Source organism: Pholcus phalangioides, unplaced genomic scaffold (assembly GCF_987345545.1).
Source record: "Pholcus phalangioides strain wild (caught in Gottingen) unplaced genomic scaffold, Ppha-v1.0 ptg000018l_1, whole genome shotgun sequence".
Lineage (NCBI taxonomy): Eukaryota > Metazoa > Arthropoda > Arachnida > Araneae > Pholcidae > Pholcus > Pholcus phalangioides.
In genome coordinates, this window is record NW_028301611.1 from 9,299,352 (window position 1) to 9,426,018 (window position 126,667).

The 126,667-nt window shown below is 37.8% G+C and overlaps 6 protein-coding genes across 9 annotated transcripts; 3 read left to right on the plus strand and 3 right to left on the minus strand.

Annotated features, from left to right (window-relative positions):
* The first annotated feature begins 8,098 nt into the window (after positions 1-8,098).
* abo (de-etiolated protein 1 abo) lies at positions 8,099-17,210 on the plus strand. 3 transcript variants are annotated; one of them, XM_089247971.1, is made up of 3 exons: positions 8,099-8,306; positions 11,485-13,069; positions 16,880-17,210. In XM_089247971.1, exons 1-3 carry the CDS (start codon positions 8,171-8,173, stop codon positions 17,073-17,075), a joined length of 1,917 nt encoding a protein of 638 aa, XP_089104097.1. In that variant the 5' UTR covers positions 8,099-8,170; the 3' UTR covers positions 17,076-17,210. The 3 variants fall into 3 exon arrangements, with proteins under 3 accessions (XP_089104097.1, XP_089104098.1, XP_089104099.1); XM_089247972.1 differs by having other exon boundaries at positions 8,103-8,286; XM_089247973.1 differs by having other exon boundaries at positions 8,105-8,455.
* A 6,232-nt stretch (positions 17,211-23,442) lies between these two features.
* LOC149071671 (alpha-galactosidase MYORG-like) lies at positions 23,443-29,836 on the minus strand. Its single transcript, XM_089247975.1, has 2 exons — positions 29,491-29,836; positions 23,443-26,201 (listed from the first exon to the last, which is right to left on the minus strand). The coding sequence occupies exon 2, from the start codon at positions 26,199-26,201 to the stop codon at positions 24,192-24,194; it is 2,010 nt and encodes a 669-aa protein (XP_089104101.1). The 5' UTR covers positions 29,491-29,836; the 3' UTR covers positions 23,443-24,191.
* A 3,581-nt stretch (positions 29,837-33,417) lies between these two features.
* LOC149071672 (guanine nucleotide-binding protein G(q) subunit alpha-like) lies at positions 33,418-60,505 on the minus strand. The gene is made up of 9 exons (XM_089248022.1): positions 60,368-60,505; positions 56,540-56,680; positions 54,452-54,636; positions 45,185-45,339; positions 42,124-42,252; positions 40,016-40,145; positions 37,437-37,590; positions 36,679-36,786; positions 33,418-34,814 (listed from the first exon to the last, which is right to left on the minus strand). The coding sequence occupies exons 2-9, from the start codon at positions 56,673-56,675 to the stop codon at positions 34,732-34,734; spliced, it is 1,080 nt and encodes a 359-aa protein (XP_089104148.1). The 5' UTR covers positions 56,676-56,680; positions 60,368-60,505; the 3' UTR covers positions 33,418-34,731.
* A 4,253-nt stretch (positions 60,506-64,758) lies between these two features.
* On the minus strand, positions 64,759-73,270 carry RpL18 (ribosomal protein L18). Its single transcript, XM_089248023.1, has 7 exons — positions 73,151-73,270; positions 72,956-73,042; positions 71,783-71,890; positions 70,551-70,649; positions 68,612-68,735; positions 68,430-68,499; positions 64,759-64,884 (listed from the first exon to the last, which is right to left on the minus strand). The coding sequence occupies exons 1-7, from the start codon at positions 73,262-73,264 to the stop codon at positions 64,809-64,811; spliced, it is 678 nt and encodes a 225-aa protein (XP_089104149.1). The 5' UTR covers positions 73,265-73,270; the 3' UTR covers positions 64,759-64,808.
* Positions 73,271-73,412: 142 nt separating this feature from the next.
* On the plus strand, positions 73,413-80,378 carry LOC149071674 (uncharacterized). Of its 2 annotated transcripts, none has more exons than XM_089247718.1 (3): positions 73,413-73,532; positions 77,325-77,747; positions 80,136-80,378. In XM_089247718.1, the coding sequence occupies exon 2, from the start codon at positions 77,356-77,358 to the stop codon at positions 77,731-77,733; it is 378 nt and encodes a 125-aa protein (XP_089103844.1). In that variant the 5' UTR covers positions 73,413-73,532; positions 77,325-77,355; the 3' UTR covers positions 77,734-77,747; positions 80,136-80,378. The 2 variants fall into 2 exon arrangements, with proteins under 2 accessions (XP_089103844.1, XP_089103841.1); XM_089247715.1 differs by having other exon boundaries at positions 73,419-73,532; positions 77,325-77,751.
* Positions 80,379-95,608: 15,230 nt separating this feature from the next.
* LOC149071675 (sphingosine kinase 1-like) lies at positions 95,609-120,082 on the plus strand. Its single transcript, XM_089247625.1, has 6 exons — positions 95,609-96,252; positions 105,630-105,782; positions 115,282-115,376; positions 115,923-116,038; positions 117,068-117,288; positions 118,364-120,082. Exons 1-6 carry the CDS (start codon positions 95,823-95,825, stop codon positions 119,164-119,166), a joined length of 1,818 nt encoding a protein of 605 aa, XP_089103751.1. The 5' UTR covers positions 95,609-95,822; the 3' UTR covers positions 119,167-120,082.
* The last annotated feature ends 6,585 nt before the right edge of the window (positions 120,083-126,667 follow it).

The window sequence follows — 126,667 nt, forward strand, 5'->3', positions numbered from 1 at the left end:
TTCAATAAGAACACTCTATATTATACCATTCTAATTACAAAATTTCCTGATTCTTTTTTTAATATCTATAGTTGATTGCGTTCGAAATCATTTATAAATAATTATAAATAAAATAAGGCATTGCATTTTTAGTCTCCACGTATAATTAACTTATCTTCGTTTGAATATTATATTTATTGGTTAATATCTATCAAAAATGCATGAATCTATATGAGTATTTCCATATCAATTATAATATAACACTGTAGTTATTATAAAATTTCCTGATATTTTTTCCTTGTATACTTATTGGTTGAGGTGCGCTCAAATCATCAATAATTGTTTATAGATTTTATATTGCAGTTTAGAGTTTCCAATTACAAAACGATGTAAAAATTAATTTTTTTTCTGTATCTAAAATACGTGAATCCGTATAAATATTCAATTATAATATAACACTAAAATTATAAAATTTCCCGAGTCTTTCTTTTTAATATTCATTGATTAATGTGGGTTCGAAATCATTAACAAATAATTATAGATAAAATAAGACATTGCAATATTTCTTCTCCAATTGTTGAATGATATTATGTTTTCTCTTCTTTCGAATATAATATACATTGGTTACCAAGTATCGAAAATACGTGAATCTATATGAATATTCCATTATAACACGGCACTGTAATTATAAAATTCCCTGTTTCTTTTCTTTTAATCCATTGTTTAAGTTTGTTCAAAATCATTTATAAATAATTATAGATAAAATAAGACAATGCAATACAGTCTCTAATTACAGAATAGTATCGCAATTAATTTTTCTTCTTTCGAATATTACATTAATTGGTTATTAAGTATCGGAAATACGTGAAATCCATATGGATATTTAATTATAATATCACATTTTAATGATCAAATTTTCTGATTTTTCTCCCTCGAATATTTATTTGCGCAATAAAAATCCTCAATAAATTGTTTTATTACGGTTCCGTAGTCCCCAATTATAAAATAATATTATAATTAATTTTTTTTTCTGTTCGTTTGAAAATTCTTTTGTTATCGTGTTCATGTAGAACGTAAATGGATATTAGCCGCGTAGGAAAAAATAAATAAAAGAAAATTGGGCGATGTGATACAGCTAGATAGAGAGCGAGAGAGAGAGAGAGAAGAACCCTCCCGCCATTGTTGAAAATTGGGGAGAAGGGTGGAATTAGCTAGTCAGCAATGCCACAAAGATATACGGGAAAAGCAACACAAGGTTACAGATAGGGGTGGAGATTTTCCTGCCGAAGCCATAGCAACGTAAGGAAGCATCCATTTCCAATTTTAACGCGGGGGGTGTTAAGGAGCCAGACACAGGTTACTACTTGCTCACCCTCTTACAACATCTAAAAAATAATTTACAACAAAAAAAAAAATAGCTCCGAACATCCAAAATTCTAGCGAATATTTCGGAATTATTCCACGAAAAAATCGATTTTACCATAATATCTAATAATAATATAAAACTTCCGACTCACCTGTTCCGGATGTTTTCTTTCCAACAGGGGTTCTGCAGGATAGGGTGGAATGTAGGCTATATCATACGAGGATTTTTCAATAGATGAAATACGAAAATGATAATAATATTTGATCACCCCATATGTAATAGAATCAAGTATCAAGAGCACTGATTAAAAGGTACCGCAATCTTCTCGGTTGTTCTTCCGCTGATTATTTTCGAGGCTAACATTTTCCATGGGATATCATATTAACATGATTTTGTTTTTTTTTCCTTTCGCGTTCTTTTTTTTTCTTTCATGAGCGGTGATTACATTTGCGGGCTTTTGATACAAGGATTTATGCTTTGTGACTTTGGAACACGGGCCTGCAGATGTTGCCACTTGCGTTTTTGTCTCTTGCGCCCTCTAGTGGATTGGTCCGTACTGGGAAGATGCTATGGTGGGATGGAATTTGTGTCGCCATCTCTCGAGGTTTGATGCTGTTGGGGGAAACCAATTTTTTTTTTCTTCAATTTATGAACATTTTTTTTAGTGATTTATTGATTCGATTGCGATGCCGGGTGTCAGTTCTAATCTGAATCTACGGAAATTCAAAAAAACACCAAAACCGAAATATATGCGCAATCAACAAAAATTAAAAAATTGCAGAAATTTCATTATTGATCACAGAAATAATTTCAAAATTAATGAAGTTAATACTTAAAAAAAATAACTGTTTCAGAAATTGATGAAAGAAAAAAAATTTTTGGAATTAATGGTAGTGAAAATTTCAGAATTATTATTTGTTATGAAAGTTCAGAAATATATTGATAATTCACATTTATTTTAAAACATTATTTCAGAAAATTCAGATTTATTGAATGCCAGAAAACTATGCAAATTCGTATATATTGAAAGAAAGAATTTTTCAGAAAATTAACGACGAATTTGGATTTATGGGAAGAAAAGGTTCCAGAATTAATGAAAATTCAGATTTATTGAAAGGAAAAATGTCAGAATTGATGAAAATTAAATGAATTCAGATTGATTGAAAGGAAGAATATAAAAATTATCCTCTATACCAGTGGTGAGCAAACCATGGGTCGCGACCCCACGTTGGGGCGGGGGGGTTCGGGGTTGCGTCAATGAACTAGGGGGAAATTCTCCCCCCTAGTTCATTGAGTCGCAAGAGATTCTCCAAAATAAAAACTTCCAAATAAGAAATTCATTTTATTCAAAAAAATATCTCAAAACTAAAGAATGCCTTTATTCAGCTGAGCTAATTGTCATGTATCATACAATGTAATTTTATCAAATTCGACTTGTACAATAATCAATGGCATATCGGCTCCGTCATTCCAGAATCACGAATGTGCAATGTCCTTGCAAAAAAAAAAGAACGTGGGAAATGACGTTTGAATGTTTACTCTACCTATGTTACTCTAAGGAAGTTATTATTTTCCTAAAATGTGTTTTGTAACGTGCGTTTCAATAGGGATAAGCATTCGCGTTTGAGGCACAAATTAGAAAGCCAAAAAAGTCATGTAAACAGTTGATAAGAAAAAAGAAAATTTGTACATTCGTGCTTCTTGTTTTCGTGCTTCAATTTTATGGTTTCTAAACTACAGAAGGGAAACAGAAAAAAAAAATTAATAAAATTAGTTCCTAATTTGGCAAGTAAAAGGTTAATGCGCATTTGTAGGAAATTTCGAGTTCATCAAAAAAAAAAAAAATTTCTTTAAAAACAAAATTATAAAAATACAGTGTAATAGTTTTTTTAGTGTTAAATAGTTGACCACATTTTTCACCGGCAGATGACAGCACATATTTCGTAATATGTGGGAAAAATTTACTCGAAAAGAAAAATTTTGCTCGGAAAAGGCTACCATCACTGGTCAACATTCATTGTGGGTCGATTTACTTTTTGGAATTTTTTTTTTTTTAATTTCAAGGAAACAAAAATTTCCCCAAAAAAATTGCAATTTTAATTTTTAATTTTTTTTTTGGTGAAGAAATTATTCACTTCATTGAAACTTTTTCAGCTTATAGGATGCAGGGTATATTTATTCATCTTCACATGCAATTTTTTCCCAAATTTTATCGCTAAATTTTATGTAATAAATCGTACTTTTCCCGAATATCATACTTTCTCTTATGTAAGCCATCTTAAAAACCCCTGGATGTTCAACTTCGAGAGCTGTCATATGATGAAAAGCCTCCATTCACCATATTCTAACTCCAAACTTACACAATCCTTCAAGTGAAGTCTTAACTCCGAGATGAAAAGAAAAAATTATACAGTGAGAAAAAGCAAGCTGCTATGGCTACTATTTCACCAAACACAACTCTGGACATATCGCTATATTCCAATTTACTGCCATCAATGAGATGGGTTGGTTATGGAGGCGCTGTCTATCGGTGGTCGCAGCAAGCTCATTAGGGAAAATATATTATCTATAGTCCTCTTCGGTTTTGTGAACCTTTACGGCGGTCGACGAACACCTTACCACCACGCCACTCGGGAGCTGGTCATCCTACTGGACTCTTATCCTGGGGATCCAGACCCGAACCCCATTTTTTTGCAGCGCAGTGTTGGACGGCTGAAGTTGGTTTCCTGTGATTTTCCGACTTCGAGGCACGAATGCGAGCTGGTATCTCATTTTGAAAAAGTTTCTCCACGGAGAGCAGGCAGACCTACAACATGATATTTACATGAAATGAAAATTCAAGCATCTGCGAAATCTTCATTTCAAAATAAGAAAGACCATGGCTAAGCAAATCTCAAAAAAATCTAGGTGCCAGAAAATATTTGTGTTAGGTGCCAAAAAAATTTTACCCGGAGAAAAAGGTCGAAAATTATGCTTCTTTTGACGTTTTAAGGGCATATTCGTGTTGGCAGATGTGCTGCTATAAACTCCAAACATTTTCTGTTGCTCTCATCCTGCAACTTAGTAATTACATAAAGAAAGGGGTTTATATAAAGAAAGGTTTAGGTGCCAACACTAATTTTTTAGTCGCCATGGCAACCTGGCGCCTCGAATTTGTCCAGCTCCCTCGAAGACAGATGGCTACACCAGCAAGAACACGAAACAAGCGCTACTCTCGAAACATAAATACGTTACACATAACTCAGAACACACATTTCGACATGTACAAATTCGTTATGGCGCGGGTATGGCATTTTACTGGCGAATCGTTGATTCTAGAGAAATACTTCCAGTTAATTACATAAAATTTCTAAATAACGTGTAGTACTTAGATATGCCATTCATGTTTCAAGAGGTTGTATAGTTATTAAAATAAGAAAATTAACTTTTTATGTACTCCCCGTGTTTCCCAAAACTCAGTTAGAAAGTTGTTGCCCCTGTTTCTCGTGATGCCACAAAAAAGATTCCACGTGTCTAAGTACAATATTCACTGAGACATTCGGATTCGAAAAACGGAAGAAATTTGGGAAAAAAAAGCAGCTCTAAATGAGGAAAAACCGTTTTACTCGCATTTGAAGCTGTGCTTTCCCAACTTTCCACCGTTTTTCGAATATCTCAGTGAATATTGCACTTGGAAACATGGTTTTTTTGGCATCAGGAGAGACTGTGCAACAACTTTCTAACTGGGTTTTGGGGCTTTTTTATTTAATTATTTTATTTTAATAACTATGCAACCCCTTGAAACATGAATGACATGTCTAAGTACTACTTTGGAAACTTTTCTAATTGGAAGTATACCTCTAGGACAGTTTCCCAAACTTCTCCTTCCGTCGCCCCTTCATCACCAATTTTTTTTTTCCTCTCATCGCCCCCCAACTCAAGGGAATCCATAGGATCCTATGTTAAGCCAGTAGCTTCTATCGCCCCCAGCACCATTCCATAGGGCCAGTGGGCAATATCGCCCCCTGGGGTATGGCATTCCCCTGGAAGCTAATGGGCGCATGGTGCAGTAGACAAGACAGTTTCCAACTTCGAGGAGCAAATGCGAGCCGATCTCCCCATTAAAAAGTCTCGCCACAGAGAGAGCAACACGCATACAACGATAAATTATTCAATCATTACACTTCACTCACAGTTAGAAAAACTGGTGGGAGATGGCAGCACGACACATAACAAGCATTACACAGAAACAAACTTCACGTCAGGTTTCACTACACGTACACACACATTCCCGCATGTACCAATTCGTTAGAGGTTCCGCAGAGGAATATGGACGAGGTGCATGTGTGGTTTAGTAGTAGTAGTAGTAGACAAGACACACTAGACCACCTCTTCAAAATGTATTTGTTTTATGCATTTTGATCTTCAGCTTTTTAGTTATGATAGTGTCATTTACGTACGATAATGTCAAGTTTGAAAAGCATGTAATTAAATCCTGATTTTTTCGTGGAAAAATTCGTTCCCCAGTGGGGCGGGGGGGGGGGGGGTCAGCTTATACTCGGGTCAGTTTTTGATGAGGAAATATCGACCCCCGCATCATTGGTATGGGATATGTTCAAACCCCACGTAACTAATAATGTCAAAGCCGAGGCAAAGAAATCGAAAAGACTTTGATACCAGGTGGGCTAACGTTGATTGTATACCCTTTAGATGTGAGCATCAACAACCCTCTCAAAGACTATTTGAGGAATTTGTGGATGGAATGGATGAGTTCCGATGATAAAGAAACTATAAAAAAAGGTGCCTTGAAGAAACCTGACATTGGCTTAGTGTGCCAATTGGTACATGAGGCGTGGAATTCTGTTTCCGCCAATCTTTCAAAAAGTGTTGTATCGGCAATGCGATGGACGGAACTGAAGATGATATCCTCTTTGAAAGTGACAATGGCGATGACAGCCCAGATGAAGATAAAAACGAAGATGCCGCACCTCCTATGATGATCTTATGGATTACCATGCGCTTGCAGACTTAGAAGAAACGGATTAAAAAGTTTGGATCATTTTCTATTGTAAATTTCCGTAAGCATTTTGCTTGTGTGTGATCCGTGTTCATTTTGCATGAAAATATAAGAATTTTTTTTCTCTGAAATGCACGATTTTTTTGGGATCGGCTTATACACGGGTTTTCAATTTATTGCGGTTTTGGTGGAAGTCGGCTTATACACGAAGTATATACGGTAATTTTTTTTTTTTTTTTTGCAAGCAATTTTTTTTTAAAGTTGATGGTTGATGATCGAAAACTAGACATATAATGAAAACACAAGTTTGAATTTCTAAGATAGAAAGGGAAAATAGAACTTATATATGTTATTTAGCATTCATTGAATTTCTTGAAGCCCCCCCCCCCCCCCCACCCCAACTTCGAACTCGTTGAATTGAGACTCTCCACTTGGAGGACACTTTAAAAACCATCGAACTGAAAAGAGTAGAAGAGGAGAAAATGACATGCGTTGCCAAATTAGAGATAGTCGCCAACTACTGCAACTCCGCCAACGACAGTCACATGGTATCATATTCGCAGGCGCTGCGTGAAAGAAATGAATAGACTTTTCTTCTCTACAGGGTGATTCAAAACTCAACGTACAAATTTTTAGGGAGAGGTAGAAAACACAAAAACGCAAAACAGAATCGCGTAGGAATATATGACCGGAAACCCCAACCTGATCAGCTGAAGGATTAAACAATTTAAACAATGAAGATGAGGAAGTGACGAGCCAATAATGGGTGGAAAAATTCTTTATTTAGCGATACGTTGCATGAGGGTAGTACGTGTACACAGGGCCGTCTTAATGCATGGGCCCACCCGAGCACGGCCCGGGATTCTCAAGAAAAGAGGGGCCTCAGAAAAAAAAACGAGAAGTAGTTGAATTTTTCGAGAATTTTCTAGGTAGGACCTCAGAAAAATCACTTGGCCCGGGGGGGGGGGGGGGGAGGGGGCATGATGTTCTTAAGATATGGTCCTGCGTGTACGCGTTAAGTTTCACAAGTGCTCAAAGTTCATATCATCCACATCGCAAGAATCTCCATCGCAGCTGCGAACGTCCGCGAAATGCCGGGTATTTTTGAAAAGATTCAACAATCAGTGTGTCGCCATTGTGACGCGTGCGTAACTGTGGACAGTGCTGTCTTAACGCATGGGCCCTCAAGAGAAAAGGGACCTCACAAACATGAGAACTAACTGAAATTTTCCAGGTAGGGCCTCAGAAGAACCAATTGGCCCGGGAGCCCATGATGCTCTTAAGACGGCCCTGACTGTGGATGATAAGAACTTTGAGCTCCCTCCCTTTAAAATTAATAAAAAGCACTTGTTGTGAAACTTAACATGTACACGTACTGTCCTCGTGTAAAGTACCGCTAAATAAAGAGTTTTCCCACTCATTATTGGCTTGTCATTCCTGCATCTTCGTTGTTTATCCTCCAGCTGATCATGGGGTTCTCGAGGTTGGGGTTCGCGGTCATACATCATTGATATGTGATTCTGTTTTGTTTTTTGTGTTTTCTACCTCCCCTAAAAGTTTGCACGTTGAATTTTGAATCACCCTGTATAATATCATATCTCCTCTAAGATGCGTATTGTTGAACACTGGTCGTCATCTTCAGCAAGCTTACAATTTTACTCGCTAGAAGCTAAAATTTCTGGGTTGTTTTTTTTTTTTCGTTCCCACTGTTCTCGGTGGAATGACCACGTCAATTGTACTGCCCAAAATCACTTATCGACTTTGTTTACACACGTCCGTGGTAATGCTGGTATGAAAACGCTCTCGGTCTCATGTGAAACACGGTGATAATGACAACAAGTAGTAGGCGGATGCCGATTCCCTCTTGTGTCGATCAGCTCTCAGACAGAACTCTTCAATGTCGTTCAGCTCCCCATCACAAACGAAATGGAATCTCAAGCTTCGGGTGCATGAAAAATTTAATTGGTTCATATCAATGAAACGTTTTTATTTAACAATTGCAAGTCATTTTGAATAGCTATAGTATAATCCGTCTTCGGCAATTTGTTGGCGATTTTTTCTTCTCTTTGGCGGGAAAACAAGAAGTCGCCAAGAATGAAGAAAGCGAGGGAGCTGTAAGTACAGGGAGTGAAGAATATATTTAGGCGCCAGCGCAATTTCTGAACAGGAAAAACTTGGCGATTTTTGGTGCCAAACATGTCCGACAACCCGACCAAAAGTCGCCAAGGCCGTTAGACACATCTGTGGTTCCCAACTTCAAGGCGTGAATGCGAGCCGATCTCCCCACAAAGAAGTCTCGCCACAGAGAGCAACAGACCTACAAAACGCACAAATTCAATCATAACACTTCACTTCTGAAATATAGATGACGGCACTGAAAAATCAAACACAACACTACATACGCATTCAGACTATTAGGTATACACACAGTTACACTTCCGGCACAATTCATTAGGTAGTAAATCGCCCATAGGTGATGATAGACTTGAGTTGTGCTCGGTTTGAAAGAAAGACACTATGGGCGCTGAAAAGAAAAAAAATCGCCAGCATAGAAAACAATAACAAAAACCCATTCAAATAATGAAAAATATCACGAAACACAAGAGAAATGTAATAGTATAAACATGATCTGGATATAAATATGATTTCTGGGTTAATATGAGGCTGTGGGATGCTATTGATGCCCAAGCAAACATAATACTAAAACCAACCATAATAAAAATATCACAGGCTTAACATCAAAACAACATAAGATATCCACTCTTAAATAAACAACGGTCCTACATGTTGTATAAATAAATATATTTTATGTGTAAAACCGGGACTCTCTTTCTGGGTATCCAGATTCTTTTAAATAAAATAAATAAAAATGATACAATCTTATTGGCCAATGAAAATGTAATCCTTATGCTCGAAACGAAAAAGACAAACAGCAACTAGCACCACCATGGCATCAGAGGAACATTCTAGAATAACGACAACCCAGCAGAACAACTACAAACCAGAGTGGGGACTTTGGCGACTTGTTGTTGGAAAAAAACCGCCAACTTGGTGTGTCCCTTATACCGAAGCTGTTCCCCAAATTTTTTAGGAGCCAAGCATGGTATTTTGCTAAACAAAAACAGTTCTTAATAATGTTCGTTTTAACTTTTCCCATGTTGGAAACAATGAAATTGGAAATTTTTTTGGTGACCCTTAAAGACTCCAATTTCGTAACCATATTTAAAAAAATTTGGGCGCCAGTGCCGATTTCTCATTTGCCTGGGGTTTGTCCAGCCCTGCTAAAGCATAATCTCTTCCTGGCAATGTATTGGCAATAGGTTTTTTTTTTTGGCGAGAAAAAGTGCCAAGAGTGAAACAGAGTTATGCTTTTGGACGTCTTTCTTGCCAGAGAAAAAAATTTGCCTAAAAGGGATAACGTGGTGGCTATTGAAAATAACGAAATGACAAGATTTTTAAAAAATGAATGTCGAAAACAATAGCAAAATAGTATTCTTGAACTAAATAAGGGATCAAGGTTAAAAATATATGTAACATCCTTATACCAGATACGGAATTGAAAGTAATGACCAGGACTCTCTTTTAATAATATTGGTCAGGGAAAAAAAATGTTCTGGATTCAATAAGTGCATGATTGCGGGATTAAAACTATAATGGCTAGTATGTATAAAATTAAGAAAAATGGAAATATATTAAATGTATAACGTGAGAGAAATTGTGATATTCCAACAGGAAAAGCAATGCAACATGCTGGGGGAAAAGGTAAAGACAATACATTGCATAAGCAAAAAAAATGCTCTAAAATGCTAATCGACTCGATTCAAATGCAGTGCTACATGCAAAAGCCGAAAAATTACTAGCGACCTCTAAAGGTGACGTCACTTTCAGAAAATAACCAATGGGAAAAGAAATGATAACCTAGAAGCGGAAAGAATAATAATAACAACCAGAGGAGAGGAGAAAAAAAGGAACTCTAATGGGAGAAAATGGCCAACCATCATCAATTCACAAGTAAAAGCACCAACAGGATAGGAAAGAAATCGGAAAAAATAGTCGCCAAAGAGAAAAAAAAAGTATTATGTATTATAGCTGTTCCCACCCTCAGAATATACAGGGTGAATGTGACCTAATAAGATAAATGAAAGGGGGTCATAGACTAGCCGAAGTGGAACGTAAAATACTGCAGCAAAACCCTGTCCTATATCTAACCAATTTTGGGTTAGGGTGGATTATGGAAGGGAAATGCATCAAATCTGAAAAAAAAACCGAATTTGTACAGTTTCTGAAAGACCTACATTCAAACTATGCACATTTTTGGAAAGACCGGAAAAAAAATCCCATAAGATGTCAGTTTTCATCGAAATATCTTGATTTAATGACGAGTTACGAGCGCTGAAAAATTGAAGTTCAGAATCGAATTTACACCAAAATTTGTAATTGTCAATGCTGCATCCTAGCTGCAACCAGTCAAATTCACCAAAAACTTGTCTATTCCACCAGCTTTCGAAAGAACCTACAATAAACTATATCAGTGTTCTGGTCCAAGAGAAATTTAGCTTCTTGTTCGCAATACATCACTAAAATCGGCATTCGTCAAAGTAGATATTTGATGAAAATTTGAAATTGGTTATTACAGATTTTGGCGACAATTTGATTTTGCAGAAAAAATCCTGTAAGATGACATATCCCCGATCCCCCTATCAGGATATTCGAATCTTGTTATAACAAACTCCAAGAGACCGGTGAAATCACTTCGTTATAAAGGAATTCCAACTTTTTACATTGTTTCTATGTAAACTTATCTTGAGGATTAGAAAAGTGTCCGTTATATATATATATATATATAAAATGAGATTTTCGCTATAACAGTATTCATTAAAACAAGAGATTAGACTGTGTTAAAAAAAATAGTGAATATATTTTGTTTTTTTAATTTTGGGGCCTGCGGGAATTGTGGGGCTCTGGACACTTGTCCGTGCAGAAATCGAGCAATGGAACTTAGATTAAGTAGTCTTTTCCTGTCTCCATCTATATGCAATGTAATGGGATATTACTGTATTTATTTTCCGTCCTACTTTTTCAATGAAATGTTTCGGAAATATTTTTCAACTTAAAATATAACTGTATTTTCTCTGCATTGTAGGAATTCCTGAGAGGTTACTGCTGATCGGCAAAAAGATGAATGAAGAAAGAAAGCGAAGTTGGCATCAGTTATCCTATACCATGGCTCAGAATAACTGTTTCAGCGGTCGATCGGACGTCACCATCAAGCCTCGTAAAATTCCGCCCCAGAACATTGTGGTGCGTCTCGTGAAGAGGGAGACCTATCCGTGTAGGCAGTCTGTGACCCCGTATTACGTCGCCCGATCATTCCATCAGAACGTCTTCCCAAACTTCACCGTTGTCAACGTGGAGAAACCTCCTTGTTTCTTGCGAAAGTTCAGTCCGGATGGGCAGCATTTTGTGGCCTTCTCTTCCGACCAGACTTCCATAGAGATCTATGAGTACAAGGGTCCTGCTGCGGCGGAAACGCTCCTCAGGAATGTCGTGGGTGAACAGATGCCCCTGCCGATAAGCGATCAAGAGACCCTTCACATACGGAGCAGGATATTCGAACAGTTCTTCCGCTTGAAGCATGTCGTGAATGTCGCAACCAATGAAGAGCAACTCAATCGGGAATGCAGTCTCTTCACTGATGATTCTCGCCATGTCATTGTTGGTTCAGCAGCTTATGTTGCAGAGGACAGCCAACCTCCGTTCTTCAATATGTTCAGTAATAACGAATCTGTCTCTCCCAACCCCCGATCGTTTCTCGAAAACTATTCTCTTCATTTGATAGACATTAGGGCTGGTGTATTGCGGGACAAAAAGACTTTCAAAACCGACAAAATCTATTTATCGCATAACCAAGGTTTATATCTGTATAGAGACACTCTCGCCGTTCTGTCGGTTCAGCACCAGACGATTCACATATTCCAAGTGACTCATACAGGCTGGCTGGTGAGCGTCCGCACCATCGGTAGATTTTGCTACGAGGACGACGAGTTCCTCATATCCAGCATAAAACCTAGCAGTTCCTCTAGCTCGGCAAGAGATTCTTCGCAGCCTTACCGAGAGAAAACCATCAACTCCCTCAAGCACAGACTCCTAGTCTTCCTGTATCGTCAGGCAGTGGCCAAATGCAAAGAGGAAGGATCACGTGCTCCACTGTGCCGTTTCTATCAGCATTTTGAGCACTTCAACCAGCTTCGGATGTGGAAAATGCAGTTACTGGACGAGTCTCATCTACTCATAAAATATGCGAGCGAGGACGTCATTACCCTGCGTTCTTCCGACCCAAATTCCCATCCATCGTTCTTCGTGGTTTACAACATGGTGAGCACGCAGGTCGTAGCAGTCTACGAAAACACTTCAGAGAAACTTCTCGAGCTTTTCGAGAACTTCTGCGACCTGTTCCGCAACGCTGCGTTACACGCGCAGTCTCAGCTATCGTGCTCGCCGTCCAACAATATCCATGCCCGAATCCTTCAGCAACGGTTCAAGCAGACTATCATCAACGCTCGGTACGGCGGCCACACGGAGGCAGTGAAGAGGCTTCTCGCTCAGCTACCGATCAGTTCGCAGTCTTACAGTATCAGCCCCTATTTGGATTTGGCTCTGTTCAGCTACGACGATAAGTGGGTGTCTGTGATGGAACGACCTAAAGCTTGCGGTGATCACCCCATAAGGTAAATGCCGGGGATATAATATGTATATGCATGTGCGCCAAAACCTGGCAGGGATGTAGCTATTTGATCACACACACCCAAAATAATTGATGAATATTCAAAAATTTCCAAAACTTATTTTAATGCAGAAGAATGAATATAGATAGAAACTGTTTATTTCTTTTCCTTCGAAGTAACTACCCCATGCAATTATGCATTTTTGCCATTGTTCATACAAAGATGTAAATTCATATTGCAAGCCGCCTTTTTGTCGCATTCTCCAGTGCCTTCATCGCTGCACTTCTTCTGAACCTGATGTAATGTCCCTTTAAGGGGTTACATGCCCGGTTTGAATTATCCTGAGTTAAGGCAGACAACAAGCAGGAAATTAAAAACAAGTTTGTTTTGTATTTTTGTATCACTTCACAAGGCTGTAGTGGGGGGGGGGGGAATTTTGGGGCTCTGTCCCCCCCCCCCCCCGAAATATGAGAAAATGACAGAAAAAAGGAAGAAAGATGGCCAAATCTATTATTTTATCTCTTGGTCCCCCTCCCTCCACCAAACGAAGTTTCTGGCCACGGGCCTGTCACTTCAATTGCTTTATTAGATTTAGATAATGAGTATTTTACATTAAATTCAATTCATTCGTTATGAACAAGTTTTTACGTTAAAGTCATTTATTCCAAGGTTTGTTTCAATAGAAGTGGATGGGTATCACCATTGGAAGTCCATATCTATTAAAACAAATATTACTTTTCTGCTCGCCAGCGAAGTTGGTGTTTTAGTCATGATCACTATGCAGGTCCATTCACCCTGCTAGAACCAACCGAAGAGTAGAATTCTATGTTTCAAGACAAGTCACCAGCAGCCAATTTCAGGTAGAAGATCTCTCCACACGATCGTAGATGAAAGTACATCAGAGTTTGACCAAGTCAACGTCGGACGAGGGAGGAAATACTGGACGTCTCCATTAGCACGTCTTCCACTATGAAGGTTACCATCAAGGTCCATGGGTTCGAATCTGGGTATAGAACATTAGAAGCAAGTTCTTTACCTACCGAGCCTAGGGCAACCACCGATGGATGGAGGTGGTATGCGGTGTAGTAGTGTACAGCCGGTATTTAAAGGGGAAACTCCTGGCCGCACGTGTCTGAACAAGCCAATCAAGGCTTCAAGGTAATTTCATTTACATATTGTGATCATAAGCCGACAACATCACAATCAGCCTTGATCGCCGCCAGACGACCACCGCTGCCAATGAAAAACAACAGAAGTTAACATTTATGTTTTTAAGTGATGACAACTTCAGACTTTTATGCCAGGGGACCATGGATACGTTACACTGAGAATCGTTGCCCCTTAAACAAACTCTTTATCCCAGGAAAAGGTCACATGGGGTGAGATTGGGGGGGGGGGGACAGGCAATAAGCTTGTTGTACAAGTATTGTTATGTTTTAACAGGTAATCTGACAACAGGAGGGGCTTGTGAGTCCTTAAACATAGAAGTCCAAGTCGTGGGTGCTGCATCACAAGAATGCACCAGCTCACAGATCCCATCTGTTGTCAGATTACCTGTCAAAACATCACACTCCGATACTCCCACAACAAACCTATTATCCTGATCTTGCCCAATGAACGAAAAAGTACTTATAACAGGCCTCCTCCATTTCTAAATTATTGGGATTAAAAGACAGCACTAAAAACACACATACATAGTAAGCGCCATTCCAACTCAAAGAATAAATCCTTCGCTAAAATGAAAAATATAATAATTAGAATAACGATTCTCAGGTTCCGAAGAAGTGTAGCGACGAAGGCACCGGAGGAGGGTGTGACAAAAGAAAAAAAAGACTTGCAATATCCGCATTTACATCTATGTATGAACAATGACAAATTGATAGCATATATATAACAGTAAATCCATTGGAGAAATATAACACAGTGAAACGCCTCTTTTGAGGACACCAGTGGGACAAAAAGTTGTCCTTTATAGATTGAGGTGATGTTATAGAGGGGTCCATTAATCAGGGGGTATGAAAAGCATACTTTTATTATAATAAATAATGTGATCATCATGTATTCCCAAGGGATCAGCATGATCTGTCCACGGAATTTGTTAGTGTTAGTAAACATCCATGCCCGAACCAGGATTGGAACCCAGACCTGCACAGTGAGAGGCTAGCTCCCTAACCACTCGACTGAATATTCACAGGAAAGTTACTATTTGGCTGTAAAAGAAAGGGTGACTATACTGTATTTGATTCTAGTGAAATGTTGTGCATTCTCTAAAAGCACCAGGGCCGTAGTGTGCCTTCTTGGTATTCGTGGCAGACTTTTACTGGAGGTCCCTCTTGGGAGGATTACTATAATGCAAAACAAATGTAAACATTTGTGCCCCCCACCACATCTCAGGCTCCAGTTGCTCTAGCCTAATTACGGCAATGAAAAGAACCCTCTATTGCCCTTTATTATTATGATTCAACCACACAGTCTATCATTGGGGGTGGGTCTAGGAGGGACTCCAAATCCAAGTTGAAAGGACAAAAAAAAAATGGCCAACCAAAAAAAAAGATGCGGCCAGGGGCACCAAAAATTGAGTCCTGTATGGGAAGAGATTTTTCTTGGCCCACTGCATTCTATGACCAAAAATGTCTGTTTAGTTGTCTTATGAAGTTGTCTCCTCGTGTAGTTTGTCTATGAATTTGGAATCACTTTGTATGTATATATGTGTGTGTGTTACTGCCAAAGACTGAAATTGGCCTGTTCATTTAATATTGACCTGGCCAATGTCTGAATTTCGGGCTTTGGCCACAGCCAGTTTGTGAAGTGGTTCAAGATCCTTGGCCAAAGTCTGATAACAAAAGACATTATTCAAAGTCATTGCCAAGGTGGCATATTTTTTTTAGATAATTATGTCCACGTTAGCTATGGTAACCTATTAAACTGCAGTCAGAGTGCTGTAATCTTTTTTTCCAAAATTTGGCCAAAAAAAATCAAGTTTCTGTATTGTAATACTAATAGTTTCTCCTCTCGAATTTCTCTCATTATGAGGAACTAATCCAATAAGCTATTATATTATAGCCATGTATCACACATTGACAATAAAAAAAATGGATTTGACACCTACCAGATTACATCAGCGCATCAAACTTTTTCCCAGAGATCTCCAGCCACTTTGCAGATCGACCAGCCAAAGTAGCTAGAGATCCCTGGGCAAAAAGTTTGATGCTGAATCGACCGGCCAAAGCCTAAATCATTTCTGAAAGTCTGACTTTGGTCAAACCTCTCTGTAGATTCGCGATTTGGCTGCACTTTGGGCTTTGGCAAAAACATATGAACGCCCAAGTGACGTGGTGGTAAGATGCTCGTCTACCACCGTGAAAGTTGCTGTTGCTGTCTCAGATTCAAACCTGAGTGAGAATATAGATAAGATATTTTCCCTAACAAACTTGAGGCAACCACCTATAGATAGTGCCTTCATTTCCAACCCATCTCATTAATGGTAGTAAATTGCAATATAGCAATATGGCCAGAGTTGGTGTTTGGTGAAGTAGTAGCATATGCACTCTATAACTCTTATTTAACGGTTTTCTTTGATTTGGCAAATTTTTCTGAAGAGTGTATGTTTCGATAGAAATTCCACAGAGGAATGTGGACGAGGTGCATGTGTGGTTTAGTAGTAGCGTCTGTGTTTATTTGTACATATTTTGCATCATTTTCCAAAATGTTTTTTTAAATTATTGAAACTACTAACGGAAATTATTGCTTTCATCGAAATTTGTATGTTGATGTTTTTTAATGATGACAAAATTATTTTTGTTTGCTTCCTAGATTTTATGCGAGAGATTCCGGCCTCCTGAAATATAAAATATATGCTGGTGTCCATGGCAGAAGTCCCCCCGCCAGTGCCAGGCGTCTGGTAGCCTTCACATTCCATCCTTTCGATCCATTCGCCATCAGTGTTCAAAGGACAAACGCAGAATACGTTGTTAATTTCCATGTGAGACACTCGCCAAATTCTGATTAAGGGGTGATGTTTCTATTTTTTTTCCCCCCATGGTTATCAGGTAATTTGTACTGCCGCATGTTTTCTTTTTAATCTGATATTTATTATGTTGGATGTTGCTGTTGTTTTAAATCTCTGATAAATCATGTTGTTTAATTGTGTTGCCAGATTTTGTTTTCTATCAACATGTTGTAATAGTTGTTATTCTGCAAAAAAATGTATACAAGTCATTCATTTAGACGCTGCATCTGAACTTGATGCTGATATTTTTCATGTGTAGTAGACCATCGATTATCCATTTTAATGATTTCTTAGAAACCACAGGTAATTGAAAATTCCTGTTAAGCCACACCCTGCAGAGCCGTCGAAATGCGTGGCTTTATCCAGACATGGCCCAGAGGTGTGTGATGATCTCGCTTAGCAGTTGAAATTGATTGTGTCCAGACTTATAGAGGGTTCCCTCATGTGCATTGCTCTGTCCAAGAGCACATGGTCATCTTAAGGCAGCGCTGCACATCTTTGTGTTTAGCTATGTGCTTGCGGTATTCTTGTCAAAAAAAAAATCGGAATTTAGATTGAGGGTTACATGTTATGAACCTATAGAACTCGTGGCTATCTTAACCCGCACCATGAAACCCTCTCCTTCCCATCAAAGCAGTATTCTGGTGCTTTTCCGGGGCTGTTTTAACAGTGTCATGAGTTCCAGGCAAAAAGATGTTCTGCAGCTCCTAACCCGCACCATGAAGCCCTCCCCTTCCCATCAAAGCAATATTCTGGGGCTTTTCCGGGGCTGTTTTAATAGTGTCATGAGTTTCAGGCAAAAAGATGTTCTGCGGCTCTAACACAATGTCATTTTAACAGTACTATAGGTTTTTTTCCTCCTGGCAAGGAGATATTCTAGAGCATAGTTTTTCAAACTTTTTGTCTCATCACCCCCTTCTTCATAAAATTTTTCTCATCGCCCCCCCAACCCAAGCCAACGCATAGGATCCTATACTAAACTTAAAGCTACCACTCCCCTGGAACTTTCCATCGCCCTCATGGGAACAATATTGCCCACTTTTGGAAATACTGTTCTGGGGCTGCCTTAACAGTAGGCTACTATGAGTCCACAGGCAAATTGATATTCTAGAGCATAGTTCCCCAACCTTTTTGTCCCATCGCCCCCTTCTTCAGAAATTTTTTTCTCCCAACGCAATCTAACCCATAGGATCCTATGATATACCCATAGCTTCTACCGTCCCCCGCTGGAACTTTCCATCACCCCGCCCCCCAAAGGGGGCATTAATGCCCACGTTGGGAATCACTGTTCTCGAGCCTATCTAGCTGGAAGTACCTGCTGCCCTAGACCAGGGGTGTCAACTTTTTCCCTAGGCCATGCCACAATCAAGATTATTTTTGATGCACATGCCACTACAACGGAACCAAGGACCATGGAAGAAAATGGAGAAAGGGGCCATGACAGGTGGTTTGGAGAGCTGAGAAGAAAATTTAAGGAGTGAGAAATAAAGTTTTTATATTAGTGACTAACACTTACAGTGAGAGAGAGAATCCAACAAAACCACCCATAAAACCAGGGCCTTCTTTAGGGCATGGACCCACCCACGCCTCACCGCCTACATTTTGCAATAAGTTTGCTAGGATGGGGTTTTTCTCAAGTCCCTGGCTAAATTTTACAGATCTCCTTCCCTATATGAAATTTATTGTATGAAAAAAAAAATGATGAACCCATATTAGACCCCGGTCTGTAGCTCTGTCAGTCCCACTCTTGTGAGGGGCCTCATGCCCATAAGTGACCCCATCTTATGATATTTTGTATAGTAAAATTAATTTTGAAAATAAATAGGAAATATGTAGGCTATTTATTTCCAACTAAAGTATGGGACTACCATAGCATCACTTTGCCTGGGGGGGGGGGGGGGGGCATGATATTGAGACGGTCCTGATAGAACTTGGACTAGTGGGGAGATCAATAAATTCTAGGCTACTGGTCTGGAGGCCAATTTTCTTTGCAAAATTTTCGTTCAGTATAAATTCACTGAAAAAAATTATTTCAATACGTATAAAGTGTCTTGCTTCTAGGTGAGAGTGAAAACTCTGAGTAAGACAGGGGAGCCACGAGAAAAAAATATGGTTCAAAGGGGGCCACGGGCAAAAAAAGGTTAAGAAACACTGTCCTATACCATAACTGGTCGACACGCATCAATTCCTCAACTGATACAACGGGAGGGGGTTTGTTATTGAAACACCCTCTTCCCTGAACACCCAAAGCAGAATGCACCAAAAAGTTTTTTGCGATTTACTAAAATTTTTTCTTTTGACACTTGCAGCGCTTACCACTTTTATCTTTCAATTCATGAGCATACAAAGCAATGCGCATGCCCCCCACGTACTTATTGAGTCCCTTTGCCAGATATCTGAATGAATGCCAGGACTCTGCGGTCAGACTTATTCTGTTGTGATGATCTCTTCTGGCCTATGCCAGATATCTGGGAAGCCTTTCATTGTTTAACCTTATCAGAACCCCTGAGTAGGGATGGGGGTTTTCATTCGGTTGTCGTGTAGCAACTTGCATACAGAAATATTGAAATCAATGAATAATATGCAATATAAATTAGAAAAAATATCTATAAGACCTTTTCCTAGGATGGGGATGCCTGTGTCCCATTTAACCCCCATGGGAAAATATTTCAAGACAGGAAACCCTAGTTCTTATGGCATTTCTTTAAAATTCAAAATTACTTTATATTTACAGCTGTATCATGTTTTTTGCAACACCAGCCAAAAGGACTACTGACCACTCCAGTAGTCCTAGTGTTAAGCAAACCATGTCTATGTCATATCACTCTGGTGTGCTTCCTAAAGCCAGTTTTCCACATCCACAGCAATATGTCATGCTCAGCTATACAAAAACCAGTTTTTAACAGCAAAATCACCTCAGTCACATGTAGCGCTACAGGGATAAATCCAGCTTATAAGAAATGTACCTAAAAGCCGTTAGTTTGATTTGTGATTAACCCCTTCCCCCCTCCCTCCCTCCTAATTGATCTACCCCTGGATATAATCAAAGTTTTATGTTGTAACATCGGACATGAAATGGAAAAAGAGTTTTTTCAACTTTTTTTCAAACTTTATTTGCACATCCATTATCTTTTCAACAATCTCAACAGTGCACCTGATATTGATAATAATATCTAATGTAAGCAATGGAAAAGAAATTTAAAATTTTAACACTCAGTATAAACAGCGATTCCAAAACAACAAATAATGCAGATTGTTTCATTGGGAATGAAACTTCTGACTTCTGTAACACATTAATACATTATTGAATTGACATAAATATTGAAAAGAATTTTTTTGTCTTTCGAATTTTGCGAATATTCAAACAATTGTTATCGAACAACATTTTCGAATAGCTCGAGAATTCTTCTACATTATTGTCCGTTCATTACAATACGCAACAACAAATAATTAAACTTATTTTTTTGGTGAATTTCACATTGATTTCCAAAGCGATAATATAATTAAAGCACACAAAAATGTGAATATGGGAAGCGGCTGCAAAGTATCGAGCTCAAAAGAAGTGACTGGTGCTTATCATAAGTATAATAAGCTCTCTCTGAATATTATAGAGTTTCATGGCTCTAGTGAATAACTATTTTTTTCATTATTTCAGTAGAGCATCATTTTAACATGGGTTTCATGAACATCATTTGATGGGGCCCAAAGTCACCATGAGTATCAAGAATCAATGGTCTGGTAGCTCAATGGATTGAACCAAGGGCATGGTCTGACCGGTGAGATGGGCATCTAACTCATTGTTCGTGGGTCATGAGTTAACTTTTGTTTTTATACTCGTACATAGCCCTTGTGATGAGTAATTAATTAAATAACCTGTCTATAACGTGTTAAGTAAAACAGTCTTTTCTGGCAAAATTTGGTTTCATAATATACTGTTTTTTTCACAAAACCAAACTTGAAAATACCGGGATTCGTCTGTACCTATTGCTAGTGAGTGTTTGCTAGTTTAACCCTTTATTCGACCGTGTTGCTCACAGGCAAAATGAGTTTCTCATATTTTTCAAGTACAGGCGTATATTTTCAGCATTGATGATGCCATGAAACTCCTAATGTTCATGAAGTTTCTACAATTACCAGCAGAATAGCTCAAAAGTAAGTTTGTCTTCTATCACTTTACAAGCCAAGCATGAATGATTTTTTACCCTAGTATTTTGAAGGGAAATACCATGTGTGGAGGAGACATATTGCTGTGCATTGTTCAACAATGATAGCAAAGTAAGTTGTCAAACAATAAATGACATTTTTATGCCATTCTCATCTGTGTAAATCATATAAATACTGTACTCTGAAGTGTGACATACGTTAAAGAAAGATTAATTGTGTCATAAAAACCAGTGCTGACAAATCCCAAATCGCCATGGCAACTGCAAAATTTATATTGGTGCCTGATATTTTGTTATGTGTAAACTTAGATTTGAGGGCAACACAAAATTTTTGGAATTTATATCAGTATTTGTAGGAATGTAAAAATTGTGCTCAATAAGTCCCGAAAAAGTGGAAACAAAATTTTTGGATTGTTGTTTTTGTTAGAAAAAATTTCAGCCCAAAAACTTCACTCTGTTGCAGGGAAAAAAATTGCTGGCGGGTAATTTTTTTTTCAGTTTGGGAAGCTGTGCATTGTTATGTTAAATCATGCTGCTGCAAATATAGTGTAAATTTACTATAAGGTCATTCATGACGAAAAGACAAATCAAATTCATTTGTGAGAAGTAGAGATCAAAATATGGGAACATTATGGCCCTTAAAAATATGTGTTAAACTTTGAAGAAACATGAAAGCATTTCAAAATTGGCATTTAAAAAAAAATATGATGGCGCTCAAAACAAAACCTGCTACTTGATGGAAAATCTATACTACAGCTATGTGTGCCTTACACTCAAATAACATCTACCTTTATCATTTCTTCCATGTTCAACATATGTATTTGTTAATTTTTTTCTTTAATTATTACTCAATAATCACTCCCTTTGTTCGACTTGCAGCTACAGTTCGTGAATAAATACATGAATACAAACATGGACAGTGATGTATTCAACAATCAAAAAAAGAAGCAATAGCTCGTTAAAAAAGAAACATTCATGAAACATGGACCGGCATCCTAAATTATTACATTTATCGATACTTGATGTGCATTCATACATAGAAAACGGTGACAATATAACTTCAATAATACAACTAGTATATAAATATTTGTATATTATGGTAATTAACAGCATTTCAACAATGTTTTTGGCACCATAGCATCGCAGAATCTGGGATGATCATAATTTTTTTTATAATTATAATACTTTGACAACGTTTATCAAATATTTCTCCCATAGGAAAACATCAAAAGGTTTTGTAAAGCATGTGAAATGTAATGAAAAAGTTCAGAAAAGGGAAAAAAGCAGGTAACGAGAAATTTTTGGTTTCTATAAGCATCGGTTGATAAGTGCTGAGTATTCTCATCGGAAAAGGTTTTCCTGAATTGAATTTGAACATTTCGATATCGATTCAAGGTTTTTAACTTGATTGCGTTGCATCCTAATTTCTGGAAAGATTTTCTCTTTCAATAATGACTATATATAGAGTCGAACCCTGTTATGGTGACTCTCGATATCGCGCCAGAAATTTTCAATGAACAAACCTTCTATTTCTAGGAATTACCTGTGTTAAACCGTGATTCGATATAACACCAAACTCGTTATAATGCCAGAATCCTGTAAAATATATGGTGGCGTGCAATCAGGTTTGACTGTGTCTCCACTCTTAAAGAGGAGATACTTGATGGGTACTTGATTACTTTATTTTTGTTTATCAATGGAGATGTTTCCCTTGGTTGTGGTATTGTGGATGTTCCTCATTAGGTATAGCATCAAGATTCATCAAAATTTTGTTTCTTGAAGCATGTGTTGATGGGTATTGAACGTCACGATCAAAGACAATAGGCCATCACTGTTACTGTATATACAATAACATCATAGCCATAAGCATGTTTGTTCATGGTTACTTCAGAGTGATACATGAACGAGCATGCTCTTTTTCTAGGATGAGCACTGGCTATATTCTTGTTAGAGGGAATCAGCTCTTGATTAGTTATCCAGTAAATCTCAATACTATAGTTTTTATTGTCTTTTTCTTCGACACATAACTCTTTAAATAATCTTTCCAAAATGTTAACAGATGAGACTGAAATAGTTATTGCATCAATAAATAAACTTTCAGCAAGCAGGCAGGATTGGCAGTAAGGACGGAAGCGAGCATTTCTCGTTTTGGATCATTAACACTTGAATATTTTGTGCCAAGTTGGCAGTTTTTTTCTCTTTCTCTACTTTGGCTATTATACACATACATAAACACATAACAATCTCAAACATGAAATCCAAAAAGAGAATTATGTAAAGTCATGGATGAATATGGTCTTTTTTTTTTTTTGCAACAACAAGCATGGAGGGCCGATTGAATACTTCATAAGCATATCATTATCTCAGAACAGCACGATACATTCTACATATAAATCATACGTCTTACATAAAGCATGATCAACAAGTATGCATGAATCATATGACAATCAAAGAAATGTCTTTCAAAAACACCTTCGCCTATCAATGTTATGGCTATAAGCATCTTGCGTGTGGAATGATTTAAACATTGGATTTTTGGCTGACTACATATACGTAAGCACGATTGTTCAAGATTACAACTGACCGTCTCGATGATTTCAGAGATTTTATACTCACCAAGTATTATAACAAGATTCTCTGTAGCGCCCTATTTGATAGGAATGATAACTTGTGAAGCTTCTGTAAATCATTTCTAATTTGACAAAGACAATGCAGCAGATTTCATAAAGTGAACTATGGAAACATCACAAACATGCTACACGTTAAAATATCTATGAAAAAGCAACAATTTTGAGCAAATTTCATGAAACTACAATTAATTGCACGTGTCATTTGCATTTTTTTGATTTGTCAAACTGTGACGTGGATTCTGTACCCCAGCCACATCCCCCCCCCTTTTTTTTCTCTTTTGCAATCCTCGATTAGTGATGATAGTCTGCAAGATAAGCGGGAATTAGCCCTGTTTTATGAAAAATGGCAGTTCGCTGAGTGCTACCTGGTAGTCGTAGATGGTCTGTGGTCCCTCAAAGACAGCTCCCCTGAGCATGTCTTTCCAACGCCCCTCTGGAATGTATATGTCCCTCTCCCTCTTGCCTTGTTCCAAGACAGGAGCCACGAGGATAGTGTTTCCCACCAAGAACTCGCTGTCGATGTTTTGGGCCACGGGGTCGTCCGGGGAGAGCCACCAAAGGGGCCTAATGATAGGGGTGCCCTCCTTCACGCTCTGCTTGGCAGCACTGAGTATAACCGAAGAATAACTGGCGTGTAAGTTGACCATTTTCAGGGAGATCCTCTTGACTTCGTCGTCGTAATCCCAGGGCGTTATGGAGAATTGTATGGATGGCAAGAACACGTTGACCTGCAGCCATCGTATGTACAGCTCCTTGTCCGGGAAGAACTCCTCGCCGACCCCGTAGTTGTTGCCGCCGACCATGTCCGGGAGAATGTAGTAATAGCCCATGAGCGAGAAGTGCAGCGCCGTCGGTATCACGGTCTTCAGGCCGTTGTTGTAACCCCAGGTCGAGTCCTTGTCGTACATTCTGACGAATAGGGGCAGCCGCTGGGAGTTCCACGCGGATCTGACCTCGACCATGCCGCCTAAACGGGAGGCCATTTCGTTGTACCTCTGGGTGTACACGTTCGGTTGCGACCTGGCTTTGTCATCGTGAAGGACGAAAGCCCTCTGGAGCCACAGGACCTCACCGGCGTCGAACTTGAAAGAATCCATCCCGTACCTTTCCTTAAGACTTTGCAGTCTCGAGACGTACCAGTCGACGGCCTCCTGGTTGGTGACGTCCAGCATCCCCGCTTGACCGTCCCACCACGTGACTATCACCGGCTTACCCTGAGGGTCCTTAACCCAATAGCCCTTCTCTTCTCCTATCTGGAAGTTTGTGCATTCTACGTTGCAGAAAGGGTGTACCCAGAACGTTGTCCTGAACCCCTGGGTTTTCAACCCGTCTATCATCTCCTTCGGGTCGGGGAACTTTTTGGCGTCGAACTCGAGGTCCCCGTAGCAGCTCTGCCACTTGTCATCGATCTCTATGTGGCTGAATGGAAAGTTGTTCTCCAGGACTTCCGTCGCGAACTGCACGACTTTCTTCTGGTCGATGTCGGTCTTGTACCGGGCCCACGTGGACCAGATAGGCTCCTCCATCATCAGCTGATCGGGGACGTTGGCCGGCTTGTCCATCCACCTCTGGGTGGCGTACTGATAGGCTTCCCTGACGTTCCGCGCTGAACACACCGTGTACGCCAGCTTCTGCTTCCCCGGGTCGTCGTCGTCGTCGGTTCGGTACGGGTGCTTGAGCGAGGTCGAAAAGCAGATCTTGCCATCGTTGCTGTCGTTGAAGCTGAGGTACAGGGGCACGTCCCGATCGACGAATATCAGGAAGCCGCCGGACGACAGCCACAGGTTTTCCAAGACGCCTCCGGTGGGGTGATGAGCCGGATCTCCGGTGACATACGAGTGCCACGGCCGCGAGTCGTTCTGCAAGGGCCATCTCTGATCGAGTCTCTCCCCACCGCCGTACCAGCCGTCGTCTCCGAGCAGGAAGCAGTCCTTCGCGTCTTCCAGATGGTAGTCCCATTGCACCGTGTGACAGGAAACCGATGTACATGTTTCGGTGGAGCAGGTTCTGCCATCTCCGTCCGGAGTTATGGTTAGCTTGGTCCTCTCGCCGTACTCGAAGCACAGGGAGTCGGACGGGGACTCGATACCCGCGCAGCTGTTGTAGGTCAGGTTGCTGCCGTTGGGTAAGTCCCCGAGGTATCCGCGAAGCGTTTTGCTAATGGAGGACCTGAGGTCTACCAGGAGGCGAGTCGACAGCGTTATCTGCAAGTCGTTCAGCAGCAGGGTCGGTGCTCCTTCGTAAGGTTGGTATTCGTCGAACTTCTGTCCGCTCACGTACTGGGCAAGTAGTGCGAAACAGAGGTGAAAAAACATCATCGTGGCTTTATACATCTGCAACGAAAAGCACCATCTATGAATAATCAAGAAACCATTGACGAAAAACGACAACGAATATGCAAATACTAATTCACCGGTAAAAATTAAATTGTTTTTTCTTATGTGTATCTTAAACCCTGAATATCGTGTTAGTGGTTTGGACAAAACTATATGTGTGTGTGGTCATCTGAGACGTACATGCATTTTCACGCCTGATTAATATTAAGCGATTGGTCAAAAGAGGGAAAATTGTCAAATTCGGCACCCTCCCTCGGTCCTGCAAGGTCAGCCTAGACAAGCATGCATTTTTGCACCTCATTGATGTTGAACGAATGGTTAAAGGATGTCAATTTGTCAAATTCAGTGCTTCCACCGGTCCTACGAGGCCAGCTGAGCAAAGCCTGCATTTTTGCGTTGCGCCTGATGTTAACGAGTGGTCGGAAGAGGGAAAATTGTCATTCGAAACCCCCATCGACCTGAAGGTCAGCTTAGATAAGCCTATATTTTCGCGCCTCAGTTATGATGAATCAGAAATCAAAGGAGTGCAATAGTCAAATTTGGTGCCCCCTACTGATCCTGTGAGATCAGCTTAGGGATGCATTTTTGCTCCTTATTGATGTTGAACGAGTTGTTGAAAGAGGACAAATTGTCAAATTCGGTTCCTTTATTGGTCGTGCGAGATAAGCCTGCATTTTAGCGCCTCATCGGTGTTGAAGGAGTGGTGTGGTCAAAGGATGACAATTTGTCAAATTCGGTGCGTACACCGATCCTGCGAGGTCAGATGAGGCAAGCCTGCATTTTTGCGCCTCGCTGATGTTAAAGGAGTGGGTCAAAGGAGGAAAAATTTTCAAATTCGGTGCTTCCACCGATCTTGCGAGATCAGTTAAGGCAAACGTGCATTTTCATTGAAGCAAAACCAGTGGTCAAAGAGGGAAAATTGTCAAATTCGACACCCCCATCGGTCCTGCAAGGTCAGCCTAGACAAGCCTGTATTTTTACGCCCCATTGATGTTAAACTGAGTTCAAAGGAGGAAAAATTGTCAAATTCGGTGCTGCGAGATCAACTAAGGCAAGAATGCATTTTTGCGTCTTGTTGATGCTGAACGAGTGGTAAAGGAAGGCAACTTGTCAAATTCGGCGGCGCTCCTGCGAGGTCAACTGAGGAAAGCATGCACTTTTGCGCCTCATTGATGTTCAGTGGTCAAAGGATGACAAATTGTCAAATTCGGTGCCTCCACTGGTCCTGCAAGGTTAACTGAGGCAAGCGTGCATTTTTCGCCTTAACGTTGAACGAGTGGTCAAAAGAGGACAATTTGTCAAATTTGGCACCTCTACTGAACGAGCCGTCAAAAGAGGACAAATTGTCAAATTTGGCACCTCCACTGAACGAGCCGTCAAAAGAGGACAAATTGTCAAATTTGGCACCTCCACTGAACGAGCCGTCAAAAGAGGACAGTATGTCAAATTTGGCACCTCCACTGAACGAGCCGTCAAAGGAGAAGAAATTGTCGAATTCGGTGGCCACACCTGTTTTGCAATGTCAGCCCAGACATGCATGCATTTTCGCTTGTCCGTGATGTTGAGAGGGTCGTCAAAGGGGATCAAATTGTCAAATTCGACATCCCCTCACGGTCCTAAGTCTGCGGCACGAGAATAGTATACTCCCTCACATCCCCAGTTGCGGTCCCCGTTGTAGTAGTAGTAATTTCGGAACCGTTATCAGAATTATTCAAGTATCAGAGAACTATGGGGAAACCATTCTCTCTCCATGCCGGATTATAGCTCTCTGACTAGTCTAGTGTTATTGAAGAGTTTTTCAACTTTTCTTGACTCGCGCCTAATCCTTGAATATACCTTGATTGAAGTGCTTTATATTGAAGGTGTCGATCGCAATAACTAGATCAGGCACCTTTGGATGCCTCAGGCTGAAGATCCGTCTGAAAATTTAGTGACCCCCCCCCCCCCCCAAATCAACTAGTCTATCAAGAACTACTTTTTTATACGGATCATTATGGTACCCTTGATACATACTAAGTCGACTGAACGGTGTATGCCGGATCTCCCTAAAATATTTTACGTGGGCCACTGCTGAGAGAAAATCCTACACGGGGGGGGAGGCAAAGAGAGCTGTCAAAAACAATTCAACTATTTTTAGAACTTAGTAGAACCCCCTACAAGATGAAAGTTGACAGGGCTTCACTCCTGGACGCTCCCCCCCCCCCCCCACAAGAAGGTCGTTGATGAATCTTATTTGTGAAGGATACTCTTGGATTTAGGGCCCTTCATGAAGACCACAAGATAAAAATGTGGTCGAAAGAGGGGCCCCGCGGATGAAAAAGGACGAAGAATAACTGCCTTCCCCCTCCCCAGGAAGGGGTGATTACTTTCTACTTATATTGATTTTTTTTATAGTAAAAATTTATAGTAAACTAAAATTTTACAAACAAACAGTTACCCGCCCCATAGGCTAAAGTCCAGTGAATATTCCTCTTGTGAAGGTTCTATGCAGGTTCATCTAAACACTATGCTCCCCACCGCAAACATTCCGCACTTCCGTAAAGCTCTGTCGAAAACATTTATCAAAATTCCTCTCCCCTCCGAACTTACCGCCATGGGCGATAGCTCTTCCTCCCACCCGTAAATAATCCTCTGCCCTGAACCACGAGGGGGGGGGGGCCATATCGCCCCAGGTTGTGAGAACTACTGCTCCAGACCAGGGGGTGTACGCCAGAATCGATCTTTGGAGGGGAGGGTGCAAAAATTTTCTTCTCGAGAAATTTGGAGTTACTACCCTTCAGAAATCATTGAAGTTAACAGAAATCGGTTAATATGGAATATAAATGGCATTTCCTTTCGATATTTTCATTTTTTTCAAATAGTAAACTTTTTTTGTAATTTTTGGTCGGTTTGGGGGCACGGGCACCCCGAAAACTCCCCCCCCCCCCTCGCGTACACATCTATCCACAACATCTATTAACGTGGCCCAATAAGCAATTTCGAATTTTATTTATTTTCCCTCCAATATTTCACATTTTTTGGCTTTAGGTTTTTTTTTTTTTGGCATTGTATATTTTTTTAGACAAAATGCCAAATTTTTTACTATGTGTGGCCCAAAATAGCTTTCTATCTACTCCAATGCGGCCCAGAAAATTCCATAAAATGGGTCCTTATCACTTAATCAAATAAGCAGCTTTGGGCCCCCGAACGCGGTTCGTCTTTTAAATCAATTTCAATGAATTATCTCTCATTAAAAGACTTGCACGAAAAATAATTAATGAGTGGATTATATTAAACTCGTACTCACCCGAATTGATGCAGGTAAACAAAATCTTCTGTTTTGGACGATCCTGTATTAGTCAGTGGCTCGATAATTATTATCTAATCTCTCTTCATTGATAATTATTATCTAAGCTCGTCGAAATCAGAGACGCCCCAAGGATAGCCCCATGAAGACAAAACGCTTTTTTTTTCGGCAATTTTTCTTGTTTTTTTTAGGGCGCCGAAATGTTGGTTGGCCCTGCAGCTGTATCCGATGATGATGTCTGTTTGCCCGTTTTGGCACGGTGCCCGGGAGAAGTTCCGGATTCTCCGTCGTGCATCTCTCAAGAGCCAAGCGCCACCACCTTCCTCTTGCTCTATGTATGATCTATCTAGCAACGACATCGTGACCCAGCTGCTCTTTGCTATCCGGGCATCTTGGCTGGATTTTCTTTGATTTGCTTAAGATTACGTGAAGGTTTTTTTGTGTTTTTTTTTTCAAGTCAAATCGCTTATTTTATTGTTTTTTCAAGATCGTGTCGCTGTCGATGCGATTCCTTGCAGCGAAATCGATCTCGTGGCGAGTTGAGATCGATCGCTTTTTTTGTTTTTTCCACAAGGTGAATCCGGGGATTTTTTATATTAACGTTACCGTGTTCTCCGGTTATCCTCGCACGTTACCGGTATCTTCCAAATTGTTAGAGATTTTCGTTATTCAGATTTCATTATTTTTGGCTTTTTTTTTCATTACCTATGAAATCATTTACTTCATTATTTTTGGTTTTTTTTTTCATTACCTATGAAATCATTTACTTCATTACTTCTGCTTTTTTTTCATTACCTATGAAATCATTTGCTTCATTTTTTTTTCATTACCTATGAAATCATTTACTTCATTACTTGTGATTTTTTTTCATAACCTATGAAATCATTTACTTCATTACTTCTGTTTTTTCATTACCTATGAATTCATTTGCTTCATTTTTTTTCATTACCTATGGAATCATTACCTTCATTACTTCTGATTTTTTTTCATAAGCTATGAAATGATTTACTTCATTATTTTTGGCTTTTTTCATTACCTATGAAATCATTTACTTCATTATTTTTGGCTTTTTTTCATTACCTATGAAATCATTTACTTCATTACTTCTGTTTTTTTCATAACCTATGAAATCATTTACTTCATTACTTCTGTTTTTTCATTACCTATGAATTCATTTGCTTCATTTTTTTTCATTACCTATGGAATCATTACCTTCATTACTTCTGATTTTTTTTCATAAGCTATGAAATGATTTACTTCATTATTTTTGGCTTTTTTCATTACCTATGAAATCATTTACTTCATTATTTTTGGCTTTTTTTCATTACCTATGAAATCATTTACTTCATTACTTCTGTTTTTTTCATTACCTATGAAATCATTTACTTCATTACTTCTGTTTTTTTCATTACCTATGAATTCATTTGCTTCATTTTTTTCATTACCTATGGAATCATTACCTTCATTACTTCTGATTTTTTTTCATTACCTATAAAATCATTTACTTCATTATTTTTGGCTTTTTTCATTACCTATGAAATCATTACCTTCATTACTTCTGATTTTTTTTCATTACCTATGAAATCATTTACTTCATTACTTCTGTTTTTTTTCATTACCTATGAAATCATTTGCTTCATTTTTTTTCATTACCTATGGAATCATTAAATTATTCTTTTCATTAATTTTTTTCTGAAATTCCTTTAATTAACCCGACTCTGGAATCGTTCCTTTCATCAAGTCGATAAAAAAATCATAATTTCATCTATTAATCTTAGAATTTTGAAAAAAATCATTTCTTTCATAATTTATTCTGAAATTTTTTATTTCATTTATTCAAAAATTTTTTACTTCATTTATTCTTAAAAAATTTATTTCATTATCTTTGATAATATTTCATTAATTCAGATTTTTCGTTGATTTTAATATTTCTTTCATTAATTTATTCTGAAATCATTTCTTTCGTTCATTTTCGTCGCACCACGGTAATTTTTCTGCACGCACGAGGGCTAATTAGACCGAGACCTACAATTCATTGCCGATTACAACGGCAATTTTTTTTTATTCTCACCGAGAGGTTGGTGCGCTAACCCCTCGGTGTGGGACTCCCTGCGGTAGTAATCCACCCCGGGTATTGAACTCGCAACACCTCTAAATATCCTTTGGTACTTTAGGCGGGTATCTTATCGACCTGGGCTACCGCGCCCTCTCCTTTTTTTCATTATTAATTGGGAAATTATTTCCTTCATTCTAAAATTATTTCTTTCATTGATTCTGAAATTATTTATTTTATTAATTTTTTCCGAAATTATTTTTTGAAATTATTTCTTCATTAATCCTGAAATTGTTTCTTTCATATTTATTCTAAAAAAAATGTCATTTATTCTCAAATCTTTTTTTTAAATATCTCTGAATATACCTCATTTCATTACTTCTGATTTTTCATTGATTCTGAAATCATTTCTTTCATTAATTTATTCTGAAATCATTTCTTCATTAACTTATTCTGAAATCATTTCTTTCATTAATTTATTTTCTGAAATTATTTTTTTCATTAATTTATTTTCTGAAATTATTTTTTTCATTAATTTATTCTGAAATCATTTCTCTCATTAATTTATTTTCTGAAATCATTTCTTTCATTAATTTATTTTCTGAAATCATTTCTTTCATTAACTTATTCTGAAATCATTTCTTTCATTAATTTATTCTGAAATCATTTCTCTCATTAATTTATTTTCTGAAATTATTTTTTTCATTAATTTATTCTGAAATCATTTCTCTCATTAATTTATTTTCTGAAATCATTTCTTTCATTAATTTATTCTGAAATCATTTCTCTCATTAATTTATTCTGAAATCATTTATTTCATTAATTTATTCTGAAATCATTTCTTTCATTAACTTATTCTGAAATCATTTCTTTCATTAATTTATTCTGAAATCATTTCTTTCATTAACTTATTCTGAAATCATTTCTTTCATTAATTTATTTTCTGAAATTATTTTTTTCATTAATTTATTCTGAAATCATTTCTCTCATTAATTTATTTTCTGAAATCACATTTCTTTCATTAATTTATTCTGAAATCATTTCTTTCATTAATTTATTCTGAAATCATTTCTTTCATTAATTTATTCTGAAAAATCTTTTTTTACATCAATTCCGAAATTATTTCTTTCATTGGTTCTTTCATTCATTTTGAAATTATTTTTTTTATTAATTTATTCTGAAATCATTTCTCTCATTAATTTATTTTCTGAAATCATTTCTCTCTTTAATTTATTTTCTGAAATCATTTCTCTCATTAATTTATTTTCTGAAATCACATTTCTTTCATTAATTTATTCTGAAATCATTTCTTTCATTAATTTATTCTGAAAAATCTTTTTTTTACATCAATTCCGAAATTATTTCTTTCATTGGTTCTTTCATTCATTTTGAAATTATTTTTTTTATTAATCTCTGAAATCATTTCCAAGTCGCAAATATTATCGTGCATTGATTTCAACTAATTTTTCAACTACGAGATTCAACTAATTATGTTTAAAATGTTATGTTAATTAAATGCCCATGTGTCCGCGTAGGCGTTTTGTAACAATAAACATCACAAAGAGATTCAAACAATATAAAAAATATATTCAAGATATACGGAAGACTGGATGTTGTGAAGATATTTATTATTTGAGATGTTAATTTTTTAAGGAAGGAAAAAACTCATCTCTGCCTCTACCGGGAGTCGAACCCGGGTCCCTCGATAGAGGCAGAGATGAGTTTTTTCCTTCCTTAAAAAATTAACATCTCAAATAATAAATATCTTCACAACATCCAGTCTTCCGTATATCTTGTATTAACAAGTGGAGAGCGACATTCATGTCATACAAAAAATATATTATTAAAGCATTTAAAAAATACCCCTTCATTTAGAAGTAAACGCAATTTTAATAGCATAAGTTGTACGTGAAATTGGCACATACTTGCAAAAAGACACAATTTCATTTGCAGTAAAAACATTATGCAGTAAGACTCTGTTATAACGGTATCGAAGATTTCGTCGTTATAGCCGAGGTGTCGTTACAACCGAAGTCTGCGTTTTCCATGCCTTTAAGACAGTGAAAAATATAAACAGATGGAATCAAATGCTCGACTATCCGGCCCAGGTGGCGCCATGACGTCGCCAAATCGGAACTACCGCCAAACTTTGCTAAGTTTGTCGCCAATTTGGCCATATTTAGAGAAATCGTTAATTTTCATTTTTACATAAGATAATTATTATTCACAGGCGAAAAATTGCGTAATAAATGATGAATATGAACTATTTGCATCATTTTCGTAACAATATTTATATTCTTGGACTTCCTTTTTCCTGCAATAAATTTTTAAATGCAACAAATGATTATCAATGATATGAATATTTTTAGTAAATGATCAATTGATTGCGCATTCGCAAGAAATATAAGTTTTATTTTCCATAACTTGACTGCAAAATATGTTGCGTAACTTATGTGAAAATTCCAGATGGATGTCATGAAAATTCAGAACGGTATACGTGATACTGTGAGCTGTGATTTCGAAACTTGCTGAAAGTAACTGATCAATAAGGGATTTTCAATAAATTAGCGTACGATTTTTTTGCTGCTATTTCATTTTTGACATCAGCAACATACATGAGTGTTACGCTAAAACACTTCTCTTACATAGCATCAGACACTCGTCTTCGCTCATTCACATAATGCTGCGGGCTTATCTTCCAAATAATTAAATAACATAAAATAATCGTATACCAATTTGTGGAGAAAATCCCTTATTTATAAGAATTTCTTGAGAAAACGTCATAAAAAATGGAAACAAAATCTACGAGAAAGAAATGTGGCGTTATATCTGAGGTCGTTGCGTTTTCTTTGACGTTATAAGCAAGGCTCATCAACATTGTTCTGTACGGAAATCACCTGCAACCACTAATTATTTGTCAGTTTTTCTACGAGTTTGACTGTATTACGAATATCGGCTATTACGAATGTTTTTCCACATTCCCGTATTGACTTCGTTATATCCGGGCTTGACTGTACATACGAGTCTCCAATAGTTTTAACCCACCAAGATGATGGCCAAAGCTTCCGCGTGAACAAGACGCATTCCATGTACCACATCAACATCCATTGTGGTACAATGGATGGAAAACCAGGAGAAATTTATAACAGACTTCCTCAGAATTTCTCTGCGTGTAGTCTCTGGACTAGTCACACGAGGCTGTATTCCTTTAGATAATGCTGGAGTATCGCGTCTTTAACTGCAGAAAATACAAACTCGATGTTTTTAGTATCTGAAAAATATAGTGAAAAAATAAACACTCAAAAATATATGCAAAAAATTTCAATTAACCATCAGCTATTTTCTTAAATAATTTATAAAAAAATGACCTGAATTTATTGAATTATCACAATTACTGGTCCTATCGATCACTACACAGGCAATTTACTACCATATATCTGACTCCGAAGAAGTGCTAGAAATAATCATAGCCGCTCTGCCAAGAATGCTCAACCTTTTAGAGAGTGTGGGCCACTTCATTAGTTTGAAAACCTTTCGCGGGTCATTTATGTGGTCTGAGAGTGTGCCTCGGGTCAGTTTTGTGATCTGTAAATGTACCATGGGGGTTAGTTAATGTGCCGCGAGCCCTTTTAAGTGATCTAGAGCAGCATCCCAGGCTACTTCGTTGATTTGTAAATGCGCCGCGGGTCACTTTAGTGGTCCGGGAATGAGTTGTAGATCATTGAAATGTGTTCTGGAAATGTGCCGTGGGTCAATTAAATGAGGTAAGAATATGCTACGAACCACTTAAGTGTTCTGGAAATGTATTGTGGGTCATTTAAGTGGTTTTGGAATGTACCGCGGGTCAATTAGTGAATTGGAAATGTGCCATCGGTCACTTAATTGAGGTGAGAATGTGTCGTGAGACACTTCACAATCTAGTTGCTTAGTTCATTTTTGCAAAATTGAGATGCGCGCATTGGATTTTTTTTACAAAATCAAATTGTCGCTAAAATCTCTAAACGCCAATTCCCAATTTTCGTCGAAAACAGTGATCTCCCACTTGCGCGCCAGTGCATGGAAACAAGAAAAAAAGACGCATAAGTGAGAGTGATTCGTGTAAGTGACTACTACTTCACCAAACACCAACTCTGGCCATATCGCTGTATTGCAATTTACTGCCATTAGTGAGATGAGTTGGAAGTGAAGGGGTGCCGTCTATCGGTGGTCGCCTCGAGTTCGTTTGGGAAAATATCTTATCTATATCCTCCCTTGGGTTCGAACCCGGGACCCTGACAACAACCTTCACGATGGTAGACGAGCATCTTACCACCATGCCACTCGGGCAAGTGACTGGCATTAATTATGCTATATCTCTGACTGGGAGTGCAGAAAATCGTCTTATAAGCGAGAGAAACGAAAAATGAGAGGGTTAAATTCGACGCTCGGTATAACGACTCCCCCCCCCCCCTCCCCTTCGTTCCGTCGAAAAATGTTATATTGGAAGGGTCATGTTATATCGAAAGTAGAACACGTGATAGTCGTTCTATGAAAACATTTGAGACTTATCCTACCGGTCGTTGTAACGTGGAGTCTTTATAACGAGCGTCGACTGTACGTACCTACTCCGACAAACCCTGATTTCAGTGATGTGTGTTGCGAAGAAAAGGTTAAATTTCTCCTGAACAAAAGCTCCAATATGGTTTATTGTAGGCTCTTCCGAAAGCTGTAGCAATGGACAAGTTTTTTTGGCAAATTCGACCATTTGCAGCTAGAAGGGTGTTTGCGGAATTAATTAAAACAATTTTGACGACAATTCGATTTTGAATTCTTCGATGAGAGAGTCTAGCACGATGGCCACGCGACCGCTCAGCAGCAAAATGTGCGTACTTACTTTCTTTCAAACTGACCGCAACTTCGGTCTATCGCCATACACAATTTACTATCCATTAAGTTGTGCCGGAAGTGTGAGTATGTGTACCTAACAGTCTGAATGCGTATATAGTGTTGTCTGTGAATTTTTAGTGGTGTCATCTATATTACAAATTCTGAGTGAAGTTTGATGTTTGATTATTTGCAATGTTGTAGGCCTGTTGCTCTCTGTGGCTAGACTTTTCAGCGGGGAGATCGGCTCGAAAGTAGAAACCACTGCTTACCTGTTGCAGAAGTGAAATGTGCATATATCGTTCTTCCAGTGTCGGGATTTTGAGCAAGGTACATCTTTAATATGAACTCTCGGGCTGCAATGCAGTCCTGCTTTGGTCCTAAAGGTAATGGGGGAAAAAAACATGCACTTTTCAATTGTTATGATGTCAGGGATATTTCAACCAGAGAACAAGGAAAAAAAAAAACATTTTGCAACAAAGACCATATATTTCTACTAAAAATACTGTACTCGAAACTGGGTTCTCCCCAAATAATGGGACATCGCTAATTACAGTAGAACCTCTCGATAACGGACACCCATAGGACCAAAACTTATCCGTTAACAGGGAGTGTCCGCTATTGGGGAGGGTACGATATGCCATACAACCTCGTTTATACGACTTTCACATTTATACGCGTTTGGATTAGGGCGCAATTAGTTCTCATATATATAAAAGTGATACACCGGTGGTTGTGCATAATCATCAATCGTCTCGATAAAGAAAGTTTGATTAATTTTCGCTACATTTATTACTTTAACCGGCAATTATGCATAATTCCCAAATGAAGTTGGAAAGTCTGATAAATATAGAAAAATTTACTGTATAATACAATCGAAACATTGAGCCCCCTCTGATACGGACAATTTTTTTTTTTTGTCCCGCAAAACAGGGGTTTTACTGTACTTGAACGCCCCCACCTCTTGCCGAGATCTCTTCCAGCCCAGGAATGAACGGATAAGAAAAATGCCACACCTAAAAAAACTCACCATCGTATTCTGGGAAATAATCGACTAGATGAGAAACCATGATTTTCTCTTCTAGTAAATCTTTCTTGTTCAAGAATAGAATGACTGAGGAACGTTGAAACCATGAGTATGTGACAATCGTTCTGAACAATGCTTTACTTTCATCCATACGATTCTATATTTAAAAAAAAAAAATGAAAACAATTATCATTAACGATTGATTGCAATATTTTCCCAAACTATTTCATATTCATTTTTTCCCCCAAGAATTATGCACAGAAGAATAAATGAACAGTAAAAGAGACAAACACAGGGGTGGGAACTCTGTGCCGCACTGCGCCAAAACTAATATCTTGCACCATCCTGCTCCAATAGCGTATTTTCGTATTTTTCTGCGCCAAATAGCGAATTTTGCTTCAGTATGCCCGGAATTTCGGAAAGGACGAAAAAAATTTTTTGCTCCAGCTAGCTACGAAACGATTCTTTCCGAGAAGAGCGTGTTTTATTCCACTATATCTAAACTACCGCCTTAAATTATCGGCCCCTCATCGGGCTTTCCATTGTGAAACCCCGATATTATCCGCGATCGTCGAACTGAAGATGGTTTGCAATGTCTTTCAGCGTCAAAGTGCAAATGCGAGTGTTTCCGTTTAAAAAAAAAAGTCGCCACTGGAAGCAATAGAAATTACTGTAGTCGATCGTCATTGTGTTAAATCCCGATGTTTCGTGAAAAAAAAATTTCATTCCGGCAGTAAAAAGCGCATGTCCGCCGAATTACGAATGTTAGTTTAGAAACTTTGGCGAATAACGAGCGTTAAATCGTCAATATCGCCAAATAACTGGTGTCAGATCGCCAATTCCGCCAAATAACGAGTGTCAGATCGCCAATCTCGCCAGATAATGAGTGAGAATCGCCTAACATCGTGTTGATTCTTCCGAAATTCTCTCCCATTTTGCAACAAAATCTTTTCAAGTATAAAAAAATTGAAAACTTATAAAAATGTTTTAGCTCATTTGAAGTGCTGCTGTTCAAGGCAGCAAATAGTGCCCTCAGTAAGCAAAAATCATCTTAAATAGACGGGTGCAAAAAATTTTATGACAGCTGCTCTTTCAAACAAGGTGTCAAAAGCTTAAAACACCAAAAACAAAAATCAAGGTGACGAAAAGATGTTTGATATCAAAAGATAGTGCAGCTTTATTTTGAAAAGGGTTGAGGGTTAATGAAAATATTCTTGTTAATTTCACTGTTCCAATTTATAAATATCTGCTCCGAATCCCATATTTGCTGCTCCAAAACTGCTCCGAATCCTGAATTTTGCTGCTCCAAAGTGGACTTGGCACTTCCCACCCCTGCAAACAGATCTCATATTTCATGAAATCCTACCAAAAAAATTTCATGAAAAAATAATTTCTCCATCCTCATAAAAATTGTTTTAGTTTCAAATATTGATTCAAATATATATACAGTCCACGCCGCTTAATGTGATCACATAGCAATTACAGAATGACAACTATATTCGAAAAAAAAAAAAAATCCCGTTTGCCAGTACGGCGATCATCTCGCCACAGAGAGAGCAACAGGCCTACAACAGTAAAATCTTCAATCATTGCACTTCACTCATAGTTCGAAAAATAAGTGGCAGATGGCAGCACTATAACAAGCATTAGGGGGGGGTCATTCAAGTATTACGTCAGCATCGAGGGGGGTTTCGGATTTGATGACAAGGGTGGGAGGGGTTGCGTTTGAAGGTTGCTTACGTCATGAACCACCCCTTTTTGAAGATATGAAATATTCTAAGCTGCTGACGAAATTTTGCTGGTGGGGGTGTGTCAATGTTTTGCTGACTTTTGCTGGGAGGGCCACCTCGTTGGGCATTTTGCCTGTTGTGGCGTTGTATTTGTATTAGGGTCAGTGTTTTGCTAACAAGGGTGGGGGGGGGTCAAAAATGGCTGAAAATCTGCTTACATAATACTTGAATAGCCCCTTATACAGAAACAAGCTTCACATTCCTTCACGTACCGATTTGTTAGAAGTTCCGAAGAGGAATATGGGCGTGGGGGTTTAGTAGTAAGGTGACCACACATCCATTTTGGTGGAAGGGTTCGCGTGGTGAACAGAGGCGCATTTATGATCTTGCCTCTCTTCTCCCAATCGAGTCTAATTTTCTTGACTGCTATTTCCTTGAATTCGTCACCATGTGCTATATATATATATATAACCCACTTGGCTTTCCCCCCCCCCCCGCACACCACTCTTGCAAGTACAACTGTCTCTCTTTTGGTCACTCTCACGTTCACACAGTCTCTAAGACACTCTTTTAGTCATTAGTATGCACTGATAACATTACGTTAATGATAACAGTGATAAGTCGTGATAACAATAAACAGATTTTCCCCAGTGTTAGTGTTGGGCCATTCCGTTGTTTGCAAAAGTGATAATACCCCGAATGATAACATTATTCGTGATTCTAATAAGCGGCGTTGACTGTAATAATCAAACATAGTTAATTTTTTTTTAAATGGTCAACCCACATCTATCAATTAAAAATAGATTTTCGTTAATTTTTCCCAATACGAGATGAAAAATGGATCCATTTTACCTCACTGTCAGATTCGAAGAGAATTTGGTCGTATTCGCTCAGAGCTACTAAGAATATTATGGATGTTACATTTTCGAAGCAATGAATCCATTTCCTTCTTTCAGAACGCTGTCCGCCGACGTCGACTATTCTGCAAATATATCAAAAATATTACACATTCTTACTGAAGCAATTCCGGCTGAAAAATGATACGGTATTCCCCGCTGTTACATAATAGGTCTAACGATGTCTGCGCGTAAGTCGGGGTACGATCAGTGGCGTATTTACGGGGGGGGGGGTGGCGCTTAGCAGTCGGTAAATTCGGAGGGGCGGCAAATTTTAGGAAGGAGTGGGGTAAGAAGGCTGCAAAGTTTTATAACCACGAATCCGCTGTTGCCCAGAGAGTGAGAGACTAGGTGAGTGAGTGACCTAGAGAGTTTGCAAGCATGCGAGTAAACGAAAGAATGGGCAAGCAGTGAGTGAGCAAAAGAGTGACCCTCACATGCAAAAAGTGACGTAAAGCGTGTACAAGCATGCGAACGACAGAGTGACCTTGAGCGTGTACAAGCATGCGTACGACAGTGACCTAGAGCGTGTACAAGCATGCGAATGACAGAGTGACCTAAAGCGTGTACAAGCATATGAATGATTAAAAGGGGGGTGTGCAAGCATATGGGTGACTGGAAACAGTGTGGAAGAACGTCAGTGTCCAAAATAGTGTGCAAGCATGTGAATGTCTAAAAGAGAGACCTAGAGCAGTGTTTCTCAACCGCCGGGCCCTGATATCATTCACACCGGGCGCGAGTGACTAGCCGTTTCATTTTTCCTCATTCATTTTCCGTTGGTAGTGTGTTTGACCGGGCCTTCGACTCACAAAAATGAATGATACCGGGCCGTGGGCTTGAAAAGGTTGAGAACCACTGACCTAGAGCAGTGGTTCTCAACCTTTACGAGTCCACGGCCCGGTTTCATTCATTTTTGTGAGTCGAAGGCCCGGTTAAATACATGACCAACGGAAAATGAATCGCTCATCACTCGCGGCCCGGTATGAATGAGGTCAGGGACCGGCACCGGGCCCGGCGATTGAGAAACACTGACCTAGAATGTGCGAGCTTGAGAGTGTGAGCTTGGAAGTGACCAAAAGAGTACACAAGCATGTGAGTTACCAGAAGGAGGAATTAGAGACACCGGCATATTTACAGGTAGGGGGCGCTAAGAGGATACAGCACAGAGTGGCGAATTCGAAGAATGAGTGGGTCAAGAAAAGTAGAGTGAGAGTAGGGTTGCAAAATTTGGGTAGCCCATAAGCGGTAAAATCGTGAATACGCCTCTGGTTACAATACTGCATACAAATGATACATACATGTAAATAATATTTATATGTAAATCTGTATACAGGGTGTCCTGTAAGTTCTAATTCGGCGTTTATATCATAAACCGTTCGTCGAAGAGGTTCCAATTTAGAAAATGCTCAAAATATGTTCAAGAATCGCTCTGTAGCCACTCTTGACAGTGACAATACCATGCACCACCACAAGAGTGGGGCTGACAGGGTCCGGGACGATTCTCGTCATTTTTTGTTTTTCCACGCCATAAGTTCATCATAAACGGGCCAGCAAAAGATCTCAGCATAGAGCCTTGCTGCAGGGTGTGGAGGCCATGGGCCGCTGTATATGTGTAATTTATTAACTCCCAAATTAATGAAAAAAATTTGTTTTTGATTGAATTTAAAATTTATGAAAAAAAATGCGTAATTCATTGAATCCGAAATTAGTGAAAAAAATAATTTTAAAATGCATGGAAATTCAAAATTTATGAAAGAACTAGGGCTTTCCTGAATCCTAAAATTCTCGGGAAAGCCTTCAAAAATTTAGGGGATCCCGTCTCAAGACACAACTGTCTACGGAAGGGCCCGTAATTATTATGCATGGCAGGCCTAGCATCTGGCGTAAGGGTAGTCTCGAACGTTTATTCACTCTCGGATGGAAATATTAATAATTACCGTGAAGAGCTGCTGCTGTTATCGGTCTGAAGACGACATATTACACATCAACTGAGTATTGAACGCATTATTATTATTATTATTTTATTCATTACTTCGATTACATAATAATGAGAAAAAAAAATACCTGAAAATAATTTTGTCCAGATCGAATGGATATTCGATGATTCCTGTGGTGGGCACTCTGACTCGAAGTATATCTTGCTGAGTCGGTAAATAATCGTAAGAAGAAATTCTGTCTATGTCACCGAGGTAACTGTAAAATATTATTATGATGATAATAATCGATATAATTTGTGTGACCAATATTTCTTACATCTTCAAAACAAACTGTACAGATATTTTAAAATTATGTTTAGAGCAGACTGGATTCACGGAAAACTCGCCGCCAGTAATTGGCCTTATAGAAAAATTCACCGATAAGAAAATTCACTGCCACGCAATTCGCAACCAGCAATTCACCGATAGGAAAATTCGTCGACAAAAAATTTACTGCCACGCAATTCACCAATAGGAAAATTCACCCCCATAGTTCACCGCCAACAATTCACCGTCAAGCAATTCACCACCACGCAATTTCACCGATAAGAAAATTCACTGCCACGCAATTCGCTATCACGCAATTCACCGATAAGAAAATTCGTCGACAAAAACTTACTGCCACGCAATTCACCAATAGGAAAATTCATTACTACAGTTCACCACCAACAATTCGTCGCCACGCAATTGAGTGAGAGGAAAATTCACCGCCAACAATTCACCGTCAAGCAATTTACCACCACGCAATTCACTGATAGGAAAATTCACCACAACAATTCACCGATAAGAAAGTTCGTCGACAAAAAATTTACTGCCACGCAATTCACCGAAAACAATTCACCGCCACGCAAGTGACTGATAAGAAAATTCACCACCACAGAGTTCACCGCCAACAAGTCACCGTCCAGCAATTCACCACCACTCAATTCAACTGATAGGAAAATTCCCCACCACAGTTCATCGCTAACACAATTCACCATCACGCAATTTCACCGATAAGAAAATTCACCACCACATTCACTGTCACGCAATTCACCGATTAGAAAATTCACCACCACATTCACTGTCACGCAATTCAATTAGAAAATTCGTCGACAAAAAATTTACTGCCACACTATTCGCCGATAGGAAAATTCACCGACAACAGTTCGCCACCAGTGAGTGAGTGGTTGAGTTGAATATCCCCTAGGTTGAGAACAATTGGTTTAAATAAAAGTTACTCAACCTTCAGAGGAGTGCGGACCACTCCATTTGTTGGTTTCTAAGCGTGTCGCGGGCCTCTTGAGTAATCTAAAAACAGCGCCGCAGGTCACTTGAGGGGTAAGTGTGTCGCGGATCATTTAAGTAATCTGGAAATGTGTTGCGAGTCACTAAAGTGATCTTTAAACATGATGTGGATTGCTTGGGTGATCTAGAACTGCGTCGCGGGTCACTCGACTCATCTGTAAATGTGCCGCGGGCCGCTTGAGTGATCTGGAACTGTATCGTGGGTTATACTCAAGTGATGATCTACAAATATGTCGCGGATCACTTAAGTGATGTCAAACTGCACGGTGAGTCACTCAAATGATCTGTGAATGTACTGCGATCCTTCAAATGATCTCGAAATGTGCGTGATTCACTTTCACAAAAAGCAGGTTCGGTATCGCGGTCCACATCAGATGAGGGCCACATTCGGTCCACGGGTTGAGCATGTGTGGTACAAATGGCAGAGGTTGGACAAAATAATATGAATACCTTATTAAATGAGACAAACTCTTTATTAATAGGCTTTCGGCCCTCCTTTTGCATCAATTACAGCTTGTATCCGTCGTGGGATGGACAAATACAAGTCATGGACCACAGTCACGGGGATACGTAGCCACTCCTCCTGCAGAAAGGTCACTATTTCAGAACGTGTCTTTGTAGGTGGAAACCTACTGCGCAGTTTGGCCTCCAAAATACCCCACAAAAGGTCAATTATATTAAGCTCAGGGAACTGAGCCGGCCACACGAGGTGTTGCAGTTCATCAAGTCAGTCTCCGACAATTCCAGCAGTGTAAACGTGGCGAATTACATCTTGGAACACAGGTCGAGAATCAGGGAACTAATATTGCACCATTGGATGAAGATGGTCGGCCAGAGCACTGACATGAACCGATGCTTTAACCCGCACATCCAGGACAACAAGTGGGCCGATACCACGGTGAGACATCGCACCCCACAGCATCACTGATCCCCCCCTCCATACTTAACAGTAGGAAGGAGACAAATACAAGTCATCATAGGCTTGTGCTGGCGTTCTCCAAACGTAAACACGTCCGTTAATCTGGAATAATGTGAACGACGATTCTTCTGACGAGATGACATTCTACCATTATTGTTGTGTCCAATTCTTATGTTCGTGACACCGTGTTTGTCGTTTCAAGGCATTGTATGGTGTCACCAATGATTTTGGAATAGTAGCTCTACCTTGTATGTTTGCTGCGTGCAGTTCACGGCGGATAGTTTTTTCCGATATACCTTCCTGTAGATCCTCAGATGTTATCTGGGATTCTGTTATCTTGTGCTTTCTGGCCACAATCTGCTTCGAAACCCTTCTGGGTCTATCAGCCATCTTCGACTTTCGGCCACTGTTACGCTTGGTAGATGATGTCTTCCCCTGTTTGATATAGGCTGTCATTACCATCGACACAGTACTTCTCCCGACACCAACAAGGGTGGCAGTTTTCGTTACTGTGGCCCCGGCAAGACGGGCTCCAACAATCATGCCTCTTTTGAAATCTATGAGCTCAGCCATGACGAAGTTTTAACGATCCAACATACATCGCATCCGAACGCTATCACTGCTACGACTAGACTGATGTGTGCACATTATCGCCCACTAAGTGGAACTCTTCCACACTAGAGGGCGGGCGTATACGACAGGTTCCCTCGAGTGTGTTTTTTGCACAGGTGTTCACATTATTTTGTCCAACCCCTGTATATTTCTTGAAAACGCACAATTCCGGGAAGGGAGACCAAGAAGAGTCTGGTTGAATGATTTTTTTCCGCCGAATGTCGCTAATCTCGATTTGGGATTGGTCGGGAGAACCAAATATTTCGGTTCGTAACTCGAAAAGTGCGTCAAGTCGGCGGTTTCGTTTTTTTCTGTATTAAAATATACTCACTATTTAGCAGAATCAGTCAATTGATATTCTCGCCTGCGGTCAAAGCATTCCTGGATCCCTGGGTCCCTCCATAATGTCCTTATCGCATCCACGTACCTATCCTCAAACGAAACGACTGTCTCGAAATCCACACTGCGGACAAGATCAGCATTTTCCTGCAATTCAAAAAATGAATACCGTGCGTAAATTCAATTTAATTAGAAGCTTCTGGATTGGTTACACCATGGGTTCTTAACCTATGGGTTGCGACCCAATCGTGGATCGCAGAGGCTCCTGAAATGGGTCGTATGAATCCGTTTACGATCCGGTTATATGAATTTATTTGTTGCGCCACTGGCTTCAGGGGCGTCTTAACGATTTCGTGCGGCTTTTAGGCTAAGAACCTCTTGAGCAGCCCTTTTTATGTACCTCCTATTTACGTATTTTTCGCCGGTTCGCAAATTATTCCTCCTATTTACACAGGGCCGTAGCGTACCTTCTCATTTTTCTTGAGGCCCCTTAAAAAAGGAAAAAATATACAAAATAAACGTACATTTCCTGTGAGGCCCCCATTTGGTTCGAAGACCCGGGGCAGTGCCCCGGTTGTCCCTGCTAGTTACGGCCCTGTATTTACGTATTTCTGGCGTTTCATCAACTTATCTCTCCTACTTGTGTGTACTTTTTAACGGACTCCGAATTATTTCTCCTACTTTTTTCGGTCGGTAAATTATTTCTCATTTGTTCCGGTTTGCAAAATATTTCTCCTATTTTTTGAGGTCCGGAAATGATTTATTCTATTTTCTACTGGTCCGCAAATTACTTCTCCTATTTTTTAGTCCGCAAATTATTTCCCACATTTTTTTTAGTTCTTCAAATTATTTCTCTTTTATTTGGGTCTGAAAGTTATTTCTATTTTTTACCGGTCCGCAAATTGTCTACCCTATTTTTTTAGGTCTAGAAATGATTTATCCTATTTTCAAATTACTTTTGCTATTTTTAGTCCGCAAATTACTTCTCCTACTTTTAGTCCGAAATTACTTCTCCTACTTTTAGTCCGAAATTACTTCTCCTACTTTTAGTCCGCAATTACTTCTATTTTTTTGTCTTCAAATTACTTCTCCCATTTATAGTCAGCAAATTACTTCTATTTTTGCGGTCCGAAAAATTATATATATATATTTTCCACTTTTTCTCCTTTATTATTTCTCCTTAAAATTATTTCTCCTTTATTTGGGTCTGAAAATGATTTCTATTTTTTTACCGGTCCGCAAATTGTTTACCCAATCTTCTTAGGTCTAGAAATGATTTGTCCTATTTTCTAATGGTTAGCAAATTACTTTTACTATTTTTAATCCGCGAAGTACTTCTCCAATTTTCGGTCTGCAAATTACTTCTCCTATTTTTAATCCGCAAATTACTTCCCCTATTCTTAGTCCGCAAATTACTTCTATTTTTACGCGAAAAAAAAGGTTAAGAAACCCCCCCCCCCCCAGAATACATTATAATTTTATTGGGAAAAAAAGGTAACAAACATGTAACGAACGAAAATTATTTCGAAATAATAATTAATAATAATAATAATTTTGAATAAAATATCAAATTAGCCGAGTGAGAGAGAGATGAGCTCGATTAAAATAATTATGGTCAGCGGAAAAAATTAATTAACAGAAAAACACTAACCATCGGAGAAGGCAATTTTTGCACGACTCCCTAAGTAGTAGAAAAAATATGTATATAACGATAAAACAAAATATGTAATAGGAATAACAATTTTGTGTAAAACAGAACGAAATTCCAATTTCATTGCCAACAATTAGCAAACCGATCGATCGGGGGGTGCCGAAAATATATTCTAATCTCCCGGAAAAAGTCTCATTTCCCCTCAACGATTTCGGGGCACAAAAAATGTTCAGGACCCAACTCTGCCCCGATTTTATATATTTTATGGGGCGGAGGAATCGCAGCATCCACTATTTCAGAATATACACGAATACTGAGAAATATCCATAGAAAAAAAAATTTAAAACGCACAAGTAAACGTAAAATAACACAAAAATTTATGAAAAATCAGCGCTAAAGATAATTTTAAACTAATAAGGAAAGCAAGTCCCAAAACTAATGAAAATTTTAGAATTGATGAATTAAAAGTAATTAATTAATTGACAGAAATGATTCCAGCACTAATGAAAAATCAGAATGATATAATTCCAGAGTGGATGAAAATTCAGAACCAATGAAAGAAAAGAATTCCAGAATTAATGAAAGAAATAATCTCAGAATCTATGAAGATCCAGAATTAATGAAAGAAATAATCTCAGAATCTATGAAGATCCAGAATTAATGAAAGAAATTATCTCAGAATCGATGAAGATCCAGAATTAATGAAAGAAATAATTCCGGAATCGATGAAGATCCAGAATTAATGAAATAAATAATTCCGGAATCGATGAAGATCCAGAATTAATGAAAGAAATAATCTCAGAATCGATGAAGATCCAGAATTAATGAAAGAAATAATTCCGGAATCGATGAAGATCCAGAATTAATGAAATAAATAATTCCTTAATCGATGAAGATCCAGAATTAATGAAAGAAATAATTCCGGAATCGATGAAGATCCAGAATTAATGAAATAAATAATTCCTTAATCGATGAAGATCCAGAATTAATGAAAGAAATGATTCCGGAATCGATGAAGATCCAGAATTAATGAAAGAAATAATCTCAGACTCGATGAAGATCCAGAATTAATGAAAGAAATAATTCCGGAATCGATGAAGATCCAGAATTAATGAAAGAAATAATTCCGGAATCGATGAAGATCCAGAATTAATGAAAGAAATAATCTCAGACTCGATGAAGATCCAGAATTAATGAAAGAAATAATTCCGGAATCGATGAAGATCCAGAATTAATGAAAGAAATAATTCCGGAATCGATGAAGATCCAGAATTAATGAAAGAAATAATCTCAGACTCGATGAAGATCCAGAATTAATGAAAGAAATAATTCCGGAATCGATGAAGATCCAGAATTAATGAAAGAAATAATTCCGGAATCGATGAAGATCCAGAATTAATGAAAGAAATAATCTCAGAATCGATGAAGATCCAGAATTAATAAAAGAAATAATTCCGGAATCGATGAAGATCCAGAATTAATGAAAGAAATAATCTCAGAATCGATGAAGATCCAGAATTAATGAAATAAATAATTCCGGAATCGATGAAGATCCAGAATTAATGAAAGAAATGATTCCGGAATCGATGAAGATCCAGAATTAATGAAAGAAATAATTCCGGAATCGATGAAGATCCAGAATTAATGAAAGAAATAATTCCGGAATCGATGAAGATCCAGAATTAATGAAATTAAATAATTCCGGAATCGATGAAGATCCAGAATTAATGAAAGAAATAATCTCAGAATCGATGAAGATCCAGAATTAATGAAAGAAATAATCTCAGACTCGATGAAGATCCAGAATTAATGAAAGAAATAATTCCGGAATCGATGAAGATCCAGAATTAATGAAATTAAATAATTCCGGAATCGATGAAGATCCAGAATTAATGAAAGAAATAATCTCAGAATCGATGAAGATCCAGAATTAATGAAAGAAATAATTCCGGAATCGATGAAGATCCAGAATTAATGAAAGAAATGATTCCGGAATCGATGAAGATCCAGAATTAATGAAAGAAATAATCTCAGAATCGATGAAGATCCAGAATTAATGAAAGAAATAATTCCGGAATCGATGAAGATCCAGAATTAATGAAAGAAATGATTCCGGAATCGATGAAGATCCAGAATTAATGAAAGAAATAATCTCAGAATCGATGAAGATCCAGAATTAATGAAATAAATAATTCCGGAATTGATGAAGATCCAGAATTAATGAAATTAAATAATTCCGGAATCGATGAAGATCCAGAATTAATGAAAGAAATGATTCCGGAATCGATGAAGATCCAGAATTAATGAAAGAAATGATTCCGGAATCGATGAAGATCCAGAATTAATGAAAGAAATAATCTCAGAATCGATGAAGATCCAGAATTAATGAAAGAAATAATTCCGGAATCGATGAAGATCCAGAATTAATGAAATAAATAATTCCTTAATCGATGAAGATCCAGAATTAATGAAAGAAATGATTCCGGAATCGATGAAGATCCAGAATTAATGAAAGAAATAATCTCAGACTCGATGAAGATCCAGAATTAATGAAAGAAATAATTCCGGAATCGATGAAGATCCAGAATTAATGAAAGAAATAATCTCAGACTCGATGAAGATCCAGAATTAATGAAAGAAATAATTCCGGAATCGATGAAGATCCAGAATTAATGAAAGAAATAATTCCGGAATCGATGAAGATCCAGAATTAATGAAAGAAATAATCTCAGAATCGATGAAGATCCAGAATTAATAAAAGAAATAATTCCGGAATCGATGAAGATCCAGAATTAATGAAAGAAATAATCTCAGAATCGATGAAGATCCAGAATTAATGAAATAAATAATTCTGGAATTGATGAAGATCCAGAATTAATGAAATTAAATAATTCCGGAATCGATGAAGATCCAGAATTAATGAAAGAAATGATTCCGGAATCGATGAAGATCCAGAATTAATGAAAGAAATAATTCCGGAATCGATGAAGATCCAGAATTAATGAAAGAAATAATTCCGGAATCGATGAAGATCCAGAATTAATGAAATTAAATAATTCCGGAATCGATGAAGATCCAGAATTAATGAAAGAAATAATCTCAGAATCGATGAAGATCCAGAATTAATGAAAGAAATAATCTCAGACTCGATGAAGATCCAGAATTAATGAAAGAAATAATTCCGGAATCGATGAAGATCCAGAATTAATGAAATTAAATAATTCCGGAATCGATGAAGATCCAGAATTAATGAAAGAAATAATCTCAGAATCGATGAAGATCCAGAATTAATGAAAGAAATAATTCCGGAATCGATGAAGATCCAGAATTAATGAAAGAAATGATTCCGGAATCGATGAAGATCCAGAATTAATGAAAGAAATAATCTCAGAATCGATGAAGATCCAGAATTAATGAAAGAAATAATTCCGGAATCGATGAAGATCCAGAATTAATGAAAGAAATGATTCCGGAATCGATGAAGATCCAGAATTAATGAAAGAAATAATCTCAGAATCGATGAAGATCCAGAATTAATGAAATAAATAATTCCGGAATTGATGAAGATCCAGAATTAATGAAATTAAATAATTCCGGAATCGATGAAGATCCAGAATTAATGAAAGAAATGATTCCAGAATCGATGAAGATCCAGAATTAATGAAAGAAATGATTCCGGAATCGATGAAGATCCAGAATTAATGAAAGAAATAATCTCAGAATCGATGAAGATCCAGAATTAATGAAAGAAATAATTCCGGAATCGATGAAGATCCAGAATTAATGAAATAAATAATTCCTTAATCGATGAAGATCCAGAATTAATGAAAGAAATGATTCCGGAATCGATGAAGATCCAGAATTAATGAAAGAAATAATCTCAGACTCGATGAAGATCCAGAATTAATGAAAGAAATAATTCCGGAATCGATGAAGATCCAGAATTAATGAAAGAAATAATTCCGGAATCGATGAAGATCCAGAATTAATGAAAGAAATAATCTCAGACTCGATGAAGATCCAGAATTAATGAAAGAAATAATTCCGGAATCGATGAAGATCCAGAATTAATGAAAGAAATAATTCCGGAATCGATGAAGATCCAGAATTAATGAAAGAAATAATCTCAGAATCGATGAAGATCCAGAATTAATAAAAGAAATAATTCCGGAATCGATGAAGATCCAGAATTAATGAAAGAAATAATCTCAGAATCGATGAAGATCCAGAATTAATGAAATAAATAATTCCGGAATTGATGAAGATCCAGAATTAATGAAATTAAATAATTCCGGAATCGATGAAGATCCAGAATTAATGAAAGAAATGATTCCGGAATCGATGAAGATCCAGAATTAATGAAAGAAATAATTCCGGAATCGATGAAGATCCAGAATTAATGAAAGAAATAATTCCGGAATCGATGAAGATCCAGAATTAATGAAATTAAATAATTCCGGAATCGATGAAGATCCAGAATTAATGAAAGAAATAATCTCAGAATCGATGAAGATCCAGAATTAATGAAAGAAATAATCTCAGACTCGATGAAGATCCAGAATTAATGAAAGAAATAATTCCGGAATCGATGAAGATCCAGAATTAATGAAATTAAATAATTCCGGAATCGATGAAGATCCAGAATTAATGAAAGAAATAATCTCAGAATCGATGAAGATCCAGAATTAATGAAAGAAATAATTCCGGAATCGATGAAGATCCAGAATTAATGAAAGAAATGATTCCGGAATCGATGAAGATCCAGAATTAATGAAAGAAATAATCTCAGAATCGATGAAGATCCAGAATTAATGAAAGAAATAATTCCGGAATCGATGAAGATCCAGAATTAATGAAAGAAATGATTCCGGAATCGATGAAGATCCAGAATTAATGAAAGAAATAATCTCAGAATCGATGAAGATCCAGAATTAATGAAATAAATAATTCCGGAATTGATGAAGATCCAGAATTAATGAAATTAAATAATTCCGGAATCGATGAAGATCCAGAATTAATGAAAGAAATGATTCCGGAATCGATGAAGATCCAGAATTAATGAAAGAAATAATCTCAGAATCGATGAAGATCCAGAATTAATGAAAGAAATAATTCCGGAATCGATGAAGATCCAGAATTAATGAAATAAATAATTCCTTAATCGATGAAGATCCAGAATTAATGAAAGAAATGATTCCGGAATCGATGAAGATCCAGAATTAATGAAAGAAATAATCTCAGACTCGATGAAGATCCAGAATTAATGAAAGAAATAATTCCGGAATCGATGAAGATCCAGAATTAATGAAAGAAATAATTCCGGAATCGATGAAGATCCAGAATTAATGAAAGAAATAATCTCAGACTCGATGAAGATCCAGAATTAATGAAAGAAATAATTCCGGAATCGATGAAGATCCAGAATTAATGAAAGAAATAATTCCGGAATCGATGAAGATCCAGAATTAATGAAAGAAATAATCTCAGAATCGATGAAGATCCAGAATTAATAAAAGAAATAATTCCGGAATCGATGAAGATCCAGAATTAATGAAAGAAATAATCTCAGAATCGATGAAGATCCAGAATTAATGAAATAAATAATTCCGGAATTGATGAAGATCCAGAATTAATGAAATTAAATAATTCCGGAATCGATGAAGATCCAGAATTAATGAAAGAAATGATTCCGGAATCGATGAAGATCCAGAATTAATGAAAGAAATAATTCCGGAATCGATGAAGATCCAGAATTAATGAAAGAAATAATTCCGGAATCGATGAAGATCCAGAATTAATGAAATTAAATAATTCCGGAATCGATGAAGATCCAGAATTAATGAAAGAAATAATCTCAGAATCGATGAAGATCCAGAATTAATGAAAGAAATAATCTCAGACTCGATGAAGATCCAGAATTAATGAAAGAAATAATTCCGGAATCGATGAAGATCCAGAATTAATGAAATTAAATAATTCCGGAATCGATGAAGATCCAGAATTAATGAAAGAAATAATCTCAGAATCGATGAAGATCCAGAATTAATGAAAGAAATAATTCCGGAATCGATGAAGATCCAGAATTAATGAAAGAAATGATTCCGGAATCGATGAAGATCCAGAATTAATGAAAGAAATAATCTCAGAATCGATGAAGATCCAGAATTAATGAAAGAAATAATTCCGGAATCGATGAAGATCCAGAATTAATGAAAGAAATGATTCCGGAATCGATGAAGATCCAGAATTAATGAAAGAAATAATCTCAGAATCGATGAAGATCCAGAATTAATGAAATAAATAATTCCGGAATTGATGAAGATCCAGAATTAATGAAATTAAATAATTCCGGAATCGATGAAGATCCAGAATTAATGAAAGAAATGATTCCGGAATCGATGAAGATCCAGAATTAATGAAAGAAATGATTCCGGAATCGATGAAGATCCAGAATTAATGAAAGAAATAATCTCAGAATCGATGAAGATCCAGAATTAATGAAATAAATAATTCCTAATCGATGAAGATCCAGAATTAATGAAAGAAATAATCTCAGAATCGATGAAGATTCAGAATTAATGAAATAAATAATTCCAGATGTTAAAAATTCAGAATTAACAGGGTGGGGAACTCCAGAATTGATGAAACCTCGGAATTAATGCTAATAAAAATTAAAGAATTGTAAAATTTAAGAATTGGTGAAAGCTTCCAACAGTTTACCGCAAGTTCAGCCTCCTAGAGATAGAAGTGCGGAAAAGAAATAATCAGGCTCAGATTGGCGATTTCTATGCCCCACATCCAATCACCATGCGGTATTTGTGACCGAACCAGGAAGAGTCTACGCCAAAATAAGAAGAAAAAACGAAATAGGATGCTGTCGTTCAAAATGTGACAAACTTGATAGGTAGTCTTATCGGACTACTCCCGTGACGTCACAGATGAACTTGACAACCCGTGCGGAGGCCTTCCATCTCTAAGAGGTGTTGGTCGGGGAGGGGGTCCATAACACAAGAGCCCCCCCCCCCCCCCGCTGTTAGGGGGATTTGGTTTGAACGTACTAGCTAGGTAGTATTAATGACGTTACAGATGAACGTGGCAACCCGTGTTCAGGCCTGCTGTCTCTAGGAGATGCTGGTTCAGATCTTCACAAACTTCACAAAGTGCGAGAAACGGTGCGAACGCACCGTGTCGCGCACACCCATCGGCGGCTCTGTCCATGCTGTTACGCTACTTCAGCGCACAGCACCGTCTGTCGGCAATATTTGTTACTAATTTTGAAACTTCTGAATCAGATTTTTATGGCTCTCAAATTAAACAAACCACTTGTTTTATTCCTATATCGATCACCATATCCGAGTTATTTCATTTTACAAGTCAGGGTGGCCTTTTTGGGGCACCCTGTACATGCAGGCGTTTCTTATACCGCTGCGACAGATATCCTCTATACGAGAAAGCGTGTTCCAGAAGACAATAATAACTCCTCGGAGGAAGGCGTTTTGCATTGGAGAAAAACTTATTAATGCTTATAATACTCTAATATTCTTGACAAAAATCTTCGGGCATAAACTCTTATTATTTACAGAAAGCTTATATAAAAATTGCCATTACGTAATTGGATGGATCTTTGTAGGGTATTTTCAGCAACTCCATCGCTTTGATCATACTCTGCATGGCCATAAATATATTCTGATATACAAGTTTTGTAAATCCTCTCCTGTCTTCCTTAGAGTATCCAGATCCGTGAATGATTCGCATTTGTTTGATGAAAGTGCTCTTTCCCGATTCTCCGGTTCCTGAAATTTGGAATGAGCCAAAATACGTGAGCAGAAAAAAATTTAAAAAATTCAAAATCTGGATGAAATAAAAAAAATTTATAAATCTCATATCTAATACAGTACATTCCGATGAACAAGAGGGAAAATAAGATATTTAGCTCGGCCGGCCCAATAAAGGAAAAAGGCCCATAAGCCCACCGGTTTCCACTCGAGGATTTATTAGGATGAGGACCCCTACAAGTGGAGAAGTTGGATACCCGTGTAGTCAGGCCAATGGGGCCCTGCACGTGAAGGAGAAAGAGTCCCGAGTGGACTGGCCACAGGGGCCCTGTACGTGAAGAAGACGGATAACCGTGTAGCCACGCCATAAGGGCCCTACACGCAATGCAATGAATTTCTGAGGAGCTGTTGAGAACTGACGTTATAACGAAACGGATGCGCCGTAAAGGCCAGTGTTGTGAAGCATCCAGATGTCTGCAAATATGTTTTGTGTGTAACTATTTATTGTTTTGACTTACAATGAAGCTCCGGAAGGGGCGGGAGAATTCGGTCGTGGGGAGTGATGTGGGTTTTTGGGTGGTCTGTTGGGGCTGAGGATGTTTAGTTGGGGTTGGGGGCGGAGATGCATGGCTGTTGTTGGGTTGGGAATGTGAGGGAGGCAGGGTGACGAGAGAGTTGGTGAGGGACGCCCTGGGGGGGGGGGGGGGGGTTGGATTTTCTTGGGGTGGCTTCGCTTATCTGAAACACCAGTATGTTTTCCCGGTGCGTCCGCGGTCTTATGACCACTGTGCTTAAATTGCGATAGCGATAGAGCCTTGACGTGCTCGGTTCATTCTGTATTCTGTATAGTTATTTGAAGGAAAATGTTAACTTTTTATATGGGCACCATGTGCGTGCTCACAATTTGAAAGTTGTGGCCCTGATATCTCTCTCCTGATGCCAACAAAAAAAATTCCACGTTTCTAACTGCAATGTTCACTGAGATATTCGAATTCGAAGAACGGTGGAAATTTGTGATATTTATGATATAGATTCTCTGTTCGTATAGCACTTCTTTGTGTAATTGCTCTGTCTGGTTACCAGTCAGGATTTTTATGCATGAACAGCAGGAGTTTGTATAAATAAAGTTTACGTATACTAAAATGAATTAGTGATACATTGCCTTGTGAGAAAATATTGTTAATATGTAGAATAATGTCGTTGAAAAAAATCATATAAGGAGCCGTTCAAGTATTACGTAAGCAAATTTTGAGCCATTTTTGACCCCCTTCCTTGTCAGCAAAAGTCTGACCCCCCCCCCCCCCCACTCTGTCAGCAAAATTTCGTCATCAGCTCTGCCCCTCTGAATCCTAACTCATATTTTCATAAAGGGTGGTTGATGACGTAAGCATTATCAAAACAACCCCCCCCCCTCCTTGTCATCAAAAGTCAGTAAATCGGAAACCCCCCCCCCCCCCCCATCGATGATGACGTAATACTTGAACGTATACCGCCTAACCCTAAACCGCCAGCACATCGCCAAAAAGGGGATTCCAAATAATTTGCATTTGTTAAATTAAAACATTATTACGTTTCAATGAAATCAGAATTAATTCAGTGGTTTCCAACCGGTGCTTCGTGGAGCGCTTGAGGGTTCCGCGTGCACTTCCTCCGGACAATAAAATAAATCAGTAAGTTTGATAAATAAACAGAAAAAAGATGCCTCCGGGACTCTGCCATACAAATTATAACTTAAAAGCGAGACGGTTAAGAACCGCTGAATTAATTAAATGCAATTAAATTTCTTTCTAACCGAAACCCGTTTACCACTGTACTTGCAAACGGTATTTTTGGATATAGTTATCATTCGGTTATCACTATCAGAGACCCCGATGTGATCGCATCAAGTGGCTTGGACTGTATTACAAAAATGTACACGAACCTAGAAGAAGTAGTTTCAATTCTCTCCGACGATCTCGTTTGTTTTTGCGGAGCTGCTTCTCGATTTCCCGGTTTATACGCTTCTGTTCCTTTTCCTCATCGTTCATGCAGCAGGCCATCAATTCTGTGATTTCCATGACTTCTGGGGAAAAAAAATCACTTTTTTATACAGGGTGTTTCAGAAATTACACTCAAACATCGAGATGATATAACTTCGAAAGTGATAGACATTCATTTATTCAAATCGCGCGAGCAAAATTCCAGTGTATCACCATTAACAATTCACTACCGACTGAATTATGCCGGAAATGTGAGTGTTTGTGTGTGTCCCCCGATTCCCCTGGGTCCGCCAGATCTCCTGGAAGATCTTGGGCGGGGCCGTGAAAACTATTATATACAAATAAACACGTGGTACACACAGCTGCCTCGCGGCATTTGGTCAGTCGTGGCCCAGTCTTCAAAGTTCAGACTCCTTGCGAGCAGTTGCCCGATTGCCGCGCGGTTTTCCAGGGCGCTACCTCGCGACAGTTGCCTATACGGCGCGGCATTGCCGTCCAACGAGCAAGGTTCTTAATGTAATCAATGGGTGTTTTGGTGGTGAGCTCGCAAGTGAGCCCCAATTCTCGGTTGAGCCCTTGCTGCCTTCTCTGCTCTTGCCGCCGGCGCTTGTTAGGCACCGACCACAGGATCTTTGGTTCCGTCCTTTAGGGACCTCCAAGAGGGCGGCTCTGCTTGGCTTTTTCCATCTTTATTTTTGTGTTTGCAGGCCAAAGCTCGCTCATTCGGCGCCGGCGAATGGGGTCTTTCGTTCCGTCCTTGAGGGCCCACAGATGGGTCCTCTGTGGACTCTGTTTGGCTCGTTCCGTGTCATTTTTTCCTTCCTCTGCAATTGCCAGTTGGCGCTTGTTAGGCACCGACCAGAGTCTTTGTTTCCGTCCTCGATTGGGGGGGGGGGGGGGTTTAAAATTTGACAATAGCCTGCGAATGGAGGAATTTTTTTTTCCCATCAATCCTCAAGGTTGGCATGTTTTGGTGACTGTGGTGGGTCATCTACAACCACCCCCATGGATTCCATTGCAAGAATTGTTTGTCTTAGCATGTACACCTCGCCATCAGTTCTGATGAGACACCCTATTTATATAAATGGTTGCCCATGTGTAGGCTTGTCACAATAAAGAGAGAATAGAATGATTTTTTTTAACTCCTTAGGAAAAATAATTCTAATTTTAGAATCGTTATTTCTCCACCATAGGCAGCTTTTCGGCTATTTTAGCACCAAAACAGTAAGAACTCTGCCAACTATTTTCGTGACAATCACCGCTGTCCCGTATTAAGAATCTCAATTCCTACGGTGACCATATCAACCCGAATTCTGTGAGACCTTTTTTTTTCTAAATTTTTGTCGTTTCGACGATTTTACAAAAATGACCTGTTGTTTACTTTCATTGTTATCTTAACTAAAAGAAAATATTTTTTCACAGGTTATAAATTACAATACGATAATTATTACAATTCAAAGTAATTTTCATATTTCACATATTTAACAACTATATTCATTTCCCGCTCATTGGCAAATTCTTAAGAAAATAGATCCATAATCGGCAGATTTTTCGACGTTTGGCAGCTTTTTGGCGAGAATCGGTGATGTGCCGTGTATTAACTGCTTCGCTTACAATCGATCGGCAAGAAATTCGGATGATCTCTGTTTGATGAATGGGCGATAAATATGGTAGCCTTGTCCTAACATAATCGCATGTTAGAAAAAGGAAGAAAAGAGAAACAAATGAAAGGAAAACAGTATACGTACTTTCTCTCACATCTGTAATACGTACTTACAGATAAGAGAGAGTAAGTATGAAGTATACTTCCCTTTCCCCTCTTATGTACATGCACATAGTAGAACCCATTTAACCTTAGAATAGAAACAATAGCAGAAGCTTTTTACCTCCTCATCACGAAGGTAAAAAGAACTACTTTTTTCATAGGGTTTCAGCAAAGTTTCGTAATGAGGAGAGAGGCAAGAAAACAAAGAGACGTGTTTGAATTTATTCCACTGGTGTTTGGCCGCAACATTACGTCCTTGATCATAAAGTGGTCAAGAATCTCTATTACCCGTATCTTTCTGGATGCAATATGATCAACCCATTGAAGAAGAAAAAATGCCGATATTCGCCATATTATACAAAACTATGGTAGGATTACAAGGACGTCTCCTGAGAGCCGTCTTAAGAGCATTCCGGGCAGCGTTATTCCACCCTATACATGGAATTTTACCATGGGGTTGCGCTCATTGGCCAAGATCATTATTACGTCACTAAAAGACGAGACAGGGCTAAAGAGGCAACGGGTTTAAAATCCTTTTTAGTATACAGTAATGTTACAGTAAATGTAATAAATCGGTTATTATGCAAAATCGCCGTTTGTCTCCGTAAGTTTGATAAATTTATCGTTTTTACCGGCGATTATGCATAATACCCAAGCATCGGTAGTAAATTTGATAAATACTCTAAAATAACTATCATTTTTCACGGATGATTGCTCATAATATCCCAGCATACCTATTTAATTGTAAATAGTTTAATTTTATCGCTTTTACCTGTGATTATGCACAACAATGTAATTGTCCTAGTGTAATTGTTGAATTTGATAAATATGAAAAAAAATTCCAAATGAGTCTAGTATGTTTGCCTCCCACATTTGTGGAGCCCCAATCATAGGGAGCTAGGGCTGTGGGCGCCGGGCGGCTTGGCTCTCTCCGGCGTGGTCCAACCCCTCGGGGTAAAAGGCTTATATCCCTCATGGGACAGAGCCTAGGCCACGACTGGCCTTACACTGGCCTACCCCGATTTAAAGGGGTGTCACGACCCCTGAAGTCGATTATGCATAATGAACAGCAAAAGCGATGAATTTCAAATAGTGATTAAATTAACCATGCAAGCTTAGATATCGTGTATATCACCAATAAAAATTAAAACAAAAAATTGCCATTTGATCCCATTTACCAACGATTCTTGGATGTTATGCATAATCGCCGGTAAATTTATCAAGTTTACGGAGACGATTGGCGACTATGCATAATAACCAATCTATCACATTTACCGTAACATACACTAACTCTTATAGCGGCAATCCTGAGATATCTCGTCAAACTTGATCTGCTTTATTTCGGTCGCCCCGAAATATCTCGGGGATCTTAACAGGCTTTTCTTTCCAATGTGGCAGTTATAATGAGGAAAATTTTAAAAAACCGCTTAAAGGGTTAAAGAGTTTTGAAGCCCTTGTCTCTTTAGCCCCGCCTCGACTTTGAGTGACGTAATAGTGATTTTGGCCAATGAGGCAACCCCCATGTTAAAATCCTATGTATATATAGGGTGTAATAACGCTTCCGGGCCCCAGGGCATTACAGCAGGTAATGGCCTAGCGGGACATGTTTAATTTCGAAAATTTTAACTCGATTTCATTTTTATGAGCTCCCACCCGAGCCATGCCAACATTACACTAGAGATAATGTGGTATTTATTGGCCACGCCTGGGTGGCACCGAGTCTGGTAACCTTACCCACTATTTATTTGCTTTAAAAGCAACAAAATCCATGGAATAATCATACTCAGTACAACATTTACATCTCATACATATTATTGCCATTTTAAACATACATTGTTTTTAATGGGAAATTCTCTCAGATCACAGAAAGCCGGAAATGGAAGTTTTTTTCAAGCGACATATAGAACGGTGAAAAAACGTTAACTATCTGCCAACCCTGTTATCATCGCATCTTCGTTAGAAGTATGTAAATAGTCATACACATTATTAAAGGAACTCCACATACTTGGCAATGGCAATCATCCATCAACTTTCCAAATTCCCGTTTTTAGCTTTGGTGACGTCTTTAAATATGAGATTTAAATATCAAAATATAATCATTCCAACAGGTTTGGCTCAAAATTGCGAAATGCAGTTTCACTTTGAATCGTAAAAACCGGATATTGTGAATGTTGTTTTTTTCTTTGCTTTCGCAAACGACTTCCACACGCACGCGCTGCCTTCCTTTCTCTGCATTTCCTCACACAGGCATCCTAACGCGTTCATTATTACATTACCTTTGTTTCTGGGGTTATTAATTATGCTACTTGCGTTTAGCCAGACCTGAATAACGTCGTCATTTCTTTCCCGAGAAGAGATTTCATCGCGCTGTAGAGAGAGAGAGAGCATGGGGTCTTCAATCTTTCTCGTCTCGGGAGCAGGGGACGGGCTTAAGTATTTTGCGGGCCCGGTGCGAATACAGCTTTGCGGCGCTGTTAAAATGATGTCCCCTCCCCAATCCTCCAGTGCCTTCGGAACCAGACAAGACCCGGACTCTGTCCCTTGAGGGATATAAGCCCTTTACCCGATTGGGTTGAGTCTTGCTGGGGAGGGTCGGGGCGGACCCACCCCCCACGGGATCTTCTCCCAAGGGCGCCAGCCCCGATCCCCCTTACCTTCGGCACAAGCCAAGTTTACATTGTCGGGGCATTAAAGTATTACGTCAGCATCGATGCGGGGGGGGGGGGATGTTTGAATAATGCTTACGTCATCAACGGACCTTATTATGAAATAATATTCTTAATGTGGGTCATCTTACTCGGTGGGCCAAAAACAAGAAAAACCTAGTTTGTGGGCACCTGAACTTGATTCATATCCTTATTGATAAGTCCTCTATATCAGAGCCATTTTTAGTGATCTCCAAATGTTCCGCGGATCCTTCAAGTGCCCTAGAAATGTGCCGCGCATCACTCAAGTGCATGGGCAGAGATACGCCCCCCCCCCCCCCAAGCGTCAAAGGTGGAGTTGACTAACCTAATATATATATGTATTGACATAATCTTGCCCCCCGAGACTTCCAAGTCCAACTCCACCCATGCTCAAGTGGTTCGTAATTACACCGCGCGTCTCATGTGGTCCGTAATTATGCTGCGCGTCACTCAAGTGGTCCGTAATTATTCCGCTTATCACTAAGTAATTTGGGAATGTGCCGCGGGTAACTTGAGTGACGTAGAACTGCACTGGGATTCCGCTCAAGTGCTCTAAAACTGTGCCACATCTCACTCAAGGGATCTTTAAATGTGCCACAGACCACGTAAGTGTTCTAGAACTGTGTCGCGGGTCACTTAAATTATCTGTGAATGTGCCACGAGCCGCTTCAATGCTCTGGTGCCGCTTAAGCGATCTGTATATATATGTGCCACTTAGTTCATTTTTACAAAACTGGGTTTCACGTGGCGGACCATATCAGATAACCGCGAGGGCCACATTTGGTTCGCGAGCCATGGGCACTTGAAAGTGCTAACCACTATTATTTAATCCTGTCCCCCAAGAGGGTAGGGCTGACACAAGGCCGTAGCGGGGGGGGGGGGGGTCTGCTCCTCGTACGAAATTTCTAGCTACGGGCCTGGGCTGGACCCGTGGGGACCGAACGATTCATAATTCTGTCTTCGCCTTATAAATTCACTATAGAAGGGTTCCCGTGAAAAGCATCAATCATGGGGCCCGCCAAAGGACCCTCTCTGCTGCAAGATGTGGGGAACAGCGCACCACAATATAAGGGCTATCAGGGCTAGATGAATTATCTACAGCAGTGGTTCTCAACTGGTGCTCTGCGTGAACTTCCAGGGGCTCCGCGGTCGCTCGAGAAAAATTTAAAAAACCAGTAAAATTGAAAATAATTATACTTTTGAATAATAAAAATAACTGATGAATAAATAAAAAAATAGGCCGGCCTACGGGTTTCCGCCAGACATTTATAGGAAAGGCGCCGTGAGTCAAAAAAGGTTGAGCACCGCTGATCTACGGGGGCGGGGGGAGAGAGAATTAGCAACTAAATACTTAACTCTTTCAGCTGGGGGTAAGCATACATTTTGCACCCACACCCTGTGTCGTTAAGAGGGAGAATTCAGCGCTCTTTCTGTTCCAGCAAATCCTCGTATACTCTTGACTTGGAGCAGGGCGTTTCTCACATTGACGCACGTGCCCCAAATTTTCAGGTCTACGAAATTGACTGTCCTTAACCCCCTACACCTTTGTATCAGAGAACCCTTTAAATAAGGGCTCTAAATATTCATTTTTTTGCTCAGGGCCCCGAATTTATGGCCCTGGCTTGTGGAGATGGAGATTCCCGTTTTGAACAGAATCTTAAACTCTATGCGGATCTTAGTACGTCACAGGTGGTGGAATTTTTTTTACTGCCTCTGATCTTTTTAAAATAATCACATTGAAATTCTTATTGCATATAGTAGTAGACCAGGGCTTCTGTGCGGCTCCAACATTTGTCAGGGGCGCCGAAAAGCGGTCTCCCTGGCAAAGGTTATTCGGAAATATAAATTGGATAGCCGGTGAAGCTCACAGATATATTGAATAGGAAACGGACGTCGCAGGTGTAAAATGTTTGAGAACCCCTGTGTGTGTGTTTGGGGAGAGAGTAGACATTTTACTTTGATATATCTTTTACAATTCTAGAATGAAAATTGAAAAAAAACTCATTTTCAACAGAGCTCACAATGTTCGGTTTTTTTAAATAAATACCGCAAATAGGGCCTAAACATTTAAATTTCAAGCAGACCGGCCTGAAGGGTTAACAAGCCAAAATGTAACTCAATGTATTTTTATTCCATTTTGCGGCCCCTAAAATTTAGCTGCCCGGTGTGGTTGCAACCTTCGCACCTGCCCAAATCCGGCCTTGCTAGTGAGCACCTTTTATACTCAACCTCAAAACAGAACCCTGGAGTTTCAACACCCACCCTTTGTGTGTGTGTGAACCCATTTTTCTTCCCAAAATGTTAAATTAAGAAACACACGTTATAATCATTTCTGTTCATTATAAAATTAATTTTAACTAAATTCAATTGGGAGTTTCTTTCCTGGATGAGGTGGGTGCTGTAAGTAGATAGACTTAAACGGGCGGCTTCCGCCCACGCCAATAAAACAATTTTTAGTGCATGGTGATTATGGCAAATCACCCCCCCCCCCCAGGTGGAGGCCCTGGGCTAAAAAAGGTAAGAAACACTACCGTAAAGCACATGTAAATTCTGTTAATCAAGAGGACTCGCTACCAGTGGATAACAAATGTCCAAAAAACCCACTCACTTTCCTGATGAAGCTAAAAAATGGCATTTATGAATTTTGGGTTCAAAAATTCCATGTTTCCTAAGCTGTTTAATCATCCAAGTGCTGATTTTTTTGTTGTCGAAACACTACCTCGTTAAAATTCAAAACAAGTAACAGCTTTTCGATAATCAGTAAAGCCAGGATTACACTATGAATCTTAATGAAAGATCTTTTACAAAAATTTAAAACAATAATGAGCCTATTGGTTACATTCGAGCAAATGTAATTGATACACTTACGGCCGTATTCACAAACACAGTTGAAACTACAATTACAGGTTAAATGATTACCAATCGACACGGATTGGTTAAAATCCTCAATTTTACCAATGCATTTCAATCTTCAATCCTTTCACCTGTGATTGCAGTTGAACTGTGTTGGTGAATACGGCCGTTAGTGGTTGCATTTGTCAAGCTTTTTAACAGTGTTTATCAATATAATCCCAGCCTGACTAAAAAGTTTTCTTTGAAAGCTGAGTTCCGAGATTTATAAGGATGATTGGTCACGTGGAACCCTCTGAGCTCGTTGGAAACCGATGATCAACCACACTCCTCAAGAAAATGCCTAAATTCTATCATTTTTCTACCAAACTCTATGCTAGAAAAGTGCTACTTCAAGGCTAGAATTACACTATAAAAAAAAAACTTTTGTAAGACTTTTAGCGTGATTCCGGCTTTACTGAATATCAGATTATGTCATGTTGTTAGTCCATGTCTATGAATATAATTAATACAGGATTCCCAGAAAAATTTGTTAAATCATTTTCTCTGACAAAAACTCTGGAAAAATATAATTTAATCTTAACCTTATGAATTTGTTTTTCAAACAAGCTAGCCCTTCCACCGACTTCATTTCTTCAACTTTTGAAAAATATTTCACATTTTCCCTGACTTTCCAGGTCGCTAGGAACCCTGTAGTAACATCATTCAAATGAAGTTCTAAATATTTCCAAAATTTATATCGGGCGAACATATGAACCTGAACTGCATCCTGAAGCAGAAGTCGTTATAACAATGTAAAAACCAAATTTAACAGGCAGTAAATCATAAATTGATAAGAAACATAAAAGCACTTGCAGCATAAAGAAAAAATCTTGAGTGTGTTTTATTCCACATTTTACAAAGTTCAACCTAAACTTTGAAGCCACGACTCTTCCTGCGGCCACGAGCTCTCTCAAATTTACGTCCCTTGGATCGCACATACGGCCTGAAATTAAAAATATAAAAAAAATTACCACACTAAATACAAAATGACATTCCAAAGGATTCATTTCTGATACCATGAGCTTTTTTAACTCCTTTAAACCACATAAAAACATTTACTATTGAAAAAAAAGCTTCAAAAATAAAACTATCAGGAAATATTGTTCTTTGTGAAATTTCATAGATTTTACAGGGTTGAAGAATTGGAGCGGCAACATTAATGTTAGAAAGAAAAACCATGAATTAAAAGCAACAATATTTGAGATCGCTAACAAAAATGAAAAAAAAAAAAAACAGCCACATTTTCCTGCCGAACTTTTCACACCAGTCATTTGCTGTCTAGTACAGCAGCAAATATGATATGGTAAACATTTTCTATGAGTTCTTGATATTGTTATACTTTTTTGTACAGTTATCTTCCAAATCATGATGCATGGGTATATAACTGGGCGTATATTTGTGTTGGGGGTCATTCAAGTATTAGGTCGGCATCAATGGGTGGGGGTTTGAAATAAATTATGATTATGCCATCGACCACCCTTTATAAAAAATACCAAATATTCTTAATGATATATTTAATTTCTGCATTTTATGCGTATTTATTTACTGTTCCCCTGAAAAAGTTAACCACACATGGTGAGTGCCCCCCCCCCCCATTACTCAAATGGTTGTTTTTAAACAACTGATATTCACTGATCGGCATGAAATTTAGAGCAACCATGTTGAAGAAGAGAGCTTAATCAAGGAAAGTTATTTTCCGGATATTATGCTAAGAAAAAAGCCATCTGTCGCAATCTAGAGAGCTTAATGTTCTGTAATTTGCAACAACTGCGACAATCTATACCACTCCATCAATTAATTAATGCTCAAAACTTAAAACACAAGCCAAAAATATAGTATTCACTGTTCAGTTTGTCATGTGAAAAATGATCCCTGTGCATTAATAGCAAAGTTCACTGCAAAGTGTCAGACAGTGGTGATAGGGCTATGTAAAGTAAAGCCTTTTGTATTAGGCAGTACATTGATACAGTTTTGAATGGAACCAACCACAATCTTATAACACAATATCCACAGTACTGTACCTCTTCAGGGGTCTGTCCACTGTTTTTTTTGTAAGGTCCTGTTTTTGTGAAAATAAGTAATTTTGTGGGAAGCGAAATAATCTAGTTAATCTATCACAAAAGAAATGACAAATTTATGGTTTTATTAATTTTTATTTTGTGAAGAGTCCATTTTCTGAATAAAAAATTTTGTGAAGGGTCCGTTTTTCAGATTCAGAATTTTGTGTTCAGAGAACAGACCAAAATTTTGGCTGGACAGAACCTTACTATATATCTTGACACCTCTCTAACTTGTACATATTTTAGAACTGTAGGTGTCCAACTTCAACAGGTTTAACTGTCAATTCTCCAAAGGTAATCACAATCGGTGGGTTACGCAGTAAACACCTTTGCAGGAAGCAGAAAAGGCTTAAAGCAGTGGGGCTGAATGAATTTCTGAGTTATTAAGAGAAATTTTGAGTTATTAGCCTTAAAATAACATTGAAATTAACAAAGATTTTTTTAAAAACTTTTTGCATCAAAAATAAATTTGTTTTGGGGGGACCCTCAATACGCCCCCACACACCTCTGATCTCAATATGTGGCATGGGAGGTTCAAAAATGGCTAAAAATCTGCAGACGGAATACTTGAATGATCCCTTATAAGTCTGCTGATGGCCATATGGCAACATTCAACATTTTTTCTCTCTCGAAAGAATGGGAATTTAAAAAAGCACAGAATTTCATATTTAGTAGTGAACCACCACTGGCAACTGTGCAGGTGTCAAACCACACCTTAGAAAATGCTGCAGATTTTCACCCACTTCAATATATTGGAGGTCAAGGCAAACAATGGTTTTACTGAGTTGCCATCCACCTTTTTTTTTAAAAGGGATTTGTTTACATTTTACTGTTCAATACCAGTGTAATTGTTTTTGAAAAATGAAGCACTTTCATTTCTAGCTCTTAGCCGAGTATGGTATTGTTCATGCCTCTGCATGCCTTAAAAATACAAAAGACAATGGAATGCCATTGGGTAGAATCAGAATCACTAAAAGTAGAATAGGCCTATGTATCCACTGCTTTGCAATGCAAACTGTTGTTTCACATATACACAAAATGTGCACAATAATTTTAAATGATTAATGTTACTGTCCAAGACCATGAAAAGTAAATACAAAATTTTTTCCATCCAGACAGAAGTTTTTAAGGACTTCTTGTTGAACCCTCAAACTAAGCAAATGAAAAATTAATAAACAAAATAGTCCACATACAACCCTCAAATAACCTTGAAAACTATGCAATTTCTGCTTTGGCAAAATCATTAATTGTAATCTACAACATTTGTACTATTTGGCAATACATCAATGATTCTCTGCTCAATTAAAACCAATTACACAAATTTTGTAGATAGGATTTGGTAGAAAAAGTAGGACAAAACCAAGTAGGACATTTCACCAAAAAGTAGGACGAGTGGAAGCCCTGCTGATATTATTGGGGTTCGGCAATAGAAAGCCTGATTGGGAGGGGGAAAGCACTAGTACTGAGCAACGGTTATTCCAATACAATTTTCAGGGACAAAGTCCAGTGTGGGAACATCTGTCACGCCCGAGCGGCGCCTGCTCGCCTGCCACTACGAAGGTTACCATCAAGGTCCATGGGTTCAAATCAAGTTCTTTACCTACCGAATGTGGAAAGAGCACCTATGGATGGAGCCTTCATTCCCCACTCAACTCCTCTGCTTGAAAATTGCCGTAAGGCAATATATGACCAGAGTTCGTGTGGTAAAGTAATAGTGTGGGAACAACCGAAAATTTATTTTTTTTTAAAAATTGACAATATCTCTTAACTTCATACATTTTTACAAACTTACAGCAACTCTTTCAAGGTCAGACCAGATGGATCATTGGTTCAATATATTTGCAGCTTTTCTAATTTTTTTTGGATTAAAATAACTTTTAAATATTTCAGGATTGGAAATTTTTGTTTAAATGAAAAAAAAAAACCTGTGTGTGGTGTGTAAAAAAAACACACGTGGTTAGCCAGTAAATTTACTTCCCAATACACTTCATAATAGATATCTCCACTTTTCAGTCACCAGATACATGACTATGGAATATGGGAGGAAACGGTACTGAAGTACAAAGGAATGAAACAAGCTCTTTTGGAAAGAATTGTTTTGCAGCACGCAGAAAAAAACACACGCACGAACAAAATTTTTTGGTGTCTTTTTGACACAGAAATTCCTGACAATTGTTTATTTAGCACAGAAATTTTTGTTTTTAAAAAAACACTGCAGGATGTTGATTTTTTGGCCCAGTACTGCGCAATTGGAACAGATTTCCCACCCTTGCATATGCAACGAGAGGGGGGAGAGAATTATTTTTTTTCAGATACCTAATTTAACAAACCAGGCGGAACCTACATATTCAAACAAGGGAATTGTATTTAGGAGCACAGAAACCTATATAACACACATAGTAAAAGAAACACAAAATGTAAAACATACTTGGTATGACTGTGTGGCACACCAGGAGCTGGACCAAAGTGTCTGCATGCTTCTCTTGCATTCCTTTTTCCTAAAGAAGGGAAAATATATAAACAAACACAGGCCTCAAAATATACACAAACACAACCTTAAGAACATGTCCTAGAAAGTGAAACAAAGTTACATAGAATTCCTATATATACCTTGCATCAAAAGAGTGTTCTTCCCTTTCGGCGACTGCAGAGCCAACTGATCGAATGTGATAATTTTACCACCAGCTCTCAAAATCTTGGCTCTTGCACGTTCAGTCACCCGCAGAGCACACAACTAAATAAAAAAATCAGTGCAGTCACAAATAAAAGAAAAAAAAAACACTTATGTACGACAACATACCAGTTATTTTACATTAAATGTATATCAAAAAAAGATCAAATTTTAATATTTTACGCTAGAATTAACCTCTTTATGACCACGGGCGTAATATTACGTTCAAACACTAGCGAAATAAATTCAAAATTCAAACAAGTTCTGTGTTTCCTTCTTTATCTTTATCGTGAAGCTTTACAGTAACCCCATCTCTATGGTAGTTGCCCTCCCTTTCCTGTTATTATTTCCCCCCCCCCACACATGTATTTCTCTACAATATAAATGCAAGTGCGAAGAACAAGTAGGGCGAGGGTGGAAAAAGGACTAAAAAACTTATCTCACCTATGTTTTCCTTTCCCTCTTCTTACTTTTTCTAACGTGCAGTTAGGTTAGCACAAGGTTACCAGAATTATCACTGATCCATCAAATAAAGATAATCCAAATTTCTTGCCAAACACTTGTACGCAATGTGTCAAAATTGACACACCAAGTATTTCGTAAAATTCTTTCCCCAAGAGAAACAGAGAGAACCTTCTTCTAACTCCTTCAAATTTCATTGAGTGAAAAAAAAAATTTATCTGAAATTTGGAGTAAATAGTTATTTGTCCCAAATTGAAAAAAACATATCCCTTTTTTTTTTTACAAAAATACCCCTTAATACTTTGAAGGTGGAGCGAGATTCTTCAAAATTTTATTTTCGGATACTTTTTGTGTTCAATCCTCTCGTATTAAACAGAATAAGAAATATAATTTAAAACAAACTCAGAATTACAAAAAACAATCTGATTAAGGTGGGTCTCAAACATCCATCAACCACCGACCCCCAGAATAGTATAGAAAAGAACCAGCATTGAAAAACATATATATATATATATAGCATCCCCAGCTAACAGACACCATTGACACAGCATTCCATTAAGGCCCCCCCCCCAATTCCAGTTGCTACAAGTTACTGGAGTGTGGCACAGACCTCCACGAGACAGTGGACGCAAATCCTCAAAGCACTGTACAAGCTTGTAATGGTTCCAGAATCAGGGTACATCCCGACTTTTTAATTTCATGAAAAATAAGTGATTTTGAAGGAAGTGGAATAATTCAGCTAATTTACCACAAAAGAAATGAAACACCAAATTTATGGTTTCATTAATTTGCATTTCGTGAGCGGTCAATTTTTAAGATCAATTTTGTTAAGAGGGTCAGTTTTTCAGATAAGGAATTTTGTGAAGGGTCCAGGAAACGGACCCAAATTTCGGCCATAAGAATAATGTGTGGAGTGCGTGAAGTCAAATCAAGTTTTTATCATCATTAGGACTTGACAAGTGCCTGGTCACCATGGCAATGCTTTAGCACCTAAAATTTTCTATATTTGATTGCTAAATCAGTCTACGAATGACAATTTTCTGATTTTATAATAATGTGTGATGTGTCTTGAATGAAAAATTAATGAAGTTGGAAAAACAATTTTCTAGGAGTTTTTCTTGAGGGAGCGGCACTGAATAGAACCCTGTAGAAAAACTGACCCCAAAGATTAATTTGTGCACAAATCCTTTAACAAGCTATTATAGGTGACTATCAAGACCATCGTGACTGACTCCTTCTCGGGTATCTCGGTTAGCAGACGAAGTCTATATCATGTCAAATTACTGAACTTTGCCAGGCAAGTCTCAAATGATAAAATGATATCAGGTTGGTATCCTGGCAATTAAAACAGTTACACACACACTATGAATAACGAATACGTCAATGAATCTCGCACATAACTTAAAGAATACTCACCGTCATCTTTGGAACATCGAAAACCCTCAAATCATCTGTCACAGTACCCACAATAACAGCAGTTTTCTCAGTATTACCAGGTTTCTTCATCGTCATTATCTGTGTGATAACAGAACAAGATTTAACATAATACAAAGTATCAATAGATCAATATTTTTTTTTTTTTAAATGGGTAAATTCCCAATATGGTATATGACGATTTTGCGACTTTTTTATTACCAAACATATGAAAATCAAAAAATATATATATATACATACACACACAGATGTGCGAACTCATAGACTCGATCAAAAAAAAAAAATCACAAAAAAAATTTCGAAAACATTTTTCAGCTAGAATTTTTTATGTCATTTATGGGTGCAGGTTGGCAATTTTTAAAATGATCAAACATTCTGTATTTATTGTCAGTTGTATTATTAAAGATATCAAGAATGAATTAAATTCAGTGACGGGTGAAAGTCAGCCAACACCCAGGGTGCAAAAGAAAATATTGGGCCCTTAAATTGCAAAAAAGTGAAGCTTGGGTTTTTCGGGATCCTTTGGAAGTTGGGGCACCCGCTGTGAAATTGATTAAACTGATATGGTTGCCAAATAATGACCAAATTTTATGTGAACCAGATACCTCACTTTTTTCACAACTGTTTTTACCCGAGTGACACAGTGGTAAGATGCTCGTCTTCCACTATGAAGGTTACCATCAAGGTCCACGAGTTCAAATCAGGGCATAGAACGTCTCAGAAGCAAGTGCTTTATCTACCGAGACTGGGGCGACCACTGATGAATGGAGTCTTCATTCCCCACCCAACTCCACTGGTTGGAAATTAAAGTATGGCGATATATGACTGGAGTTGGTGTACGGTAAAGTAGATATCTCACTTCAACCCAATTTTCTATTCAGAGCAGTTGCTATCTTTCCCCTCCCCTCTAGTTTTAGCCATTCTTGATGTCACATAAAATTTAAAATTGTATTAAGCGATAAGACATGCTGGGAAGTATCTTAGATTAGGCTGAGAATAAAAAAAGTTTAATATCAGTTTAATGCAACAGTTTAACATTTTCACAATCAGACAAGAATTCACAGGAAGATGCTAAAACTGATCTGGACACCAGTTTTTGACAGCATAGTAAAAATGGTGATTTTTTTTTAGTTGTGTCAAAAACCTTGTCACCCATTTAAAATCCAGAACAGCATTACAAATATCAAAACCGTATGGCAACTGAAAAAACTTACCAATTTGCTCAATGAAACTGGCGGCCTATTAATTTTACTCATGAACAGCCGCTTCAGAATTATCTTGTTAAACTTGGCTCCAGTCCTTCGGGCAAGGAAACGATACAGCTAAAATGAAAAAATTAGATTTAAAAAATCTTTAAACTGCAACAAAAAATAAAATCCCACTTATAACATGACTGGTATTCTTTACTTTTCATTATCATTTAGAGATTTGTTTTTCCAAGCTGAGCACAACTCGTCTATAACCGCTATGAACATTTAATTGCAAATTTTTCCAAAGTCATTACTATATTCCAATTACTGCATAGTCATAATGATACCTTCATAATATAATGAAAAAAGATTTATTGTTGGAAAAAATGGCCAATTTTATTTTTTCCACAGACAAAGGGGGGGCCAATATTAGCTGCAAAACAGCAGCTTAGCGTTTAATTTGTCATACTTTTAATGAACATAGCACATTCTTTCTACACTGTTTAGTCAGTTAATATGAAATCCAGATAACACAAATGAATTTCACTATATCTGTGGCGTTATCCAGTGGTTCTCAAACTTTTGTCTTCGGCGACTCCTAACAATAGTCTAACAAACAGCTGCTTCATGGCTTTAAATAGACATACTTCAATAAGGAAGGCTCACTGCGGCACCCTAAAGAGATGAGATTAAAACGTTGGGAACTACAGGCAGTCTTTATGAATTTTGGCTGTCTGATCTTGAACTAGTTTTAATAGAAACAGCAATAAAACTGCAATTCATATTTAAACCAGTGTTTCGCAATGGGGAATATCGCTCCTTGGTAGGCGATAGAATGGTGCAGGGGGACAATAGAAGCTGCGGGTATAACACAGGATCCTATGGGTTCACTTGAGTTTATGGGGGGCGATGAAATTAAAAAAATTTTGAAGAAACAGGGCGATGGAACTCCGTTTGAGAAACTATGCCAGGGCCTGAATTCCCCATGGCCGAATGGAGGCAATTAGTCGGGGGAAGGGGAGGCCTAAAACTTTTAACAAAATACATGTAATGGCTAAGTACAAATCTTAGACCTCAGCCGCCCAGGAACCCTTTCATGTGACGGATTTATTTTAACCATTATAATTCATTAATTGCATATTTTGTAAAACATGCTGCATGAATGAACAAATGAAAGAATTTATCAATAAAACTTACCTTCACCAGCAGGGCAAGGTAAATATCTTTACTCTTGGGCGCCCGTCGGACCACTTTCCGATCATATCTATGGTTGATGTCGATACCCTAAAAATACAATAGGAATTAGTTTTTATATTAGTACATAAACATTATTAACAAATATTTCGGATATAAATTGCATTTATTAATTGGATTAATAAAGATTTCACTCACCATCTTCCTTAACACTCGGACACCAACATGAATACAGAAACGGGTATTATGGGTAAACGGATGTTGATGGTGATGATGCTGGGAATAGAAGGAAAAAACTTTCACTCCAATCATATTTAATTTTTTTAAGTTATCTGCCAGATAACTTTTTTATTATTTTAGAAATATTTTTCATTTCAATTTAAAATTTTATTTTATTGGATAAACTTGGGAGATAGATTTTAAATATTTTAAAAAAAATTCTTCCAAAAAACGCATGGTTATGGCCGTCTTGAGGATGAGCTCAATTTGGCTTATTGTAAACAAAGAGTTATTGTGGTGCTGAACTTTACCATTCGGGTTGGCGTTGAACAATTTTAAAAGTTTTTAAAACATCTCTGAGGTAGGTTTCATGTTTTAAACAAAATTTAGTTTTAAATGCAATTTTCTTCTTTGTGTTTGTCCTATAGCAATGGTTCTTACATAGGGGGTCTGTGAGCGTGAATGTTATAATAATTAATAATTTATTGGGAACAGCTTTGGTATAAGGGACAGGTTGGCGATTTTCGGCGACTTTTTTTTCCGGTGCCAAATATGTCAGACGGCCCGAGAAAAAGCCGCCAGACACTACGTGCGCCAGAAAAAAAAAGTCGCCAGCATAGAAAACAGTAAAAACAAATGGTATAAACAAAAATAAGCAGTGGAGTGTTTAAAAAATAAAACTAGATAAAAGAAAATGAATCAGGGTTTAAATGAAACCCGGACCGTTGTGAATAAACAACGGTCCTGTTGTATAAATAAAAATATTCTATTTATTATAAATTAAAACCCGGACTCTCCTTCCGGGAATCCAGGTTCTTATAAATAATCAACGGTCCTACATGTTGTATAAATAAAAATATTCTATTTATTATAAATTAAAACCCGGACTCTTTCCGAGAATCCGGGTTCTTATAAATAATCAACGGTATAAAATAAGTAAATAAAATAAAAAGGATGCAGGGGCATCCTGCATGTAGAAAAGAATAAATATTGGAAAATATTAAAGGTACAACCTGAGGGAAAAGATGTCCAAAATAATTCCAATTAATCCGACACACACACTACATCATATATACGGAAGGAAGAGAAAATATGAAGAACTATCCCAACGGTTTTTCAAAACGCCGCGGCTATTAAGTGACGTCATTTGGAAGAAAAAAAGAGAGGATAGAATGAGAAAAAGAGAAAACCAGTTTGAAAATGGCAGTAAAACCCGTTTGAAAGACGCGCTAGGACGCTAAGAACACTGAAAAACAACAGCCAGCGCCACCGACTGGCAGAATTCTACGAACATTCTGGAACAACGACAACCCAGAAGAACAACAACAAACCAGAGCACGCCAACGATGGAAACTTATCGCCGGTAAAAAGTCACCAATTTGGCGTGTCCCTTATACCAAAGCTGTTCCATTTTTCCTTTTAACAACCATAGTGTTGTTCCCTTTTGGCCATTTTTCCCCTTTGGAAAGAAAGGTATCCCAAAGCATGACTCCGTTTCACCCTTGGCGATTGCTCATCGTGCTTTCGAGCGTTTTTCTCGCCAAAGAAAAAAACACCAAAAGGGATTATGCTATAACTGTTCCAAAGGAAGACACAGTGTTTAAATGGTTGAACAAAAAATAAGCTCCGAAATGCTAATTTTTACATTTGATCAGTGGCGTCGGATCTAGGAGTGCTGTGGGTACTTGAACACCCACGTTGATTTGTGACATGGATCTCGGCACCCTTAGAAAAGATTCAGAAATAAAAGTTTTGTATGTTCTCCTCAACCCATGTATGTGTTCCAATACCCTTGCATACAGTGATGGTAACCTCGTCAAGCAAAATTTCCCTTTTGACTAAATTTTTCCCACACATTCCGAAATTTGTGCTGCCATCTATCGGTGGAAATATATAGTCAATTATTTTACACAAGAAAAGTATTGTTTTGCATTTATATATTTTTCAACAAAAATTCTTTTGTTTGATGACCTCTCAAAATTTCCCACAAACACCGAGAAATTTCCCATGTGGACCAATTTTGGCCAGTTTTTCCCACGAATATGGGAAATTTCCCACGAGTTAGCATCACTGCTTGCATATGAATGACCAAAAGAAGTAACCTGGGGACAGTGGCTTCGAGGCCGTAGGTGCTGGCATGGGTCTGAGTACCCTGGATTGATTCAGAAGTCAAAATTTCTTTTATAAAAATCAAAACGAGACCCACACAAGTTTCAAACACTTCCGACTCCCCTACATTTGATTGAAGCACTGTGCATATGTACAAAAGCTTGTTATTTCTAGTGACCTCTGAAGGGTGACACCATCTTCAGATGATATCCAACAGTGAAAGAAACGGTGACCCAAAGGAAAAACCATTGACATTTTTCCTTCGTGTTGTCATTTCCTTTACTATTGGATATCATCTAAAGATGGCATCACCCTTCAGAGGTCTCTAGTAATAATAGGCTTTTCTACACACACACAGTGTTTCGTGAAAGTTAAAATTTTAGAGTTTGTTTATTTATTTATTTGTGCCGGTTTTTCTAGCGTGTTACATTTGCTTATTTTGTTGGAATCCAGGACTCTCTTTTAAATAATATAATGGTCCGGACAAAAAAAAACTCTGGATTTTGACCAGAAACTGTCTTTGGGTTCAATAAAAAGAGGATTGTGGGATTAAAACTATATTTGCTAGTATGCAAAAAATTAATGAAAATTTGAAATGTACAACCCGAGAAAGTGAGATTTTCCCACAAGAAAACAACATGCTGAGAAAAAATGGTATATACGATACAACATATCAACAAAGAATTTAAAAAAAGCTCTTAAACGCTAACAGACACGATTCGAATGCTGCGCTATATGCAGAAGTCTATTATTAGTTAGCAACCTCTAAAGACGACATCAATTGCAGTAGATAACCAATAGCAAAAGAAGAAATCGCAATCCAGAAGCCAAAGGAATAATAATAATAGCCAGCAGAAAAAAAGCCTACAGAAGATAATGGCTAGCCATCACCAACCAGAAAAAAAAGCATCAAAAGAAAGGAAATCACCAAAAAAAAGTCACCAAAGAAAAAAAAGACTATACTCTAATTGTTCCAAATTCGAGATGCAGATGTTTCAGAGTATGAGACTGAGTGGAAAAACAAAATCCTAGCTCTTACTGTTACAGGTTACTGGTATAAAATTTTGAAAAATTGTAATAGCAACACTCACTTTTATTCATTGCCAAGTGATCAGCACAATGAAAAACCATAAATGATATTAGAACGGTACTGGTGGTACCAGGGCCACAACTGGGGGAGCAGGCAAGTCTGGTGCTCTGGGCGCTGGACTAGAAGGAGCACCAAATTCACCCTTTAAGTTCTTCTTCTAAATGGTGAGGGGCACCAAAATACCAACTTGCCCCGGCTAACAAAGCCCTAAGCGGCACCATAAACACCTGTGGTAGATGCAGGGAAAGAAACATGAAAACAAAGCCATTAGCCAATAGGGGCATATTGATCAGGCATCTACAACCCATTGCCCGCGAGCACCATGGCACTCCTTAAAGTGCCCAGAGTGCTCAATGCTCGTGTCAGATTTTGTGCTCATGAGCACTTGATCAACATTCCAACTAAACACCTTGGAGGAATTACATTATATGTTTGAAATCGTCATTTCATATGCATTCGTATGTCAAACTTGCAGTAAGGATGTTCTTTTGATGATGGGTACAGACAGTGCTCGCAATTGAAAAAAGCTTGAAGACCTCGGATATTGAACATATTGAAATCAGTGCTGTCTCAGGAACATCATCGCCCCCCACCCCCGGCCAAGTGATTTTTCTGTGGCCCTACCTGGCAAATTCTTGAAAAATTCAATTACTTCTCATTTTTCTGAGGTCCCCCTCAGGCACGGCCCGGGGGGGGGGCCATGTGTAAAGATGGCACTACCTAAAATGATTTGTCAAGTGGTATGCCACTCATTGCCTAATTTTTTTTATATTATGTAAAATGGTGAGCTCATCTCAAAAGACTATTGTCTCAATTTGTTTCAGTTTTGACCAGCGGAATGCCTTCCTCTCTCTCTCAATTTTCTGAGCTCAAGCAGTTTAATTGTGATAACCCTGTGCTTCAGTTATGTACATTGTATATTACTAACTTCATTTATATTAATTTTCTCTACAGATAGACCAGCATTTGATAGAATTCAGCCTCAATGGAGGAAGACAATCGTTCCATAGATTCGCCCGCTCAAAGTAACGTCGATGCAACATTCACAAGTAATCCCAGTACTCCTCGCAATGAAAGAAACAACGACGACATCAGTATCGCAGCAGCAACAGTGCCAAGCTACCCGATCGTCCAGGGTCCAAATGCCAATTCGTCTCTGACAACTGCTGCAAATATACGGCAACAGCAGCAAAAACCCAAGTACTCTCAGCTTCTCGCAGTGATCGAAGAGTTGGGAAAAGATATTCGACCCACCTACGCAGGTAGCAGAAGCTCAGCTGAGCGTTTGAAACGGGGCATCGTTCATGCCCGTATACTTGTTCGAGAATGCTTGATGGAAACTGAGCGTAATGCCAGATCGTGATGCTCTTAAATTAGGCATGTATGTTACATGTCTCCTATTGTCTTATGTTACCTTCGCTTTAAAAATGCAGAGATGCCAATGATGCGCTAGTGTCAAATACCCAGAATTTTGGAAAAAGATGAATAAAAATTTGGTTCCCGCATCCTTCGGTACGGGTTCTTTCCTAGTTCCCAGAAGAAAGTTTTTCCTTTCCTAGTTCCTAGAGAAAAAGAAAAACCTCCCCAACTTTTTTTTTCTTTTTACCATCTATCGTGATTGCACGACCTCGAAAAAGTGATTTCACTACTTTGTATAGCATACTGTATTGATATACACGCAGGTTGTTTAAGAATAAGATGGATACCTAGTTGTTTCCCGGAATGAAAGGGCCCTACACACAGAAGTTTCGAATTTCAGACTTTTTATTCCCCTGCAGATTTCCTCCCCTCCAGTTACATACCGGAAATTATGGTATTTTCGCGGCAATCTGCCAACATTCAAAGACAGTGTCTATCTTGCAGAAATTTGCCTTGTTCCTACAATATTGTGAATACGCATTTTTTGAAAAATCATAAAGGATTTTGAACACCTGTTCAAATTGTAAAACATTTTCCAAGCAATCATTCATTCGGTGGGGGGGGGGGGGGGGGGGCGAACTGAATCTGCAAAACTCTACCTTGAATATCCGCAGTTTCGTCATCTAGCTGCTATACGGTAGTCACCATTTTGCATCACAAAATTCACGGTTGTTATGCAGAATCGGCTTTTGGAGGGGCACAAGGATCTAATTCTTACCAGAAAGTTTGGGTCATTAACACTCAAAACAATTTTTATTAACAAATAGTATAATAATGTTTTGTTTTTCTAATATTTTAATTTTCTCCAAAAATATTTTTTAACTTTTGATTTTCTTTGGGAGAGCATGGGCCCCATATCCCCTTCCCCCCCCCCCCCTCACTTCCCGAGTTTGCTTTTAGTGAAAATCCAGGTTTGAAACCCACGATTGTGCAGTGATAATTGGCTAAAAATATGATTTTCTAAGGTTTTCCAATTTTGAGTTGGCTATTCCTTTGAAAAAAAAAAAAGCTCCGGTTGCCACGACGATCACAACACAGACCTACAGCACAAATATATACATTAAATTTCAAATCCATGCATTACCAATTTAGAGGATAGATGCAGGACTGAAACTGTTGCGGGAAAGCGGGTGCGTCTAGTGTCCAGGCTCTGGAATAGAGGCGGCCCAAATTCATCCTTTATATAACTGCTTCTTCTACATTACATGGGGCCTGCTTGTCCCGTTTAAGAAAGTATCTAGTTGCAGCCCTAGATAGATGGCACCACCTACTGAACACAAAACACACCAAATGCTGGGCACACACACATGTAAGCACACTTAAGTTTCACCAACACAAATCTGACATAGCTCCCATATCCAAGTGTGAAAATATGTAGCAGTTAAATGGTGACAGATCAGAGTGGTGGACCATCAAAGAGGGGAAAATAAAATCATTCTACCAGGAAATCGCTTCACAGAGATTTATATGACACAGGAACCATAAGATTAGTGTCTGAGAGGATGTGTACTGAGAGAGAGAGAATCTCATTTGCTTTAAATTTAATCAGAAGATATTGAAAGAGCTAAGATTTTTTTATCGAAATGGAAAATCAATCAGAGGGAAATTTATAGATTGATTTATTAGTAAATATATAAATGTGTGCCTCTTAACTTTTAATTACAGTGAATCCTGCTTATAATGTTTTTCAAAAAATGTAAGCAAGAAAAGACTTTAAACGGGAAATCTTAATGAGAATTACTTAATTAAGGTAATAATTAATGTTGGGACCATAACCATCTTTGCAAGCTTTTCCTACTAGTGGATAATGAAAGTAAATGAACCTTTTTGGATAGAACATATTTTTAGAAAGGAATTACTTGATTCACAGTGATACCTCCTCCTCCTACCCAGAACATGTCCCGCCGCTCTGACTCAACAAAGAGATATAAGCAGGTGATCAAATACCTAAGGCATGCTGGGAAAAAATCATAGAGATACAAGTGAATTATGGGTGGAGGAAGCACAGCTTTTTTTCCGAGATAATTTTTTTTGAGAGAGGGACCCACTTTCACTCAAAAAGGACCCAGATTTTTCAGATAACCTGGGTGAGTAAATTAGAGTAGAGCGGCATCTCTGAAAATGTATAAACAAGGCTTCTTTGTGTTCCCATCCTTTAATTATTTATTTGTAGCTTTCGAGTTATTTGGCTGCCATGGTTGAAAGTTTTTATTCTTTTTGGACATTATGGCCAAAATTTGCGAGAAACAACCCAATAGTTATGTTCAGAAATTATCATTTTCTTTCTTTGTTGTCTGTCAACATATTGCAATATACATATTTTTTAATTTTCTTATTTCTCCTTAGTGCTCAATCAAGTATGTGATACTGTGCAACATGGTCCTATGAGAAGTCATGGCTCGGCATTGTTTTGTGCCACTGTAACCTCACTGCAAAGTTTCCTTCTCCACAGAATGTTTGTATATGTGATTTTTTTTTCTCTTCGTATGCAAAAAGTTCACCTGGTGTGAATTGTTGCTTGACGATGAATTTGACCCAATATTTTATCGTGCTCACGACACTATTTAAAAATAAAATCTGGGACGTGAAGGCATATTTATCCTTATTAATCATAATTACTTCTGCACCATTGAAGACAAGAAGAGTATGGTCATAATATAACTCTGCCAATATGTGAGCTCCCTAGTGGCTGCAAAAACCCACTAATGTGAATGAAATTCGAGATATAGGTGTTTTCGAACATGTGCTCCATAGCGAATAGTGAGAAAAAAAACTTACAGAAAACTCTAGCTATTGTGGTTAATGCCCGAGTAGCATGGTGGTAAGCTGCTCGTCTACCACCATGAAGACTGCTGTCATGTCCCCGAACCAGGGGGAAGAATATAGATAACAAGATATTTTCCCTGATAAACTTGAGACAACCACTGATAGATGACGCCTTCATTTCCAACCCACCTTGTTAATGGCAGTAACTTTCAGTATAGGGATATGGCCAGAGTTGGTATGTGGTGAAGTAGTAGCTATCGTGGTTACGATTACAATGACAAAATTTCGAAAAATTCAAATGATAATATTCACATTTTATGCATTGCAAAATGATTGGCACAGTAAAAGCTATTAATGCCATTAAAATGGTATCTGTAGCACCAGAGATGCCGTCACAGAACGCAGTCAAAGAAAGGAGATATCATTAAGGAGTTGGTGCACTAACTACTCATTCAGGGACTTCCTGCATATTTATAAAAGTTCCTGACTGAGTGGTTAGTGCATCAATCCCTTGGTGAAATCTTCTTTAATTGACTGCGTCCTGTGCTTGTTTATGGTGCGAGAGGTACAGTTTCAATGCCATTGCTGTTTTTTTTACTGCACCAATCATTTGGAAATGCATAAAAGTGAGTGTTGTGTGATTTGAATTTTTTACTGTAACCGTAATTTTGCTATAACACCTCATTCTCGACACATACTTGGAAACACCTATATCTCAAATTTCATTCACATTATTTGCTTTTTTTAGCCGCTAGGGCATACTTGTCAACTACTGCAGAATATCTGTAGTTTTCAGGTATTTCTACCATAAGCGTGGAATCGTGAAAACTATGAAATTCTAGTTTTTTTTAGAAATTTAGTTGTTCAAGGATTTCTTTGAATTCCATTTTATCCTATCGAATACAAAATGATGTAATGCAAAAACCGCATCTCCAAAGAATAAATAACAAGCCACGAATAAATATCAAATTAATGATAAATCAATCAATTGACATAAAAAGATGTGGTTTGCACTAAGATGCCAGATTCACTTAAAGTTCAGATTTCACTTACAGATGGCACTGTAAAACAAAAACTCTAGTCTAAGAATATATGAAATTGATTTTCTTTATGTATATATGTTCTCTTAACACAATTTTATACCAATCTTTGCCAAATTTTCTATGTGTACCAAACAAACCCCCAACTTAAACAATAGGCTACTTCAAAAGTTTGTCAGATTTTGGTGAATTCCTGATATGGTAAAAAAAGGCTGGCCATCAAGAATGACTTTTAGAATATATACTTTGGTTACCTTAGTTCACCTTAGTTACCTTTCACTTTTTAATGCTCCCAGTATATGAAGAAAAAGTGGGCAGTGCCAGGTATTACTGCTAGTTTGATATGAAATGTCAGCTTCACAATTTTTCAAAAATTGGAAAAAATTGATTTGAATTTTTAGAAAAATCATGAGGAAGAAAAATTGGGTGTTTGGCGAAATTTATTTATTTTTTAATTTCTAGGGTTGATCTGCCCTCCCCCCCCCCTCCTCCGGTGATGAACATTGCCGCCACGGTGAGGCTTGGTTCCAAGGTTGGCATTTATGTGCTAGAGACTCGTATATCGGCAAAAGTTATATTATGAACACCCTGTATGTTCAAAATTAGTTTCATCAGTATTTTTCTTTATCGTATTTTGTCCTCAAACAAGTATTTTGGCTCTTATGTGATGTGTGAAAGTACAGTAAAGTCTCTATAATTCGACATTCCTGATAAGCCAAGGTGCTCGTGTTATTCAGAATTCCTTTTTCAAAGCCTCTTTGTTTTCCGATAATAACAAATCTCACATTTTCTCTCATTTTTCTTACAAAATAGGAGTAACTTCAATCTTAACAGGGTTTGAAGTGGGGGTCGTCTTGATTCCTAGACTGGGCTTTTCGGCAACCTTTTCAGGTCAGAACTTTTCACAGGTCCCTCTATAGTAAATTTATAGTTTACAAAAACAAAAAGTATATATTTGGCCTTCAGGCCCTCCAGAAACTATCAATCTCTCACTGCCATTGGTCTTGCCAGTTGTGTAATGAATCAAGGACTAAACAAGTAAGAGAGTGCCCCTCCCCCACCTCCAACTTTTTAAAGTTGTTTCCTATTTTCGGGTAATCTGAGTTTTCATTATTCTGAGGTGGCATCAGTCCTGTTCACCTCAGCTTATCGAGACTCTACTCTTAATCCTACCAAAATAATGCTCAAAATACCAAAAAAAGCTTGTGCACTAATGATTTGACCTGTATGATACCTTTTTAATCTCTGCTTTGTACGGGATTATGAAATGTCACTGTGTTAGTGTTTAGATCCAAAAGTAGGCTATATCGCTTCTTCAGAAATATATTGAAATGCATGTATATCCCCTCACAAGGGTGGGGTTGGCAGGGCTCCAGCCCGGGGGAGGGGGCATCTAGTCCATATGCCTCTGTGGAACTTCGAACAAATAAGTTCATGTTAGAATGTGTGTATTGTGAGCCTAGGGTTACCAGATATGAAAAGAAAAGAGGACGCCTTTGTGTGCTCTTGCTAATGTCACGTTTCTCAACTTTCACAGCAGGTAGGACCACTATACTGACGGGGGAGAAAAAACGCTACCATAATAAATTTTCTCAGCTAAAACAATCTAGAGGAAGCAAAAAAAAGCAAATAGTGATCTCTCTCCCTTCCATTTTTATGCATTGTTCCCAACATCTGGTCAGTTTTATGGCTTTGCCTGAGACAAGGCGAGAGGTTTCCTTTGACAAGGAACCTTGTCTTTTGTTACATACATTCGCATTTCTGAAAGCTTTCATAGCCTTCTTAAGCTCTACCCTGAACACCCCCCCCCCCTACTTGAGGACAGCTGTTGGTGAATCAATAGTTTTCTCAAAATGGGTGTTGTGGTTTTCTTTCAGAGCTGTTTTTTGTGGCTGTCTTTTTATTTTTGCTCCTGCGCTAAAGTCTGTTTGTTTTTGTTTAGTTTAGATATCAGTGTTCCCTTACATATTATTTATTACGAGTCGGATTTACAGTTTTGCCACCAGTGGGCTACATGGATTTTGCCGCCATTCTTTAATTCTAATCTGATTTTCTTGACCGCTCATTCTTCAAATTTTCCGCCCGGCTTATACAGCATGTTTAACTCCCTGAACCTGGAAATACACCTCTCTGTGTCAAAGTCACTCTGTCGATCACTCCCATCCTTTTGTACTTTCTTGGTAATTTTTGATCACTCACTGATCTGGTTCCTCTGTCCCTAGATCACTCCAGTGATCACTCCTTTGGTTTTTCACTGATCTGCTCGCACTTTAAGTCACTCAGATGCTTGTACACAGTTTTGGTCACTCCTATCCTTACACATGCTTTAGATCACTCTTTTGGTCCTTTCCATGCTTTCACACTGTTTTAGTCACTCACATGCTTGCAGACTTTTTTGATCGTTCATATGCTTGCATACTCTCTAGGTCACTTTTTTGACTGCTTATTGACCTGGTCCCTCGCTGTCTGGTCAATTTTTATGTACTCACATGCTTTCACACTGGTTTTTGTCATCTATTTGCAAACTGTTTTGGTTGCTCACATGCTCGCACACACTCTAGGTCATTCACATGCTTGCATACTTCCTTAGTCATTTTTTCGTTCACTCACTATCTAGGCAGAAGCGGATGTATGGCTTTAGCACCTGTGACCCTTAAAAACTTTGCTGCCTTTCTCCCATCCTACTCTAATTTTCTACCTCTCCAAATTTTCTGCCCTGTGCTATAGCCCTCTAAGGCCCCCCCCCATATATACACTTCCCCCCACCCAAACTATGTTCCGCTGAGCCAAATCGAGCAGACCAAACCCGATGAGTTACAAAATAATGTTCAAAACAAGGTAGTGGTCACAACAGACATATGGTCATGTGTACCTGAGTTATTTCTTTGATAAAAAAAAGTGTTGCGTAAAATCTGGCAGCAAAACACTGGACATAAGATATTGCTTCAAAATATTTGAAACTATTAACACTAGAATAACGGAAGCAGTCATGGTCATTTTGACCAGAAACCTACTTTGGCATGCAATTACACCCTAACTATTTATCTTAGGTACTTGAAATTTCGTGACTTTTCTCATCTTGTAAACTTCTAAAGTATGAATATTCTAGGTTTCTTAATTTAGTGGTAAAATAAGTTATACCTAGAGCGACTGTAACTTGGGATTTCGACCACTATAGAGATATTCAACATTTGCTTGCAAAACGTGCTGAAATGGACAGACTTCTTATATAAACATTAACCGACTGGCAGTCATATTTTTATGTGTGAAGTTTTCGACTTCCAAACGTCGTAGTTTGGCTGTAAATATGCTGCTTTGCTTTTCCCCCATGAAGAATCACTAAGCTGGCTTAGCATACGCCCCCCTCCTTTCTCCATGAAATGACCATTGCACTCGCAACAGTGCATCGGAAATTGAAAAAATGGGGGAGGGGGAAAGGACAGTTTTCAATTAACTTAGCAGATATAAATGTTCGACGAGCACTTCATAAATAGTTAGTTCAAAGAAACCTTAAACCTTTTGTCAATGAAGAGGAATTTTCAGAATGTATAATAAAGAAGGCTGCTAGCAACAAATGCCCCACTTCGTTCGGCTCGTTTTTAGCTTGTTATAGAAATTCTTATCATTGTATAAATGCACTCTCTTCTCAAAGTTCTCAAGCTTATCATACTTCAAACTTTTTCAGTAGACTGCCAAGTGAAAATGAAGCCATGAATTACAAGAGTTCAAAAAATCATTGCCAAACCTCTTTTATAAATTAACATAACATGTGATTAGTCTTCGTCATAACAAGTCCTTTTGTTCAAAATTCCAAAAAATTGTTTTATGAACATGGGTTTATTGCAAAAATAAATCAAAGAAACTGAATTGATACTGTTTTAAGAAGTTTCTGTAAACAAAAATAATTTTTGTCGATTATCTATATACATCCGGAACGTAACCCCCGTGAATACGGGGAGCAGACTGTATACTAAGCACTGCCTGGATTTGTGGATTAAATGATAGGCTAATTTAAAAGTTTGTCAGCAGGGCAAATGCCCAAAATGGGCAAAAAAACAGTTTGGCAAGAATGGTTTCGGGTCTCAACAGTGATTTTTGAAATGAGTTTGAAATGACTTTTGACTTTGGTTACCGTGGTCCCCTAGCAATGCATTTCAGTCATGCATTTCCCTTTACAATTGTTTGTCACTTCTTTAATCCTGCCAGTATATGTATAATATCCGAGGATGGTGTCACTCTCTGCTATCCATATGAAGGTTTTTAACAGCTCGCTTATGTGAAGATATATTCAGGAAATAGAGTAATTTTCTCTCTTTCCTAAAGATATCTTTGCATCAGCCAGCTGTTAAAAACCTTCATATACATAATAGTTTATATATATATATGCGCCTTTATAATGGTTTTTGTCACTTTTTTCAATCGTCCCAGTAATTAAAGAAAACCCGGCGAACACTGTGTATTATGGCTAGTTTCCTATATTGGTCATTTTGACCACTACTATCGTTTTAGGTAGTTTAAAAAATTCCTGTCGTTCTACTATTAAATTAATGAATGTCAGTTGTTTGTATATGTACTTTCTGATTTTTTTTATTGAGTATAAATTTCAATACTGTTTTGAGCATTGAATGATTTCTGCTTGGATGTGATTTGTATGCTAAACTATGATGGGTTTTGTTTTCAAAAGCAAAACCTTTAAAACTTGATATTGTCTACAAGTTAAAAAATGAGAACTATAATTGTTTCAAAAAAATTATATATCTTCAATAAAGTAGCATTTGAAACTCAAAATTAAAAATGAGTAAATAATGACTATAAATTAAAAAAAAAATTAATTAATTTGATTTTTTTATCAACTGGGGTACAAATGTCCTTGAATTTTTAAATTTCTCCGTGTAAAAGTGCTTAAATAGTCCTTGCATTTTTTCGCATTTCAAAGAATATGAATTGTTGTGGATTTTCTTAATTTTGCACGTTTTTATCTTATCTTGGTATTGATTGGCTAGTGATGTGTGTGTGATATAGTTGTCTGCCTCAGAATAGTAACTTTTTTCACCTTTATTGTTGTGATTTTGGAACCAATCGTATAATGTGATAATGTGTGCCAGTATATGCAGATATTCTTGTATGAATAAAGTCAAATGTAAACATAAGTGTTAATTACTGATATTTCAACAAGGGTAGTCTTTACCAGACACAGGGGCTCCCCCAAAACTGTTAAGATGCCAATTGGTGTGTGTATGAACAATTTTTTTGCCTTCTTCATCCTCAATTTCGTACTTTTTTTGGAAGGTGGGGGGGGGGGCAGATTCAGTGTCCAAAAATTCATGTATTGTTACAAAATATACAGGATTTGCTGGAAAATATGTATACATGGAATAATCGACGCAAAAAAAAAAGTTTTTTTTAATGTAAATCAACATAAAAATCGAAAAAAAATTTTGAGTTTAAAATGTTTAAGTTGTGAAATATAAATAATTCAAAAATTAATGAAAATTACTACTTGATAATAAAAATAATAATAATCGGAGGACACTAATGAAAATTTTGAATTGAAGAACAAAAGTAAGGAATTGATAATTGCTATCTGGTGTTATTTAAGTTTGGTTGATTGCAAAAAGGGTGTTTATATGGGGAATGCAATGCAGCGCATGGACATCATTTCACGTAAGTTTCACATCATAAACTTTACATTAATTAATTGATTTATTGTTTTCGGTACACATTTGGTTTCCTTGAAATACTATGTCAGTTCTTAAAAAAAAAGTTAAAAATGTAAGAAACAAATCATTTCACAATAATATTGTTTGGCATGGTCCCCGCCAAGGGTGGCTCTTGGGCCGTGCCGCTGCATGCAGGCCCGTCATTTGGGTGGGTCGTTGCCCCCCCCCCCGGCTTTTGAAAATGCACTAAAAATGGTATATATATACATACATTGAGTACATGTTCTTTGCCCCCCCCCCCGGAAGAAGTTGAAATGACGGCCCTGGGGCTGTATTCGTGACAGTACTGGGCGTTAATTTTTAATTCGGGCTCAGGGGCGTCTTAAGAGCATCATGGGGGGGGGGGGGGGGCCCGGGCGAAGTGATTTTTCTATAGCCCCCACCAGGCAAATTCCCGACAATTTCAACCAGATCTCATTTTTGTGGAGCTGCCTCTTCTCTTGAAGCAATCGAGCCGTGCTCTTCGGGCCCAGTGTTTCGATATTATTCTTTTTCGAAATTTTGTGCTATACGCATTCGTGCCCGATTTCTGTAATTCTGGTTGTACTTTGCTTTCATATATCGCTACATTTTAAGAAAATCGGAAAAATTTCAAACTCTCAGTCTCGTATCTTTTAAGTTTTCGAGATAATGACGAAACCCTCAGTAGATTAATACACCTCTCTTCAAAACAACACTTGGTTCACTTGAATCGGATGATTAATCTCTGAGATATGATCCCGTTTATGGACAAGTGTCCAATCCGCGCCCGTAAAGTCGAAAATCGTGAGTTCACTTTGCGCGCCCGTAGTTCACGACATCCGACTGCTACGAAAGTCGGAACGGTACTGGCACAAACTTTCATCTTTCTTCTTTAAAACAAGACTAACATGACGGTGCTATGTCCATTTTTAACCGCATTATTGAAGTTTGAAATTACTTCGACAGAGAAACTGTCGCTCATCTGGGTGCGATTGCTTCACCCACTTCCGACACGTTGATTTTTAAAGACATTTTCACGTCAAAAGAGTAAAAACACTATTTTTACATCATCTTGTTTGTTAACGAATCTGACGTGCGTTCTCATCTAAACTTCCCAATCAACATCCGTCTCTTTTATGAAATTTATGAGGGAAATCACCTCTCACACACAATGCGTTATTGGTTGCGTAATAAAAATTGGCGTCCATCCAAAGCATGAACTAAAACAGGAAAAGAAGCGCTTTGTGACGTTTCATCAAAAGGCGGGAATGAATGTAGTACGAGTTTCGATACGAGTTATATAGGAGGTAGTGGTTTCGTTCGTGTCGCGACCCCACTTTTTGAACTGTGACTGGGTTTTTTTCATACCGTATAACTGGAAATAAGGTGGAGAAATGCGAAATGAACTCGAACTCAAGTCGGAGGAAATGAAATAATGTGATGTTTGCGTAGTTTCGTTTTGGAAGTTTTCTTCAATAAAAGAAATAATGCATAAGGCCGGCATTACACTATAAAAGTTTGATAAAAGTTCGTTAATAAAACTTGAAAAAAGCAACCAATAGGCGGATCAGTTAAGTTCAGACGGTTGATATTAGACATCAAGAGTGAACAAGTTTGCCACAGAACATAGTATTGCAAACCACGTTTAGTCGGTGAAAATCGCAAAAATACTTACGAAGGATGGGACAGAAAGGCCAATAATAAGTAAGAAAAAAAACATTTATTCGACAGCATGATTACAACACAGCCTGTGGTGTCAACATGCATAAATAGATGAAATAAAACTTACTTGCTTGCAGGTGGTACAGAATGGTCAAGGGATAGGCTTTACAGTATTAGAGAAGAAGAGTACAGAGGGTATTAGGTATTATGCAATCTTTAAAGGGAGGGTCTCTTTCAAGATTGCGTAATACCTAATCACTCTTTAAGTGGCCATAAAGTAAGGAGTGTTGAATGATGAAGGAAATAGAAGTATTGTGCGTGTTTTGTACTTTTAAACTACTTTTGTACTTGCCTTAAAAGGCTAAAGCAGACCTGCCAACTGAATTTAGGTCGGAGACTCCCGATTTGTTAAAATTTTCTCACAATCACAGAGAGATTGATTGTACACAACGTGATATGTGATACCACCGGAGCTTTTTTTGTCAGCAGCCTCATATTTTGAAGTTTCTTTTTGTTTTCTCTGATCAAATGCCTTCAATAAGAAAATATGTTTTTTTGAGAGTTCGTAAACCATAAGATGATCCATCACTGATAGCATCCACGATGACTATATTCTGCTCAGAAACTACGCAGGATTTGCCTAGGGTGGGGGGCACTTTTCTCAATTGATTTTTTTTTTTTTTAAATTTAAAAAATCAATTTTTTTTCGATTGGTTCTGCGGTGGAGAAGGGACTTCTCTGGAGAATCTTCGGATTTCTGGATTCTAAACGTGTTGGCACGTCTGGCTAAAGGCTCCTTTACTTTTCCCTCTTTATTATAATTAACATACTGGACTCCGCATTGAAATGATTGCTATATATAGACGCTATAGCAATGCACGTCCATCTTGCGGAAAAGTAAAAAAAACGAGAAAAGAAAAAGAAATTATTAGTCAGGGAATAACAATGCTAGTAATAAAATTCAGAATGTGAATGGTAATCTGCAGCACCTAATGTACGTCACGTATAATATTACAGTAAAGCAGGAGTGAATATACAGTACGTGCAGTAAAAATATACATGCGTACGCGTGTTTTGGTATGTTCGTAAGTGAATTGCAGAAAGAAGCTGAAGTAATATATACAAGAGAACTTTGCAAAATCACTGAGCATAAAAGATACCGAAGCTTTGAAAATTTTCATAAATTCATAATAATGATCATAATAATGTAGATTACGATGATCATTATTAGATTACCTAAGCACTTAAGGGATTTTCGTGCCCCCCCCCCCCCCCCATAAGTATATTTTACACAATGCTAAATCTTAATGGAAAACTACTTATTTCAGAAGTAACTTATCTAAGACCAGCCGCGGACGGATCCAGGTGTGTGGGGTTTGGTGTGTGTCCAGATAATATGGTGAAACTTGCCCTGTCCCGTACTTTACGGGACAACCATACAAAATCATACACAATTAGTCGCTCTGGATCCGTGACTATCTTATGACCATACGTGATCTGAATATTTCTGATCACTCACTTTATTTATTTGAAAATTTTCTCCTAGTTTTACCAGTTGCGAAGTCTTCGATAACATCTTCAAAACTACATTGCTCTGTTGAGATTTTTAACACACTTTGATCGAGAAAATGGACGCACAATAATTAAAAATGTGTTTTCCGCCGTATTTCCTTTTTAACTCAATTTTCGTTTTAGCGTTTTAAGGGGGTTGTTGCACGCAAATTTTCCAAAAAACACATTTTTCAATTTTTAAATACTGTGAAATTTTCTGCGTCTGTGTTGAACTTTTTGTTCCACCCTGTACTAAAAACATCTTTAAAACATTTTAATACAAACTATATACTGGGAAGCATTATACTTACATGCTTATGTTTTTCACTGAAATACGTTTTTCTCAAAACTAAGTTTTTTAGATATTTTTCGACACATTTATACATTTTTATACATATATACATTTTTCCGAACACCTCTCATTCAAATGTCTTGAAACGTTGTGTGGCTCTCAGCACTATGGTGTTACATACTTTAACACGAGGGTTTTTTTACTAAAATTATTTAAAAATTTTTATGGCACGAGATATGGGTAAATTTTGGTGATTTTTGAAAAAGTTGCATATTGTTGGAGTTAAAAAAACTAATAATTAAAATCCTAAATGCTCGTGTAAAAGTATGTAGCACCATGGGGTTGAGAGACACAAAAAGTTTTTTTGTGTCTCTCAACAAAAAAACACAAAGACATTTGAATGAGTTTTGTTCGAAAAAATGTTCATTATCTAACAAAAAACTTAGTTTTGAGGGAAAAAAGCATTTTAGTGGACAAACATTAGCATGTGTAATGCCAGCCAGCAGTTTATATTAAAATATTTTAAAAATATTTTCAGTACAGGTAGAACAAAAACTTGAACACAGTTAGACGCAGAAAATTTCATATTATTGAAAAAATTGGAAATTGTGTTTTCTTGAAAATTTACGTACACCAACCCCCCTTAATCTTGACTTTAAAATTACAATGCTATATTTTTGGTAGTTTTTCCCATATCCAAATTCTGCTTGATTCTATATTTTTCTTAATTGAAAATTCTCATGAAAATTTTTTTTAAAAATAACGTTTAAAAAAAAATTATGCAAGCTAAAGAAATGCATCACTATCCCGGATGCAACTAGAGTCACCGATTTGGGAATTCTCATTGACGAGCGACTTAAGTTTTCTGAACATTGTTCAGCGGTTGTCAAAAAATCGAATAGAATGCTTGGTCTCATTTTCAAAAAGGTCTCTTCGCGTTCTCCTAAAGTCATTCTTCCGCTTTTTCGAGGCTTAGTTCGTCCTGGACTGGAGTATGCTGTAAGGTTTTGGAGACCATACCTACAGAGGGACATAGACTTGGTTGAAGGGGTGCAGAGAAGAGCTACGCGTGTCCTTATTGGCACACGGGGCTTGAGGTATGAAGAGAGACTTCATTTTTTGAATATGTTTACACTGGATGAACGCAGGTGTCGAGGAGATATGATCGAAGTGTTCAAAATTTTCAATGGGATGGATAGGATGGACCATGAACTTCTAGTACACCGCCAATCGACTGTTTTTACAAGGGGACACCAGTATCGATTGGTGAGGGACAATGCAAGGTTATGGTGTCGCAGGGAATTTTTCTCCAATAGGGTTGTTAATAAATGGAATAGCTTACCCCCGGAGGTAGTAAATTGTAACACAATTGACACGTTTAAAAAGAAATACGATAAACATGTTGGGGTAAATCGAGAAGCTATCCGTTCTTAGAATAAGACAACCATAAGTATTCTTTATGGGCATTGTATAATATTTTAGCATGTGTATATATTGTTTGTAATTTGTGTTAATTGCATTTTTAATTGGGTTGCTGTATTTTTGAAACATATGACAACCATATTTTTATGGGCATCTTTTTATCAGCCACCTCGTTGGGCATTTTGCCTGTTGTGGCGTTGTATTTGTATTTGTATTTGTATTTGCATGTCAATTTTTTTCATCACTGTTTTTTGAATTGCCAAAAATGTAGTTTTTGTAATTTTTCCATATTTTCCTTCGCGACAGATCATAGATTATTATATATGTATTTTTAAACCCTTTAGCAACATTTCAAGGTTTTTTCCTCCCATTGACTGCTTTTAAGAATTTCTGAAAATAAATTTCTATATTGCACAGATTTCTGAGAAACCATTGAATCTTCGAATGGCCATAATATTGCCAATAGCTTACATTATTTCTGATAAATCACCGTTTATTGGGTACCTTTTCCTTTTTGATACATTCTCGAGTTTGTAATTTACTACTGGAGTAGAATTTATTTTACAGTAAAACCTCTCTCTCTCCCCGGCGGGACAAAAAAATTCGCCCGTAAAAGAGGAGTGACCGTTAATTAGGGGTTTAAAATGCATATTTTTATCATACAAGAATATATTATTATTAGGGGGAGGGGTAAAAGAAGGGTTTCACTGTACTTCCATGGATCAAACTACACAGTTGATCCGCTAATGAGTCACAAAGATCATGTCCTTATTTTGTAGAACTTGGTTTGCTCACTACCGTTTTAACCACTTTACAATCAAAGGACGTAATATTATTTACCGCGCCCGGTCCCCATTAGCGGACAACTCCCGTTAACGGACACTTTTCTGATCTCCGATCCCGTAGAATAGGACTCTAATGTATTTCACTCCCCGTTAACGGACACTTTCGATAACGGGCAATAAAATCAGGTAAACTCTAATTTTTTTTTTTTCAATCTAATTTATGAATTTACGTTCATAAATCGGGACTTTATCATATTCAACGGTGATTATGAATAATCTCAAGCTCATATGGGTAAAATATGATAATCCGTCAATTAATAATTTGATTAACTGAACATAACTATGGTCCAGGATGCCGATTCCGAATGGTAATGTTGGTTTTGTTTGCAAATGTTGATACGTGTGAGAAATGCCAACATAACTGATAATACAAGATACACGGAAGACTGGATGTTGTGAAGATATTTAAGATGTTAATTTTTTAAGGAAGGAAAAAACTCATCTCTGCCTCTACCGGGAGTCGAACCCGGGTCCCTCGATTGCCGGACGAGTGCTCTGACCACTAAGCTACAGAGGAGATAGAGATTTTCCTTCACTAGAGCGTATATATGCCGAACGGAACCGTGCAATGGACGGTGAAACCGATCAGCTAATAGCTCATGGACGACGAGCCACCAGAGGGCTATATATATGACAGGAATGTCGCTCTCCACTTGTTAATACAAGATATACGGAAGACTGGATGTTGTGAAGATATTTAAGATGTTAATTTTTTAAGGAAAGAAAAAATTTTTTTTTCCTTCCTTAAAAAATTCATATATATTGACATTCATGTCATATATATAGCCCTCTGGTGGCTCGTCGTCCATGAGCTATTAGCTGATCGGTTTCACCGTCCATTGCACGGTTCCGTTCGGCATATATACGCTCTAGTGAAGGAAAATCTCTATCTCCTCTGTAGCTTAGTGGTCAGAGCACTCGTCCGGCAATCGAGGGACCCGGGTTCGACTCCCGGTAGAGGCAGAGATGAGTTTTTTCCTTCCTTAAAAAATTAACATCTTAAATATCTTCACAACATCCAGTCTTCCGTATATCTTGTATTAACAAGTGGAGAGCGACATTCATGTCATATAACTGATAATGTTCCTCTATTTGAACGTTTTTTCCTTCTTCTTCACTCTTACTTTAATTTAATTTGTATTGCAAAATATGTGTAATGCGCGTATCATGTAGGCCTACGAGTGAAAATTATTAATTTGGCTTAGTGAAAAGAAGAAAGGTTACAAATTTTTCTATATTTATGACGATATATTTATTTGGGAATTATGCATAATCGTCGAAAAAATGTAGTGAAATTTAATCAAACTTTCTTCATTGAGACGGTTGATGATTATGCATAAACCACCGGTGTATCACTTTTACACACAGTAACACGTAGGAACCAATTGCGATTGAAGTCAAACATTTAAAGGCAGAGCCGATTCTGGACATTTTTCAAGTGTTCAGGTATGAACATAATGCACGCTGGTTTCCAATTATTTGATTCAGCGCCATTACGGATTGGTTAAAAAACCTGAAATTCAGGTTGTTAACCAATCAGCAACGGCGCCGATTCCGAGAATCGGAAACGAGCGTGCACTATGTTTACGCTGGTTTACGATTCTGCTAGTTGACGCCGTTGGTGATTGTTAAAAACTTGAATTTCTGGGTTTTTTCTAACCAATCCGTATAAAGACGCCGACTCGCGGAATAGGAAACCAGCGTGTACTATATTTTTTAAGGTACCCTAAGCGAATAATATTTCGGTGGTAAACCCCCCCCCCCCCTACATCGGCTCCCTTCAGTTGGCGAATTCTGCGGCCGCGTAGTTCGTATGATTCAAGGCCCTGAAAACCTGAACGCTGGCCAAAGAGAACGAACATAGTGCACACTAGTTTCCCGATTCTGCGAGTTGGTTGACGCCGTTACGGATTGGTCAAAAATCTTGAAATTCAGGTTTTTAACCAATCACCAACGGCCGTCAACTTGCAGAATCGGAAACCAGCGTGCAAAAAAAACCGTTTAAGCCAGGTTTTCTTAGGAGTAGAGCCTTACTAGGCCCGTCTGTAATTCCACAATCGGCCCATTGGGCTGGGCATGGAAGTCAAAGTCTGATGCTGGTCTGGTCTGGTCTTAGGAGTAGAGTTGCTGCGCCGTGAGCAACGTGAAAACGCTGATTGGTTGAAAACCTAAAATTCAAGTTTTCTGACCAATCAGCGTTTTGACGCTGCAAACGGCGCAGAAATCCGACTCCTTAGAAAACCCGGCTTAGCTGCAGTGCCGTCTTAAGGCATGGGTCCACCCGGGCCTCAAGCGAAGAGCGGTCTCACAAAAATGAGATCTGGTTGAAATTTTCGAGAATTTGTTTGGTATGGCCTTAGAAAAATCAATTGGCCCGGGGGCCCATGATACTCTTAAGACGGCCCTGCTTAGCTGTTCGGAAGAAAAAAAAAGTTTTTTTTCCCCCCTTTCAAATATTGCCACACTTCGATTGTTCTTTTTTCATATTCAACCGATAGCCACGCCTACTCGGTTACGTCACAATTGTAACCGACCAATACAAACGGCATAATGTTTCTCTACAGTCTAGGATTAGGAAGTGAATCGACAACGTGCAACGTTGGGTTTTTTTTCCTCCCCCCCCCCCTGCTGACAATCACGTTACACCTGTTTGATGCAGGAGATGATGATGATGAAACTAATAATAACAGTGCATATGTACCCGTTATTGCCTATTCATTCGTGAAAACTCCACGCGACAACAACGTTCGTCGTGTCAACATTTGAACGTAACGATGGCGGGCTCCACCGCGGACGAGCGCGGTTATTGTATATTGCAGGATGTTTTCAATTTGTATCCATCTCTGACCTCGTGTACGTTGTGTCTGACGGAGAGGACGCTGTTCGTGAGGAAAGCGTCCAACGGCAAAGCGACCGATAGCAGCAGCGAAATCAGCGTCTCGGACATCGTCGGGTGTCGTACGGTCGTTAAGAGAACGTCCCGTGGATCGGACGACGGTGTCGTGTCGTGCTATTTACGACTCTATTACTACCCTCTCAGAGTCACCGGTGGGATCCTCCACAAGCAGCTCCGCAGGGAGAAGAACGTCTCCAACTTCCTGATGAAGAACTTCACGACGTACGGCGAGAACGTCGACGTTATCGACAAGTGGAGATGTGTCGTCTCGTGGCTGCTGAACGGTAAACGGTTCGGTCCCGAAGGAAGTGAGTTCTCGATATACATATGTGTTCAGAATCCTGTTAGTTTGGGAGGGGATGGGGGTGTTTCAATTATAGGCGCCGAAACTGGGGCAATAATTAATGAATATACAATCAATATACAATGAATATACAATCAGTATACAATGAATATACAAATACTGCAACTGGTGATGGGGGGGGGGGGAAGTGCAGACAGGGCCGCAACTAGGTGGAAAGCAAGTGGGTCTCGTGCACCGGCTGCTGGACCAGAGGAGGCGCAAATTTTATTCTCAAACCTCCAACATTACAAGGGGTGGGGGTGCGCCAAAATGAACACTTGCCCCGAGTGACCAACCATCCCCCCAAAGCAGAATATGCCGAAGCCTGCGACGTACTTCACAGAACAATCGGGAAGAATTTTCATAAAAATGTAGAAAACACTATTATGGGAACTGCAGAACATTTCCAGTCAGTCGAGGGCTCATTGCAAAACATTCTGCTTTGGGGGCAAGCATCTAGTTGCGGCCTTGGGTGCAGGCATTTCCGATGCCCAGGCATGGGCGGAGATACGGGAAGGGTGGACCCCCAGTGTCAAAGGTGGAGTCGACTGATCTAATGTATATATGAATTGACATCATTGTGCCCACAGCAATAATGAACGAGCTCTCCCAGACTTCCTAGTCTATCTCCGCCTATGTGCCCCGGGTACTGAACCAGAGGGCGTGCAAATTTCACCCATCAACCCGCTCTTTCAGCATTATAAGCAGGCACCAAAATGTGTTATTGCCCCAGCTGACCATCTAGTTGCTGCCCAGTACACAATATAACACATCCCTGCCTTCCTACATACTGAGTTGATTGAGTCCCGTATATATATATGGGATGATGGGCAACTTTCATCCCCTCAATGTTTCCTTCATGTTGGCGCCTCTGGTTTCAATCATATCTGGGGCCCAGGGTGAAGCAATGTTTTTAGGCCTCTGAGGCATCAAAATGAAAAAAAGGGGGGGGGGTGAAAGTTGTCAGTTGTCCCGTTTTTAAGGGAGAGGGCGTGTTACATTACATTTTATATACTGCTATATTCAAAAAGTTCTGAATCTTATTTTATTGCCTACGAATGAAAACAGGTAGAACCTTCAAAGTGAAATTATGTATTTTTGCCATTGCTCGTACAGAGATTTAAATACAGATTGTGCGAGAGTTTTTTTTTCACAATCTCCAGTACCTTCGTGTCTGCATTTCTTCGAAACCTGTGAATCATTCTCCCTTAAGCATATTCTTTATTTAAGGGAAAAGAAGAATGTTATCGGGGACAAGCTGGTTGTAGAAGTATCGGAATGTAATGTTTTCACAGGTAATATGACACCAGGAGAAACCTGCAAGCATTATTGGAATAATCACCCATCACTTGGCCTTCCTAAGATCTGGTCGTTTGTAATGTCCCACCAAATCATGCAGGACTCGCAGGCAGTGCAGTCTTAATATATGCGCCCAAGGAATGAGATATAGTTAAAATTTTCGAGGGGTGTGCCTGTAAATTTCCCTGGTAAAGCCTCAGAAAACTTGGCACTTGGCCCCATATTGCTCCTAAAATGGTCCTGATCGTAGGTCCCTCCCGGTATCAGATCACCTGTCAAAACATCACATTCCGATACTTCTACAATTAGCTTATTCTCCTGATCACGTCCTGTGTGACACTCCCTTTCTCCTCAGATAAAGAATTCAAAGTATTTGCTCGAAGGGGTAATGATTCGCAGGTTCCAAAGAAGTGTAGCAATGAAGACACTAGAGGGTGCGACAAAAATAAAAAAAAGGACTTGCAATATCTCTCCTTTTGCATATATTTGTGAACAATGGCAAAAATGGCATGTGGTACTTACTTCGAAGGAAACACCAAATACATCTTCTATCTGTATTTATTCTTCTGTGCTAAAATAAGTTTTGGACGTAGTAGTATGTTCATGGCTCCCACAAGGGTGGGACTGACAATGCTCCAGCTCTACTTACTACTACTATTAAAACATACATGCACCTTATTTACATCCCTATGTGGAACTTCTAACGGATTAGTATGTGTCAGAATGTGCGTGTAGTGAACCAAATTTAGGGTTATTGGATCCGAAAACTCAGAAAGGTGAACGTCTGGCCACGCTCGCACCCTTAGTGACGTTATTCATTCCAATTTACTACAATAGATGACACCATTATTCTGACCAATAAAACCAGCCACAACAATAATTTTTCTCAACTTTAAAACAAAAACAGCAGACACAGAAAAAATTCTGGGAATTTCGGTGGCTATTGGTGAATGCGTGTGGGGGAAAAGAAACCCCAAAAAAATACTCGTGTTAATGAAGAAATATGCCTTTCAAAGTGGAGAAAAAAAATTTCCCCAGGAAGAAAAAAAGAATAATTCCGGAGGAAAAGGAAGACAAAAGGGTGAATTTCCCGGAACCGTAGGAGGATGCTTGAATTGACATCAAAAAAAGAGGACATGTCCTCCTAAAAGAAGACTGTTAGTAACACTAACCTAATGTGAAGCTTGTTTCTATGTAATGCTTGTTATGCGTAGTGCCGCCATCTGCCATAAATTTTTATAACTAAGAGTGAAGCATAATGATTAAATAATTGTATCGTGGTTTCCAGGCCTGATGGAACGGGACCATTAACAACTTTTTTTTTTTCATGCTATAAATTTGTTACAGAAGGGCCCGTTTAAAGTCTGTCTTAGAGTTCGCTAAAGGTCCTATCCTGGGGGCCACAAGTATGTTACTGCCAAAGCCCAAAGTGCTGCGAATTTGCAAATTGGCCTAGAGTTTCAGCTAAAGTCTGATTTGCAGAAATGATAGAGGCTTAGAGACGATCATGGCCAGGGATAGTCTCTAAGCCTCGGTTAGATAGCTGGTGAAAGGTTGATGTAAGACGGTCTGGTAGGCACCTAATCCATTTTTTTACATCGCTAACGTGTGATACATGGGCTATAGCCTATATGGTAGCTGTATTAGATTAGCTCCATATGACAAAAGGAGAAAAAACTATCAGTATAATAATAATTATAGACAGTATTTTCTGTCAAATTTTGAAGGAAAAAAAAGATTACATCGTAACGACGGATTAATGGGTTGCCATAGCTAATGTGGAAAAATATGCCAAATGGCGATGACCTCCAAATCAGGTCTTTTGTTATCAGACTTTGGCCAGGGATCTCTGGCCACTTTGTGAACTGGCTGGCCAAAGCCCAAAATTTGGACATTGGCTGGGTCAGTATTCAATGAAATTGACCAATTTCATGTCTTTTTTTAACATGTTCATTGATTATGAATGGTAACCCCCATGAAATTTATTGGGAAGGGGCACAAATAGCCTCGACCCCCCCCTCCCCAGGTTGTGATGCCTATATGTGAAGCCCTGTTGCCAGAATTGTTGTAAGAGCATCATGGCCACCTCCCCGCTCTTGGACAAATTGATTTTTCTGAAGCCCCTGACTTGGCTAGAAATGTTTCTATTAATTTACAAACTTACTCTCAAAAGTTCTAACCAAAGTTATCACGAGGCTCTATCTGCACTTGAGGCCCATGTGTTGAGGAGGCATGAGCTCACCAGGTCACATGCTAATGAGATTTGATGCTATGAAGAAGCCTCAGAACATAAAGTGTTTTATATCCAGAATTACAAAAGTTAATGTACATAAAAGTGAGTATTTTGTTATTTAACATATCTATCAGGTTAATAAAAACTATTTGACATCATTGACTGTTTTAATACCGAGTTAGTTTCTGGGGTCAAAAACCTAACACTGATTCCCTATCATACATATTTTGAATAAACAGCTCTATTCCGCTTGGCAAATTGAACACAAGTTACGATAAGCTTAGATAAATAAACCATAAAATTACATTTTATATGTTCTAGACTCTTATGTTGAAAAATTCAAAATTGCAAATTATAATTAATATTTTATTTTAATTGTAATAAATTAATTTTTGAAAATAAAACGCAATATGCAAAAAAGTAAGTTTTTCATCATGTTATATGTACCTATTATGTTCAAAACATTATCAAAAGGCATTCATTTAGGTTTTTGATGGTTTAAACCAGTTTTTGACGTTTGTGATGTCAAAAACCCAACCCTGATGGCAACCCTGCACGTTGGATTTAAGAATGTGTTGAGAATTGTCTTAAGGGTCCTTTTTTTTGTCAAGGAACATTGCTTAGCCATCATGAGCCCCCTGGGCAAAGAAATGTCATCACCCCTCCCAATGCAGCTTCAATCGAAGCTAATTGTCCACCAGAAATGTGGGATCCCAGGATGTGCTCATCAATATGAAAAATACCTTTGGGCATACACTAAGCTGGAAACTAAAAAGCTTGACGGCTGTATCAAAAAAAAAATTGAAAACAATCAAAGATATAACTATATGAGTTTATGGCCCTCGATTGGCAGTAATACTACATTTTTGGTTTGCAGAATGTAAAGGTTGTGCACACCCCCCCCCCCCCCGTGGTATATTTACGGGGAAGGAGGCTTAACGGGCTATAGCCTAGGGTGGAAAGTTCAAAGGGTCAGCAAATTTAAGTAAGACATGGTCGAGTAAATTAGAGTACATTGGGATAAAAGTGTAAAAATTTTAGCCCACTACTGTAAAACCATTATTACTCATCTGCCAAGGGACTTTTTCAATGAGTGACAAAATAAGTGGCCTACAGAGTTTGCAAGCCTGTGAGTGACTGAAAGAGTGACCTTAGAGAGCAACCAAAAGAAAGACTTTAGAGAGTTTGCAAGCACGTGAGTGACCAAGAGTATGAAAGAACATGTAGATGAATGGTCAAAAGAGCAACCAATGAAGTATGCAAGCATGTTAGTAACCGAAATAAAAACCTAGAGAGTGTTTGAGCATGAGAGTGACGTGGAAAAGCAAGGGAACTGGTCAGTGAGCATTTAGAGAGTTAGATTCCATGTCGATGAATGGCCTTGAGAGTGATGGACGATGTTGGTGAGCGACCAAAAGAGCAATTTAGAGCACTGGTTCTGAACCTTTAAATCCTGCAGCCCCAGTTGAATCCTTTTTTGAGTTTAAGGCTTGGAAATTAACACGACTAATGGGATGCGTCGTGTTGGGGAAAAATGAAATAAGAGAGAGAAATTACTCATGGCCCTGTGCAATTGATGCCAGGGCCCGGTACCAGGCTGCATCTCAGTGGTTGAGAAACACTGGGATTGACCTAGAAACAAAAGACCAAGTCAGTGAGGAACAAAATTAATGACCAAAAGAGTGTCAAAGCATGTGAGTGACCATAAGAATCACTTGGACACGGAGGCCTATTTACTGGGAGAGGGACTAAGCTGTCTGTAGCCTTGGGTAGAATATTTGAAGAATGAGTGGGTCGAGAAAATTGTACAAAGAAAGGGCAAAATTTATGTAACCCGCAAGCTTCAAAGCCATAAATCTGCCTCTGTGTGCAACCCGGACATATTGCCTTTGCTCACACAACAAAAAACATCGTCATAGGCAAAAATTAAAGTTGAGGGATTTGGAGGGGGGGGGGGGACATTTTGTGTACCTACGTCTAAAAGAAATGACATTATAAATTCAATTCAGCTTTCTATGAAATAGTCGTCCATGAAATCTGTCCGGAAACTTCAGTAAAGTTTAACGCGTTCGAATGAGAATGCATATTTAGATAAGCTAAACAGCGACTCAAAAATCAAGACTATGTTTTTTGTTTTTTTTTAATGTTTCTGTTTGTTCTAAGTATGATCAAACTATGCAAGACCAATTTAGACTAAAAGCAAAACAAACATTATGTTGCTTGCTTTTACTTCCCCTGCCCCAACTTTCGTATCATCTCGTTTAATGCATCATGTTCTTTTTCCCCCATTTTTGAGCTGTCATTAGTCTATTCATTTCAATTCATCATTTCCTTGATGGTGGGATGTGAATGGCGAGATCTTTTTTTCCTCCCTCTGTATCCTCTCTATCTGCTCTCATTCCCTTCTTCCTCTTTTATTTTCTTTCCCTCTTTGTCATTTTATGTTATGTACGTATTATATAGCCTAAATACTTTGTTGAGATTACCCTGCGTTATTTGTGTGTGTGTGTGGGGGGGGGGGGGGGAATGAATGTGCTATTTCTATTAATGGTTGAAACAAGAAATAACTGCAAATATTTGTTTTTGTTTTTCATCATTTTTTCTTCCTGCTGTTCAGAAGAAAAAAAAAACAATGAAGTCATTTTTTTTATTAGGGAAACTTCAAAATCGTTCAAATGGGTTTTATTTGTTTAACAATTGCTGCAACATGGCCTTCACACCCTTGAACTTTTCCCCTTAGTCTTTTACTTTTGAGGGTTGCAGGAAAAAAGGGTGTCTTCATTCCAGGATTTTTCACAGGCTCCTTCCTAGCGAGTTTATAATGGGGATAATTGAAAAAAATAACATGTCACGAACCATTGTAAATTTTTGTAACCAGCTGTTATGAACTATGTTAGAAGAGTAAAAAAGCAACACATTCATCAGGATGGAGTGTATTCATGATAAAAAATATATATGTTACTGCCAAAGTTCCCAAAGTTGGCCAATTCGCGGCGGGGCCAGCCTAGTTCACCAGCCAATGTCCGAAATTTGTTCTTTTGTCGGCCTCTATATATGGATAACTAAGATATCAATATTCAGATTCCTTTGATCATCAGGGTTAACCATAATCATTATGATTAACTATGACTAATTATAAATGGCCATAGTTATCACAAAAGATGTCAATGCTGTGATGACCCTGAATCACAGGGATCGATATATAGGGGCCAAGTCAACTGCGCTGACCCTGTTGCGAATTGGCCAACTTCAGGCTTTGTCAGTAGCATATATCTACCGTAATAAGTAACGATACTGGTAAGTGAAAATTGATTCCTGAAGTTTTTTTTTGTGTAAAAAAAGGCTACAGTTGATCATGGCAAGGCTAGACTATAGATGCGAGGCGAGAATATTCAAGAATGTGAAATTTGAAAAATAATTGGGAACATTGTTTTTTCTTTTGAATAATGAACAATTTTATTTATACAGTCAAACTTGGTTAATTCAAAGCTCAAGGGAACAGCAAAAACATTCAAATCATGCAATTCATCGATAAATGATAACCCTACTTGGGGGAGTCCGAGGTAATTGCGGTCACCTAAGGATAATAACATGCCATATGAGTAATTTGCCAATTTTTTTTTTTGATCGAAACTCATGGTAATTAATGAGGCACAGCTTCTTTTCTTACAAACAACCTAATTGGATTTATTCAAAGTTGTATATTTTTTTCACAAAAACAATTTAACAAAAAATCAGTTGACTAGTATTACCTCTAGACCGGGGTAAAATGACAGTCAGTCATTCCAGCCATTTAAAATCACATGAAATTTAAGAACGTAACACAAAACTCGCTAGTTTCCTATAAGAATAAATATAATATTTAATGAAATAATATAAAAAATAAAATACATAGTGACCAAAACATATAACTAGCTTTTACTACAGAAGTCACAAACGCTATCTGCAGTTCTCCTCCCTCCCACCCTGAAGTGGTAAGCCCATCTGTCACAGCTAGTACAGCGGAATCACATCTCACCATCTATTCTGAATTCTTCACAGCAAACAGATGTTTCTTCTATTATCTCTCTATTGCCCATATTTTTATCATCGCAGGAATCTTGCAGAATCATTTCTTCGTTCGAAACCTCCATATCAGACTCCACCGATAAGTTTACACCATAGTATTTTATTTCCTGGTTTTTTTAATTTATGGATTGTGCTTGGAAATTTGTTGTTTAGCCCTCTATTTTTTTTTTTCACTTACGTATTCTTGGTAATTTTCTTTTTTTCTTCAAATTTCTCTTCCATTTGTGGTGACGATGTGAGAATTTTTAAGTGTTGTTTATAGGCCCAGATTTTCTCGCATGCCTGTAATCTGCCACTGCGGTGGTCGAGTGGTCATAGTGACGGACTCGCATCGCGAGGACCCAGGTTCAAACCTGATTTTCTGTGGTCCCCAACTTTCAGGCATGAATGCGAGCTGATATCCTCGTTAAAAAGTCTCGCCACAGGGAGCAACAGGCCTACAACAATACAATTATTCAATCATTACACTTCACTCATAGTTTAAAAAAAAATTGTCAGATGTCAGCACTACACATAACGAGCATTACACAGAAACAGACTTCACGTTAGGTTCACAATACATACATGCAGAGCTTCCAGCAATGGCCCAGGTCTTCTTTGACCACCTGTTAAAATGTCTTCATTATTGAGACAGAGCGGTGGGCCATGATCTAGTTTAGAGGAGGAGACGGCTTGTAATCAGGTCACTCACACTAGCCTGGCCACCATGTGACTGCCATTCCCCCAATGGACTGACTGTCGTTACCTCAAGAGCACACTGTGCCACGAAACAGGAAAATAAAAAATGACTGAACTGCTGAATGACTAGCATTATTGAATGTAGTATATATAGTGTCATGCAAGGCAGTGGTTTTCAACCAGTGCTCCATGTGCACTCCTCAGGGGCTCCGTGGCCATTAAAAAAAAATAAAAAAACAGTAAATTTTTGAAATTTTTTTTTTTAAATTATAAAAAAATATATTTATAAATCAGTAACTTTGAATAAAAATAAAAAATATATCTCCATCATAGAAATTATATACCAGAAAGGCCTCCGTGAGTCAAATAAGGTTGAGAGCCGCTGATGTAAGGTATAAGTTATATGACGAATAAGCGAAAATTAGTTCACTTACTACAATCAAAACCAATGAGTTCTTGCAATGTATGACGTCAAGTAGCACATTGCAATTCAGCAACCAAACAAATACTAACAAGATGATAGTCAGCAACAAGATGTTGCGTCAGTAGTTCCTTTCACAGCCGCGAGACTATCACTTGTCAGGGCTAATCTACTGCATTGCATATTGGAGGAAATACTGATGACCACGATTACCCTGTGATGTGACCGGCATTTCCCCAGTCTCTCCCTACACAATAAATCAAAAACACTCAATAATTATAAAAATGTATTGAATGCATATATATGATATCATTCACTATGTCTGTATAAAACGTGAACTATCACGAAAACTATTTCATCTGTAATTTTAATTTTCTTTTTTTGGATGCTCCTGAACATTGCACAAAATCTTCAAGTTGATTTAGAGAATGAAAAATTTGATTTTCGAGCTTCAACATCATTATATTTTCTAACATGTTCATCGCTTCTGCAAGTATTGGGAGGAGGTACCCTCTGTCAAACTTGCTTTTCCATTTAGCCATTCTTTTCAATGAAATCAATGCCTGCATGTGTGAATGATTGATTACATTACGAGCTTATCAGTATTGACATTTTTAAGAATACTTCATTGTTTTCCGTCTAGCTTACAAGATCCCAGAAGTGTTGCCGCCTTCTCGCAAGCTCCTATTTATATTAAATCCTCGCAGTGGACCTGGGAAAGCATTGGGGATATTCAAAGATCAGGTTGTGCCATTGATGACCGAAAGCAACACAGAGTATGAAATGCATATAACTGGTATGAATTTCAGTAGTTTTTGAGTATCATAATTTTTATTATTTTTTTTTGTTTCGAAATGTTTTTGTCTTAACCATGTTTGACTCTGTTTATATTTCAAAAATTGAAGGGGCTTGCGTATATCAAGAAGGTGTTAGTTCTTAAGTCCTCTTTCTTGTTTAAAAAATAATAAGTTTTCTTTATTTGGTGCAAGATGAAGGTAACGCTAGCAGTTGGTTCCTGTATTCCTCAATATGTGAAGCTACTGTATTCCCTCGCATCAGCCGATATGCTGGGAATACCCGTATTTTCTGGCATGGCTATAAATCAGAGTCTCGCATTCTGTAAAATTCCTAAATATCTTCTAAAACATCTACTTAATTGACTTAATGCACACTGTGATCGTTATTAAACCTGTTTTTTCCGGCATGCCAGGGATGGACCAGACCCCTGCCCCAACATTCAAAAACCTGGTGTCCCTCGAGTTTTACTGCATGTTGGCTAATGTGGAGTAATACGGTAACTGCATTCTACCATAGAGGTAAGAAATGGGTAGTTCCTCGTCAGTTTTTTGATTACCAAAAGTGCCAAAAATGAAGCTTACCCCTAGTGCCATCTTAATGCATTGGCCTACCCAGGCCGCCTCAGAAAAACGTGCTACCACCACTTTACCGTACACTGGTCATATATCACAATACGACAATTTCCAACCAGTGGAGTTGGGTGGGAAATGAAGGCACCATCTATCTGTGGCTGTCCCCGGCTCGGTAGGCAAAGAACTTGTCTGATGTTCTTGTCCGGATTTTCGAACTCACGGACATTGATAGTAACCTTCCCAGTGGAAGACAATCATCTTACCATTGTGCCACTCGGGCAGTCCTCAGAAAAACAAGAAGTAGATGAATTTCTCAAGAATTCGCCAGGTGGGGGCAGAAAAATCACTTGGCCCGGGAGGTCCATCTCACTTTTAAGATGGCCCTGCTAACCCCTTCTTGCTACAAACCTTTCAATTATTTGAGTACCTCGTAAAATAGAAGTTGTATGACAGGGCTGGACAAATCACAAAATAATATAGGCTCCAAAACAAAAATTTACCTGAAGAAAAAAGGTCCAAAATAATGTTTCTTTTGACCCAGGTCATAATGACCCTCTTTTTCATGTTGGCAGATATGCTGCTATAAATTTTGAACATTTTTTATAGCTCTCAGCCTGCAATTTAGTAACTACACAAACAAAAATGTAGGCAGCAATACCAATTTTTTTAGTCGCCATAGCAACCTGGTGCCTGGGATTTATCCGGTTCTGTTGTATGATCACTATGTTGTTCTTTGTTTACTCATTTCTTTGATGAGATTCTCACTGGGAAACATTTCCCTTCTTGGTAAGAACCAGGGCTGTCTTAAGACTATCATGGGTCCCCCGGTCCAAATGGTTTTTTGGAGGCCCTACCTGGTAAATCCTAGAAAATTTCAACTGGATCTCATTTTTGTGAGGTTGTGAGGCCCCCAGACTGTGCCCGGGTGGGCCCATGCGTCAAAAAGCATTCAGCAGGCTTCGGTCAAAGTATGTGTAATTGGGAGGGAGGGATATTTCAATTAGAGGACGTCAATGCTATATGCCAAAGGGTCATAAGGCTTTTTGTTAATGTGAAAAAATTATAATTTATTTAAAATTACATTTTTTTAAATCAAACATTTTGGGTCATGTTGGGAGAAGAAAAACACTGTTTTTTTGAGCAGCACTTGAAATGCAAACGATAGCTGGCAAGAGAGCACTTTGAAACAAAATTCACCATCATAAATGAATGAAATTCTCTTCCTTCTTTTTATAGTGGCAAAAAATACTTGTGTGTATGGAATTGACTCGCCACATAATATATTTGAAAAAAAATGTTTATGTTAGTAAGGAACTGAATGGCACATCAAAAATACTTCTTCTTATAATGATTAACACCTTCCCTCTCTTCAAAAAGTGATAAAAACTGGTGTTTTTACTTCCATAGAGATTGTTGCAACTTGACCTTAAGGTCTGGAAGCTTTAAAAATTAAAAAAAGTTTGATTGATCACCTCAAGGCTATTATGTTGTCATCCTTGACATCTCTTGATTGTATTCATAATCCCCTTATTCCTGTCTCTGTGTTCCTCATGGGAACTGGTTTTTCTTTTTTTAATGATAAATCCAATAACTTTGTATTTTTGAGGCAGTTCTTGGAAACTAGTCACTGATTGCACCATGTAACATGATTTTTGTTCCTGGATGACCAGCCTTATTTCCCAATGACTGAAAAGGGCTGAAAATAACAATTTCATGTTTTAAAATTTGCTTTTGAACTTGGGCAAGCAAGTTTTTATGATTTTGGAGGAGAAATACCTGAGAAGCAAGATTTTGCTAGTTGTAAGGAAGTGTCATGAAAATATTATGCTATAGCTCGCAGTTTTTTCCTAGAGTTGATAGTTATTGACTTCACAAATTACAATTACCCAAGGGTTACCGTAATTCATTGGCTGTATATCCTGCTTTAATTTCAATCATCAAAAAAGTTGAAATTTCCTCCTCTTACCAAAACCAAAGTTGCGCCAAACAAAAAATAGCTGATTTTAGACAATAAATATATATATCCAACAGTATAATTGCTGTCACTGCCTCTCTTTATTTGGCATTGTGGCATTAAAATTTGTAAAAAATACTAACATTTTTTATTTTGCATGACTGATTTCCGAAAAAGTATGAATGCCACCATCATAAATGAACACTGATCACATGTTAAATAATTTGTTACGGTTCTAGGTAAGAAATCAGCAGCATTAAAGCACCTACAACATGCTCCCTACATTTTCTATGGCAAGAGTAAAAGAGGGGGTTTTACCACACTATATAGTAAAAAAATTTAAAATGTAAGGAATTTTTCCCAAAAAACTCAGACTGAAAAGAAAATTTTGGATGTCTATGTCCGCATGCTCAATGGCTTCCTAGGTAACATGCTAGAACAAAGACCACCTTGAGATTGTGGAAAAACATAAAAATATACAAAAACGGTAACCCATTAACCACCAGGTGCAAAGTAAGGGGAATCGAGAAGTGCCTTTCACTAAGAAATCGGCTTTATAAAATATCTTTGCTTGTCAGACATTGTGCTGAAATAAAAAGCAAGATATCTCATTAATGCTGCTGAGAAGGTTAAATTTGAGGTTGAATTCTATGTTTGAAAACATTGATTCAATGTTCTGAACAGTACCGGATCGGGTGGAATGCACTCTTGTTAAAAGAGGTAAGAGACGGGGTAAAAAATAGTTCTTCGATCTTGTATTTACTACAAGTTCCGGTTGGCTAGATAGGATGATTATCGCATGTGCAGTAAACTTTGATATCTATATAGATAATGACTTAATCTCATGAATGTGCTAGATCGTGATATTTGTTGTTTTTCCCCAACTGTTTTGTATCGTTTTTTTTATCATCAAATAACAGGAGATAAGACATACACCTGATAGATAAGGTTCTGTATTTATTTTTTGGGTCCCTAGTGAAGCGCCGGGGTTTAGCTTGATCTACTACAAAAATATTTTACTTCATCCATTATATGACAATTTTTTTTTCTTCCTCTGATAAGATAATCAATAGGCCTAGTTGAGAAATTGATGTGCGGGGCACTTTGATAATTTCCTGTGTTTGTGAACTTTATAAATACCTATGAGATAAGTGGTTTACAAAAAAAACATTTTTTTGTTTTATCTTATTTATCTAACAAATATTTTGTTGCGAGGCATCTGGAATTTAAGGAAATATAAGATTAGATTAGTTTATATTCCTGTGGGGGTTATGTGAGTGTAGAGATCAATCTAAGTGAGAAAAAAAATCTATCTGTGGCAAAAAGGGGATGAAAACTATAAGGGTCTAAACCAGTTTCCCAACCTTTTTTTTTTGTCCCATCGCCCCCTTCTTCAGAAATGTTTTTCTCCCATCGCACCCCCCCCCTCCCCAACGCAATCTTCTCCATAGGATCCTATGTTATAGCCGTAGCTTCTACTGCCTCCCTGGAACTTTCCATTGCCCCCAAGGGGACATTAACACCCTCATTGGGAATCACTGGTCTAAACTATAGACCTATATCAATTCTTCTCATTTTTTCAAAAGTAATAGAAAAGTGTATATAAAAACCGCTCGTGGGTTTTCTTAATTATCAGCATTATTTAGCTCCTAACCGATATGGGTTTCAGAAAAGTAAAAATTCAGAAATGGTCATCTTAGAGCTAAGCAATTGCTTAAATACTGGGTTCAACTGTAATAAATATTCTATAACAATTTTTCTGGATTTAAAAAAGAGCTTTTGACTGTCTAGATTTATAGATACTCACAGAAAAATTGTCATCAGCTGGTATACGTGGCAATATATTGAGCTGGTTTAAAACATATTACTTTAATGGGAAAGAAGCATTTCAAATAGGTGGAGAAATAAGTACATTCCTATAAGCAGGGGTCTGTCCAGACTTTTTGCACAGGGTCCTGTTTTTGTGAAAATGTACCTTATTTTTGTGAAAACGTTCAAAATAGGAGTGAAAGTAATACTAATTAAACAGCAACCTCATTTTCCTATTTTATTTCATTTTTATTATCATTTTCCTAGTTTTTGATGCACTCACAGCTTGTTTGTGTTTCTGGCTATATATATGCTTGTTGACACATCGTGTTGGGTGATCACCAAATTGCACCCCTTGGTCAATCCAGGGTCCCTTATCAAAAAATGTAGAACATATTTTGCAAAGAAAGCCAGATGCAGAAATGCTGTAACATAGCCAACTGTGAAGCTTCTCAAAACGTGCGATGTTCAACAAATTCGGTACTTTTGGACCCATTTTTCTAGCTTCTGTAGATGAAATTTTCTGAAAATCCGGCTCTACCGACGAATTCGTAGCATCTTTCAGCGCTTCCGATAAATCAGCAATGTCTTCCACCGCTTTCGACGAATCGGTAATGTCTTTCGAAGAAACGGAATTGTCTTCCGCCATTTCCGATAAATCGGTCATCTCTTCCGCCGCTTCCGACGAATCGGCAATGTCTTTCGAAGAATCCGAAATGTCTTTCAGCGCTTCTGATAAATCGGTAATGTCTTTAGGCGCCTCCGATAAATCGGTAATGTATCGCGCCGTTTCCAAGGTTTCGACAGCGTGGTTCGAAACCGATGAAGGAAGCAATGTTTCAGTAATTTTTTCCGGGTTAGCACAATTGGAATTATCTGTATCTGACGTCTTTTTGGTGACGTTTTCAGATCCTCGTTTAAAAAACGATGTTATGGAGCTGCATCCCCGAACGTCAGTTGGCCGTATTTTTTTAATGTAGAAATCACTATTCCTTGAATTTCCACCTGTTGTTGGTCGACCACGCTTCATATTAAATTTTCAAAAATGAAAGCGCAATACAGGAAAAAAAACGTGCACAAAATATCCAATTCTACAATAAGCACCAACTACGCCGATTTTACGACTAACAAGAGGTTGTGATTCAAAGACCATTTGAGGAGAAGTGCGGGGCTAAAGCGTTTGTATAATGGCATAGGTTGTGCGATAAAATATTGGACGCGGTCAATCCGTGGTCAACCAGCGGGATGTCCTAACCAGAAGACTAGAAACAAGGAAAGCTCTCTCAAGGTCACGCTTTCTCCGATCGCCTTTTCAAGGTCATATTTTCCGGTATCCAACCAACAACTTCTATAGATAAGATTACTCATCTATGGGGGAGGGGGTGGTGGTGTTGGGCCAACAATGCATGCTTAAAAAAAAGATCAATGGCTTTCTATTACGACTAGGGTCATAACTGATAAGAATTTTGTCGCACAGCAGTCGCAAAAGTTCGTTTTTTACGACGTAATTTTCATGAAGGGTTCGTTTTCTGGAATTTTGTGATGGATCCGTTTATTATCCTCCAAATTTTGTGAAACATCCTTTTTTTAGCCCCGGAATTTTGTGAAGGGTCCGTTTTTTAGCCCCGGAATTTTGTGAAGGGTCCGTTTTTTAGCCCCGGAATTTTGTGAAGGGTCCGTTTTCCGGACCCAAATTCCGGCTGGACAGACCCCTGATAAGTAAAATAAAAGTGTCCCCCCCCCCCCCCCCAAAGATCCGTTCTTGGCCCAATATTGTTTATCATTTACATGAAGGACACATCCAAACTTCACATAAATGGTAAATTAATCTCATTCACAGACGATAAAATATTGCATTTGAAGACACTGGAATTAAAAATTTATAAAAAAAGTTGAAGACCTACTTAAAATCAGTACCTGGCTTAAGAAAAACTATACAAAAAACTAAATACATCATCTTAGAAATATAAACAGTTTGGTAAATTTTAGTATAAAAATTCATGGTCATTGTCCGTGTCAATATATTTTACAATGTAACGGCCAAGAAATTGAAAGAGTTCATGAACACAACTGCCTAGGAATATAATAATACAAGATGTGTGATTCAAAATGGAACTGGCGGTGTGAAAAAATAATAGAAAAATTAAGAATATATATATATGCTGCAATTTTAGATAGATTAAGAGACACAATAGACAATAACTTTCTAAAAGATTTATTTTATGTTTGGATATACTCAGTATATAGTAACATAGGGAATCACTGCTTAGGGAGGTGCATATTAAACATATATACAAAATCTAGATTATATATATATATATCAAAATATGATCCCAAATAACAAGCACCACAATAAACAAAACAATGTCATAAGCTAACTATAAGACAAAACAACATTTATAGGCTAATAAAACATTCATTTTTAAAAGATAAATGGTTAGAAAAGAAGCAAAACAAAGGTTCATTTAGATTAAATAATTTATATCAAGTGCCAAAAATTAATCATGCAATCAATCATGCAAATAATAACATAAGATCCAATAACAATGTCGAAGTTTTCTATAACCACTAGTCTAGAATCTGTATGACAACAATAATACAACAACTCAATATAACAACTCATCTGTATGTAAAATTTCTTTAAGTAATACAAAAATTATAAAATATATATATTTACTTTATATATGAAACAATTATCAACATGCACAAACCACACTAATAAGGGTGTTGCTGAAATGATATCATAGAGTAACCCTTATAGATCTGCTGGAAGGACATTCATGTCCCTCGATGTCAATAGCATGTGCATTATGTTTTTATGTGTATATATATTGTATGAATGATTGTATATGTACATATCTCTGTATTTGTGTAAGTAAAAAAACTATAAAAAAATTTATTGTTATTCAAAGTTTTAGAAAAAACCAAGAAAAAAATTATGATTTTTTTTTTCATTTGAATCAAATTATTTTTATCTGAATTAACTGACTTATTAATTAAAACAAATATGGTTAATCATTAAGAATGCATGTTTTTTCAAGTAATCTCAAATTTAATTCAACATTAATGAATAAACTAACAAACTACAAGCAATAAATATGAACACTAAAAATCTATGCATATGTTACATGAAAGGTCGTTGAGCCCGAATTAACTTCATGGATTAATATTTTTCTTGTTGAGAAAAGTTTTTATTCATGAGGGCTTTCTCTCCTTCCTCTAAAGTATGAAAAGTTTTTAGCTGTTGCCAAATATGATGCCAAAAGCAAGCAAAGTTGCCAATTATTGCTAAAAAAATTAAGATAGCGAAAAACGCATCCTGGGAAACTGTATTTATATATAGTCACTGGATACAATTGCCAAAATAAGATCTCCCTTAGTTTCCCTTTATTTGTGCGACATGTTTTCTTTGATGCGGAATGTGTCATCCGGGATAAACTACAGATTTTTCAAGTCTGAATTGGCACCTATGCTTTATACTAAAACCAATTTTCTGTTTTGTTTTTTTTTTCATCAGAGAATAGTATAGTACAATACCTGTAAATAGTACTACTTACTGCAGTTCCTAAATTCAGCTTCCCATAATTTTTTTCCATGCACGAAATCTAGAAATAGAACGGCTGTCTTTCTGCTTTCTGCACTGTGTCTGGAGATTATATAGGTTCAAGTCTATATTTACCAAATCTTCTATATTTCTTTTAATCAAAAACTTTATCACATTTCAATAACATGCATACCATACTAGGTTACTTTTACTTTGGAGTAACTAGTGTATTGTACTTCAATGATATTGAACAATATCATTAAAGGAAACAGTTATTTTCCGGATATTATGCTGAAGTGAACTCTGAAAGAAAAGTCATCACGACTCCGCCAGGACCTCTTGCATACCAGGCAAGCATGTTACCATCTAAACCACTGAATGAATGAATGAATGCCAGGGTCTCTGCCACCGGACTCATCCCGTCGCCGAGATCTCTTCCAGCCCAGCTTCGTGGCAGAGTCATCTAAACCACTGGAGACATGACTCTGCTTTCCTTATTCCACGCACTGTGGCGTGAGGGGCTGAAATAGAGGCCTTAGTAGCCTCTCTTAACTTCAGGAAATGGCCCCCGGGTGGGACGGTGGACTCCATTTAACTTTAATGATATTAAAGTTAAATGGAGGATTTAGTGATTTTAATCAATGATTGTTTTTTTAAATCAAATGATTTAAATTGGATTACCCTGATAGAAAAGCCTCTCACCCTGTGGTAATCTCTAATTATATGTTTTGCGGTTTTATTTTCAAACCATAAATTTTGATATTAAACCATTGCAACAAAAATATCAAGGAATGTTGGTCTGGCTGGAAAAACAGAACCCCCTTAATCAGAGTTTGACAAATCCCAAGCGCTGATTCACCATGTCAACTAAATGATTGAATGACACCTAAAATTTTCTGTGCGTTTGATGATTAAATGGAGTCTGAGGACAAAACAAAATTTTTAGAATTTATGTGTATCCATCAACACGTTTCGAAAAAAATACTGTAAGGAATTTTTGCTCCTAATTAGCTTCTAAGAAATTTGTCTGGTGCCTAAATTTTTGTGTTGATTTGTCAAGTCCTGTGTGTAACACCTACTTATACTCCTGACGTGTGTAAATATTGTACATCAATATTTTTAGTACACATAGCTAGTAACTACTGAAACAGTCATGACTCACTGCTTTAAAATTATAGCCGGTATTAGGATTTTCGATAATCCTGCAAACAACTCGCATGCAGTGGCTCCTTCTCTTTGAGAAAACCCTCATTTTAGGTGCCACTGTAAAAACTGGTTTGCCAAACCTAACAGAATTAGGTACTGGTTTCTATCAAGCCGAAGTGAATCATCCAAGTCATCCCCCCCAATTATAGCCAATCAATACTGTCAAAATAAATAACTTTATTTTTGTATTGGTTGCAGTATGCGAGTTTCAAAGAAAAGGGGAAACTTCTCATTTTTTTTTTAATTAAACGCACATACATAATTCCCAATGCAAAAAATAATTTGCTTTCGGAAATTTCTTCCAGTTTATATTACTAAATTCTGCAGAGTAATATGTGCAAGATGTATGCACGGTTAAGTAGTAGTGTGTATTATTAAACAACGCCATTGACTTTCATTTCTCTCTATACAGAAAGAGCCAATTTCGCCAGAGATTTTATGAAAGATGCTGATCTAAGCAATTGGAATGGTATCGTCGCAGTTTCGGGTGATGGTTTGCTGTTTGAAGTAAGTTGGCAAAAACTTTAAAATAGCAAAAAAATTTATTCCTGTAATGTCAAAATGCTGAGCGTATATAAATTCAAAAATACAGCATTTTTTTTGATTCGGTGATAAAGTGTACATATTAAATAAATTGCATGCTCTGTATTTGACTTTAATCTATTACTCTTTTTTTTTTTTCCAAAGCTAATTATAGTTTGTGAGTACTGCCAGTACACTTTTATAACGTTCATTTCATTATCCAAGATTGATGTTATTTTTACAACCAGATTTCTTGTATTCTTTTATAAACCCTCTTGCACATTAATTTTTTTTTAATTTGTTTATTAGAAAAATCATTAAAACATGATATAGTATGAGTTCTGGTGAAGTTCCGAATGTTTAAAATAATCTCTGGAAGGCATTCCCTCTCTGATCGGGATCACACACAAATATAACGCTGGAGTGATTATTGTACTATATTGTATTGCGAATATTTATCTGTCCTTGTGTTCGAGGCTTTTATATACATCTTTGAGGATTTGAACAAAATTGCTTTTTTATTTACCTTAGATATTCAATGGTCTAATGGAAAGGGAAGACTGGGAAACTGCCGTCAAAGTTCCTATTGGTGTTATTCCTGGAGGTTCAGGGAATGGACTGGCGAGAGCAATAAACTATGCTTTGGGGTAAATATTATCATTCATTTAATTACTTGTTTATCTAATGCATACACGCTTGACCCAAGGTCCACAGAGTCATCTGATGTGGCCTGTAACCTCGAATCTAATTTTGTAAAAATGAACTGAGCAGCATATTACTAGATCATTTAAGTAACCCACTGTGAAGTTCCACATTACTTAAGGGGTTGGCAGTGCATTTTCAGATCGCTTAAGTAACTCATGGTACATTTATATCTCATTCAAGTGACCTGCGGCATATTTCCAAGTCACAGTTGGTCTAAAGAACATATTCAAGTCAAAACTTAGTTGTGTCTATAGCACAGACTATCCCCAGCACAGAGTCTGTAAATGGTACAGTAGTTAGTGAATGAACAGTGTTGGTGAGAGAGCAAAGTAGTGATCAGGTGTATGACCCAGTGAGTGAGCAATGGAATGAGCTACCAAGTGATTGAGTGAGTGACCTGATTTGCTCACTCATTTTTTCACTTTCTCGTTCTCTTGCTCACTCGATCATTTAGTCACTGATTCACTTGATCATCGTTCACTCATGCCGAACTGTTGTCGTGAGTTTTCCGTCTATGAATTGTTGTAAGTGAATTGCTGGCAGTGAATTTTCTGGACACAGCAGCTACTACTATCTGCAACTGAATAACATCATCAACAGAAAGTGTACCAATCTCAAATCAAATTAAAACTCTAATTGAGATGCTTATACTGTTTTTGTCTCATTTCATGCAGCACAAGATACCAAAACTATTTTAGCTAAGCTTAAATGCAATAACATTGATTGCGATTATTTTAGTTGTGGCAATTTGAATGTTCAAATGCAGTTAAAACTGTTCTTCGGCCTTCTATTCATAGTATTATTGGCACCTTGTGAAAGTTTCCCCCTCCCCCTCGAAATATCGGCAGTAAATTTAGTTTAAAAACCCCATGGAAAGTTATCAATTTTATAAAAACAATAATAGTTTTTTTCCCTCTTCGTGTGTTTTCCTTCATCAAAAATAATATATGTTTGAATGACCTATTCTGTAGTGAGCCTTATGATACCACGACTGTCACCTCATCGATACTCAATGTCATAAGCAGACGTGTTTCACCGATGGATCTGATACAGGTGGAAACTCCGGTCAAGAATTTTTATTCATTTTTGTCTATCGGATGGGGACTCATGGCTGATATAGACATAGAATCTGAGAAATTACGTGCAATCGGTGAAGCAAGGTTCACTATCTGGGCTGTCATCAGGGCTTTAGGTGAGTTTCCTTCCATCAAAATTCGTTTATTTTATTTTGATAACCGCGATTTCCCATAATAGAGCTACAGCTTATGTTAATTGTTATTATTGTTTGTTTTTTTTTGCTCTTGTGGGAAAATCCAAAGTTTCTGCCTATTCAATTTCTTTTTCTTCTGCTACTTTTCGCCCAAGAATATTTTCTCTATTTTTTGACTTTGTTGGGACTTTTTCACTATCCTATACTCATTGGCATATGCGGGGGAGGGGGGGGGGTGAAGTTAATCCCTTGCCTTGTGGGGAAAATTTTTAATCTTGCCCATCCTCCTTGAGAAAATCCCGTGTTCACTACTGATCCTATTATTCACCGGAAGCAGTTGGCTTGGACGGTTTGTGTTGGACAAAGACAGTTTATTATGATTTTATGTTTTCCCCAGTGACACCGCATCCTCTGACCACTGTGAATGCAAGTTTTGTGACGGCATAGTGCCAGTTCCTAATTGGTTGCTCTGTCATAATGCTGTACATCCAGAGAGCTCGCTTTTTTTCTTTTTCTCACTCTTCACTCCCATATTAGACTTCAGTCCCAATAAAAAGCCCCCCCCCCCCTGATTTAGAGCCAACCACTATTATCACCAGAAACGTTTAGTGAACAAATCTACCTCACATGGAATTTACCAAGAGATTATTATGCCATTTAATTAAATTTAAAATTTCTTAATTAAATTTTAAATAATTAAAATTACATTCTATTGAGAAGAATCTAGTTATGTCAAATGTAGAAGTTTCACTTCTATTTTGCGCGGGATTCTCACACAATTATTTTTGGTGTGATTTTGATTTACAGCGAGGGTTCTCAAACCTTTTTCCTCTCGGTGTGCCCGTTTCTTATCCAATGCTTATCCGTGAGCTCTCCAGAGCTGTTTAACAAAGAATATTTTAGAAAAACCTTTGTCAGGGTGACCACTCCGCGGCGTCCCTTACAAAGGCTGGAGGTACACAGTTTGAGAACCCCTGATTTACAGGATTTCTAAAAACCTTTTTTTTGGTGTGCTTTGATATTATATTGGATTGATTTCTGGTGATGCATTTCACAGGTCTGCGGAAATACAAGGGAAAACTCTCTTACCTCCCAGTCACTGGATATCAGCCAGGAAAGAGGCTATCAAACCAGAACACCAAAACCTCCGAACAAAACTACAGGGTGATCAGAAGCAAGACCTTGAGCAGTAAGCTCGGACAATCTGAAGAATTTGATGTTCCTAGAAATGGCTACAGAGATCAGAAACCCGATAAACTCTTCTCGAAAAGTTACGTCGAGAACATACCAGGAATATCGGAGGTCACAAATAGTCATTCAGTTGAATTACTGAAGTTCAACTACAGTGGTGAGTTTGATGGTTCCTACTCAGATAAAACAGTCGACGGATGCTTGAGTGATACTGACGGCGGTGATATTCCCAACGATAGAAGTTGCAGTGATGGGGACACGGGCAGGAACTACGGGTATGCGTCTCCAAGGTGTCTTCCAGCTCTGAGCGAACCAGTTCCCAAAGACTGGACCGTTGTTGACGGGGAGTTTGTGTTGGTGTATGCTGCCCATCAAACCCACCTGTCGTCCGATGTGCTGTTCGCTCCAGACGCGAAGCTTGATGACGGCATCATGTGGCTGGTCATGATGCGGTCGAATGTCTCTCGTGCTCAGGTAATCTACTTCTTGGCGTCTCTGCAGACCGGAGACCACGTCAACATTCCATACGTTGACGTGGTTCCTGTGCATGCCTTCCGGTTGGAGCCTTATCAGTCGGAGAGTTTGTTAACTGTTGACGGTGAAGTGATTCCTTGTAGTGCCGTACAGGCTACAGTTCTCCCATCTGTGGCGAGGATGATGACCCGATGACATAATGTTGTATATCGACTTTTTTTTTTATGTGTAAATTTAACTGAACTGTGATTTGTTACAGAGGTGATGCAGATCTTTTCCTTTTTTTTTTTTTATGAGTTTGACAGTAGTTGGTAATTCAACTATCTCTGGTGATTTTATGTTCGAGCATAAGGTTTTTCATTCACATTCCTGTTTTTTGTTGTTGTAAGGACTATTTTTTAGTATTATTATAGACATAATTTATGATTTGCTGTTGACATTTGTGAGGTTTTTGTTTAGTTCTCGAGTGTAGGGTAATTTTATTTCCTTTCCCTCCCCCCTTCCTAAGAGAATCTCGCCTTGTGATTGTATTTAATGTCTTCTAGGACAGTGTTCTTCAACTTTTTTTACAACTGTGGACCGGTGAAATCAGACAAACAATTCTGCGGATCAGCAAAAAATGAATGAACGGGAGAAATAATTTGAGGAACAACAGAAACAAATACCAGGAATATGAGAAATAATTTGTGGATGGCGAAAGTAGGAGAAATAATTTTGCAGTCAGGCAAAAAATAAGGAGAAATAATGTATGGATTAGCAAGAATAAGAGAAATAATTGGAGGACTGGCAGAAAAAAAGAGATAAATAATTTACGTGACTATAAATAAATAAGAGAAATAATTTATGAACTGGTAAAAGAAGGAGAAATAATTCGTGGACTGGCAGATGTAAAAGAAATAATTTGCGGATCGACAAAAAATAAGTAGGAGAAATAATTTACGGATTAGCAAAAATAAGAGAAATAATTAGAGAACTGGCAAAAAAAACCTCTGAGATAAATAATTTGCAGACTAGCACGACTATAAATAAATAAATAGGAATAATTTGTGGACTGGCAAAAAGGAGGGGAAATCATTTGCGGAAAAATAAGTAGGAGAAATAATTGAAGGACAAAAAAAAAAATAAATAAATAGAAGTAGTAATTTTATGAACTGGCAAAAGTAGGAGTAATTTGCAGTTCTTCAAGAAATAAGTAGTAGAAATAATGTTTGAGGACTGGAAAAAAAAATACCATAAATAAGAGAAATAATTTTGCAGACTGATAAAAATTAATTAAGTAGGAGAAATCTGTGGACAGGCACAAAATAAATGAGAGAAGTAATTTGTGGTCCCCCGCTGACGGCTAAGACAGAAATAAAAACCAATACAGAGACAATACAATATTTAATCAAAGCTAAAATTATGTATAGGCTATATTAATTGGTCAGAATGTGTCTCGTGGACTGGCATCTGTCTGTTGACCAGCGGTCGAAGAATACTGCTGTATGACCATGGGACATTCCCGTTATTTTTATTGGTATTTTTTGGCTATCCATACTTTCCTTCAATGTACAGATGTCCAGAGACACACAACTGAGGAAATAACATTCTCTACTGTTGCCACCTAGGGGCTCTATCGCTGAGTTACAGAGGAAAAGGGAGCTGCTGTATTTCTACTCGGTGCATCACGCTACTGTGCGTGTTGTAAGGAAAGAAATGGGTTTATTTGTGGTATATTATTTTTAGCTTGCCTGCCTGGATTACAAGAGAACCAGGGTTCAGCCGAGATAATTTCTGTTTTCGAAATTTATTTTTGCACTGATATCCAGAAAGTCTTTCTTCGAAATGAAAGAGTTTGTCGGCTGTTTTTTTGTTTTGGATGGATGGCGTGTCTTGTGTCTTATGTTTTTAAATGGATATTTGTATAGCTTTTGTATACGGAAATTTTTTTTCCCTCGTATGTACCAAAGACCGGGTTTTTGCTATTACTTATATTTTCGAATTCTGTTTTTATTTCAAATGCTAGTCTCATGCTTAATCTGGACAATCGTTTCCGTTCTTTATGTGCAAGAGGAACTATGTGTGCATGGTGTAAGAATATTTTTAAAATCTGTGTTTCATTTTCCTGTCGTGATCGGTATCTTTGTATTCCCTGGGGTTTACATTCTCTAATACGAAAAATCCCCAAATAAACTGAACCTTGTATTTTAGACATGAACATGCGTACTGAGAAAAAAAAATTGCATATGTCAGAGGTTTGAAAAATCGGAGGCAGCAATTCTCTGGAAATTTATAGTTTATCTTACATCATCTTTAAAAATATTGCCGCAAATTGATAACACTTTCTTTACAGATTGTTTTACATGCATGGGGAAAATACCATTGGAGGGTGGGGAGGTCCATGTCATATAAATATCTCTTTGCATTAGCCGCCTCCTGGTATATTTTTCATGTTAGTGTGTCTTCCACTTTATCTGGTATTTCTTTGACAACAGTCGGCACGATTAGGTTGTCTTTTGTCTAAATGGTTTCCAAAAGTTTAGTTGGAACCATTAGAAAAATTCCTCTCAATCGTTAGCAAGACTTATACTGACCTTAAACAAGCATCAGTGTATTTTTACTATGTAACTATATTTCAATGAAAAATTTGATATCTATTGATAATAGAACCTCTATTAATATAAACAGCAGCATACGTTTGAGTGGGGGGGGGGGGCAGCATGAAAGAAATTCGTCTAAGAAACTATTGTCTAATGCAGGGGTGGCCAACCTTCAAGCCATGCCACAATCAAAATTATTTTCCACTCCACAAATTTTAACACGCAGACTATACGTCCCATTTTTTTTACTGGATGCGAGCATTCTATGTAATGTCTCTCCTTTAAGAATTCATGGATAGGCAATGTGATTGATTATACAATGCATGTCTTCCATGTGGATGATCCTTAATCTCGTACATGCGTGGGACGCCCAGCAACAATGCCCAAAGATGAAAAACCAAACAGAAACGCACTGAATAGAAATTTTTATTACATAGTTATTATCGCAAGAGTGCCTATCATACTAAATATAGGTTTGGCAGCCTACAAGATCATCGTTCATAAGAAAATGATTCTTTTCGATTGAAAAGTGAAATTTCTTTAATTTTTAAAAATGTGTTCATGTGCCACTCCTGATACCATGGTGTGGCCGCCCCTGGTCTAATGTATCGAGACTGTTTGCAGTATCTGTAATCTGAGGCGTTCACCAGAAACATTACAGTAAATCCACCTTTTATTGCATTGAGGATAAACAAGCTTACTGTTCCTCGTACTGATGAGTGTTATTTCAAGAATTCCATCATGATTTGTTCTGTATTTAATTTTTTTACACAACAATAGCACTATTCAAACTGTGTGATCCTTTGCCCATCCCTTTCGGTTACATAAATGTGCAATACCTTCCTGCCCTGATAAGAAATAAAGGCTTCTTTAGCTATCTTGAGACCTTACAGGTGAAGTTCAAAATGTGTCCACGGAAACATGTAACTAATCAGTGTTTTATATTAATTTCGACCCCCGCCCCAACAACATCCTGTGAGTTTTGCAGAGATGGTAGAAATTGGTAGTTTCAGGTTAATGATATGATAATGGTGTAATATTATACGTGTGTGATGTCGTCAATTTACATTTCATGTCTCAACGTGGCAATACTCTGTCGAACTCAGGGGTTTCGTTTGTGTTTATATCGTAGATCGAGCACATGTTTTTTTAGTAGATTTTGTATTGTATATAAGCTTGTTTATAAGGGAGTTAATTTTTAAACGTGAATGCGTATTTTATTATTTGCATATATTTCATTTTTTGTAAAAGAATTGACCGATCCCAATTGGGAGATGACTTGCTAGTGAATGAAGCAGCAGAGAGGGTTGACTTGTACTTTCCCCGCAAATAATATTGTATCTAGTATGTTCACGAACTCTCTGCTTTTACGTATGTATTAAAAAACTCAATCAAATCTATTGTAAAATTTAAAGTGCCAAAACAAGTTACCGTATTTTAATGTGTATAAGGAACCCCTTTTTGCCAGAAATTAGGTTTCATAAATAGGAGGGGGTTTCTTATACATGGATAGTATTATAGATGTATTTCTTTCCCCTAAATTTTAAGCCCAAAAAATCAGGATGGGGTTCCTTATACACTGTAAAATACTGTCCGATATGCGCCAGATAAGCGAGAGTCTACTGTACCAAAAAAAATTGTTGGTCACAGGTTTTTTTAGAATAAAACTGATTATTCTACTTGCATCTAAATACCATCTTTCATTTATATATATGTTACGGTAAATGTGATAGATCTGGTTATTATGCATAACCATAGAGGATTTTCATAAGTTCCTTAATTAAATTTATCACTTTTACTGGTGATTTATACGTAATACCCAAGCGTCGTATTGTTGGTAAACATGATATAAATTATACACATGATAGTGTATGATATATTATACATGGTAATTCATACATGTATCACTATACATTTTGGCATTATATGGGGTTATGTTTATAAAATTCATTTCTGTCTGACATATACACATTTGAATTTTTTCTTATAATTATCAAATTCGCCAATTACATTAGGGATTTATGCATAATCAGATAAAAGGGATATAAATTATCAAATTTATATTTATCATAGTTACCAATGACACTCATGCATATAATCGCTGGTGAAAATGATAAATTTATCAAACTTTACAAGACAATTAGAAAGTATGCATAATAACCAGTACTACTGTCCATGAGAAGTGAAGGAGTCTTAGCTGAATGACCAAATATTGGAAATTTTCCCGGTTAAAAGACTGTTCACTATATTTGATCAGCATTGAACCAAAGGTATTGTTCCCCCCCCCCACCAGATTTTTTTCACCCGTTGCTGGGAACCCTGAAGTTTCCAGTGTTTGTGGTCTAGACTTCAAACAGTAGCCACAATGACACTAGACTTCAAACTTGGACGGTAATTGAAAATTTTTTTTTTAAACACCCTGCCATACGTATTTGTGCTTTTTGAGATATCGTAATGAGCAAGGATACAAATATATTTTTATGTGTTATACATAAATTCTGCAAACATATCAATGTTTCGAGCTGTTAACAGTGAATTTTGTTGAAATGTGACAGGACAGGTAGCAGTTTTGAAAAGTTTGTTATAAATGAGATCGACATATACGGGGAAAAGAACATTGGGTATGTAAAACTTTATTCTTATGGAAATGTTTTAATATGGAAATTTTCTGTTAATAAAGATTGTTTATTGTGTATGTTATACTTTTGCTTCTTCGCTGTTTATATTTTTCCTGCCGACATCAAAATTAAACCATGACAGTGTTTTTAAATCTATAGCTTGAAAACGGATTTGATAAATACAAATTATTTGATTATACAGTTGAATCTCGTTATAACAAACTCCAAGAGACCAGAGAAATTCCTTCGGTATGATGAAATTTCGTTATAAAGGAATTCCAGGTTTTTGTATTGTTCCCATGAAAGCTTATCTGGCGATTAGAAAAATGTTCGTTAAAATGGGATTCAACTGTATCACATGAACATTGGTGGTAGAAGAAAAAAAAGTTTAAGGACAACTTTTTTTCTCTATAATCATTATCATTTTGGATGTCATTGATGATCGAGATAAATAACTTGCTGTGGGATGATCTTCTAAGTCTGATTGCTGCTATGGGGATCATGTTTATTTCTATACCGTGTACTTTGTCAAAATGCCACGTCCAGACGATGAGTTCCGCCTAATCGGATTCAAACCTAGACTTTGAAACTTGCAGAAGTTATAAGAAGTGCCTCGGGTAGATTTTCTGCTAGAATGTACATACACCTCAGAGTTGATATTTTGCAGCTTATGAATGAGATTGGTTTCCCATCCCAAGGAAATGCTCTAATGATCCAAATTGGCGTTTTCCCTTTAATATTTTTGGTCAGCTTGAGGGGGTTAAGTCCCCACCAAAAGATCTGTCTGTACTGTTTTCTAAGAGGTTTTCACTTCATTTTTACATACTGGACATTTGGTCTTTTTTTTTGCACCACGGCTATTTTCTGCACACGAGCGCTAATTAGACCGGGACCTATAATTTATTGCTGATTCCGAACAGCAGGCTTGTTTTTTATACTCGTCGAGGGGTTGGTGCGCTAACCCCTTGATGGGGGGGGGGGGGGACTTCTTGCGGTAGTAATTTTTTCCTGCGGTCTTGTCGCCGTTTTTGTTGTACCCGTGCTGGACATTTGGAATGTGTTTTTTAACACATGCTCGACTTGTGCAAAAAAAGTTGTATTTCTTGTGAATTGCATCCAGAGGATTTTATCTTCATGCAAGCACTGTGAATAATCAGCCTTTTTTGACAAATTGTAAGAGGAAGCATACCTGTGCAAGCTTTTAGTTCATAATACCAGGGGAACCTTAGAAAAAAAAAACCTTGTTTATAATTTCATAAATCCTTGAAATCGCATTTTCCTTCCAGATAGCAGGGGGATCTTGCATATTTAAATTTCTAATGTATGTATTGCCTTTTGGCACACATCTTCACACTTTGGAAACAAACCTGATTCCTCAGTGCAAGACATCAAAACAGTCTCTGCTGCTAAGCCAACATGCTGAATGTGCACATTTCCTTTCCCCGATGTCTCAAGAAAAAACTTTTTTTGTCCTTGTACTTTTTAACGGGTCTTGACCTTTATTATTATTAATTTTTTTTTTTTTTTTAAGACAAGTGCAGAGCACTCAATTTTTTTTCTGTACTGGAAAATGTTCTTATAATCATCACTAAACTTTTCATGTATTTACATCCACAGGTTTCAAGAAAGTACCTTTATATAAAAAAAGGTGCATCAATTCCCTTGAAGATTTCGTTTCTGCCGTTAAGATATATGGTAATTTTTCGGTTTTCCTTAAGTTTCTTCCCACCAGCTTAGTCAAACTAGGCTATAATGTCAATGATTTCCACAAAGCAGGGCTCTTCAATGCACGCCTCCCAGGGCCACATATGAAAAAGGTTACATAGATTTGATAGAAATGCAGGAAAAAAAAATATACATCAAAACCCTTTTTAACGTACACCCTTAAGATGTGGTTGTCACTCACTCTTTTACAGCCAAATTTCCCAGTATAAAAGTATGTTTTTCCGCACCCGATTAATGGTCATGCCCTTTTTATGGACTAATTTTTTTGTCCCACCAATGTTTGCAAAAGAGGTTTTACAATATTCCATACTAGGTGAAAGTAATTTCAAATTCACTTTTAGAACGTAATTTCATAATTTTACACGGGGGCCTGACAAAACTGAGATCCAGAAGTAATTTTCGAGAGCAATGTATGAATGTAAATTTGCCTGGAAGGGTCTCAGAAAAAATCACTTGGTCCCACGATGCTCGAAGTTCTTTAATCATATAGCGCATTCCCATTTTTTTTTGGAGCCTTGAGCCCATTGGATCCATCAGTTAAGACGCCACTTGGTGGATCTATATTTTAAGGGGCAATTCAAGTATTACGTCATCAGATTTTTGGCTATTTCTGACCCCCCCCCCCTTAATCAGCAAAATTTTGTCAGATCTGCCCCCTCTTAATACATATTGGGAACAGAGGAGGTGGGTGCAGGCTCATTCCCCCTCCACCCCAAGATGATCAAAAATATATACGAGAGCACAGGCAGGATGGAAGTGGGGATCACCCCCATT

Bases quoted from the DNA above. Each gene is read 5' to 3' on its own strand.
- abo (XM_089247971.1), top strand. From the start codon at position 8,171: ATGACAACAAGTAGTAGGCGGATGCCGATTCCCTCTTGTGTCGATCAG. The intron at 8,307-11,484 runs GTTCATATCAAT...TCTGCATTGTAG, and splicing joins GTGCATGAAAAATTTAATTG to GAATTCCTGAGAGGTTACTG. The intron at 13,070-16,879 runs GTAAATGCCGGG...TTTGCTTCCTAG, and splicing joins TGCGGTGATCACCCCATAAG to ATTTTATGCGAGAGATTCCG.
- LOC149071671 (XM_089247975.1), bottom strand. From the start codon at position 26,201: ATGTATAAAGCCACGATGATGTTTTTTCACCTCTGTTTCGCACTACTT.
- LOC149071672 (XM_089248022.1), bottom strand. From the start codon at position 56,675: ATGGAAATCACAGAATTGATGGCCTGCTGCATGAACGATGAGGAAAAG. The intron at 45,340-54,451 runs GTAATGGCAATT...TTTGAATTGCAG, and splicing joins ACAAAGATCCATCCAATTAC to GAAAATGCTGATCTTGTCCG. The intron at 40,146-42,123 runs GTATTTTTTTTT...ATATATTTGCAG, and splicing joins CTGGACAAAATTATTTTCAG to AATAGTCGACGTCGGCGGAC.
- RpL18 (XM_089248023.1), bottom strand. From the start codon at position 73,264: ATGATTGGAGTGAAAGTTTTTTCCTTCTATTCCCAGCATCATCACCAT. The intron at 73,043-73,150 runs GTGAGTGAAATC...TTGTATTTTTAG, and splicing joins TCCGAGTGTTAAGGAAGATG to GGTATCGACATCAACCATAG. The intron at 68,736-70,550 runs GTGAGTATTCTT...TTTTTTATTTAG, and splicing joins TCGATGTTCCAAAGATGACG to TTGTGTGCTCTGCGGGTGAC.
- LOC149071674 (XM_089247718.1), top strand. From the start codon at position 77,356: ATGGAGGAAGACAATCGTTCCATAGATTCGCCCGCTCAAAGTAACGTC.
- LOC149071675 (XM_089247625.1), top strand. From the start codon at position 95,823: ATGGCGGGCTCCACCGCGGACGAGCGCGGTTATTGTATATTGCAGGAT. The intron at 105,783-115,281 runs GTATGAATTTCA...CTCTCTATACAG, and splicing joins GTATGAAATGCATATAACTG to AAAGAGCCAATTTCGCCAGA. The intron at 117,289-118,363 runs GTGAGTTTCCTT...TGCATTTCACAG, and splicing joins GGCTGTCATCAGGGCTTTAG to GTCTGCGGAAATACAAGGGA.